Source organism: Plectropomus leopardus, chromosome 18 (assembly GCF_026936395.1).
Source record: "Plectropomus leopardus strain MGB_pleo_1.0 chromosome 18, ASM2693639v1, whole genome shotgun sequence".
NCBI lineage: Eukaryota > Metazoa > Chordata > Actinopteri > Perciformes > Serranidae > Plectropomus > Plectropomus leopardus.
This window is the reverse complement of record NC_142193.1, coordinates 11,039,129-11,169,743: the sequence shown is the minus strand read 5'-3', so window position 1 is coordinate 11,169,743 and position 130,615 is coordinate 11,039,129. Positions and strand designations below refer to the sequence as shown.

General features: G+C 40.0%; 5 protein-coding genes and 4 non-coding genes across 13 annotated transcripts; 5 read left to right on the top strand and 4 right to left on the bottom strand.

Moving 5' to 3' along the window:
- Positions 1 to 3,994: 3,994 nt before the first annotated feature.
- rpl19 (ribosomal protein L19) lies at positions 3,995 to 8,126 on the bottom strand. Its single transcript, XM_042505827.2, has 6 exons — positions 8,076 to 8,126; positions 7,595 to 7,701; positions 6,127 to 6,249; positions 5,743 to 5,863; positions 4,619 to 4,729; positions 3,995 to 4,188 (listed from the first exon to the last, which is right to left on the bottom strand). Exons 1-6 carry the CDS (start codon positions 8,078 to 8,080, stop codon positions 4,065 to 4,067), a joined length of 591 nt encoding a protein of 196 aa, XP_042361761.1. The 5' UTR covers positions 8,081 to 8,126; the 3' UTR covers positions 3,995 to 4,064.
- Positions 8,127 to 15,753: 7,627 nt separating this feature from the next.
- cacnb1 (calcium voltage-gated channel auxiliary subunit beta 1) lies at positions 15,754 to 56,485 on the top strand. Of its 3 annotated transcripts, none has more exons than XM_042504312.2 (14): positions 15,754 to 16,015; positions 22,349 to 22,435; positions 38,598 to 38,717; positions 38,908 to 39,030; positions 40,044 to 40,180; positions 41,550 to 41,617; positions 43,705 to 43,865; positions 47,797 to 47,877; positions 47,962 to 48,020; positions 48,108 to 48,217; positions 50,919 to 51,070; positions 51,460 to 51,555; positions 51,660 to 51,845; positions 54,387 to 56,485. In XM_042504312.2, exons 1-14 carry the CDS (start codon positions 15,926 to 15,928, stop codon positions 54,924 to 54,926), a joined length of 2,010 nt encoding a protein of 669 aa, XP_042360246.2. In that variant the 5' UTR covers positions 15,754 to 15,925; the 3' UTR covers positions 54,927 to 56,485. The 3 variants fall into 3 exon arrangements, with proteins under 3 accessions (XP_042360246.2, XP_042360248.2, XP_087947201.1); XM_042504314.2 differs by lacking the exon at positions 43,705 to 43,865 and adding an exon at positions 44,304 to 44,332 and having other exon boundaries at positions 15,755 to 16,015; XM_088091075.1 differs by lacking the exons at positions 15,754 to 16,015; positions 22,349 to 22,435 and adding an exon at positions 30,928 to 31,255.
- trnac-gca (transfer RNA cysteine (anticodon GCA)) lies at positions 21,615 to 21,686 on the bottom strand. Its single transcript has one exon. It is a non-coding gene; the product is annotated as a tRNA-Cys (tRNA).
- A 3,290-nt stretch (positions 56,486 to 59,775) lies between the features above and the next one.
- Positions 59,776 to 65,072, top strand: arl5c (ARF like GTPase 5C). The gene is made up of 6 exons (XM_042505606.2): positions 59,776 to 60,038; positions 60,488 to 60,548; positions 60,650 to 60,797; positions 61,293 to 61,376; positions 62,785 to 62,936; positions 63,069 to 65,072. Exons 1-6 carry the CDS (start codon positions 59,993 to 59,995, stop codon positions 63,115 to 63,117), a joined length of 540 nt encoding a protein of 179 aa, XP_042361540.1. The 5' UTR covers positions 59,776 to 59,992; the 3' UTR covers positions 63,118 to 65,072.
- A 384-nt stretch (positions 65,073 to 65,456) lies between these two features.
- Positions 65,457 to 65,528, bottom strand: trnac-gca (transfer RNA cysteine (anticodon GCA)). Its single transcript has one exon. It is a non-coding gene; the product is annotated as a tRNA-Cys (tRNA).
- A 170-nt stretch (positions 65,529 to 65,698) lies between these two features.
- Positions 65,699 to 85,717, top strand: LOC121957026 (plexin domain-containing protein 1-like). 2 transcript variants are annotated; one of them, XM_088069148.1, is made up of 18 exons: positions 65,699 to 65,732; positions 65,821 to 65,878; positions 68,033 to 68,139; positions 68,326 to 68,398; positions 69,416 to 69,448; positions 78,708 to 78,874; positions 79,151 to 79,294; positions 82,477 to 82,546; positions 82,667 to 82,789; positions 82,860 to 82,978; positions 83,068 to 83,167; positions 83,555 to 83,650; positions 83,736 to 83,817; positions 84,439 to 84,499; positions 84,581 to 84,701; positions 84,844 to 84,879; positions 84,958 to 85,115; positions 85,229 to 85,717. In XM_088069148.1, the coding sequence occupies exons 3-18, from the start codon at positions 68,104 to 68,106 to the stop codon at positions 85,340 to 85,342; spliced, it is 1,533 nt and encodes a 510-aa protein (XP_087925274.1). In that variant the 5' UTR covers positions 65,699 to 65,732; positions 65,821 to 65,878; positions 68,033 to 68,103; the 3' UTR covers positions 85,343 to 85,717. The 2 variants fall into 2 exon arrangements, with proteins under 2 accessions (XP_087925274.1, XP_087925275.1); XM_088069149.1 differs by lacking the exons at positions 65,699 to 65,732; positions 65,821 to 65,878; positions 68,033 to 68,139; positions 68,326 to 68,398 and having other exon boundaries at positions 68,758 to 69,448.
- On the top strand, positions 81,289 to 81,360 carry trnac-gca (transfer RNA cysteine (anticodon GCA)). Its single transcript has one exon. It is a non-coding gene; the product is annotated as a tRNA-Cys (tRNA).
- On the bottom strand, positions 83,899 to 83,970 carry trnac-gca (transfer RNA cysteine (anticodon GCA)). Its single transcript has one exon. It is a non-coding gene; the product is annotated as a tRNA-Cys (tRNA).
- Positions 85,718 to 87,416: 1,699 nt separating the features above from the next.
- Positions 87,417 to 123,127, top strand: lasp1 (LIM and SH3 protein 1). Of its 2 annotated transcripts, none has more exons than XM_042504203.2 (7): positions 87,417 to 87,719; positions 98,391 to 98,485; positions 105,446 to 105,530; positions 112,546 to 112,653; positions 116,933 to 117,011; positions 117,996 to 118,099; positions 119,485 to 123,127. In XM_042504203.2, the coding sequence occupies exons 1-7, from the start codon at positions 87,651 to 87,653 to the stop codon at positions 119,656 to 119,658; spliced, it is 714 nt and encodes a 237-aa protein (XP_042360137.1). In that variant the 5' UTR covers positions 87,417 to 87,650; the 3' UTR covers positions 119,659 to 123,127. The 2 variants fall into 2 exon arrangements, with proteins under 2 accessions (XP_042360137.1, XP_042360136.1); XM_042504202.2 differs by having other exon boundaries at positions 87,418 to 87,719; positions 117,993 to 118,099.
- Positions 123,128 to 130,615: the final 7,488 nt, after the last annotated feature.

Sequence of the window (130,615 nt, the reverse complement as noted above, 5' to 3'; positions counted from 1 at the left end):
GAAAACTGAAAGGGCAGTATCGCAAGGAACAACATTGCAATGTTAAAAATCACACATGTAAGTCGGTGTAAATTCACCCAATCACTTCCTGGTCAACCAGCAGATCTGCTGAACTTGTCTGTTGGCACTATATCACATCCTGAACACAGCGGCTGCGTTTGAGACTGCATAATGTGGCCTTTTAATGGCAACATAAATCTAAAAAATAAGAAAGTTGTCTTTGGCCCACCAAACACAGAAGACAGTGGAGTAAAAAGCACACAAGCAGAGAGTTAAGATAGCTGAAGAGTCACCAGAAAGTTAAAAGAAAGAAAATTCTCTCACAGAAATTTGTTGTCCTACTTTTCTCTAATTTCTCCCTGTTCTCTTGTAAATACTTTCAACTTTTCAGGTCTGCAACACTTGTCAAAAAAATCTGAAATAATGAATTGACCTGGAGCTGAAATTAAATACCTTTGGGCATTAGACTGCTTTGGGTAATAACAGTGGTGTTTTTTTTAAATATATTTGCTGATGTTCTTTAGACTGCTTACATCTCATGACCACTCTCTGTGGCATAACCTTAAATCTTTACATATTATACATGACAGTTGTGTGCATTTTCAACAGCTTTTTCCTCTCGTTAGCTCATCTGACGAGGCTTGACTCAAAAGTCAGGAGCTCTGGGACCTCTGAGACACATGATAATTTTACAGGCTTTCTCCAGCTGCGGGCCCTTATATTGTCATCACCTTCCACCTCACTTGCGATGGCTGTGACTGGTAAAGGGCTTCACAGGGAGGTGTGATAGAAGGGGCGGCCCTGAGGGGGGTAGTATCGGGGTCACGTGCTTAAGGAACAGCTGATCCTGGTGCATTCCTTGGCTGCTTAGCGTTTAGGCCTGGTGCCCTCGTGCCTGTCTGTACTATTACCAAACTGCACGTCTCATGAGCACTCACACTATCAAAACACCACGCTGACAAATGATGTCAGTGCACAAACCTGTAGACCTCACTTAGAGGGGAACATGCATAATTTAGACATCCTGTCAGAGCTGTAATGGACATGTGAGACCCTCCATTTCAACATATTACAAATAAATCCTCAATATCCTGAAAGAAGTGGATATTTGTTGAAAATGGGTAATATACAGAAAGATATGAATAAAAACATTTCTGTGTTTTTCTTCTGTGTGTCTGTTTGCATCAGGACATGCTGAGGAACCTCACAATATTTTCAGAGAACGCTGTAGTGAGAAGCAATTTCCTGCTGACAATGATACTAAGTTATTGCATGTCAGTAACTTGCAGAAATTCTGCAGTCACACACATAAGTACGGATCTGTGAAGCTTGAAGGTTACGTGTACAAACCAGCACCGAAAACCACAGTGACCATAAAACACGACAATCTCTTTTGATCTTCACATGAAAATGGGTTCAATGCTTAGAAGTCTGGTCCCATCATCCTTGAGACATCAGCACTCTGACTACAATTTGCCAAAATGTCCTCAAAACCTTGAATTAACAGACGTTTGATTCTCTTCATATCACAGATTATCATACTTCTTTGTAATGAAAAATGGATTTGTCATACCAGCTGCAACCACTAGATGGCAACAAACCTTTCAAATTACAAGTTTTATTGACACTGTGTTTTGTATATCTCCAAATAATTTCCAGATTTCAGTTGAGAAAATAGAACAGGGAATCTGTTCTGGGTTTGGAGCTATGGTTTGGAGGCATGACTCCCTGGAGGTCCTCGCAGTGTCCAAACAGGAAGTTAAGAGAAGGCATTTCATTCCTCAGAGAGCAGGAAATAAAATGTATCATAACTGACTTGAAATCAGAGGGCTGAGGATCATTTTGTATGGTCTATTATGAAACATGTTTGGTGACAAAACAAGATTAAACATGTTACAAGAGGCCGAGAGAGTCATGATACAAAGGCAGCATTTCACTTACAGATCCACTAACTTCAACGTCACTTTTTTTTTCTAAAACATATTTGTACCAAGGCATTTTGTACACTGTATTGCCTTTCAATGCCCTGTTTTAAACATTGTGCTCCAGTAGACTCCAACCATTAAAGGCGGCATTATTTGTTTTTCTGTTGTTCTTTTATTTATGTTTTTAGTTTGACAGCAGTCCTCACTTTCAAATGTTACCGAGGATGCCGTGACCACACTGAAGATAGTAGTATGCAGTCCCAACTCAATGTCCACTTACTAGGTTTTTTTTCTTTCTTTTTCATTCTTTGGAAGTGGTTGTTACAAGTTCATCCAGAGCATTGGTGGAAGAAATACTCAGATCTTGCATAACCCTTTGAAACCTAGATCCACATCAGTTTTCATGTGCTGTATTCAGACGCCTTTAAACCTTTAAAACATTGAGCAAAAAATAGATTTAAAAAAGAGAAAGAAGAATTCATAATTTCCAAATAACTAAGGAAAAATATAAAGAAAACAGTTATTTCTAATAATGATAATTATTTTCAAAGAAAATCATTTTATTTTAATTCAGCACTGTGGCCATTTCCTGTTCTTGTTCTTTCAATTTTCTTTGATGATCTTCAGATCATCTTCTTGTAACTTAATTAATTTCTTGCAAATGTTTGGGGTCATCTTTAAATATTGCTCTTCTTTCAATATTTTTGAAAGCCAATTTGCACAGGTTTCAAAGCATTAAGAACAAGCAGCCAAAACTAGGGTAAAATACTGTTACAAGTGAGAGTCTGGTAGTTTCTTTATATATTGCAGCGTACCTTTATCCATAGCAATTCATCCTTTTTTTTGACCATATTTAGTAATTTATTATCTGAATTTGGAAAACAGCTAATGAATAAAGATATCCAAGTAATTGTTTCAGCAAATCCACACACTCATTAACTGCATCCCTTCCTTCAAATGCCAGAACTTTCTGCAGCTAAATACTGATAGGACTGAGGTAATCATTGTCAGCCCCCAACAGCTGGGCTCACTGTCCCGAAAAAAGCCCAAAACTGTGAACATCTTTGATTATAACTTTAGCTTGTACACGCATGTTTACACAGTTGTCAAGCTTTGTTGTCTTTATAAGTTCATAACTTTCCACTGCTGATCTAAAGCACTTTAGTACCTCCTGTCAATGCTGACTTCGAGGATTATCCAGAAACAAGTAATTCTTGACTGTGGGAATTAGTTTGACACAACGATTAAAATTAAAGTTCAAGGTGTACTTGCTGTTTTTCTCTCAGAGTTTTCAAAGTTTTCACAAGTTATCCACAGCAGACACAAAAAATATAACTGGACCTTGGGTTGTTTTGTCAGTGTTAACAAAAATGTTTGTGGTTTAAGTTTAACATGCAAAAAATACCTCTCTCTTCTTTGGACTCAACATACACTTGGCTGATCTCCCTCTGCTAGAAACATTCTTTCATACAACCCAGAGGAGACGGCAGGACGCGCACACGTGTAACTGGGAATTCCAGTAAATACTTTCCTAAGCTGCTTTTTAAAATTAGATACAAACTTGACATTTTTAAGCTGTTTTTTCCACTGGTTGACCCTTTAAAGTTTAAACTATCACTTCCTTTTCAGTCACAATGTAACAGTATTTCTGCAAAGTAGATGGTTCTTATTGGCCTGCATGTACTTATTTCAACACAAGATACAAAATTCAGAGTGGGTGAAAACAGCCGATACTTCACACAGGAGACTGTAGAGAGATAAGAGATCAACTGTTTTACTTGCATTTAATCAGTGGCCATAATATGACTCCAAATGCTAACGCTGCTTGTTTTTGTCTTTAACATCTATAGATATTGTGGTTATAGGTAAAATAGTGGAAATGGTAACAGACATTTGATTTCTACTGTTCAACCAACGGGAGTGAAATGTTCCTAAAATGCATTCACATCAGTCCATTATTTGTCCTGTGATCACACGAGCTGTTTGCCCTGCAGTTTGTTTTTTTTTTTTACATTACCCATTTATCAGGTACGTACTTAATGCAAAAACAAAGTACAGGAGATCATTAGTGTCTTTATGTACACTTTTATTGTCGGCACTTGACAGGTCGTAATGTCAGGCAGGATTGACAGAAGCAGATTACTTCTTGGTCTCCTCCTCCTTGGACAAGGTCTTGATGATCTCCTCCTTCTTGGCTGCGAGACGCTCTTCTCTGCGCTTTCGGGCCTCCTTTGTCTTGGAGCGACGAGCCTCGGCCTGATCACTGTAGGACAGGCAGATCGGTGTTCATAAAAGTGCGATCATAATCCTCTTCAGCTTCTAACAATGACTTAAATCAATCGACTGAAATATTTAAAAGTAAAACCAACACTTGTGAACTGGATTGCTCTGTCAGTTTTGCCTTTAGTGGCCCAGGGAAAACCTAAACCCCTCTGACAATAAAGCCCAACAACTATCTGCTGCACAACGCTGCAGAGAATTTCAATGACTTCTCCTTTTTATTGCTTTGTGAAAGCTTTTGTAATGCGCATCTCCACATGCTTCAGTTCACCAAGACACATTTTAATGTAGAGCATATGGGAATGAATATGTAAGTATTACAATTACCAAATATATTTTTTACCTCTAAAATGTGCCTTCATGTTATGGGGTCTTGTTGCCCCACAATAAAGATAGTTTGGTTTGAGACTTACGCCAGGAGCTTCTTGCGAGCCTTGTCTGCCTTCAGCTTGTGAATGTGCTCCATGAGGATGCGCTTATTCTTGAACACATTACCCTTGGCCCTCAGGTAGAGGCTGTGGTACCTGAGAGACAGCAGAGGAAACAAAATATTGAATTATTACCAGAATACATGAACTATTACACACAGGCACACGACTTAAGTGTGCCTGTGTGTAATACCAGTGTTGTCAACAAGATTTTCTGACCTCTATTTATATTTGCAAATGCTTCCAAAGTCTGGTCGGAGTATAATAAGCCCAAGTTGTGTCACAACTAGAAATGAACCGGTATTAAAAATGATTTACCAATCACAGTGAAGGTTTGCGTGGCCAAATATCCTCACCAGAAAACCAGCTATGTTAAAAATATCAACTTTAAGTTGGTAACTTTGATGAAAATAAGTCATATTTGCTAAAACTGTCACTATATTCTGAAAGAATATAAGCCGGTCTGAAAAAAATCGTGTCCATCCTCCTCTTGCTACTGCACCAAAAACAGCAGATCAGAGCCAAGTCTCTCAGGCAGCTGTCAATCGTGTCAATCACTGCTTACGAACTGTGTTCAAACTGTCAGTGTGGCAGTCCATCAAACATACAGCAAGATTCTGCTCCTGCACAGCCCATTTTCTGCCTCAAATGTTTTCACTGCACTAAAATATGTTTCTGAAAACATCCGAGGTGAGAGCTAGGCAGTAACAGAATCCTGATTCATATTTGGTCACTGCTGCCTCGTTTGAAAGCTTGAGCACAGTTCGTGAGCGGTCACTGACAGCTGCATTAAAGAATGCTACGCTCTGTTTTTTCTATCGTGTGTTAAGGCAATCATAAGTGCTAAAGGCCAGATCTGAATCAGGCAGAGACAGATTCAGATCATCTGTCCCGTTTAATGCTTTGTGAATATAGTGACAGTTGCCGCAAACATGAAGAAAAAACATGTTTTTTTATTTTGTTTTGTCTGTTGTTTTTTTTTTAAGTTTGCAACCAAGAATTAAGGAAATTTTCAGCTAAAACCCTGAGAAAATAATATCTAATATTTTCATAAAATGACAGCAAACTGATATGAGCAGAGGCAACCATTGAAGATGTCCTGAACCTACATGTGCCTGTCAATCTTCTTGGCCTCCCTGTAGCGACGCAGCAGACGACGGAGGATCCTCATGCGGCGCATCCAGGACAACTTCTCTGGCATACGCGCATTGGCTGTACCCTTTCTCTTACCTGGTGAGAGAGAATAAGGAGGCATGTCAACTTTTTGTCTTCGTTTAGGTACGAAGATGTCGAGCAAAATTCAATCATTCCACCAGACTGGTTATTCCATATTTGAAAACATTGAAAATCTTAATTTGGTTTCTTCATTTCACCGGTGGAGTGGATCCATTTTAGGATTACCTTGAAGTTTACTCATTCATACATTTTATCTGAGCTGTAACGTAGCCATCGCTACTCAATAATGCTACTCTGAGAAGACAAATTTCACTCACCGACTCCCATGTGTCTACCCTTGCGACGTGCCAGCGTGTTCTTGCGGCAGCGGGCCCGGGAGTGGACCGTAACGGGTTTGCGAATGATGAGACCATCCTTCACCAGTTTACGGATCTGCTGGCCTGAAGACAGAAGGAAAACGTTAACTACGGGATTCACAGATTCCTCAGCCAAAAAACAATGATGTACCTGCTAGCAAACATGGAAAAAATTGTCATCAGCAATGTGGACATGATTTCTGAACAAGCAGCTCAAAAACTGCATTGCCTATATTTTACAAAGCTGTTAAAATCTCATATTATAGCAAAAAGTATCTAATTTAATAATGCAAGGGGATGACATTGATAAGTCGCCCTGCTCTTTATTTCACCTGTTGTTATTTAGTCTTTAGTTTTTCAGTCTGTAGAACAATCTAAAAACTGTCCCCTGTATTCATAAATTGAAGATGTATTAAACAGAAACCCTGTAATAAAAACTGGAAATATAAATTTTAAAAGACATGAGCACTTGGTTGCATAATACACAGTGCCCACTCGTTTAGATGAACAAAATTTCAAAACCTTTCCATGACTTTCCAAAGGATCCTTAATAAATCTTTTCTTCTTGTCCCTTTTGCCTGGAGTTTTTCAATCATATAAAGATTCAAACTCTATTCATACACAGTTTCAGAGTAGCTGCATCCATTAACAGAGAGACAGCACAGAAAAACGGAGGAACATACGTGATGGTAAGCAAGCAGTCTTAAATCGACACATATTAGAGCCACGCTGCTTTGACAGCTACAGAAAATAAATTTGCGGGGCGCCCAGTAGCTCATTTGTTAGAGCGGCCCCATGAACAGCAGCTACGTCTTTGACGCAGTGGCCGCAGGTTTGATTCTGGCCTCTGCCCTTTGCTGCACGTCATCCCCTCTCTTCCCCTTTAACGCTTCAGCTGTCCGATGAAATAAAGGCAAATAGAAAATGCATTTTGTCATTATGTGGAAGGTTATCTAAGAAAGATTGCTTACACAATTTTATGGCACACTACAAAGTTCCATGACTTTCTGAAACCTTTTGATTATGTTAAGTAAGTTAACAAATTTACAAGACCCAGACTGTGAAATTCCATGACTTTTCCAAGTTTTCCATGACTTTTGGATCCCAGCATAATGTTGCAATAAGATCAATTCTAAGCATGTAATTTCGTATCGTATGAGAAAATTCTGTGTATTTGATACTCTGCTCTTTACTTTTTTCATCTTTGTGTATTATGATCTAACCTTATCCATAAGTTTAAACGGAATACTGCTTTCAAAAGTGTCAGCTGTGAAATGATACAAAAACTTTGGAGTTAGGCCATCAGGTACTCTGATAAAGTAACATGTTTCTCAGCATCACTAAGAGCTGCCACATCATTATCTCGGTGTACGGTGAAAATACAATAGCCGACTACAAAACTGCATTGATAAACTGTTGCAGTACTTACGGGAGTTGGCGTTGGCGATCTCGTTGGTCTCGTTGGGGTCCAGCCAGACCTTCTTCTTGCCGCAGCGCAGGACGCTGGAGGCCAGCCTCTTTTGGAGCCTGAGCATGCTGCAGGAGACACACAACCCGGGTTACACACAAGACACTTAAACCGGAGACTTCCACGGGTGCTCCACATCCGCCGCCACCGCGCTGATACGCTTCATGTACTGCAACAGTATTTCAGAGGCTAAACCTCCGTTAGCCGCTCAGCTAACGCTGTCTACACAGCCAGCCGGGCTGACAACATGGCTCCTCAGTCTGCTACATCGTGTTACACAAAGCCACGTAAAAAAACGTGTTGCGGGATTTGGAATTTGATTTAATTTGTATGTAACGTTAGTGTTGAGACTCATGTGTCTTACTGAGGAGAAATGTACTCAATAAATGTGCGTTTGACATTTAAATGGTGACTTTTATTGTGCCATCGGCGGTGCTCCTACCTCATGGCTGCTACTTCAGTAGGAAAAGGAAGGCTTGAGAGACGGACTGGAAGCTACCATTATAGAGGAGAGTCCATCTATAGACGCTGTGTTGGCCCACACCACAACGGACATCATTGATACCTTAAACGTTTCGTTTTATTCACATTTGCACTTATTTAAAGACCAAACCAATGGAATTAGATACATACGTGGGCAAACTTTGATGTGTTTTAAAAGTTTGAATCGCTGACCTCCCCTTTTTAAAATGATGGTACCAACCAGTATTTTTGCAATGCATTGTGGGTGAGGTGGGTGCATTCTGCTTTTTGAACACGTGAGAGCGGTGTTGAGTTCACAAACGCCGACAGACTCTTCAAATAACTAACAAGGTGTTTTGTTTTTTTTTGCGATCTGTATATTATATTCAATATCTTGCATTTGTACATTATTGGCCAGAATTTCTCATTCTGATCTAAACAGCTTAATTTAACAAATTTTAATATGTAATCATTCAATTCAACCTCCTTTACAATATCGTGACAAACGGGGTTCACATTATGTTCAGTTTTTGGATTAACCCTGTGAAACCTGAGCAAATTGTCTCTTGTTACAAGTTACGATTTACAAGAAAACTACCTGAAATTTAGAAGAAAAACAAGAAAAAAACGTTTTAAAAAATTATTATAATGATAATAAAAAATAAACTATAGTTTTTAAAAAGCAACACAGAAATATAACGACAAAATAGTCAATAATAGTTATAATAATCAAAAAATGGGGGATATGTCCAGAAAAGTATGTTTATAATGATATTAATACAGTTCTCTGAACATTTTCCCTATTTAGTTTGTGCTATTATTAATGTCTAATAATTTCTCTCTTTTTTTTAAAACTAATTTTCAGGTCATTTCATTTCTTGCAATTTGTGAGTGTCTCTTGCCAAGTTGCTAACTGCGTTTTTAGCATAAAAGAAATCGAACCAGTATGCTTAGGTTTCATGTGAAAGGCGTCTGAATGCAGCACAAGAAAACTGAGGTCATTCCAGGTTACAAAAGGTTAAAATGAATAAAGGAAATAACAGCACAATTTTCCAAGTTATAATACTTACTTAATAACAATAGTAGGTCTATCATCAACATTGTGTAACTTATGTGTGTTTGCTCTATTAAATGCTAGTTAAATATAGCTGCCATTTTTGTATTATTCGCTAATAATGATTGTTTGTGGGACCTATATTCTGCGTCATACAGAAACAATGAGTATAAATGCCTTTTAGACTGACAGATAATAACTTCACTGAATAATGCCAAATGTATTTCTGGTTTTACCACTGGCTGTTTGTCATTCATTTCATTTATTTATGTTTTTATCTATTCTCTAGTCAAATAGTGACACCAGCTAGCTCTGTGATAAAATTTAGGTTGCTATCTCTGACAAGACAGAAAGGCAAGACAGAAGAATAGTTTGAGTTCTCAAAATATAGTACAAAAACAAAGTTTCTTCATACAGTCTAAACTGTAAGAGATGCACTGTGAATTTCAGCCTATTTAGTGTGAAGGACACCCACTATGAATAATGAGTAGAATAACTTTAACAGTGTCAGGTTTGAAGACAAGGTGATGTCTAAAATATGCAGCTTCAAGAAATTAAAAAAATAAAAATGAACTTTTTTTTTTTTTTTTTTTTAACTCTGAGGCCTAAGAGATGTTTTAAAAGGGTAATTTTCCTATTAAAAACAAAAAAAACTGACTAGTGAGTGGTTTAGTGAGTGGCTGCTTGTTAAAAATAGCCAGCTGGCACACTACCATCCGACATGGCTACTTATTAGGGTTGCCACTGTTGTATCCTCGGCTCTCCAGCAGCAGCTCATCACCATGGCAACCTTGCACGCTCATTGTGTGGGTGCATGAGAAGCACTTGTGTGACTTTTTCACCTCAGGTAACCCAGAAATAACTGAAATCATCATCTCCGGGAAAAAGTATAACCCAGAGTATCAGATCACCTCCCACCACAGCTTAAGCAAATACTGCTCTTCTCTCTGCACAAGAATGCAGCGTCCAATAAGTAAATCAAAGTGTTTAAACCTGAAAAAAGTTGAACGACTGTCTGCTCAAGGAGAAGATTCATAATGTGTCTGAAGTATAGCATGCCTTCTAAATATTTCATACCTTTCTTTCATACCTCTTCTGAACAACAATACATACAAAAAAAACAATAAAACTTCCTAGCACTGAGTATGTTTTCACGCACATTAATATCTTGTTTTTCATGCCACCATGATGGCAATAGTTGTGGCCAGATGCATTATGTTTTTGGGTTGTCCATATATTCCATTCTTGTGAATGTGATTTCTCAAGAACGCATTGAGGGAATTTCGTAATATTGGCACAAATTTCCATTTGGACTTAACAATGAACTGATAGGATTTTGGTGGTCATAGGTCAAATGTCAAAGGTCAAGGTCATTATGAACTTGCAACCATCTCATTCTCGTAAATGCAATATCTCAAGAACACCTTTGGGGATTTTCTTTCCCCAAATTTGGAACAAATGTCCACTGGGACTCAGTGGTCACAGGTCAAGGTCAGTGTGACCTCATAAAACACACTTTTGGCCATAAATATGGAATTCACACACTAGTTATGACAAAAATTTCACACAGATGTCTAATAGGATATAATAATGAAGTGATGATATTTTACATCCAAAAGGTCATCTTCACTGTGATACCATAATCTTCTGCAATAACACTTTTCTGGCTGTTAATCTACATCATAACTCAGGAACAGAAGGAGAGACATTTGGTCAGATACTGAATTGTGATATTAATCTTTAGTGCCCACATCGAAACTATGCTGACTGTGCAGATCTCCTGTGCTGCTGGGGGGTAGATGTTTGTAAAGCATTCATATTTTCACAGATATTTATGTAAAATGTTCTGCACCAGGTTGGCAGAAGCATACAACCAAGAATTAAAAAGTGGTTTGTATATTATTTGGGATATTATGTTAATATGGTAGAAGAGAAACTTTTTCATATTCCTGTACACATGACCCTAACTGTATCAAGGTTTCCATTGATCTACATACAGGAGTATATTGATTCCTTTACATCTCAGCCAGTCATAAATAGGATGATTACATGTCAGTGTAACTATCAGCACATAAAATGCACACACACAGACACACACTCAATCTGGTGGGGAATCTGTAGTAATTGTGATTTTAATCGCATGTTTAAAATAACATTGTTTTTCATTTAAACAGTTTTGATGTGCATCTTAACAAGGTAAAGCTCTTCTTACTAGAGTGTCTTGATTGCTGCACTGCTACAACAGTGGGATCTTGAAACCATGACTTAGAGGTAGGAGACAACTTCAAAGTGCTATTTCTGTGAAATACAGTGTTTTTAAGGGCATTTCAGTGTTCTACATTGAGAAATGTGCAGGAATGTGCATGTACAAAATGTACAGCACATTTCAATAAAGTGCATAGCAAACAAAAAAAGTCCATAGCTCCATTCTGAGGAATGTGAGGATAACAAAAGAAGGCCTAGGGTCCCAAAGGTGCTACGTCCGGCACTGGGCACAAACAGCACGACAGTTATTGCTGTTCAGGCAGAAAAAAAATGTCCCACCTCAACAGATTTTAAATAGTGCCGGTTTGCAACGCGATTAGCACTGTCAGGGTATAGTGCCCTAAACCAATTATTTCAAATTGGAATGAAATTTAAAATTGATTAGTGAATGAATATACAGAGGTGTGCAAGTTGTGCACGTAGAGTCCAATACCTTTGAAGTATATCTCTTAGTACTGCTGAATCCATTTCATATACAATTATTAATTTCGAGAGACTTGACCGTGAAACACTTTGATTTTTAAGCACATCATATAAACCATTTCACACATTCACTTATATAAATGTACCACTGTAATTAATCCTTAATGAATGAATCCTGAAATGAATCCCCTCAGTATTTAGAGCATGTACATTTCCCCCCCAAAATAAAAACACGAAAGAAGCAGCAGACTTTTACTTTGATGAAATGAAAGATATTTCCACCACAAATTGGTGCATAAAAAATAGAGTTGATGCCGATGTTAGGTTATGAAATACCAAAGACATTTGATGTGGGTTTTTTTTGTAACTTTATAAGGAACAATGTCCAACATGAAGACTGATATCTGGTTAAAATTCTAATAGCAGCAACTAAGAAGGTAATCACCAGGAGATGGCGCCAGGAGGACCTGCCTACTCCGAAAAACTGGCACGACATTGTTGAGGAGATATTTAACATGGAAAGACTCACACATTGAGAATACAACAATCATAATAAAAAAATAAAAGAAGAAATTATTAAACCACCTTTAAGACACAATTAGTACTCCCAAATTAGATGGACATTTTTTTTTAAATGCAGGAATTAAGTGTTTGAAGACAAAAATTTCTAAAAAACCCCATGTCACCCCATGGATCAACTAAGTATTGATAGCAACCCTCGTCACACCATACCCATGTAAGAGACAAAAAGACTGCAGTTACAAATCAGTCAAAATATACAAGAGAGAGATATTACACAGTGTGGACCTGTATGTCTGGCTCTTGTATTCTAAAAGTTTATCCTACTGCTGCTGTCGCTCCAAGTTATGCAAAAACGAGCATCAGCTGAAGACGCCTGTCCATGCACTCAGTTACCTTTAGCGACAGCACAGGAGATGAAAAACAAGTGAGCATCTGAGGACAATCTGAAACTCTGTGTCCTCATGCAGCACATCATGTTTTTTTCTTGGAATAAGACATGGACCAGCTGCTGCAGGAGAGTCACTGTGACTCTAACTATCATCATTTTTGAAAGTACACCATGCTTCAGTTGCTGTTTTTTTTCCTTTTTTTTCAAGAGGATAACCATCAAGGCTTCCTCCCACTGAGGTAACCACCTCACCGGAAGTATGAGCTGTGGCCACAGAGGATGAACTTGTAGGTGTTTATTCCAGTGCCATCAGCTACGATCACCACGTCACAGAGAGGGCTCGCATCGACTGTTACAGGCATGGAGATGGTTGTGCTGGTTGACGTGGAAGAATCTTGTTTGTACAGGTTTACTTCACCAATGACTTCATCAACGCTGTGAAGGAATCAGCAAAAAAAAAACATATTTCTAGCCACCTAAAATGATAGTCCCACCCTAAACAAATTATTTCCAGTTTATGTATTCATTGTATTTAGAATATTTTCACTGATTTACCTTACTGTCAGAGAGTGATTTCCAGCTGGAAAATATTGCGTGACTTTGGCATTTAAAAGGCAAAAACCAAAGTCACCAAAGTCACACAGTAACACTAACTAACTGCCTGGAGCAGTGACAGACCAGCAGCTTCTGGAGTCTGGCTTTGACAAGAACATAAAAAGGGAATTGAAGGCATGAATAGCATTCCTTGTTGGATCAGGCTGTCTGACATAAAGGTAAAGCAGTGAAAATACTCTCAATATAGCATACACTTTAACTGATGTGGATTGTTTTAGGTGGGACTTTTTTTAGGTGACTAAAATAGGTTGGGTTTTGTGGGGGTGGGGGTTGCTACACCAATCCACAGCAGTAGATTGCTTAACTTCCGTGCCACACTCCAGCCTGCTTCTCCAGTCTGTGGGCATGCAGACTGACATCTACTGTAGATAATGCACTGACTATGGAGAAGTACCTCATACAGCCCACCTCAAAAAATCAGAATAATAACTTTAAGAGTTTCAGTTTTTTTGTGCCTCTCAACTGATCATGAATGACTAAGATATGTTTTTACTAAAAAAAGGCATCAAGAAACTCAAAACAATACTTTTCAATATTTTAGATTATTGTACTGAGATATTTTAAGTCAAGATTTTGCATTAAAAGATACATAATCACCTTGTACAATATGATTGATTGGAAAGTAAAAGTGAACCAAAACAATGACCAGAAAATTAGCTATAGGGGTAATTATTTGACATAATCCATGCCCAGAAAATGCCCAGAAAATGCCCAGAAAATGACATTTATATATCTTTTTTTTTTTCTTATTCAAATTTTCTTGTGACATTTAACTCGTGTCTTTTATATGCTGTTTGGCTTTTTTTTTTTTCAAATAATTTTCTTGTAACTTTTTACTAATTTCTTGCAAATTTTGGGCCATCTCTTGATAAGCTGCTTGTCTCTTCTTGCCCTGTTTTTTACACAGAAAGCAAGCCAATTTTCTTGGTTTTCAAAGGGTAATCTATGTCGATCTACCACAGCAATGCTAGAAAATTTGGGGCCCCTAACAACTCACTCAGGGACCAAAGTGTAAATATCTACCATCCCTGGCATGTTTCAGGCTCCCAGTAAAGCTTTATCCCTCCCCCAACCACCCCTAATCCCACCCACCCCTGGGTCAACATTATATCAGTTATAGAAAAGGGTCCCTGGAGTTTTGGTGTTTTTGCTCTTGGCTACATCATCATGAGCCTTCAGATACTGAGCCTCCTGCTGCTGCAACAAACTAACCGTGAAGCTGAACTGTTGTCACCCCCATTACAGCCCTCCAGGACCTCTGGTCTCCAGATCTCAGTGTGCAGACCGGCGGCTCGGCCTCACAGTCTGTCCCCGCTATCAGGCTCCATCAGCGGCCGCTCTCTGTTGTTCCCTCATCAATCGATAAGTGAAGGTGGGGTCTGTTCGGCGGGGCGTGGACCTCGGCTCCCAGCTGGAGTCTGTCGAGCGCACACAGGAGACACAAACGACGTCAAGACAGACAGAGGAAGACAGAGACAGACCGGAAGTAAGACGAATCTGCCTTCAAAATTAAAGCGTCTAAGTTAGACGACTGCCTCAATTATAACATGTACTACCTACAGTATTTTTTTTTTTATAATACTACTATGATGACTAAAATTTCCATTCATGTAAAATAATCAGCATTACTAGGTGTTGTAGCCCAATAGTAGTGATACCTTGTATACTAGCAGAGTCCATAACAAAAATTGGGTACACCAAGTTAACGTTGACAGTTTTTCACTTTTTCACTGGATAAAATCAATATCATGAAAGGAAACATGTGTGGATCATCAGTTACCGTTAGTGGAGTGCTTCCTTCTATATATTATAAAACAAAAAATATTTGCTGATCTGCAGTCTCTCAATTGTCAAAAGCATAAATGTCACAGTCAACCTTTACCTGTATAGTCTTCATTTCTGTTTCTCCATTCTCGCTTTGTCTCCCTCCCCCCAACGCCATCAGCCTGTCTTTTCACCATCTATTAAGTGTATTTGCCCTTTTGTGCAGTTATGATTACAGACTCTGTCTGTCCAAAAAGCACAGGCTACACAAAATAAAATATTAATTTATTTGAAAGCTTTTTGTTTTTCAAATTTTCCAATGATATTGCGATAGTGTTGTTGTCATGAACTCTTTCGGCCACAAAGATCACTTTAACTCTGGAAAAAACATCTAAAAGGTCACAGATGGCATAGTCCGTTTAATTTTTCATGTACATAATAGTTTTGTTTTTCTAAATGGTTATTTTACGAAAAACAATTGATTACAGCTTTATTAAAGTGTAAAATTAACCACACCCTCCCAGTGCCGTCACTATTTAGCTTACCTTCTCGAAGATTTTATTTTGACAGCACTGAGCGGATGTGCCGCTGCGTCATTCCGCAGACTTGACTGTAGTGTAAAAGCCTGGTGCGCCAGTGTGTAACGCTATAGGCTGAAGGGAGGCAGCTGTTGCCATTATTTTACCAGCCAGCTCACATACATCAGCGGCTTCATCCTCCCTGGAAAAAACAGAAGATGAGTCTGTCGACACCATCATAAACACACGAAACTGAAAATAGATTTTAAAAAGTTAAATCAATGGTACAGAAAAGTAGTATGTCCAGGACGCCTTCGACCTCAACCCAGGAGATCCAAATGGACATGTTCGACCATCATCCACACACACAGGTGAGAAGCAAAAAGGAGGAAACGTGGGGATAAGCAGAAATATCATGTCAAAAAAATTAAAAAGACTGCGTAAACTACCGTGCTTTGAAGAAAAGATGCGTTTTCATGACGGTGAGGCTGTTTCACTTCTGAAGATTAACAGGTTGTTCGGCAATTAAGTCGTTTAATTCGCCGTCGGGAGTCTAAAATGCTCGTGTAGCTGCACTGATTCAAGCCTGAATTTAATCTGATTGTAGGAGGAAGCTATAAATTGATTTCAGGGTATGTTGTTGTGATTTTGATTTATAATATCATCTTTGGCATGTAGTTGTGTTGGTTTTTAAGTCTCCATGTATGTCGCCATATGTGAGGATATGATGTAACGCTTGTTGTTATTACTCGCCCTAATTGGTTTTGGGCCTGGGCAATGTAATGATATTATATCGACATCGTGAAATCAGACAAGATATCATCTGAGATTTGGGATATGGTGTTGTTTTTTCCTGGTTTTAAAGGGCTGAATTACAGCAAAGTGATGTGATGTTTTGCCTTTAATTATTTGCCTTTACCCCACATAGTCATTTTATCTACATTAATAATATTATTTATCAAAAATCGTATTGTGTAAATCTTTTGTAAAAGTAATAGTCAGCCCTACAGTATTGTTACAACAGCAATTTCGAGGTATTTGGTCAAAAATGGTAATTTTCTACTTATTGCATAGCCCTAACTGGATGCTTACAAAAACCACTGCTTCATTTAATTTATCATTAATTAACCAAGTACATGATGAACTAATTGTTAAACTTTATTAGAATAAACAACCACAAAAACACATGAAGTTGACATGAACGTAACCAGTAAATGTAAAATGTTTAGTTTTTGTAGTCTTGCATCTGACATCAGCTCTGTTTTTCAGTCCGGAGATAATATTCTCCAACACCTTCCTCCGCCCTCAAAAACTCAACTTGGTGAAGTGTTTGTTTTTTTATTCCATCATTTACAATTTTATCCCTCAACTTTCAGTGGTGTCACTCCTTTTACGGCTACAAATAGGCTGCGGCTGTTAGGAAGTGTCATGATGTTGTGGGCATGTTTAGTCATAACAGTTTAAATGGATTTAAAAAAATGATGAGAATATCTAGAACAACACACCCACACTGAGCTCAGTCATTGTCTCTCTGGAGAAAGAAAAAAAAAAACACCTCACCACAGACAACCAACGCTTCAAACCATGCCAAGTCCTGCTCTCTCCTCTTTACTCCCACTCCTCCGAGCTCCTTCTCATCTCTCTCTCTCTCTCTTCCCCCTCAGCTCCAGATTTCTTCTGCATCTTCGAATGTCCCACTATCTCCATCCTGTTCTCACCATCTCACCTCGTCCTGTCTGTTTTTAGAAATTAGATATTTATCTGCTCCGAGGCTGTGGTGAGAAACAGATGGACCCCCTTCATGTGCTAGGCAGCAGGGAATAGTGTGTGTGTGTGTGTATGTGTGTGTGGCACCTCTGATCAATTAGATATAAAGTTCATGCAGACCTGCAGCGGGTCATGCTGGTATATGTATTTATAACTCTGCTGTGGAGAGACAAGCGGGGAACCGCATTTCTAATATCCTGAAGGAGACGGTTTGAGTCTTCTACCACAGAAGAAGAAATGAAATGTGGGGCGAGAGCTGATCCAAATTCAGCGCCAGAGGGTCGCTTAGATTAAAGATCGTGTCTGTTGACTGCCGTCAGATTACAGATCAGTGTGATCTCTGTGAGCAGAATAACGTATGGAGAGTTCTGGGTGGAAGAGTGCAATCCGGTGCACGTTTTACAGTTGTGATATTGTGCGCCCCGCCACCCTCCACGCTCACACATAACACCCTTTTTAATTATACTCTTAATCTGGGAGGATGTTTACCAACAGGAAGCCTCCCCTCCCTACTTCCTCTGGCATTTCCCTGCCCTTTGCTAACAGGAACTCACCCCATCATGGCTCCGATCGCAGAGACGCCTCTAAACTCACACACCGACCTGCACCCACACACATCACGTTTGATACAATTGTGAGCTTGTAACTGCGAAGTTTGCCTCTGTTGTTATCACCTTAAAGAAACATCGCTTTTTTAACAACGTAGGTCTTATTTTAGCACTTAAGCTATGGTCTCTTATCTAATACGATAACATTTTATTTGCCAGCTTAATTGCAGAAATATCTAATGGCACAGCAACATCTCCAGCAGGGCAAACATCCACTGTGTAATCGTGTTATCTAAATGAAAACTGAAATGAAAACAGAGGTGGACGTCAAAACAATTACTTAAACTGTCCGTTGTCAACATTCAGGTTTTGCAGAGCTACTTCCCAGATCAACTTCGAGCAAACATGCTGCATTTTATAATGCTCTAGAATATATCTTTGCAACTGTGTTTATCTTTGTTTTCACCTCCCATTCTACTATATTACTAAAGTGGGGATTTGTTTACAGCCCAATTGATTGGCTGGCTGCGTTGCACCATCAGAACCTAGCAGTTAAGATGATGAGTAAAGACCTAATTTATACCTGGTATTACCATGAGATTTGTAGCTTAAGATATTAAGCTACAAATGTTATTTTTGGATAAGAAAAAACACATTTTAATAGAACTGTGTCTGCAACAGAATGGACTGCGATCAGAATGTGATCAGATTGGCCTGTAGACATGTTAGGGATGTCTGGTTCGCAAGTGATCAGATCTCAGCCTGCTGTCGTTTTTAAAGTTTGGCTTCATTTTTGAGGAAGTATTTCAACAAATGATCTCAAGTTACAGTTAAACAGTACACTAAAATATATTTCTGAAAACATTTTAGGTGAGAAATAGACAACGCAGTAACAGAATCCTGTTTTACATATGATCAGCGCTGCTTAGTTTTAAAGTTTGATCTCACTTTGGGGTTTTTTCGGCCTCCATTTTCACTCGGCAGGAAACAGTATTGGGCCCACTTCCTGTAGTCAAATCCTCCTCTCAATAGAAGAGAGGCAGAATCCTGGTTTATATTTTATCAGCATTTATAGCGTAGTTTGGATTTGAGTGAGCGATAGAGGCAGTCTTTCTCTTCAGCCACCTCTTTATTATTTTTTTCCATGTATCAGGCATACAAACATTTAGGAAAGCTGGGCACTGAAAAGATGGAGAACCACAGTTCATTTACAAATACGTAACGTTATGATGCAAAGCTTGTTGAAAATCAGCAAAATATCCCAAAGTGTAGGTCCACGAAAGATGAAGGCTTTCTTAAAACAATTGCTGATGGCCCATAAAAAACATTGAAAAAGATTTTGCTCGCTGTAGTCCTCCTGTTCTTGCTGGTCATTAGAGCCCCTTTCATAATGCACTTCAGTATATGAAATGGGGAATAAAATCAGTTTATTGTTTATTTTCAGGATCCACATTTGCTGACTCCTAGGAGACAAGTTAGTCTTTCTGGGGTCCAAGACAACATAACAATAAATAAAAATAATAATGATATTTATTGTAGTAATCAAAGTGCTTCTTAAGTGAATCTGTTTATGCCTCAGCAGTCATGTTATAGTCATTTTAATTTAAAATCTCCTCTTTGTGTTGTAAGATAGTAGAGCCGTCTCCTGAAAGACGGAGATTCGAATCATCAGTCAGAGACCCCTCAGTTGACTGAGGTTGCTTCAAATCGACTAGTTGTTTTGTTTTCTTTTTTGCTAGTCAGTGTGCTATGCAGTGTACATTTGGGAATGGTTTGGTCCCCAAATTTTGGAGCAGAGTGAGTGCTCTTGGCTGTCACGCTACTCTTTGCACAGACCGCTGCATAGACGCAGGCAGCGGTACAGAGGTGAAAACTGCACCTGAATTAACAGCTTACAGCAACTTAATGCAACACCGTCTCCTGCTTTTGTTTGATATTTATTGTTTGCAAAAACTGTTGTTGCACACTGCTGATCTGCAGTTATTGACATTAGCTTATTTAGTACCTTACATAAATGCCTCTGTTACTATGAACTACGTGCTGGGACCGTTTTAACTTCAAAGATTCAAAAAAGCTTCAACAGCCAAATCTGACTCAACTGGCATCATTCTGAGTCAGGTACAGGCCTACTAGTCTGTAACAAAAATAGGGAATTTTATACTAAGCTGTCATATTTTAAAGATACCCTTTGGTTCAGTCTAATGACACCTAATTTTAGTGACAGCAAAATGGTTTAATACATTTTTAGCATAGAGCGAGGACTAACATTGAAAGCACATTGGAAGAAAATGGCCGTAATGAACAGGAGTGATTTCATCCAGCATATATTTTCAGTGTACATTAATAAAATAAATTGTGAACCTACCCTTCAAGAAGAAAAGCCATTCAACAAATTGTCGGTTACTCAGTTCTACCTCTTCCTGCTACCTGAATCAAAAATACATAGACCGACATATGTATAGCTTTCGTAGAACTCCAATTTGCATGTTGAAACCAGACCATAAAATCTGCAGACGATAGTCTAGATAGTTTAATCTGATATATGTGATAAAAAAAATGTTAAAATAAACTCTAGAAATGTTTGCAAAAAGTTTCTCTCTGTAACTGTGTCTGCACATAGTCATCAGTGTGCACACAGAATTTTCTAACTAACTTTTACACTCAGTGTAGGAGGAAACATTTGCCAGGAGGGATGACATCAATTTTTCAGAGTATCAGTTGCATCTAAGCTCTAAACACAGATGCCCATCTCCGTCTTTTCGCACGTATCATCACCTCAAGTTCAGCTTTAACATTAAAAGCCAGTAACCACACTTGCAGAGGGTTAAAACTCAGTAATGGTTGTGTATCACAGTTAGTTTACTGTGGAGCATCCTGCTGTGCAAACTCATGCTTCATTTTTGAAGAGGAGTGTACAACAGATTGTGCTTTTTTTTTGGTCTGTTAACACTGGAAACCTGTCAGCCGCGGTGCATTTTATTTGTGCGCTAGTGTAACAGGTAATGTTTGTTTAAAGGCAGGCAGGATGACGTCGGTGATCTCAGGGCCTCAGCCTGCTCTGCATAATGTGACAAGGATTATAAAACACTGAGTTGAGGAGGGATCGCTGTTGGTGGGTTGTTAACCTGTCCAGAGAAGTGGACAGGTTTGAAGCAGCTGCTCAGTAATATTCAGTATTTACATTGGTGTAGAGTATGTGTGTGGGCAGGTTAGAGGATTGGGAGATGTTTGGTTTACCAGAAGCGCACTTGTGTGTGTGTGTGTATGTGTTCAGTTGTGTATAAAGACAGACACCAAACAGTTGAGACAGATAATGTTTACTGAATCGTCCCTGCAAAGAGAATAACATTTATGCAAGGAAACTTCCTGACCTTTAAGGCAGCCGTTGATTTCTCTTCATGTCAGTACAAGGGCAGTTTGGTTACACGTGAACACAACACAGCTGACTTTCAATAAATGAATTTTGGCTTTTAATAGCATTACCCCATTCTGAGATAGTACCTTTTGTAAAGAACAGTGAAGTGGCATGATGGCACAATATTCCCACTTTGAACAGGCAGTGTGAAAGTGGGTTTTGTGTGTATCCAAGTAAGGCCCTTAAAGTCTGTTCTATTTATGGCTTCTTATGTTGGAACATGAGATAGGACAGAAAAGCAGGGGGCATCCGGATTTGAACCGGAGACCTCTTGATCTGCAGTCAAATGCTCTACCACTGAGCTATACCCCCTATGAGCAACCTGATGTAGAAACACAGATAGACAGGTGTGTACTGGAGCATAGAAGTGTGAAATATGTTCTGTAAATGCAGCAACATGCACATCCTATATGTTTATGTTTATGTTTATGTTCTATGTTTATTTCTAAGCATTATATTGACCAGTTTTCTCCTTTTTTCATGCTGAAAGAACAACCCAGCCAGTCTCCTGATGACCCTCCCAACAAATGTGATTAGTCAGCATTGCGTAACCATGGTGATGTGGGCAGGGTGGGATCATAATGCAATGTGTGGCCTCTGCCCAACCCGGATAGGCCATTTGCCAGGGATCTGCCAATCAGATTACAAGGTCCCAGTTTGCATCAGAACATGAAAAATGACAAGTAATGAAGGCTGTTTGTGGGCACGCTGGACACATTTATTGTGGTCCACTTCCTCTTCAGTCTGGGACTCGTGCTGCGTTATCTCTGGCTCCGTCAGACCGCCTGATCATATTCAGAAGCTTTTAAAAATGCGAAGCCAAAAGTTAACTGCCGCCATGCTCCCCAGAAACAAGGTTTTCTTCTAGATATGTCAAGATAAGTTATAATGGAGCAACACAATTAAACTTTTTGTGGTTTTGTCTTTCTCTGCAAATCCCCCTTTCCCTTGCCCTCCAACCTCTCCATGTGCAGGGAAAGTACGGCAAGAGGAAGAGCCGATTTAAGCGCTCAGATGGAAGCACCTCCTCTGACACCACCTCGAACAGCTTTGTCCGACAGGTAACATTTCACACTTAATCCTTCCTCCAGACTGCTAATCCAGGTGCTAGACTGAGTCTTGGCCTCATTTTATTTAATGAAGAATCATATGAAAGTTTAATGGAGTCAAAGTGAGGTCTTTAAATGATGGGAGTTCAGCTGCTCCATATAATTATTTGCCACCTACAAAATAAGTTTTATCCCTTTCGCAGCTGTAGTTTAATTATTATTTTTGACTCTCTCAAATCCAACTTTTACAATAAACACACACAGAGTATGCGGTAGGACTGAAATGATTAGTAGATTAATCAATTAGTTGATCGAGGAAAAAAGTAACCATTAACAGTTTTATAATTGTTGAATCATTTAACGCCTTTATCGAGAAAAAAAAATGACAAACAAAATATGCAGAGTCTCAAAAAGTAAGGAGGTATTCCTTTTATATTTATAGTACTATAAATAACAGCATAACAGCAGTTTTGGACTATTAATTGGCAAAACAGGCAATATAAAGACTATAGCTTTCACTCTTTAGATTTGTGAATTCTATAGACATAACAAGCAATCAATTAATCATCTGCCAGTTGTTTCAAAACAATAAATTGACTCATTTTTCCCTGCATTATTTATATCATTAGTCGTACCAACAGTAAAGTCTGTTAACATTTCTGTCAGAGACAAACTAGAATATACTTTATGTAATTAATGTGACATCCATGTTCCTCACAAGACTAACTGCTTTGGTCTACCACTGAACGCCACTCCGAATTCTGTTTTTAAGGTCAACTCTTTAAAATTTCATTAAATATTTATAGTTTACTTTTTCAAATATTTATCAACTAGGCTACTGTTCGAAATTCATATGAACCTCTTAACACACTTCACGAGTTAAATCCATACTCGGCACTTATTTAGAAAGAAAATTTGTCACTTTTAAAGCTGGTCTGCCTCTTACTATCATAACTTGCGTCTTTTAAAACAGTGGTGAAGAAAACCATGAGCAAATGCCAGGAGATGAGTTTCATTCAAATAAAATTATGACTGGTGTGTAAACTGCTTGCCAAATTAATCAGAGCAGAACCAAATATTCTCTGGTTTAGCTCAGCTGAAATGAATTTGTCAGCATGTTAGCGTGTTGTTCAATACTTAGGAAACACATTTCCAAATACCTTAAACAATACAAAGGTGCACAGTTGTGGCGAGGATAAAAAAAAAAAAAACAGACCTTCAGCAATTTCAGGTAATTTGTCTATTTCATGTGGGCAAATTAAACAGAAACAGACACATTTTCAGCTTCACATGATGACGCTGATGATGACTTTGTAGCTGAAACGTGTCCATTTCCGTTCATTTTGCCCACATTAAATAAGTACATTTATCTGTGGGTGCCGATGTTCTGTTTTTGCTCTGAGCCTGTTTATGAATGGTAATGCAGTCGACATCGTTATCTTCACTTCTCTTGTTCAGCTGACTTTAGCAGTTTAGATAGCAAACACTCATCTTGACTGTCCTGCTGTTATTATAGACATGTGAACTAACCACAGACACTTGCCTTGTTCATGGACTCATGGCGGCGCACCGCTGCAGTTCCTGGCGGTGCACCACTGTAGAATGAATACAGGGGAAACACTGAACATGACCAAGCTCACCTCCAAGAGCAAATTTGACTATTATCAAACAATTACGAGCTTTATATTTCTAAGTGTAATGCATAAAGTCTGAAGCATGCAGAAGGCACACGTATAATCTTAAAAAAAGTGTTCTAGTCTTACTATAGAGTTTGAGGAGTTTTATATGCCCCACCATTAGCTGTTAACTGTTATTACCACATCAGATTTCAACCTATTATATGTGCTACATCGCAGTTCTCTGTGAGTCTTCCATCATGAAACTCTCTATTTTCTTGTCTCTATCTTCCTCTCCTCACCTGTGTTTTTGTCACAGGCAGCCCACATGCTGTACTGTATCTCACACGTTGAAATGGCTTTGATAACATCTCTGGTAACAGCAGTAAAACCCCTGTGACTACAGCTACACCGCTTTATTGTCACAGAGTTGGAGCCTCCTCTGGGGCTCTGATGATTATTAATCCCCATGTGTTAGACACGCCGTCGCATGACTCCCCTCTGACCCTGACTCAGGGTTCAGATGTAGATGTAGATGCATTGATTGGCTCCCTTAAAAAAATTTTGGTAAGACCTAGTTGTCCAGCATCATTTTCGTTCCAAGAACAGGTCAAGAAGTGCCTCTTTGTCAGACAGGAACACTTCCTGTCCTCGAGGTATTTGGTAGGCAGGGTTAAAGCATCACACACTCGCGACCCATGCCACAGTCCTGTCTGAACATGACATTTCTCAAAGCCACGCTGCGTGACATCTAAATGAGGCCCTCTTTTTCACCTAACCTCTTCATTTGTGAGATGAAATGATTTGCCCCGCACTGAATGACATTTACCTGTTCAGCACTGGTGTTGCTTTAGAAAAAAAAAGAAGAAAAGAAGAATCCGTCACTGTTGGTGAACACAGGGAGCTGAACTCTCCCGTGGTTTCTAAAGGTTAGCTGCATCCTTGCCTACACACATCACCCTTCCCACCGCCTTGTCCTTCATTAACACTGCGACTCTGCTTGCTGGAGGACCACGTGCACTTGGGCCTGCGGGTTAGGCACAATTCATAATCTCTCACACTGTATAAGGAACTCATTACCCGCTGTAAGGATGATTTAACGCTCCCTCAGACAAATGTCCGCCCCTGTCTCATGCTATTGCACAGCATTTCACTCATCAAGACTGCTAGTGGAAGGAGCAGGGATTTTGAACAGCTGAAATGCTGCAAACCAACCAAAAATGTATTTAGTAACTAATGAATCAGGACTAATTTCTGAAGCTTTTAAAAAACTGCTTTAATCAGAGAAAAAGAAGCACACAGGCGTCCTATAGGTTTTTGCACATATAGCCTATTTTAGCCTCTGCTTGAACAACTCAAAGCAGAGCCCTGTATAGGCTTTACAGTCTCACACACACCTACGCAGGAGCACACTCACTCACTCACCACACACACACACACACACAAATACACGAGAGCCACAATCAGCCAACGGTAGAGCTGGCTGGTACACTCGGCCTGGTTTCCATAGCAACCGGGCCACTGAATCTCCCTCTGTGTGCAGGCACAGTGGGATGGAGAGACGAAGGAGAGGATGTTTAGATGGGTTTGTGTTTGTGTGCGTGCGTATGTGGGTGCAGCCTACGTGTTTGTGCAATGCTGGTTTGTGTGTTGAGTTCAACAAAAACACACTCCCGTCAGAGACTGTCTGCCGCTGCTGCTGTGTGCAATAGGTAACATGTATTCTGGTGGTACTCTGGGAGGAAAATGATTTTTAGTTCAAATCTCATACGTGCCCTCTTAGAAATTGAATCAGTTGTCTTTTTTTTCATTAACAACTAGAAAGCTCACACATGATCACGCAACCCTGCAGAATTATAGCATAAAATCAAATCAGAGGGGCTGTCATGATGAACGGGTAACAGCTGTGTCCCAGTTCAGTGGCTTGATCCTCATAAAGGACAAGAGCCACAACTGAGGGTTCTTAAGACAAGGCAGAAACTGTGGTCTCGACTCATAAAGACTAAAAGTAGTTATTTCAAATTGTGAAGAAAGTGTAAATACTTTCTACCCTCTTTGACGCCCACGTTTACATCACAAGATGCAACATTTCTCTTTAACGCCTCAGCAACACATAATGGATAAGTAGAGAATATGTATATTAATCATGCAGCATTAATGTAATTTCTATTTCCCTGTCACACTCTGTAATCAACTTTCTACCCATGCTAATAACATGAGCAGTTTATGCTTGGGAGCCATTAATTAGACTCTGCATCAGAGACACACCTATTTTAATACATTTGTCGGCAACTGATAACCACCATATTCTTGTAAATACGACATTGTCACATATTTCAAGGATCACCTTAACGCTTCACTAACCCTTTCAAATCTGGATCGACAACAGTTTCTTGTACTGCATTCAGAGGCCTTTCACAAGCTGTTTAACCCTTTGAAACCTGAGCAAATGGGTTTGATTTCTTTCAAAAACCATGGGGGAAAAGCATTGACTAACTTGTCAAGAAATGTCCCACAAATTGCAAGAAAATAGTAAAAGGTGACAAGGAAAGAATTACTAAATTATCCAAAAAAGGGAAAAATCTCCAAAAACCCATATCCATAATTAAAATAATCTTATGTTTAAAATTATGTTTTATGTCATAGGTTTTTTTGCTTATTTTTCTTGTAACTTTTCTTGTAACTTTCCATGCTTTTGCAAGAAAGTCCAGCCAATTTGTTTTCAAAGAGGTAAAGAACTGACCAGTGGGCAGTGGATTAGGGGATAAGTGTGCTTAGTTTATCTGTCAGTTTTAGAAGTCTTTGAAGTGAGCTGGCCAAGATGGTCCCATTTTGTAATTTTATCCCCTCTAAAATCTGGGGGATTGAGCTTCTAAATTGGGACACAGCAAACAGCTCAATTCAAACCTGTTAAATAATTTATACCCTTTTATGCAATTGTTTTCATGGTGGGATGCCCTGGTGGCCTAGAGGTTAAGGTGCCAACCATAATCTGCAATATCCCTGGTGCCCTTTTTCTTTTTCTGCAACAGAAGATAATTTGCTCTTGTCTTAATTTCAACACTAATCAAAGCAAATGCCACTTGTGATTCCTTGTAAATGTAACTGCTATTTCCAAGTGGCAGTCATTTGTGAAATGAGCTCTGGTTCAAATCCAGCAGGAGATTTTTTTTTTTTGCCTGTTGTTCCCCATCTTTTCTCTACACCAATTTTTTGTCACCTCCCTACTGTAAGGCTTAAAGGGACAGTACACCCCCAAAATAAATAAGTAAATAAATAAATGGTGAGTGTTTGACTTATCTGTCATAGAAATGTCTGCCTTCTCTCCATTAAAATGGAACAAGATGTATCACCATGTTGATGGAAGTGTGCACACCTCACCGAGCCAGCTAGTTTACAGCTCAGTTGAGGAGGATGCCTGATTAATGTTTACATCCAGCTCCATCACAAGCACAAGCCTCTCATTCACGAGTAGATGCACACTTCCTTCGGCATGTTCATACATCTGGTGGGTGTAGATCAGCAGAAAGAAAATAGTTCTACATGAAACTGCTCACAAGCTCTGTGGATTATCTTGAGTAACTGCTCATGATTTCTCCAAAGAGACATTGAGTTTTTAAAAAAAATAAATATTATTTTGGTGCTTTCAGCTCCACAAGCCGAGTGCCATCTAGTTCCATTATACTCGAAAGATGACAGACATCTCTACAGCCAATATTTCCAACACTTGACAATTCACACCAAAACAATACAGACTGATAAATAGCACTACAGCTACGAGGAAAAATATGAATTTTATATTTTGGGCTCAACTGTCCCTTTAAAATGCCATACTCAGTCAAGTTAAATAGATTTACATTAGATATTAAATGCTGTAATATACAAGGTGTGAAAAGGTTCCAGGCTTACGTTAAGCATAAACGTTTGAATTAATGAAAAAAACGTGGGGAAAGAAGTATTTTAGAAATAGAGCAACTCAAGTGCTTGTTCTAATACTCTTTAAAACTCTAGTGCTCTATTGCTGTGACCAGAGATGCTAGCGATCAAACACTGACTGATTTTTACCATTGCTCCATAGAGAGGATTGTATCTTGGCTGCCTGATGTGAAAGGTCTGGAGGGTTTAGATGCTGGAGCGAGACGAGCAGTCCTCCTGTCAGTCCTGACATATGAATCCCAGCAGAGCCCCAGTCGCTACTGTGTCTGGCTGCTGAGCAGCCAACTGGTGGCTTTGCTCACAGCTTTCCATTTATTCACCTTCCTCAGCTGACAGTGTTGTCATCAGCTACTAATACAAGAGAGAGGAGGAAGCGGTCAGGTGTGTAGCCATGGAGAAGCTCCTGTCATTGTGTTAGAGGTCGCCCTCTAGTGGACTCACTGGGCCCCCATCACCACTACCACCCGTCTAACCACACCTATCAGCCTGTATGTTTTTAGTTGTCCCAGTTCCATACAGTATGCTTATTTACATACAATATGGGGGGTTTTGCAGTCAGTGTGCAAGAAATAAATGGATGACGTAATTAAACATCAGTAGTGGATCATTTTGTGACGTCTAGTTGGAGTGCAACTATTAATTCCTCATAGGGCTGGATTTAAAAAAAAAAAAAAACCTGATTAATTGCACTTTTTATCTTTATTAATTCTGAAAATCCCCCTGAAATATTGATCTCTCATTTACTCCTTTCCTGACAAAAAGTATAATAGTTGTTGTGTGCTGACAGGTGTTGGTTGTTGATAGTGGTTCAATTAGGTCTGAACGGTGTCTACTTTGTGAAAATGGTAGTTGGAGTTTTCACAGCATCTACTAAAAGGTTATTTTAAGTTGAAAAGTAATGTGGATGATAGCTGGCTGTATTAGCCACGTTTAGTCGCTACAGTCTCGTAAACTGTGACGTGAATAGTTACTGTTACAGTCTGTCCCTGTTGGTTAGCTAACGCTATAGCGACCCAGCTTTTTGCAGATATCACAACACAAACAGTGCAGATGACTCAGTAAGCAGACCTTCAGTTTCTGCCCTGTCTTTGCTCAAAGTGATGATTTAAGTGGACATGTAGTTGGAGCATCTGGCACTGGCAGTCTATAGCTGTATGGGAAACCATTTATTATTTTGTATATGCACAGTGATGTCCTTGTAAGTGCTGCAGGTATTTTATTATATTTGTCCAACAGTTTTGCACATGTAGGCCTGACAGAATATTGACGTGTCATGTTTTAGTAGTTTTACATTTGCCAAGAAAATTTGTCCTTGGTCCACAGAAGTACAATTGGAAAATGTGTTTACAGTTAGCCTATACTGTGCACTTTACACAATTTTACCATCAAGGGAACTACAAAGGTGCTCACTCCGTCCTGGGAGATGGATCCCTTTTTTTGCCCTTTCTGAGGTTTCTTGCATTTTTTCATAATGTTTTTTTGAGAGAAAGGGGGGGGGGGTCATTTAAATTGTTCACACGCACAAAACAAGGGGAGTGAAAGCAGGTACAACTAGCTAGACACTGATTACGGGAAGTGAAAACAGGTGAGTGGAGTGCAGAACTACTGAGGGACAGCTGAAATTTATCAGGGCGAGGAAGACAATCAAGATTGGCAAAAACACATTGGCAGGGAGTGAAGTGATCTGAAATGAGAGGAGATGTGAGTAACAAAATAAAACAGTTCATACTAAGCATGACTAAAGGATTGGATTAAACAGGGAAAAACATGACCTTAAGAAGAGATCAGGGCAGACCATGACACGGTTGGCCAAAACTTTACAGATTATAAAGCCCCTTGAGGCTCTGTCATTTGGATACACAAATAAAACTGACTCAAAGAAATTTAAACAGCAGCAATTATGCTCATTTTCAGGATCATACTATTAACTGGGGTTTCTTCTAGATCATGTTTACGTGCTTCAGTGTTTAAAAAACACTTTATTTTCTTCATACTGCTGTAACAACTGGGATGTCATCTGGTAGCCAATGTAGAAAAAATAGGAATAGAGGTTTTTGCTCACAGTGATTATTTTTATGTACCTTTACTTCATTATTTGAAATTTTGGCCATGTTTAATCTGTGAAGCCTGAGCAAATTGGTTTAACTATTCAAAAACATGCGAAGAAGGCAATAAGCAATGACGGAAAAAATGACACAAAAATTAGCACATAAAAAAGCAATAACAGCAGAGAAACAACATAGCAAAATTGCTTTAAAAATGCTTATGTAACATCACTGTAATATGTAATCAGAATAATTATAAATGTTTTTCCCGAGACTCTTTCCCTCACCTTTTTAAAATAATTTTCTAAATCTGCAAATTCCTTGCAGTTTGTAGAATATTTCTTTTTCTGTTTTTGAAAGCAATATCATCAATTTGCTCAGGGTTCAAAGGTTTATCTATAATATCTAAACCTATATATACGCAAACCAATATACAACATTGGGATCTGTTGTAACTGAATCATTAAGATGGATGGACTTTGTAAATCTAAATTATATCGAATCTGGAGATCAGTGCCACCATCCAACCTGAATCCCTCCACTGATTCCCCTTTTTCTGGTAGACAGAGAGAGAGGCAGGGAAGAGCGAGACCAGGTCCGAGGCTGAGAGGAATAAAGCAAAGAGAGAGAGAGAAAGGGGAGGGGGGTTTCCCTGGGCACTGCCCCAGCCCTCTCCCACGTCAGTCAGGGCATTGAATGGCTGACGGCTGCATACCAAGCCTCCTTCTGGGTCTCGCTGCGTTCATGTCCCTGTTTCTGCCTGGCCAGGGCTAAATATATTTCCCCAGTTTGCAAATGTAGCACAAGTCCTGCAACCCGACCCTCAGTCAGCTCCAGCTCCCTTCCTCTACACAAGGTTCACGTTCCTCTGGGTGGTGGAGGTGGGGGGTGGGCGTGTGTGTGTGTGTGTGTGTGTGAAGGGGTTGGAGGTTAAGAGAGTGCTCTCCTAGTTTCACACATACGGCACTCTTTTCTGGCTCTTTCTCCTATCATACACACCACACACACATACACACACACATACACTCACAATCACACACATGTACACTTCTGCACTTGTCAAGCTTACAGACGGATACTCACACTAGTTACCCTCTCTCACACACATACACACACACACACATACACATAACTCTGTCTGTGGACTCCGGCGTTGCCCCCTTGGTTTGCCGTGGTGTGGCGAGCGTGGCAAACGAGGTATGGAGAGGACTGAGAGGATTCAAAGGCCCGTCGTGGTAAGAAGGATCTGGATAAGCTTTTTACTGTGTCGGACTGAGCTTGAATCAGTGTATGTGTGTGTTTTCTCTGTGAGCATGTGGATCTGGATTGAGTTTTGGAAGTTCAGCATTACTGTTTCACTCTGAGATATGACAGGAGAATATAACTTGCCGTCCGTGTCCTGATAGTGCTGTACCGCCTGGTCTGCGGCTTTCTTTGCTCCTCTGAGCGTGATTCCATTTTGGGCCGGGCCACAGCTGCTGGAAAGGCGCTGTGTTTTTAATTAGACTTAGACCGTCCCACCGCTTGCTGTCCCAGCACCGTGGCCATTTCAGGGGGCTTCTTTCACCGCTGCCCCCCTGTCCCAAACAGGCCCGGGCTGGATCTTCATTTAGCTTGTTAGTGCACTTGTCTTTTCTGCTTTACAAGTTTTACATCTTCTCTGTTGTTGGATTTCCATAATCTTTGCAGTTTCTTCATTTAGGGCTCATTAAATATTTATTTATTTTGTGTGGGAGTGGGATCATGATGATAAGTCCTCCGAAAAGCAATTGTTTTAATTATTGATTCGTTTTGTGATTAACTCCTTATCTAAGAAGCGTTTGATAATTCTGTCACTCTGTCACTGGGAAAGAGTCCAAGGTGACGTCTTTATATTGCTTGGTCTGTCTAACCTAACAGTCAAAAATCCAAAGACATATATAAAGAAAGCCACATGAAATCTTTATATTTGAGGAGCTGGAGCCAGTAAATCTTCTGCACGTTTGTTTTATAAATTGCCCTGAACAATCATTTACATTGTTGATTAATCAAGTAATCAGTTTGGCAGAAGTGATGATATGATTATATTTTTAAAAAGACTCTTCTCCAATTTAAGCAAATGTGGTCACTGAAGTTTCTATGAAGTGTCTAATGTCATACAAAACAAAGGGATTTTTTTAAAAGCAGACATTTTAACTTGTAATAGAAGAACAGGTGAAATTGATATCGTTAACAAAGGCTTAGTTCCATTAAGTGTCCCAGTGAGCCAGCATGCACAATACCCGGACCTCATCTAAGTGGAATGCAGCTATCATTAATGTTACTAAATACACCTGCGCTTTCCCTCCGATGACATAATCAAAATATCAAATTATCTGCTATGAAGAAGATCTGCTGAACACAGTTTTCTGCATTGTTCCTCACTATCTTCACTTCATATCAGGGCTGCAACTTATCTGACAGTTCTGTTCTCCAGTAATCTGTGTTATACCACAATCTACCCTCCTGGCTAAACAAAGGATGAATAAAGTAAAATCATTTAGTCAATAAAATGTCATAAAAGGGTTCCTTACACTTTCGCAGAGCCCAAAGTGACATCCTCAAGTTTCTTGTTTTTGTCTAGTTCAAAACCAAAAAAAGTTGTAGTGTCTATAACAGAAGACTAAGAAATCCAGCATATAGTCACATTTAAGAGGCTCGAACCATAAAAATATGAACAAAAATTTGCACTTTCACTTTTAGTTGATTGACTAACAATTTCAGTCTTACTTCATATATGATTTCCATAAATGAGGGATATCATGACTAAGGCTTATACTTTTTGAGCTAAACAAGTACATAAAATCGAGTCTTGGATCATTTTAATTAATCAGAAGCTGATGCTTGAACCTTGGCCAGATTCCTTTTTCTTTTCTTTAATAAGATAACTTTTTTTACTTTCATTTTTTATTTTGGCAGTGTTCTTGTACAGCTGCTGGTGTTACCACAGCTTTTAAATAACTGAAGCACTGAGACAGTGTGAACATTTCACTAAATGGTAGAATTGGCTATGTAGGAAATCATTTATATATCTCAAATATAATATTGAGAATTATTGGGGAATGAGTGTTAATAAGCTTAGGTGGTATCTTGGCAGTAGTTTAAAAAAAAACTCAAGCGATGCCAAGCCCCAATTATGACTTAAATCAAAACCTGAAATAATACTCTTATAAGTAGTATGATATTGAGTGAAACCATGTCTCCTAGCCTTATTTCAATACTGAATTATATTTTAAATTTATTTGATTTTTCTTTTTTAATCCCTGAGGAGCAACTTGTTATCAGAGTCCCTCTTTTGCTTGTTAGTGGAAATGGGGATTTCTGGTGCGTTCAGCCCCATGACTCATGTTTTCAGTCATCTCCACACTGTCCAACTGGTTGCCATGACGCTGATTTGACAAGAAAAGGGGAATATGGCCATTTACAGCCAGTCAGAGTGTCTGACAGGAAATCTGTCCTTTATGATTCCTCAGTTTGTTCATCTGCCTGTTTTGTGAGACATAGTTCCCCTTTTTTTGATTCTAGTTATCGTTTCCTGTACTTGTCTTCACTGAGCTAATCTCACTCTGGATGTGATGTGAATGCACACTGAAGCTCGACTGATAATGCATTCTGGTTGTCTCTCAGCTGTCTGAGATGTTGTGTTCTTCTTCTCTGAAATGTTTGTCGACAGGGGCTTGAGGAGACTCAGAGATAAAGCAAATAGGAAAATTATATTTATTATTTCTCGCTTTTCCTCTGTTTTTTCTCCTTGTGATCTGAGCTGATAAGTATGAATATATGTCTATCTGTTTAATTATCAGGGCAGGGGTTCGCAGTATGTGTTAGCTCTTTGATGGTAATCACTCCTTAGTCATACATTGTGACAACAGCTGCTGCAATGTTCCTTTTGTTTATGGCGGCAGCAGATTAAAATCATTGACCTCTTATCTGACATAAGAAGAAAGAGGAAACAGCAGGGATTAGTTCCTGTGTTTTTATAAAAACTTAAAGAGGGGAAAACCAGTTCAATTCCTATACTGGTTCTGTATTTTCATAATCATTTTATCTGTATGTATATCCCAAAAGCATTTCCTCTTCACTCCATCCAACTCCTTTTTTTCCCCCAATGTCCCTCTTTTCTCAAAACCATTTACAAATGTACCGTTGCATCAAAAGAAACAATGTTAACTCATTTCCCTGCTGCAGGGTGACTCTTTTCAACCCTAATTATTCAAAGCACTCGTCTTTTGCGGGCCCACCCTCCCTCACTCCCTCTCTCCTTATTCCATTACCCCCCTCCACTCGGTCGCTCTCTTTTTTCCCCTCCATTTACTCAATATCAATGCTAAGGAGGTGTAAATTCATCACAGTGGCAGCCACTGTGCAGAAAATGGAGAAGAAACACAGTCAGATAAATTTCGAGATAATTACAGAGCCTCACATCTTCCACCTTTCTTGTGTTTCTCCCTTTTTTAACCTTTTGTGGTCTGTGAAAAAAAAATGGATTCTACCAACTAGACGTAGAAAACTTTCAGTTTTGTTGTCTTGTTAGTAAAAACATTGATATTTCCCTTTAAAAAACTGCCCTGAAGGCCATAATGTTTTGTTTGATGTAGTTATTGCTGTGTTATCCTCCAGGCGGTTGACCATGCTGTGGCCTCACACAGCGTGAGAAAATGCTTCATCGATCACCTGTTGAAAAGCTTTTATGCAATTTCCCCGCTGCTGATTTCCCTTCAGGGTATTTATTATTTACTATTGATCCCTATATCTTCTTTCTATCTCCTTCCTGATGCAGCTCTCTGTAATACACTGCAGAGATGGTTACTATGATACTGCTGGGGTCTCTAGTCTGGCACTGCCAATAGGAAAGCAGCTCCGCCATCAGGTGGCTTGTAGCTATTTTGAACGGGAGCTGTATGTGAAGTGAAGCAAGCAGCTAAATTAGAGACCCAACCCAATGACATGAGAGAAGAAGAAGAAGGAGAAGAAGAAAAAGAAGAAAGGGAAGCGGGGGAAAAGGAGTCTATCAACACATTTTGACAGTGTGTCAGGAGTTAAAGGGTGCAGAGAGGTTATTGATCAGCTCCTATTTTTCTCCCCTCTTGTTCACCTGTTTTTATATCAAATATTGACTTTTGTGTCAGTCCTCATAAATCCGTCAATACCTCTTCTTCTTCTTTCCCTGATTGTCTTTCTTTTTCTCTGGTTGTATGACGTGCATCAGCAGGATGAGTGACTCACAAACACAAGCATTTATCCGCACACTTACACACACATATACACAAAGAGTAATCCCTCCCACTCTTTCTCGCTCTACATTTTGCTGCATCACCGACCTGTTGTAGTGAGCCGGTGGGTCCCAGGTTGTTACAGACGTCATTTGGGCTTTTTTTTCTCTCTAAAAACATTCCCGTGGGTTCCCCATCAAGGTTTGTTAACCTCCACTTAGTCGGTGCTCCATGCTGGGATGCACTTGTATGGTTTAGAAGATGACTCACAGCTGGTAAGTGGGGGCGGCTCTTATTGTCCTCATTAGATGCTGCATGCCACTCACAGGATCATTCCTCCTACCTGAGTGGGATGTGGACAAGCGTTTGTGTTTGAGTAACAGAAATAGGAAGTGCGGATGGGTTTGTGAATGCCCGAGGACGCGAAGAGTAGCCAGCCATCACCTTGGCAACAGGGAGTGTCTACATTTAGTGTGCCATTGCCAAGTCACAGAGCGCCTTGGTACGACAGGTGGCAGAGCTAGAATCAACATTTATGTCTGTTGTTTCATTTGAAATCATACGGCGGTGCATGCAGGGTAATCATTTGTGTAGAGGAACATTAATCACACATAAACGCACGTGCAGACCCGCTGACACACCGCACGGATGCTTCACTCTTCCATATATGACAATTTTTTCTCTCTGGGTATATTTAGACCTTCAGGTTCACTAAGTTTGAAATGTTTCACCAGGGGAATGCCACCAAGGACTCTCCCAATGATTTCTTTTTTAAAGAACATCATTTCATCATTTCTTTTCACTTCTACTGGCTGTCGAAAGATAGACAGAAAAGTTGGAGGTGAGAGTTGCGTATGACCTGCAACAAAGGTCCCCGGCCCAAAGCGAACCCGGGATGTTGCCGTTGTATGGTATGCATCTTAACCACAAGGCCTTCAGGACGTCTCACATTTCTTTTCATCTTTAAAATAAGAAACATTAGAGCACAAAACAATTTAAACGACAGTAAGTTGGCAGCCAAGAGTGAAGAGTAGAGCTGGGTGTCATATCTCAGTTCTTAGAAGAGTTCTTTGATGATTTATTATTGTATCAAATGCTTGGTATGTTTTCTTATCCTTTCATCAGATATTTTTTTATCTTAATCATAAATGTTTTTCTAACTTTAGATTGTATTTAAAGGAGCTGTGCAAGATTCAGAGCATGGTTTAGAGGTTGTCTGCACACGGCTCTCAACATGGAGGTTGCTGAAGTGACTCAGCTAACAGTGCTAAATGCACAAGCAGTGCTAACAGTGCTAACAGTGCTGACAAAGCTAACAATTATAACCTGGAGGAGGAATAAGAGGGTGAGCATTACGCCTCTGCAACAAGTTGTGGGCTGTGACGCTGTTATCAGCAGTAAACGCTGTATGAGAGCTGAGCAGAGACGCAGCATTAGCTATCCAGTAGGATAAACACACACACACACACACACACACACACACACACACACACACACACACACAAGCTCTTTTTACACAGAGATTGCACTATAGGGCCACAAATAAGTCCCTTCTCTACGATGCCTTTGCTTTTTTTACCCAGAATCAAACAACAGCAGCATCATGCTGCTCCAGTGTGTGTTTTTTGATAGCATGCCAGCATCCCAGAAATAAAACAGACATGCCAGGCATGACATGTAACACCACAGCAACTGCCTGTACTGCAACATATAACATACATGTCGACAGTACTTTCTAAACAATAACAACGGAATACACGGCAATAACAAACATTTATTGACTATGTTAATATGGCGACTGATCTCTTCATCGCCCCTTCACTCCCGTTTCTCATTGTTTTCCCAATGTGGAGACATTTCTGGCCATTCTTCTTTTTCTTTGAGTTAGCCCCTAAATGCTACTAGCTGCTTTTTAAATCCTCCATGACAGGTCACATACATAAAACGCTGTCAAAACGTCACACCAGTCGCGGCTCTAATTCCATTCTGCCACCTGTCCCTTTTACATAAATACTGTCTCAGCTCTGTTATTACCTCCCTTGCCGGGTCAAAGACGAGACAACTCTGTCACCCCATTCCATGATTGTACTTTTATACAGAACGGCGAGGTGGTGTAACAGGGACTAACGTGCACACGCTGCTGGACCATCTACTACAATAAAGAACAGAGAAGTTTGGATTACAACATACAGAGAGAGTGTGTGACTATTAAAGTTCTGAATGTCTTATCCAACTTCTTTAATATTTACTGCAGATAAACTGAGCAGTTTGGTGTATTTTGTGACATGAAATAGAAAGAATTAAATTGTGTTTAAATTAATTTATTTCCAAACTTAGGTATTAAGAAATGTATGGTCTTGGTGTCAGCACCTGAGCTCAGGTATGTCAAACAATATGCAGCCCCAGTCTAGAGATATTTGTTGTACTCTCTGAGTGCGCTCTTTGTGTTGTCTGACTACACATGTGCCAGGAATTTTTCTTCATCATTACATATGTTGCATGTCATCTTTGCGCATTCTCACCTCTATTTTAAAAAGCCCACACCTAGTGACTCACTTCTTCTGCCTGGCACATTCAGCTGTCCGCATTCTTGTCAGCACCTCCTACAAAGCGCCAGGCAGCCTGTCAGCTGCAAAAAAAAAAAAAAAAATAGTAAGAAGAGAATAAGTGGGATTGTTATATAAGTTGAACACTCAAACACTTCATAAGTTCAGGCTGCCTCCCTCTCTGCACTGCTCTGCTGAACAGTACAGTGGGCCGGCGCCGCAGGCTTACAGGAGGCTCGGGTTTTTATTGTGGTATGGGTGTCTGGATGAGGGTCAGCAAGAGAGGGTCAAGTTACTGTGCATGAGTGGTGGATGTGTTGGAAACTGTAGCCACTTCATGAGAAATTTATATCCTCCCCTAATATTATAAACAGTCCTCAGGCCATTTTTTCCTCTCTACCTCTTTTCTGTCTCCACTTGACACACCCACACGCTGAATCTGTTGTACCTGTGCAAAAAGGCGTAACACCTCAGCCTCACTGCAGTCAGGAAGTGCTGGTCTGTTGTTCTGCGTCCTCTCCACCTTAAATTACACAGTCAGCTATAATGCAATACGAAGGCCAAGGCCCCTTTTGTGCTTAAGTAGCTTCTCGATGAGAATTTGAAACAAGAGAAATGGAAAAAGAAAACATCAGAAAAATGCATAAAATGAACAAACAGCATTCAGACATATATGCAGACATCGCTTCATCCTGCACAATGATCCTGTTTCATCGCTCCCGTTTGTGCTCCCCCCAAAGGTTGATTAATGAGCATATTGTCGTTTTCTCACCTTCATATAAACTCATCATGCATTTCAGGGCTCTGCAGACTCCTACACCAGCCGGCCGTCGGACTCAGATGTGTCCCTGGAGGAGGACCCTGAGGCTCTGAGGAAGGAGGCAGACAGACAGGCCCTCGCCACGCTCGAGAAAGCAAAGGTCAGAGATCAGCTGTTTTATCCCCATTTGTGATGCACAGCTTTAGTTTCATAGTCATCCTTGCATAATTTTGTTTTGACATGGGTGAACCTCTGCATCAGTGTCAAGGGGACGCTGAACTCGGTGTAAGGTGGTTTAATTGAAATGCCGTCTGTATACTAATATCTATTTATTCTACCACTGCTCCAAGACCAAACCCGTGGCGTTTGCCGTGAGGACAAATGTGGGTTACAACCCTGGCCCCAGTGATGACGTTCCTGTGCAGGGCATGGCCATATCCTTTGAAGCCAAAGACTTCTTGCACATTAAAGAGGTACGAGTCTCCCAGACATCGAGCTTTTGTCCATACACAATTAAAAATACAGGCACAATTTCAATTGCAATTATATCTTTACACAGAGATCTACAGAGTACTTTTTGTAATTTAAATTACACATTTAACAATACTATTCAAGCCAAAATAGAATAAGATAGCAAATTGACTGAGGCTTGTAGATAGTGTAGGAAAACTAGAAACATTAGTTATTTGGAGATTCAAATAATTGGCACTGATAGTGGGATCATGTTTTATTGCAACTCACTGCACTCTCTCCTTCTGCCTGGCCTACTCAGGCCACGAGTGGGAGTTAGCACCAACAAGAGCTGCAGTGCAAGGAGAACTGAGTGATCCAACTTTGGTGGAGTAAGGGGAAAAAAAGTAAATTAATAAAAGTAGTGCTGTAACTTTCTGTTTATATATACTGTATACATTTATTTTTATATATGTCGGTCACTTAGACATGGCCGGATTATGAAAAAGACGGCCCCTGAGTACAGATATCCAAAAGGCCCCACCACTTCTCTTGCATAGAAGCAAGGCAAACAGATATTGTGGTGGTTTTGTCTTTTTGTAGTTTCGCATCTTACTGTCATTTTGTGTCTCTGTGATAATTTTGTGTCTCCTTGTCATAGTTTTTCATCTGTTTGTAGTCATTTTCGTCGCTTTGAGATAATTTTGTGTGTTTTTTGGTTGTCCTGCGTTTTTTCTTTCTCTTTTCTTTTTTTTTAAGTTATTTTGTGTCTCTTTGCACTTCTTTTGCATGTCTTTGCGGTCATTCTGTGTCTCTTTGTAGTCATTCTGAGTCTGAGTGATTTAGTAGGTGAATGTCACCTGTCACTTTGGACCCCTGGGCCTGTGCCCTTACATAGTATTAGGAACTATTGTCTGGATATAAAAAGCGATTTTCTTTGCATTCATGTATGTTGTTTAATGAGGCTATTTCTTTAATCAACACACTAATGTAAATGCTGATTTATTATTGGTTACTGATGCCTGTCTGTGTGCAGAAATATAATAACGACTGGTGGATCGGACGTCTGGTGAAGGAGGGCTGTGAGGTGGGCTTCATCCCCAGCCCAGTCAAACTGGAGAACACCCGTCTGCTGCAGGAGCAGAGGATGAGACAAAACCGGCTCAGCTCCAGGTAATCACGAAAATTCCTTAGCTTCCACAGTATCAGCATCATAAACGACAACCCCGCTTTGTAAAACAGGTCAAACATGAATCACTCAACCAAGCAATGTAAAAACTTCCTTAAATAGACAAAAGCACTCACAAGTGAGTCACTGTATTTCTCTACAGTGCAACAACAGTATGTATATATAGGTCTCTCTAGTCTTTGCTTTATTTATTCTTTTTCTATCCAGGAATGTAACAGTTTATTCCAGCTACTCAAAACTGTATTTAAAAATCAATACTGCACAGGGTTCCCGCAGATCCTTAAAAAGTTTTGAAAGGCATTGAAATCATTATTATAAAAATAAGGCCTTAATGGGTATTAAAATGTCTTAAATCAGTCTTTATAAAAGTTAAAAATGCAAAGACATGGGATGTAGGATTTTTTAAATCCTTTTTTCTCTGACATTGCATTGTAAAATCTCAAAATTGATGGTAACATCATAAAAAATATGAATGAATAATTGCCATTTGCATTACAGCTAAGTCAGGATAACAGAACCGACAACACTCACATTTTGTGGCTAGGATGTGCAGAGCGGGACTGCTGCTAGCCAGCTGACACTGAACCCTGGATGACATGGGGAAGTGCATATTCACCTAAAAATGGCTATTTAACTGAGATTTTGCACATGGCTGATATCTGTACTAGCCGATACGTACAGGACTCAGTGTATGTCATGCAAAATTTAAAAAAAAAAAAAATCACACAGAGTGAGAAACAAAAAAATTGTCAAGAAAATTGACCAACCAACATACGATAACCTAACTGGTGATGGTTCATGCTTTTTTCCTTCAGTTTTGATTTACTTCCAATTTGGTCTTAAATTTTATTCCAAATGGCAAGTTAAAAAAATGAAAAAGTCCTAAATTGAACTTGCCTTTAGCTGTAGGAACACTTCAACAGTAATCAGGATGATTGTATTTTAATATGCAATCATTTAAAATCATCTTTTTTTATTTCTTATTATTTTTTCAAATTATTTTCTTAATTTCTTAGATTAAATTCTGCACATAATTAGAAGGTAATTGACACTATTTCCAAATTTCTCTCTTACTTTTTATTAGCATACGGTCACTACAGCACCTTGTTTACTCTCAACTATGATATTTGTGTCCTCTTGCAAGAGGAAACCTAACGAGTGTTTGCTTGGCATAAGATAGTAAAATTAAAGTACTAAATTAAAGTAATTACTTTAAACAATAACAGGAACTTTTTGGGGGAAGATGGGGTGGGGTTGCAAATCTGTAAAAAAAAAAAAAAAGATGATGAGCACTATGTATTCTGTAATTGTCTTTCACCACACAATCATTTATGCCTGTTTTTCCCATTACAGTAAATCTGGAGGAAGCTCCAGTCTGGACGTTGCCACGGGAACCCGCAGGCCCACCCCACCAGGCACAGGTGAGGTCAAGCGGGTCTCCCTACCAACTGGCGAAACAGGGTCATTATGCGTGTTAGCGTGGGAGTGTGTGTGATCCTGACAGAGAGCGAGCGAGCGAGATGAGACAGGCGCCTGATATTTAGATGAAGATTTTAATTGGCTTGTTAGTCAGGCATGATGATGAATCACGGCACGTCTCAGTGGATTGCTGTGTGAAGTGAGAGAGGTCTTAGGAGGTCTGTCATTAGCACACAGGACGGGCCTGAAATAGAGCTGAGAATGGACCGCACTCATTAAACTCGATGAGTATGTCTGGCTTGTGTGTGTGCATCACCGGGACGACACAGAACTGCTGCTCGATATCCAGAGAGACAGCGGCAGAGATGGAAGTGCAAACATGGGGAAAATACTCTGACTGACTTCAAGGCTTTTTGATAATCAGATAGAACCACTGAGCTGAACTCAAAACCTGTGTAACAGAAACTGTCGAAGACATCCAATGCATCCTCAGTGGCTGATCTGACTTTGACATTTTGGGAAATCCGCTCACTCACCTCCTGGCGAGAGGGTTAAATGAGAAGATTGATACAATTCGTGTCTGTCTTTTAGCTTCAGTAGCTTAGCACAAAGACTGAAACACATGGCTTTGTCCAAAGGTAACAAAATTCATCTACCAGCACCCCTACAGCTCAATAATTAACGAGTTTAACCAGTGTGTGTGTGTGTGTGTGTGTGTGTTTATACTTGTACGATGAAACAGGTGAAATACAATGTGTTAATTAGTGAGCTTTAGAGGTGCTGGTGGGCAGATTTTCTTACAGTCAGAAAACAACTGACAGTCAGTTGTTTTCCACTGTTTTCCAGCCTTTGTGCGGAGCTAACCAATGTGAAGGAAATTCAAGTGATAAAACAAATGTGTGACATAAGGATGATTAATTTGTGCATTGTTGTAGTTGGCCTGAGAACTTTCAGTGCTCATCGCACTTATCATGTTTTATGTTGAGAGGCTCCTGCTTGTCTGCAGGATGAGACATCAACTATGTTGATGCTTCAGAGTAACACACACACTTTGACCGACTCTTGTCTGGTGATATAATGATACAAGGATCTGAATGACGTGGGGCTGTCACTGTATAGGCCAATTTATGGCTGTAGCTTCATAGTTAACACTTTGAAACCTGGGCAAATTGGCTTTATTCCTTTGAAAAACTGAAATAAAGCCACCCTCCAACAAAATCAAACAAGCAAAGACACAAAAATGTAAAAGTAAAAAGAAAAGCAACAAGGACCTGGAAAAAAAATGCTCAGTTTAGTTTAGTTTTAGACATTTTCCATAACTTTTTCAAAAATAAAGAATGACGGGTCATTCCTTTTCAAGTTACTCACTGCCTTTTCCCCATGTTTCCAAAATAAATCGATCCAACTTGCTCAGGGCTCAAAGGTATAATACTTGTAAAAGGCATCTGAAATCAGTAAAAGAAAGAGGTGATGGACAGGTATGACGCTGATATCAATCTTCTCATCTCTCAACTCTGTTCACGAAAAAGAAAAAAAGTCCTTTAAAACAACACACCTTGCCTTGCCGCCAGCCGTGTCCCCTCCCCTCACCCCCTCACCAGCCACACCTGTGTCACCAGCAATAATCCCAACACACTTAATTCCAACCCCCAGCTTCCCTCCCAACTCGAGCCCTTCTTCCCTTTCTGCTTCTTTCCTCCAATTTCCTCTGCAGACCTTCTTCTACACATCTACACTTCAAGTTTTGTTGCCTTCTCGTCACACTGAATCCACTCTCTGCTCATGTTACTATACTCCACATCTGTGCCTTGCTTCATGATAATCTGCTAGTTTCTTTTGTACACTCTTGTCAATGTTATTTCCAGTTTAAATCATACTATGTCACCTTCTCTGATCTCAGTATATTCCATCTCCATGCCTCTTTCTGGATGCATCTCACATTCTTACTTCTATTTCCCCCTTTTCCTTTTCCTTTTATTATTTTCTCTTGTCCTCTTTTACTTTGCCTTATCTTCCCTCTATCTTCCTTGTCTCTTTTCGTCTTGTCCCTCTCTCTGCACCACCCACCTACCCTTCACCCCTACATCAGCCCACGTGGACGTGTCCACTGTGTCCTTTGACGTTGACACCCTCGACCTGGATGCCGAGGAGCCCCCTGAGTCCCAGGGTGACCCTCGTTCCCCCAAGGCCATGTCAGGCAGCGTAACATCCCCTCAGGCCAACGCACACCGACTGCCCTTCTTTAAGAAGGTAACATTAGGGGCCCCAGGACACCTCGCTTACCTCGCCAGCCTTCCTCCTGCATTTGTCCCCAGGTCTAATCTCTCCTCCTCGTCTCACTAACTGCTCATAACTGTCCCTGCCACTCCTGTAGCTCCTGGCTCTAACACTGTTTGGCCCCTCAGGCTCCGGTCACAACGGTTACGCTGCGATATGTTTGGATGTTTGTTTCTGTGCTTGTCAGCTGGGAGAGGCGTTGAACTAACTGAAACACTCTGAAATGGCTGCTGCTGCATATCAGTCTGAATCTATTTTAAAATGAAGCCACAGCGGAGGCAGTCAGCATCTGTTTTAATCAATAAACAGCTCCTCTCCCCACTAATCCTAACCTGTCAATAACTAAGTGTTCTCTTGTGTTTTGTGCTTTTTTTTTGTCTCTTCCTGCTTTTGTGCGGAATGATACTGTAGGCGGCCCAGCTAAACAGAAACAGAAGTCGGTGAGTGTGGTTCGTTCTCACGACTAACCTCTAACACTTCAACTCCTTAACTCTCATCCTCTTGTTTGTCTCGATTTTTCCTTCTTGTGGTGGTAAGAAATCAGTCCGCAGAATATTCTCTAGCCACGGACATATTAAAAAAAAAATTTTCACAGGATCGTTTATAAATCACGGTGACGCCTCTGTCATTTCCCCAGAGCTTGTATCACAGCTGCCAGTGTGCAGATGCAGGTGCAGATCCATCCCAGACCCTGTTAGTCGCAGTGTAACAGTAATACGTCCTGACGTGCTTTCATTTCCATTTATGACGGCTGATTTGAGTGTCAGAAGCCCACAATCAGCTGTTTTTATGCTTTTCAGCACAAATTTGAAGTGAAGGAGTGAGAGGAATGTATAACGTTTAGATTCCAGTCGTTATCACAGCTTTATGTCATTATTGAAATGAAAAGTTATTTAAAATATGTCCCTTATGTTTTCATAATGACAACTTTGTGTTCATCTCATTACTAAGACAAATGTTTTCAGTATTAACATGGAATGAGACAAACATTTACAAAGTATTTTAAATGTATTTAGGATATTTCATTTAACCCTTACAGTAGCTCCGTGTTGAACTCAAACTCTGCTAGTGTCAGCATTGGTATTTTTGCTCATTGTGATGTCATTTCTTGAAGTATCTTTCAATGCTTCTTACACCTAAAATCTGTACAACTTGATCTTAAAGCTTATGTCAGTCAATAAATCACAATAATTGATAAAAGTATGAACGTTTTGCCATTAAAAGATAGATATGACATATAACAGATTTTTCAAGATAAAAGCACAAAACATATTGTTCCAAAATAAAAATCATGAGATGAATTCCGAAGTTTAATTAGTTTCTGAGATATGCTCATTTTTATGAGCAGGCATTCATCATTTATTCCTCTGACGCCGCTGTGCATTATCAAATGTTTTTTTTTACCCTGCGTAACATAGCGCAATGACATCATCAAGAGTATACAACCTGCTGACACGCAGGACTGATGCTTGAATGCTCTGGTTGCGATGGTTCTAATTTTAGATCTATTTACACAGGATCATAAAAACAGTGATCTCCGTCCGCAGGATGTCCATTTTTAAAGGGTTAATGTAAGCAGGACAAATGTGGACTATTATTTTACAACAATATGATTGTAATGTAATGTAATGTTTGAAATGTTCACAGCATTATTTAAATACTGATGTGTCAACAGTATTAATGTCACAATTCAGAGATTCATAACTTTAAAACAATACCTTGAAAAACATCAGTATTCAATACCACTTTCCAAAACACAGGGAAAGATTGACATTTAGTGCATAAAATTTAAAAATTTCCATTAAAAAGATAATCGAAAAAGGTTAAACGTGAAAACAACAACTTTTCTTGGATATAATCAGAGAACAGCAGAATTACTGATGGGAACGTTAACAGTGAGAAAGAGAGAGACGCTTAATATCATTTAATCAATATTTATGGCTACCTGGAGGGAAATTCTATAATGCAAAAAAAATGTTTCAAGTGTCTGAGCTTATTTTTGGGAAATACAACTGCTATTTGTTGTAAACATGGCAACTGTTAGCAACAATATCAAAACATCAGTATTTTGGAAGGATATTGTTGAACTAAAAGACAATAAACCGTATTATCATCCAGATCTATATTATGTATGTATATTATGTTACTCACCGTTCTGGATTTTGCACTGCGCTCATGTTATTCAAAACCCACGAGCACTATTGTTATGTTCAGTGCTCCAGCTCTGCCCCTTTAGAGACAAGAGCCATTAGGAAACTTTTAAAATATGTATTTTTAGCTGCGGTGAATACAAATGAGGTGAAATGAGCTTCCGTTGGTCTGCTTTATGTAATGTAATGTAGTGGAGCGAGGCTCTCCAACACTATCGCCTGCCTGAAGAGCTGCACACGCAGGAGGGGGCGTGCTCTGAATACAGATCTGAAAGGAAAAAACACATCCAATTTCAGGGTTCGGAAAGTATATAGGACATGTGACTGCTTTCACCCCATTCTCATTGAAAAAGCGACTGTTTCTAAATAAGAAAAATGCTTATGGAGTCCTTATAGATGAATCATTCCTTTTGTGATTCATAATGTACAAATAAGCCTCAAGTTCATGCGCTGCAATATGGATCGTGTTTGTGTGTGGGTGTTGTATATAAGTCACTGTGACGGTTTTAGGTTTCTCTTTTTTTGTGTGTAAATGGCATCATGAAAGCCACAGACTACAGTGTGCATAGGGCGCTTTGTATTCTAATGTATGTTTATTTTGATTATTGAAAATAACTCATAATAGGATTAAGAAAATAAGTATTGTTAACAACCAAAAATCAAAATCTGATTTTAGATGTTTAATATTGGAGGGCAAGGTGGTGTCCTTAAAAACTCTTAAAATGTCTTAAATTAAACTTTATAAATATTAGGCCTTAAAGGTCATTAAATAGTCTTACATTTGTGTTGTCACAAACCATTTAGCTTATTTCATTTTTCCATATTTATTTTTGTCAAAATCAGTCAGGTACTTCTGCATGAAAATGCACATGTATGATGTGACAAATCTTTAAAATCCAATCACTGAACCGAACATGACATTTTTTTATTCATTTTATTTAAGATTATAGATTCCAAAAAACTCAATTGTCAATTAATAAAAAGGCAAAATGCAGATCAACCTAACCCTATTAACCATACTCCTGCATAAAACCTACCTCCACGCAGGACTTCATATATACTAGTTACTTTTATATTTATCTGCAACACTTGATTTAGAAAAAATATGATTTCTCCAAAAACTTAGAAAGCATTAAATGTAGGTGTCTGATACTTATAGACATTCTGGGCAAACACTCACCAAAGAAAGAAAAATATATAAACTGTATTTATATTAGTTTTCCGACCTAAATATAATCATTCGGGATTGAGGAATTTATTAGAACAACAAAAAAAAGTTTAAGCTCAAAGAAAGCGAATTCCTACCATAAAAATAACAATTCAGCAATTGCTGGCAGAAATAACTCGACAAGTGCTGATGCATAACAAAAAGAGAGACGTGTGAAGCATGATGCCAGTGTTAGAGCAGCAGCTCAGTCACGAGAGCTCTCCTGACACCACAGCGTCTGGTTTAATTATGGACACTTTAATTATGGGAGACTGCAGACGGAGACATAGAAGTGAGTGCTTTCAGCGAGAAGTTGATCGCTGCCTCTGAACATTCATTGGCAGTCAATAAACCGAATGGACTCTGGCGTCCGAACCTCGCCATCCATCAATGTGACGGCTTGCATAGAGGGAGAAAGGGCTTTTGTGTTGAGTTAATGTTGATTTATGTGCGGCTGTACATCTTTGTGAGCTGTGTGCTTTGAGTGTGCGTGCAGACGTGACATGATAACCTCCCTCACCCCACTGTTGGTCTTCTCCTGGCTCAGATGGAGCATGTCCCCCCCTATGACGTGGTTCCCTCCATGAGACCCATCATCCTAGTCGGGCCATCGCTCAAGGGATATGAGGTGAGAAGGAATATTCATGTGCGTATTTCAAAACTAATTTTAACTCCAACAGTTCTTGTCTTACGCCTGATGTTTCGTCTTTAGGTGACAGACATGATGCAGAAAGCGCTCTTCGATTTTCTGAAACACAAGTTTGAGGGCAGGTGAGAATGATGTCATCACATACTGTAGACTCTGCTTTAACTGCTCTGTAGCCCGGTGACGACTGCTGTACTGCGTATCCATTTCAGGATATCCATCACACGAGTGACAGCGGACATCTCCCTGGCCAAACGTTCAGTCCTCAACAACCCCAGCAAACACACCATCATCGAGCGCTCCAGTACCCGCTCCAGCCTGGGTGAGACGACATACAGCCACAACAGATGTGCACAAACCACAACCAGAAAAAAACTGCCATTTAGACAGATAATTCAGTATGAGAACAATATTGCAGTGGAGATCATTTCTGTTTATCACGTCATGTTGCCCAACATTCATTTAAATACGTTTCACTATCTGTGTTTCATATCTTTTTTGCTTTAAGTGTGTTTATTTCTTGTTGGATTGATAGATTTCTTCTCAGATAGATAGAGAACAGGTTTCATTCTGTTTTTGAGGATGAGGTGTGGACTCGAGTCTAATGACTCGGACATGAGTCAGACTCTAATCGCAGCTTTGATGACTTTAGTCAGCTTGACAAGATTTGCAACCTAACTTGGACTTGTAACACCAATGATTTTGACTTCACTTGGACTTAAGCCTTTTGACTTGTAATACTTGGTACCTTTTCATAAGCCCAAACATTAAAAAGTATGGTGAGGTCAGAGACATCATGTCTGACATCAGAGACACATATCTACTATTTTACAACATTTACATCTACATTATACAACAAAGTATGCTGATTCATAGTGCTATTTGCTATGAAAGTACATGTCAGCAGCATTACTTTTTAAAGATTAAGTTCAGTCACACCTGTTTTAACAAACTGTATTGAACAAATAAACACAAATTTTAAAAAGCAGTCATGATGTTTTTTTAAATTTAATATGTTATAACTCTGTTGTTAAAATTACATTTGGGTAAGAGCGCATAATTAGGACTCAAAACTCAAAGTTTAGGACTTGACTTAGGACTTGTTAGTCTTGACTTGGGACTTAAGTCTGGACTTGAATGCAAAGACTTCAGAGTTACTTGTCACTTGCATAACCATCTCTGTATTGCAGCTTAAAATTAAAAACATTAACATTAAAAACTGTAAAACTGCAGGTGGGCAGTCTTCACGATGCTGCAGGAGTTAGATAATGACAAAAATCTACACAGATATATAAATATTATAAATAATAAATGTAATTTAGACCGGCTCAGCTAAAATCTTTGTGATAACATATGATTTAACTTTACAAATGAACTGTAATGAATCTGAGAGCTGTCTGGATTTCTGCAGGATTGCAGAAAGTGTATTTAGTGAATACATTCTGTAGTTTGATGTTACAGACTGTAAAGGTGGGCAGATTGTTGAGGTACCGTTGTACATCATGTTCTTTCCCTTATTTACCTGCTCTGACTGCCTGAGTCTGATCTGGCCTCCTCTCTCTTTCTTCATCCTGTCTTTTCTGCCCTTCACCTACCCATCTTCCCTCCTCTCCTGCCCCCCATCTTCTACTTCCACTCTATTTTGATTCAGACGTACTGGGTACGTATGCTCTCCTTGCAACGAAACAATGTAGCGTCTTTCAATTCTTCGCCCTCCCCTTTTCTTCTCATCATCTGCTCATACATCGTTTGTCTGCCTGTCTGCTTGCCTGTCAGTTTCTCTGTTCCTCATACTTCTGTGTGACAGCCTGTAGTCTCTAACAAAAAGGGAGAGGATTACAAAACCAAAGCGGGATGAAATCCGTGGGAGGGCAGCAGGGCGACTGGTGTCTGCTCTAAACTGTGAGCAAGAATGAGCAAAGATGGAAGCAGATACTTTCCATATTGCTCTCACGCCTTTTGTGACCTCCATATATAATCCTATCCATATACTGTCTGTGTGCAGTCATACTCAAGGATAGTCTGCATGGAAGCAGGACCTTGCTTCATGGACTCTGTCGAGTCATGGCAGGGGAGCGAGCTTCTCTCTGCAGTCAAATCCAAATTTGCAAAAGTCCAAGTCTTTGTTGAGGTTAATGGAAACCTTTCCTCCCATTTCTTTATATGAGTTAGAGTTCATGTCTCATCACTCTGCGGAGGTCCTGGTTTTTTTGGGGGGTTTTTTGCCTCCAGCTTTAATTCACTATCCCTCAGCCCTCTCGAGGCTGCTGAAATGTGTGCAGGCCCTGTCTCTCTGCAGATTGCCTTGCCCCCGTTATCTCCGTCTGCCGCCAGGTTGGCAGCACGCACACCTCGGAGGCGCTGAGGTTTGACCAGACAGACGAGGAACATTCTGTTTTTTGGTTTTAATCTCTCTCTTTACATGTCAAGAAGCTGATAAAAAATTGGGGGGACTGTGTGCTGGAAATGCTAAATAACAAGCTCTTATAGGCTGTTGTTGAGGAACAATGAAAACAAAACACCCAAGCAGTCCAGACTTGAGTAGTTCACCTGATAGAATAATTACTGCTGTGCCCATTAGTGCTAACAACAACTAATGTTCCACTTAATAATTTGTTTGATTAGGGTGTTTTTTCCGTTTTATTTACATGGCGAGAAATTGTGTCCTTATTATTAGTGATTACAAGTGCCACAGGCATCTCATTCTTCAGTGCCTCCTTCCTTTGAAATAAAAAAGATTAGATTCATGTAAGGAAATTGTGAATGTTGGGAGGTGGCAACAGAATGAGGATGCTGCACTGCTCCATTTAGCTGTGCATAAATGGAACTTTTAACTGTGATCCAATCTAATCCATACGCTTGGAAGTGTTTTCTTCAAAAACTTCAACATGCATGAGAAACTACAAACATGTACTTATGGCTGATCTACAGCGCTGCATCTTCTCAAAGAGAAAAAGTAGTTCACACAGTTGTTTTGTTGCCTTGCTGTTCTGACTTGTCATATCTGTGTTCTGGGTCTTCAGCGGAGGTGCAGAGTGAGATTGAGCGTATCTTTGAGCTGGCCCGCACCCTCCAGCTGGTCGCTCTGGATGCAGACACCATCAACCACCCCTCTCAGCTGGCTAAGACCTCCCTGGCTCCCATTATTGTCTATATCAAAATAGCCTCACCCAAGGTATGGCAGCAGATGATATATATTATATTATAATCCCTAAAGGGAAAATTCTGTATTTTTCTGCCTTGACCCTTTTTTCCCCAATGTGTTTGTGTCTAAGTGATTAATGGAGACAACTATATTTGAAACTGGTCCAGCATTGAGAGAGCTGCAGCGGCAGAACAGGCTGCTATATAATCTTTACAGGCAATTGTGCATCATTTCTGTCCATTAAAAGTGCTTGTTTTTGCCACTGTCAGGCCCAAAATGTTATTATGAGTGCCTGACCATCTCTTGTTCTGATCTGTTTGGTAGTATATTACACAAAAACATGGAAAAAACTCAAATAATCCTTACCTACACTATGCATTTGAATGATTTGTTATTTAAGTGCTGTGATCTCCCTGCAGGTCCTCCAGAGGCTCATCAAGTCCAGGGGGAAGTCCCAGGCTAAACACCTAAATGTGCAGATGGTGGCAGCAGACAAGTTGGCCCAGTGTCCACCTGTGAGTTTTGCTAACAGTAACAGATCTAAAAGTTCCCTAGAACTGTTAAAACAAGACAAAAAGGTTTGGTAAAACCAACAGTTGATTATTTTATTCATGTACAGGAACTGTTTGACATCATCCTGGATGAGAACCAGCTGGAGGACGCCTGTGAGCACCTGGCCGACTATCTGGAGGCGTACTGGAAGGCGACACATCCCCCGAGCAGCAACCCTCCAAACCCTCTGCTGAACCGCACCATGGCTACGGCAGCCCTGGCCGCCTCCCCTGAGCCCGTCTCCAACCTGCAGGTACAGGTGCTCACCTCCCTGCGCAGAAATATGGATCTGTGGCCTGACTTGGACGGTGCTGTAGCCAATGAGGGGAAAGAGGAAGAACATGCTCTCTGAAGTCCAGCAGAGACGGGTGCGGGTGGGGGTGGGGGTGGGGGGGACTACGGCAACTCAACCTCAGCCCAGTGGCCTGCTCTCTTTACCCTGACGGAAAAGTGCATTAAAACCATGTTTATGCTGTATATAGAAACACAACACAGATACACAAACACACAAAAATGAGCCAAATAATTCACACACACGAACTGTTAGAACACCCACACGAAAGATTACGTAGTCTGTATGTTAGCAGGTCAGCGTTTACTTCCCTGCACTTTCTAAACCGTGAGAGCTGCTCAACTCAAACCACTCTGGACTTAAGGAGTAACCCATAAGACACCTCTGCTGTTGGGGCCCCCTCCATTTGCTGTAATCAAGAGTAAAATGATACCTGCTGCCCCCACCCCACCCTGCCCTCTTTAGCTCTGTGGCCTCCTTTCTCCTGCACTTTTTCTTCTCGGGAGGCTGAATCCAGTTTGCTGTCCTCCTCCGTGTTGCCATGGTACCGCCCCTGAAAACAGCAAGTCATGTCCACCTCTTCAAACAGAAACGCTTAGTTTGGTGGAGGCTGTTGCTAACAATCTGTCCATGTTAATCTTTTTATAGCCATTCTAACAGCAAAGTACTAATCAGCTGTGTCTCTATTCCTTAGTCACTACTGGCCGCACATTACTTATGATGAGTCGCATGCTGTCAGAGATGTTTTTGTGTGTCACAGTATGGCACCCGAGCAACAGTTTTGCACCAAATGGCTGGAAACATGTTTTATATCTCCCTCTACCATTTTTATTGAGGCTGTCATTATAGAGACAACACAAATAACCCCAAAAACATAAGAGCCAGCTGCACTTCAAATCTTAATTCACATCAAATGCTTTCAGTGTGAACATCATGTGCTGCAGTTCAAATGATTACGTAATCATTTGATAGTGGTATTGATATATCTGCTTTTCTCTGCCATGAGGTCAAACAGCCAGAAGGTGGCACTGTTGTTACGTTAGCTATTCAGTGTGCTTGTTGAGTAACTGCTTGTGTGTGTTTGCAGGTAGGTATCTTGATCCTAAAACAATCAATTAGTACAACTAATCAGTTTAACTAATTGAGTAATTACTGTATGTGCTTGTGTTTTTGAGTCAGTGTGTGTGCATACAGTGAAAATCTGAAGTGTGTGTGTGTGTGTGTGTGTGTGTGTGTGTGTGTGTGTGTGTGTGTGTGTGTGTTATGTACAAGATCACGTACAGCGACCAGGTCATCATTGAGAAATAAACACCAACGGGGTGATGCTGTACATTATCCCTCTTATTACATGGCTACTTACTAAAGAAAACAGTAATGTGACACAAAGTATTGATTTAAACATACTTAATGTAATTTTCTGCTGCCAGGGGTCTCTCAGTCAAAACCATAATAAAAAAGACAGAGCAATGCCATCATCACAGCAAGGCTCTTCCAGTTAGGATTCCTGCAGTTTTCATAGTTTAGGCCATTTTGACCGGGAGCCAAAATATCTGCAGAGGTCTCTCCCTCCTCTCCAGAACAAACAGACCAGGTGAATAATTACAGTAGAAACACTGAATTAAGTAGTTTTGTGTAAAAAGCAGTGTTTCTCCAACATCACGGAGGGTCTCACCTTTGTTCTCTGATAACTTAAGATCCAGACATTTTGGGTGTTTTTACCTGGAGTCAAATTATCTGCTGAGGTCTCTTCCTCTCCAAAACAAACAGATCTGGTACTTTAAACTGGTAAAAACACAGAATATAAAATCTCTCTTTCTCCAATGCTGTTCGGCACAGCAGGGTCTGGAGCTGAGCTGCTGATAACGTTTGCTCAGCTTGTTACTCTGATAACTTAAGATCCAGATGACCGACAACTAAAATTCTTCTTTCGTTTGAAACATATAGTAAAAAGTGACCAAGATCTACAAAGTGTAAAAAATGTGGCTTTAAATTGGATAATAAGTCATTTTATGAGTACCTCTGGCAGAAAGTCACAACCCTGATGCATGTGCACGTGCAAAAGAAATATGATGCCACTGACTGACCAAATGACAGACTGTGTCCTGGATTTAAACGACAGATTATTTTGGATTTGAAAATTGTTGAAAACACTGGGGATGCCTTAAGTACATAACTCAAAGAAATATATAACAAGTATCTAGTCGTTTTTAGATGTTCATGCTGGAGAAAATACACATTACATTTTCAAAAAGTGATTATATTGCCTCTGCCAGAGTCAAAGAAAGCCGTGTAAAAAAAAATATATTAATGTCAGTCATGAACACTAATGCTCCTTGAGCTGGAACATGTGTGTGTGTGTGTGTGTGTGTGTGTGTGTGTGTGTGTGTGTGCACGCACCCTACCTCGTGCTCACCCTGCTGACTAACCACTGACAGTTTGGTTTCGCTGTGCTGTTTGTGTCTCTGCATGGTTGCTGTGTGGCATGGCTGTGGCTGGCTGCAGGGGCCGTACCTGGTGCACGGTGAGCAGAAGCGGGAAGGGCCTCTGACAGAGTGTGGCGGCAGTGGCACCCTGCATGAGTATCAGACAGACCTGGGAGGAAAATCTCAGCAGCAGCAGCAGCAGCAAACGTACCTGCGCTCCTCTCGCGGCCAGCTACGGGGAGGGAGCGGCCGGGGTCTGTCACGGCAAGACACCTTCGACTCTGAGACGCAGGGCAGCCGGGACTCCGCCTACACCGAGGCCGGCGACTCCTGCATGGACATTGAGACTGACCCCTACGAAGAGCCCGAGCCATACCGAGGCGGCGGGGGCAGCCGCCTCCACCTGGCGCAGCATCACGGCAGACAGGCATCCTGGGAAGACGAGGGCGCAGAGCCGGACCAGGAAAACCTGAACCATCCTCCGATACCGAGCCAGACGCAGCCGCACGGACGTGCCAAACTGAGGGAGCGTTACTGCCAGGACCCTGTGGACACCGGGGCCAACATGAGCCGCAACAAGAACCAGGATGACTGGGGGCGGGACGTCTACATCCGCTGAACACGCATCATACCACAGAGGCGAGGAAGCTACCGGGCAGACTGAAAGATGAGGGGAGGGAGGCGGGGAGGGTTCAGAAGGAACTCAAGTTTGGGTTTGGGGCCACGCCAGTCGGGCTAACAAATTAATCTGTTTACATCCCAGTACAATGTAAAGAAAAACATCAACTGCCAGATGCCATTCTCATCAACTTCTTCTTGCAATTCAGTTTATTTAGAAAAAATAATATTGGTCTGTTTTTTTGTTTCCTTTGTTAATACTGCATGAATATCATGGATTTCTATACTGACAGCACGAGGACAGTAATTGTTAACGATTGTGAATCTCTGATTGTGATCTGTACGACTCAATCTCTCCTTCAGTTGTAGTGTGAAGGCTGGTAGAGCTGTAGTCCGTCATGTCTGTCCTCTGCAGTCTTAAACAGGGTCAAATGTCACCGTCCCCATGTCCAGTGTCAGGGTTTCTCTTTAATCTCACTCAGTGCTTTTGGATTTCAGGGGTAAAACTGAGATCCAGACGTTAAGAGTCTCTCACCTCCACGTCCTTATCACCCAGACCTTAAAAAAAAGCTGGTGGAGAAGTTGCCATATTTGAACACGACAATTTATCGATGTTGCTCCGGTCATGTCAGCTTAATGAGAGTACACTCCAAAGACGTTTACTTCCTCCCTGACCTGGTTCAGCCACTGTACCCAACTGTCTGACCCAGTCGTCCCGTTTCTGTTTTTCCTCTTCTTCGCAGGCGCAGCGGGGCGCCCGCAGTATTCATTTGTTCTCTAATGTGGTGCGGATTCAAAGCAGCACTGCAGTTGTGTGAATAAAGTGTCCTGCCTTAGTCACTCGCACCCTAAAACACCCTTATTTCAAGAATCACAAGTGCCGGAATGTCTCGCCAAGCCATGTCCACCACTGCCATGGTGGGATGTCTTAACTCTTGTTACACTCGTTTTCATACCATATCTGTGTCTCTTTGTGTCTCCTCGTGGCTACTCTGCACCGTAGCCCGTGCTGTCGCTCCTGCACATGTCGTTTTTTTGCACCAGCTTCGTCGTCTGTTTTTCGGGGCTAATGGTTATATAAAAAAAGTACTTGTGTGTGCGGTTAATCACTCTCAACTTCCACCCAAACAGCTAGCTTGTCTGATATTAAATGCCACTCTCTTCTTACTCTTGATTTCTGACTGAATTAGTGTTGTTTTTTCCTGTGGACATTTGCAATGTTTTTTTGTTGTTTTTTATTTTATTTTAAATCTTCAGTTCTTGTGAGGTAGTGAGAGGAGTATCAAGTGGGGTGGGGGTGTAGGATCAGTACTCAGTTATCTTTAATGGAGAATCCATGAATGTCTTTGGTGGGCTGCTATAGCCTGCCCGTCTTCAGTTGAATAAATAAATATTAAATAATGATCAGTAAATAATGTTATTGTTGCGTTATCGCAATTGTTAAAAATATGAAATAACATGTATCATTGGTGCCTGATTGTAGCTACATTTTGCTTTTTCTGCCTTTCATTTTTAATCTGTGGATAAATTCGTATTTTAATTAAAAATTTAATCAGAAAATGCCATTGTGTCACTTCATGAGATGTGAAGACAGATTTAAAAAATGCAGAAACTGCATGTGAAGAGTTTGATATTTATTAGAAGTGTTGCCTTTTATGTTTCTAAGGACATAAAGAGATTTTAGTTCAGGGGAAACTTGAGGAGTCAGCTCCTCTTTAGTGTGCCTCTGTGCCAAGAATAGGAGAGTGGTCATGTTTTTGAGCTGTCCATCCCATTCTTATTATTGGGACATCTCAAGAACGCCTTGAGAGAATTTCTTCAAATTTGGCACAGACGTCCACTGTGACTCAGTGATGAACTGATTAGAAATTTGTAATGAAAGGTCAAGGTCACTGTGACCTTGTCTGTGTCATTTTTGTGAACATGATATCTTAAGACCACCTTAGAGGATTTTTTTTTTTTTTTTCAAATTTGGCAAAAACATCCACCTAGGCTTTAACAATGAAATGGTTACAATTTGGTGGTCAAAGGTCATGGCCACTGTGACCTTGCATCCATCTCATTCTCATGAATGCAATGTCCCAAGGCCTTTGAGGTAGTTTCCACAAATCTGGCACAAACATCCACTTGGACTCAAGAAAGAACTGATTAGAATTTGGTTGTTAAAGGTCGAGGTAATGATGACAACATAGGACAACCACAGAGCAGTAATTCTAGTTTCTTCTTGAGCTCAAACTACATCTTCATTATCACATTCACGTTATAATTACAACAAAAGATGATCACATAATCATATTGTGTCTACTTTTAAAACCCTTATATAACCCTGCCTGTTGAACCTGTCCAGGGCGCTTTGATGGGTGTAAACCTGTCACAAAAAGCCACAATTGTAGTTTCTGCTGTAACGTGCATCAACAAAACTTGGCATAGGAAAATAACATGAAGCATCTTCATCACTTAATTGTTTCTTTATTTGCATCCATGGAAACTGTTAACTCCTCAACCCTCCTCTCTAATTGCAGCACAGTTGATCACACCTGCAGAGTATTCTCGTCATGGAGGAATCACAGTAAGAAAAAGACTGAAGTTAAAGAGCAGCTGTATCCAGGATGTGGTTTTAGTAATCATACTTTTGTCATCTCATCATCTGCAGTGGCGGAAATGTCACAAACAAGAGTGTGGTTTCCATTTGAAAGCTGAACGTGAGCCTTAAATAACAAGGTGTGACGGCAAGCGTCCAGAGTACAGAGAGTGCCACATGAGTTCTGACAGTTAAGAAGTGTACTTGTCATTTACTGTATCTGAAGAAAAAATACCACAGTTTAAATTTATTTTGTGACAAGTAAAAGTCTTACATTCAAATTAACTTAATGTATTTAAAGTAAGTGGCCTCTTTTAGAGTGTTTTAAATTTAAGAATATTATATGATTGGAATAGATTTACATGTGCATACTACTGTTACAGTATGTCAATGTGCAGCTAATGTTATATACTTTATATACTGTTAACCAGTTTAAAGAAATCTTCATATTTAGAATATTTATTTTATATTAATAATGATAAATCCTAAATCAAGATAGTAGATAGTTACTGTATGTGGGTTAAATACTTGTAATATGGTTAAATGTCCAATATTCCTACTGAAATGTAGTGGGGCAGAAATATTAAGCAGCAAAAGAGAAATGATCAAGTAAAACTATGTACAAATACCTCAAAACTATAGACAAGTACGGGACTTGCTTGAGTATGTTTATGTGTTAAATTTTAAATTATGAAGTACTTTCCAGAGCAAAAAGAAATGACAATAATAAGTCAGGACATAATAATAATAAAATATAAAATAAAATAAAAGAGACATACTTAAGGTGATGAAAAAATACTCTAAAGAAGGTCTTTGTGACAGAAAGCTAAAACACATTTCGTTAAAAGTCATTGCTGTTTTTGCAACCAGTACTTTCTATTTAATAATTATAAGTTAGTAGTTAACACAGTAGTTTTGAGGAAATATTTGATATCTAAAGAAAAAAAATAAATGACGCAAAACGAAGTGTTTGTTGTTTTAGCCATAAGTCTGGCTGAGAAAGGGAACAGGAACTAGTACTAGTTGCAAAATACCTGGACAGCCTGATCAATGGAAATTTTGGGGGTTTCCTCTTATACTCTGTTTTGCTTTCTGTTGCTTCCTGATAAAGTCCCTGTAAACCACGGAGGAAGGAACGTGAGCTCTCTCTCCATATATGGACTGGACATGTGTGTCATTAGCTGCGTCATCAGTCCACGCCCTCTGTCGGAGAAACGCCTGTGTTGTATGCTGCCTTCAAGGCTCCTCAATAAACTCCGACTACTGAGATGTGAGAGGCAGGATTTGAAACAGCCTACATTTCATTCAAGTTAAGGAAACCGGAAGCACTGACCTGATACTGGCTGGACTTTTATGGATAATGTCGGAAAAAATAGCCCACTAAAAACAAAAGTTAAGCTGCTAAGCCTACACTTAAAAAAAAAAAAATAATAATGTTTTCATCCTAAACAAAATGTTGATTTAAATAAACCTTCAGCTCCATTAAAAATATTGCTAATTTCTTTTTTTCCTTGTTTGTCTAGTGTTATTATTTTTATAAGCATTGCCTATTCAATGAGGCAAAAATAAAATTTTAAAAAGACAGCTGATAATAACGATGGCTTAATATATATCAGTTTATATATAAATAATAATATATATAACAATTGCCTTAGTAGACTAATGGATGCGTTCCATTAATGTCATATACAACCTCTACATTTAATTCCATTTTTTAAATGTGAAATAGCCTATTGGCATAAGCATAAGTAATAGCCAATTGTCTACCCTTAGTTTTAACCCTTTGAAACCTTTTTTTAGGTAATTTTATTGTCATTTTCATGATTTTTTTAAGGTCTAGGTTTAGGTTTCAAAGGGTATCATTTTCATGAAGCTAGGGACTGTTTGTAATATATGGAGCTTTTCGTGGGGGTAATTTGTTTTCTGATTGGACTTAGGGGTGGGACATTCATTTAAATGCTTCTGTTTTGTAAATGAACCCCAAAACCCCAAAGTAGGTTTTAAAGGTATGTTTCCTCTAAAAATCTCCATAAGCCCTCCATTTATCATGGTGAAGGGTCATGCATATAAAAAAGACATACCTCAGTCGACCCCTACTATGACCCCTACAGTCCCTTAGGATTTATTGTAGGCCTGGTGTGCTAACTAGGCAATATTAGCTTCACCTGTAGGTGTAATAAACTTCAGTGTTTACATCTTTCCAGAGGGGCCCCTTACGTGCGTGATTCAGACGTTTCCCACAATACCTGAACGCATCACTACTATGCCGTTTGTCCGTGACTCATTCGACTGAAAAAGACCACAGACTTTGTTTCTAAAAAGCACCACCCACTAATGCTATGCAGAAGTGAAAAGCGATATTAGATGAAGACATTTGAGGCTGTCCACCAGTCAGCTGTTCACCGACACTGAAGTTTGTCCCCAGCAGGAATCTTACTGGATTTCTATTGTATTTATCGCTCATCTCTCTCACACACTTGTTGGACATGGGGTTCCTTTTGACCAAGATGATGGCTGTGTTTGGTGACAGAGGTAAGATTAAGATCATTTCACTCATTTTACTGTTTAGCAGTTTATGTTGTTTGTCAGCTGTCATTTAAGCATTTTAAATCGGTAAGGGAGTAAATATTCCTAAATTATAAATTGCAGGCCTAAATAGACTAAATAAACATCATAGCCTATCAGAAGTAGTCATAATATGTAGTTCCTCTCAGCAAATATAATATATTATTTTTTCTCTTTACATTTACAGTATTCTGATTTACAGTCAAACTATGTACAGTATGAGAGCTGGTATAATTGCTGTGCGGTGATGTAATAACTCTGCTGTGGATAAGCCACATTATCTTATCTGTGTGTTTATTTGTCTTGTGATGGGCTGAAACAAATTATGCAACTCCACATTTGAGAGTTCAAATGAGAACAAATCATGGTTAAAAGTTTAAATGTCTTTTTGTGTTGTTGTTTAATTTTCCCTTCAGACCACAAAGTTATCATTGTGGGTTTGGACAATGCTGGAAAGACAACCATCCTCTATCAGTTGTAAGTGATTTTTTTATTTTCTGAGGCTATACCAGTGTCATATTAGTTTAAAATCAGCTAGTATGTGTATTTACAATGTGTTTTTTCCCTAACACAAACAGTCTGACAAAGGAAGCCGTCCACACATCCCCAACTATTGGCAGCAACGTTGAGCAGATCACTGTACGTAAAACACACTTCTTGATTTGGGATATTGGAGGACAGGAGAGTCTTCGGGCCAGCTGGTACTCGTACTACTGCAACACAGAGGTACATGGATCACTTTCTGTCTTCAGCTCCACTGTATGTGCAGAACAAGACATACAATACTGAAACATTCTTCATCGGTTAAAAGGAAATCATAAAAGTCAAAAATATAAGTTAAAATATAAGTTTTGAAGTTTCTCTCTTGTGTTCCCAAAAACACCAAAAGAAATTGTTGCTTTGTTATCTTTCAGCAAGAATTGATCATTTGAAATACAAATATAGCTTATGGTTGACACTTGCAGGTGTGACATTTTATATTCAAAGGTAAAGACAGAAACAGAAAGCATTTGTGCTGACTGAGCACTCGCACATTAATTCATATAAGCTCATTTTTATCTTCACCTGCTCCCTGTGTTGATAAAGTCACTTATCACTGTTACATAATTATTGATGATATATATAACGTCTGCAGCAGGTGTCTTGTGTCCTTTTCGTCTATAATAATATGAGATATTGTATGTTGACTGTATTGCTAATGACAAATTGTGGCTCTTTCAGATTGTCATTCTGGTGGTGGACAGCACCGACCGTGAACGCCTCACTGTCACTAAAGAAGAGCTGCACCGGATGCTCGCACATGAGGTACAAATCCAGCTGTGTTGACAGATGTGTGTTAGTTTAATGGTTATAATCATTATGATCCAGGTGTTTTACCACGCATCACTCTTAACATTAAATGAGATTCAAAATTTCACTTCAGTCAAAATATTCTAGAAATACCAAAAGTAAAAGTAGTCATGATGCAAAATGGCCCAGTCTTTTTTTGGAATAATGTAAGTTATGTTTCAAAGAATTTTTTAAACACAAATCTTCGATCAGAGGTCGTGAAAGTTTTGATGACTGAGTGCCAATTTTGGAAGCCAGCATATGATTGAGGGCTGCAAAGGAAAAGTGCACACAATGTGACTTTTAATTACTTTTTTTTGACATACTAACACTTAACAAAAACTGTAACAATTCATAGTGATATAGCCCATATAGCACTCATATTACATTCTAGTTTTCCACTTTTTAAAACATTTTAAAGGAAATGAAACAGAGAAACGGCACAGTGTTTGACAATGATTTCACTAACGCAGCACCTGAGCAACAGTTTCTGCTGCGGTACAAACCACTCACAGAGCTGCAACACACCATAAGAACAGGTTGCCCTAATAATAATGGCTATTGGATCAGTTTATTTATGATTATGATTACATTTTCTAATGATTATTTCAGAAGGTGGGGCATGGTTGCCTTTCATAGCATAGCAAAATGTTTATGTTTCTTATCAACATATTGGGAGGACATTTTGAGCATATTTGGTATATATCAATATCACTGCCCAGGATTCTAATAACTGATAATCAAATGTTTAGATTACTTAAAAGTTGGAGTTGATGGGGTTAATTGTGATACTTAATATACTACTGGGTACCTTGTGAACTTTCCCCCAATGATAAATAATGTATGTTTTATCTTAAATGGTAATAATACATTGTTATGTAATAGTTGATTTTTTTTATATATCAATCTTAATCCACAAAGTAACTTAAGTTATTACATTAATGTAGTGGGGTAAAAAAAAAAAAGTCTAAATTCCTCAAAATTGTACTGCAGTACAGTGCTTAAGTAATTTTTACTTGGTTACTTTCCAGCACTGTGGCAGGATTGGTTTTCGCGAAGTGACGTAAAAGTCTATAGTTATCGGTGAAACTGCTCATGTCAGCTTTTCGTGTGTTGCGATCTGAGACGCACTCTTGCTTTCAGTGACTGATTGCACCACGGGTTCCAAACCCATGACACAACACGATGAGGAAGTTTCAGCTCAGACTGCGTGAGTCAGCGTGTTGACATGTGTCAAAATGTTCCGCTGATGTTGCTCTTCTTTGTTCTCAAAAGTTGACCCGGGGTCATTTTTGGGGTTTTCTGATGGAAATTTTTCATCTCTATAAATATCAATTAATATTTGAAGCAGCATATAACCAAACTCTTTTCTTATATATTTTAGGACCTACAGAATGCCGCTGTTCTCGTTTTGGCCAATAAACAGGATGTGAAGGGCTCGATGACAGCGGCAGAGATCTCCCAGTGCCTCACACTCGACTCCATCTCCACGCACTCGTGGCATGTTCAAGCCTGCTGCGGCCTGACGGGAGAGGGGTGAGTCTTGACACACCTCACGCTTTCTCTCTCTGTCTGATGTTATTATGTGTGAGTCAACAGAAAAAATACTTTAACAGCCACTTCTTGTTACTCAAAATTGCTTCTGTCTTTCCCTCCTCTCTCTCCCAGTCTACCTGCCAGTCTGGACTGGATGAAGTCAAAGGTTGTCGTGAACTAGAGCACACTCTACGTGGATCAAACTTCCTGAAACTGAGCCAACCTCGAAGTGCACTGCAGTGGCCAAAGTGTCAGAATTATTTACAGCGTTTTGGGGCAAAGTCCTGTGAACATGGCGTCTGTGACAGAGCTGGCCTCGCCACACCAACAGTATGAGCTGTTGGATGTGTGAGGCCCCAGTTTGGATGAGTGGTAGAGAAACCTGGGTGATCTTAGAGACGATACACCAAATACCAGTAAATTCGGACTCCAGAACTCAGCTTGGTTATATTTTAATAATCTTAATTAAAAGGCAAGTTTTTTCTCAGTTTTGGTTCCAAAGATGTACACAATTGTAGCATATTTATGTTCATTTACTGTAAGTTTCCAATGTAAAGAGGTGCACCATTTGTGTTAGAGATCCTACCTGACCCGTAATATCACATTCCAGTCTGGTCTTAGTGGGTTTCTGTCATTGTACTGGGGTTAATCGAGGAACAAGAACCTCTTATTTCTAGAACTGAACAAGTTGTACCAAAGATGTAACAAACCAACATTTGAGGCAGATAGATCACAAATTATAATTGATAACGTTAAAGCATATATTTTATGGATAAAGGGTTATTTTTCCAAATATTTGAATGTTTAAGCCTAATACCGCACCCTGTCGTTCCTCCTGTGCCTACACATTAAAGGGATAGTTCAGATTTTTTGAAGTGGGGTTGTGTGAGGTCCTTATCCATAGTCAGTGTTTCAAATACATGAGATGTCAGTCAGCACGCCCCCAATTTGGAGAAGCAGACAGGAGTGCTGACATGAAGCTAAGTAATGTATTGCTGTGGATGGGGGTAGCAGCAAAATGAATTTTAGCCACCTAAAAAAGTCTGAAGTAAAAAAAATCAATATCAGGTAACTGTATGCTATATTTAGATTTTTTTCACGACATTAGTACTTTACTATGGGGGAACCAAAGCCCTTTTATTGCTCTCTTCAAACCAGACTCTGTTAAGAAAAACAGTGATTTAACATCTTTTAACACAGGAGCTGCTGGTCTACCACTACTTTGTGTAGTTTGTTTGTTATATTTTGTGTCTTTGGCATTTAAAAGATAGTTTGAATTCACGAAAGTCACACTATAACACTGACTAACTTACTAAATGAAGCAGCACTGGACCAGCAGCATTAGTGCACAGTGATGTTAATTTACTGTTTTTTCTTGGGTCTGGGGTCTTTGACAAAGCATAGATGAACATACTCTCAATATAGCGTACTCTTTAACTGTTATAGGTATTTTGGGTGGGACTTTTTTTAAGACTGCAAAAATACGTGCTTCTACCCCCTATCCTTAGCAGTGCATTGCTTCCATGTTGGCACTCCTGCCACTTCTCCAATTTGGGGGCATGCAGACAGACATCCACTGTATGTAGCCTAATACACTGACTACAGATAAGTACCCTTCTATACAACCCCCTTTTAGAAAATCTGAACTGTGCCTTTAAACTTTGAGCATGACAATCATGATCTCATTTTGACCTTTTATTGTTGATTCTTGTCACTGATTATGTTATTTCCCAATTAACCTGAACTACTTCCGCTACAACAACTGAATTTAGTACCTCACTGGTCACAAAACAGCTCTCCAATCACAGCCTCAGTTCAGTAGCTGCCTAGTATTAAGCCTCTGTAATGGAAGACTTAAACACAGCTAAGAGGAAACTAAAGCACATACTATATCCCCGGTGGCCTCCAAAACTGCTATTATGGGATTCAAGTCTGCACCTGATGTATAAAATTGTAATTGATGCCATTGAACAACAGGACTGTTTTAACATGTTTAGTAATTTATTGTAAATAAAACAAAGCTCTTGAACTATTTACCTGAATAGAAAAATGAGCTAGCTGCTAAGGACAATGAGTCATATTTAAGTATGTATTGTATTGTATAAAATGTTTAAATAAATATTGATTTTACAAATATGCAGTGGGTGTGTTGTCTACCCTGTAGCTGTGATATTCTTTGTTTCAACTAGCCATTCATAGCATTTTAGTGAGGGGTGGATTATACCTGCAGTAACACTAATGACAAAAATATGTGTGTCTAGTGAACACTCTTATTAACAGCTGCTGGTTTTGGCATCACAGCAGAAAAAAAATTATATAGACATAATAGGCTATTCTATAGATAGTGTAGGATATGCTGTAGTAGTATATATAAGTTTCTCTTTCTGTTTGTGATCTTATCGATGGAGCCTATATACAGTAAAAATGACTGTCACAGCAGCCATTAACGTGATTTCATATAGTTATAAAAATCATGTTTTCTTGTAATCGAAGTAGATTCATGAAAAGAAACAGATTTGAAGGGGGCATCCGGATTTGAACCGGAGACCTCTTGATCTGCAGTCAAATGCTCTACCACTGAGCTATACCCCCTTCTGTTAACGGCTCATTATATCTCTCATCTTATAATGTTTATACGCGATATGGTCATTTCTTTGAGCCATATTTTATGATTACTTTTAGCCGAATGACATTTACGTCGACAATCGTCGTATTTCACTGCTATTTAACAGGCATGGCGTTTTTATGACCGCTAGAGGGAGAAAAGAGTCTACATTTGTGGCCAGCATGTACCAGGTTGGTACCTTACGACAAACAATAAGCAAATAAAGCCAAATTTAACGACAAACATGTCGTCTGTAATTGTTACTTGTAATTGTTACAGTGACCCACAAACAGGGTTGTCTGATCAGACCGGATGACGTCTCCCGGTAGAAATGAAGGTGAGCCTCGACAACCATGTGACGGCTGTGATTCATTTAATTTAATTAGTTTAAAGATGGTTGGAATTGAAATACGTTTGGGTTTTAACATGTTTCGAGCTTTGCTGACACAAAATATTTAGGGTAGGTAAGATTTAAACTAACTACAGTATATCTTTGCAACTGGAAACAAGTTTAAATTAACATTCTCAGGAGGTTTTCTTCCTGTTTTGGGAGAGCCATGTTTATATTTATTGTAGATAATTGTGTAGCCTAAATAAGAGCTGCTTGACTTTTCTTAACTTGCATTTTTCTGTGTCATTTTATAGCTAATAGAGCCAAACACTGACAATATGGGAAATCAGAATTAAGTTATATTAGTCTGTGCTGAAACATAACCAGGATTAGAAAGGTTACTTTTTTAGATGTAATAGGGTACACATTGGCCCACTAGCTGCCCTGGTAGAAATGTAATATGTAGCTTGTTTAACTATTTTAATTACCTCATGAAAGTAATGTAGCTTATTACTTTTGATTACTTTTATAACAGATGTTTTAACTGGGCAATAAGGCTGAAACATGTCTTCCAGTTGAGAGGAAAGATACAAAGCAGTAGAAAAAAATGTTTTATTATGATAATCACCAACATTTTGATTTATAACTGTAGGCTTTTCGAATTATTTTTTTCTCAGTAACTGTTACTGATTACTATTACATGTATTTTTGAAATTTAATTACATGTAATTTGTCTCATGTAGCTAATTATTCCTCAGCACAAAAAAACAAAAACATACATACATATGTATGATAACAAACAGCTACTGACACACAGCTGCACAAAAGTATCAAACTAAAGAAATTACACCTATAGCCTGTAGATACAGGCAAGAGATTGACAACACACTCTCTACATACAGGACAGATGATGTCAATATGAGGGGTTGTGATGATGATTTAGTGTGCTTAATTAAGTTATCTTAGTGACAACTTACTCTGCATTCAAGTTACATACTGCAGCATTTTAAAGTGAAGCAAGAATCTGAATACAGGCGGCACGATTAAGCTGATGGAGTCAGTCTTGCTGCTACAGGCAGATTAATCAAGTTAACGTGATGCAGCTGAGGAGATTTCCCCTTCTTCTCTGGCTTTTTGGCTATTTGAATTATTCTATGTAACCTTTCCAAGAATTCAAGATAAAGTATGTGTGTGTTATTGCAAGGTTCCCTACTTTATATATCAATGTCTGTCTAACTCCCGGTGGAGCTGTTTCTGTTATTTTAGTTTGACAGTGTAGCTGATCTTGACTGCACAAACATGTCTGATGAATTCCTGTTGAAGAGTAAAGACCTACCCTCACACATTTTAGCTCCAAGAGATGTTTTTTTCTAATTTAAAGTAACAGGAATACAAAAATATTATATAAAATACTGCCATTTTATATACTATATATAATCTATCCAATAAAAACTCCCCCAGGTCTCCCAGCATTTGACCTATGAGTCTTGTGAGGATGTCAGTTTATCTTAAGATGAGAATTTATCTTATACTGTTGTCGCTCAATTTGTAAATGAACTGAGATTACAATATAAAACAATTAACTCTAATGTGACGCAAAATCTTAGGGACATCCTCTTCATATTAAAGGTCCAGTGTGTAGGGTGATATTAAATATGTTTTCATTAGTTTTAATAACATGAAAATAAGAATTGTGTTTTTGTAACTTAGAATGGGCTGTTTATATCTTTATATGTTGTGGGTCGATGGACGTATAAAGAATACTGGATACAGCATTGGAGGGCCCCATTCATTCATATGAAGGTTACTCAGTAGTGCATGAAGCCAAAAAGCTTGATATCTGCAGTTTGAATGTACATAGATCTTCAGCATTGTGGATCCCATAGAGCAATCACACTCAGAGCAGCCGAGCAGCTCATTTCAATTTAACTTAACAATGGGAACAAAATTATTTATTCATGCAGCTCTTTAAGACTTTGAAAATGTTATCGGACTGAATGGATCAAATCTTGCTCGTGAAATTTATCATTTTACATCTGCTGATTTACAAACATCTTTTTCTCAAGGTAAATCTTTGGGGAACCGTCTTTTAGGGCCATATGGCATCACGTGATGGACTCAGGAGTTGTAATTCCAAATTTGACTACAAATTGTCTTTAGAGCTGTTCCCGGGGGCTTAAGTGGTTCCTGTTGACAGAGTCCGCCATGTTGTTTTATAGTAGCCCCGAACCATGGATGTATTAAGAGACCTGGATGCAGCCTTGGAGGTGAGCCCCCACATAAAAGTTGTTCAGTGGCACATGAAGCCAAAATGGTTCAACTGCTGCTGATAAAATTACCAGGATGATTGCTGTTGTTTCTTTACCATGGGGCCCACGCTGCTAAATCCTACACACTGGACCTGTAATTTTCAGTCCCCTTTTTTTAAAACTAATCTGCTTCTCTTTATCCAGATCATGCCTTTTATAAGGATTCACCTCATCAGTACACTTCGTGAAATAACAGTTGATCCTTGTGCTATTCTCGGTAAGTATGACAGCGTGACAGAAAAAACAGTAAAATTTGAAAAAAACATGGTTTTTCCAACCTCTTTGTAATAAATTGTTTGTTTGAAATGAGCATGACTTCTCCACAAATTCACACCTGCTGCTATGCACACTGTTTCCTGTGTTTATGGTCTGCATTATGGGATGGGCTACTGATTGCCTTTCCAGCTGTGAATCCAGTAAATGCTCCGTTGTCATTTTCTTTGGCAACGATTGCATGTTTGTTTTCAGAGCAGAAAGACATGATGAAAGCGGTAGCTGTGAGAGGTGTCGGAGTCAGCCACAGTGCTTGTAAATTTCACTTTCAGACAGTTTCACATGCCATTAGAAAAAAAAGGCTTTTACATAAGCACTGGAAATCCAACCGCAACAATCAGACTTTTTTTGTTCAGTGTGGGCTAAAGAAAGATGTTGTTAGAACAGAGACAATGTTTTGAGGAGTCATAAACAGACTCGACATGGAATGTGTAATTGCATCGATTTCAGCCTTGGCTTTGTTAGTGCTGTAATTACAATTGTCAGATGTCTCACTGTCCTCTCAGCTGGTTTGGACAGAGGGAGGCGCCATACACTCTGCTGAGTGTGAAACTCCAGTGGATGGATGGATGAATCCCAAACAAGAGGATGTAAAATTGTATAAAACAGAAAGACTACAAGTCTATATCCAGGCCTTGAAAGTGTGCAGACGATTCTCGTCTCTGCTCCAAAGCTTCATCAGCTGATCCTTGTGTCTTTGTGATCACCATGGCAATGGATGAACAGCACTGAGGAGGAGAGAGAGGGTGTATTTAGAAACAGGGGTGGTGTGCAGGGAGAGAAAGAGAGATTCAGAGGGGGGAAGAGAGTGACGGGTGGAAGTGGGATTCGGAGAAAAGTTGTTTTTCCAAAGAGAAGAAGAAGAAAGGAGCTGAGACACAGCGTTTATTTTTTTTTAGTCTTTTTCTGGCCAACATGTGTTTCAGTTTGGTGATGCTTTGCCTCTGTCTCTCCCAAACAGAGCCAGCAAGAGTTTGGGTTCAACAGCAAACAGGTGAGTTGTGTGTGTTTTCCCTCCATGATCTGGTTTGGTGTTTGAAGATGCTCCAGTTTTAACAGGTGTAGCAAGTCTGTCTTGCAGCTTCTCCCGCTTTTATTGGTGCTCATTTTATGCAAGTGAAATTAAACTCTGCGTGCACGTAGTTTTCCATTTGTCCTGAGTTAAAGAAATATTCTAATGTTAACATTTGTTTTCACTGTTGCTATTTCAACTCGCTTTAAACTGCAGAACTTCTGTAAGAGTCTTTATGGAGCAGCAAATAGGCACGCCATGCCCTTTTTATTTTACGCACAAAAGTGAATGACCCAGTTTGCAATAAAGTGTACAATTAAAATGCCCTCTTCCACAAGCATGCAGCTGAGTCTAAACAGCAACCCACAAACAGCCTGTCTCAGGTTTAAAATTAGACGCTAGACTTTGTTTTTTCTTCTTGCCTCCCTGCTAGACTCCCGCAGAAAATGTTAGCAGGCGTTTGAGTTGTTTGAGGTTGGACATGGATTTATTATTTGTTATACTGTAAGGCAAGTTTGGGGAAGTGAAGGGTGCGGAGTGATGTGCAGGAGGTGTGTTTGTTTTATTGATTTATTTCTGAGGAATTTGACTGGTCATTCTCAAAAACCCCTCTCCTGCATTTACCCTACATTTCACAAAATCATCAGGTACTCCTTTTCTGCAGAGTGAAACAGTTTAACTGTGCAGGAGGTGCTGAGATACGTGCCTGCAAAATAAGGGGTCATCTGTCGGCGCTGACCTAACATATCCTCCTTTCCTCTGCGTAATTTGCTCTTATTTGCCTTGTCACTCAACATATATATCAACATTATATATTGCTCCGTTTTTAAAATATGACTTTTGTTCCAGAGGGAGCCATGTACACCATCTGAACCAGACTGTAAAAACAAAGCGCCCCAAGCCGAAAATGAATTGTGTACCCGTCAATGACCTCAGTGTTTGGCCTCTCTTGGTCTCCTGTCCTGCTGAGAAGTTTTCTTAACAAATAGGCTGAAGCTGATCCAGTCATTTTGGAGCTAAACTGGAAAAATGAGAAACAAACTGAAAGGGATTGTTTTGTAAGACTGGATAAGAGATAGGATGTTATTATCTGTCAGTCTTATTCTATAAAAGTCATGTGCAGTTTGATTTGTGATACGCAAAACATGCTCATGTTTAAGAAAAAATAAAGAGGCAAGAACAAATCGGTTATCTGCCAGCAGCCGATCAACTTGCTCTGAATTATTTTGGAACAGTGTTTGCATGGGAAATGGTTTTAGGCTGTCTCTTTTTCTCTTATCGGACAATGAAAAGCAAAATAAAGAAAAACATTTTCGGCTTTTATATGCAAAGATAGAATTTCACCGTAACAGAAGAAAAGTGAAGCAATCAGTGCACTCATGTTCTCTTAACAAGACTTGACCAAAATTGGATTGTCTTCATAATTTCATTGTGAAATCTAATTTTGTTGTGCCCCCTCAGGGATGTCATAAATTAAATTAGCCATTTTTAAGATTCCTGGATGTTATTTATTTAAGTAGACTCATGGTGATTGTTGCAGTATGTCAGCAGCTCATTTACTGGCCAAAATACATATTAAGATATGTATCGCATTATCAGCTTTCCAACTATTTGATAATGGAGGTGGCAGAGTTCAGTTAACCCTTCAACACCTGGATAAACATCAGTTTTCTTGTGCTGCATTCAGATGCCTTTCACAAGCACTGAAACCTGAGAGATTTGATTTCTTATAAATATGTGGGGGTAAGTGCTACGAGCAACTTGGCCCAAAAAAGGGTAAAAGATAACAAAATATCATAAAAATATCTTTAAAATTACGGTACAGGAAGAAAACACATTTTTAAACATTTTCTTCTCCTTTTAAGCACTTTCTTCAGGTCATTGTCTTGTTTCTGTTTTTTGTTGCTTATTTTAATTTTCTTGTATCTTTTTACTAATTTATTGCTTGTTTTTTTCTTTGGCTATTTTTTTTTTAAATTTATTTATTGCTCATTGCTGTCTTTCCCATGCTTTCCTATCCTTTTTCTCAAGTTTCAAAGGGTTAAATACGTTCTCACTTGTAAAAGATTTGAAATTGTAAGAGCAAATTGGCTTGATTATCTGGACAAAACTTGAAATTAAACAAAAGAATTGCCCGTCTGCAATCTTACCAAAAGCCTTGACATGAACTATGCATGTGTATTGTGGGTGATGTTGAGGCGTGCATGCCACCTCCTCCAGCCTCTGCTCAGGAAGGGTGTGTTCTCTCAGACCGCTCAGAGCTGACCGCTCACAGAAAAAGGCAGCTAAATGTCGTGGTTTGGTTGCTCCTAAAAGAGCGGGCAGAGGTCAGTTTTTTGTCCACAGCTTCTGTCCTTTCATTGCCTACATTTGACAGAAAGCGTTTCCTGTTTTACCTCACTGGGTCTGACCTCATATACTTCTTCAACCTCTCATTGCCTTAATTTTTTTTAAAAACTTTTACACCCTGAAACATATTGAATTGTGCAAACCTCATCTGTTATATTGACCAGCTTTATTCAGTGACGGTTTTGTCACTTTCTGACTCACCAGCCTTTTTCTAACCTGGCACAGTGAGGTATAGGTCAGCTGCTGTGTGCACCACCCTGCTATTTTCCTAAAAGAAGAGCAGACCTACAAAACAAATCCAGGTCCATTTTGATTCACCACTTAGGTATTCTGTTGCAGTCATCTCCCACACACAACAATTTATGGAAAGATAGGAAGGGTCTTGTGAAATCAATGTGGATTTCATGGACCTTATACAGCCTCGTCTTCAACGGGGATATTCAACCCCAAGGGGGTTCTCAGAGTTACAGTAGGGTGGCACCAATATATTATTTGGTAAATTCAAGTTAAGTTTTTAAGTTAATATATGTCTGAAAATATACATCAGTGTGAATCCAACATATTATTAGCAGAAATGAATCGGCCTATGCGTAAGAACAATATACAATACACAGCCTATGGACTTTCTTGGAAGCCACAATGGATTGTTTTGTAACTATGAAAGCAAGAGACTGTGAAATACAATCCAGAAACAAACATGGTATACAAAACATTAATCTGACCATAATTTTTATTTTAGTAACGTAGAATTGTATGCACAACGAAAGGGTGGTCTATGTTTATACAAAGCACTTTAGGCTACTCTGCATGTTATTGTAGAACCATTTTAATATGCAATACCATTCTATACAATAATTGTAGTAAGGGGTCCCTGCTCCGTCTCTCTTTCAGCTAAATGGTCCTTGGCCTGAAAGAAGTTGAGGACCCTTGATATACAGTACAAATTGTGCAACTGTTTAACATTTGTTTTGGATGAAAACCTCAAACTTCTGATTATCAAATCATCATTTAAATCAGAAAAATATTAATTTCAAGTTATCCTACTTCAGTTATTAAGATCATATATGGCATATACTTCTATATTTACATACTTTTTCATGTAATCCCAAGACCAGTTGCAGTGTTATTATTGTTTAAAGTATCTGCATGTATCTTAGAGCCCCTCAAAAGACTCAGAATGACACCAGAATGACAAAAAATGACACCAGAGTTTTTCATTTTTATAGTTATAAAGCAGAGAACGATTCATTTTAATGGAGATTTTTTTTCTTTTTTCGTCAGTTTGTCCTGGACAGCGGAGACAATATGATTTCCATCTCACTGTTTTGGTTATCTGCCAGTGGTTTAATACTACTGGCTGTGAGACCGATGACCTGAGTGGATATTAGAAGTTTCATATCCTGCATCTGCGCCCCTCCCAGCTTTTATAAACCAGGATGTGTTTATCTGCTGCACTGCAGACCTCAACAACCCTCCTCTTAGCTCATAGATGCCATAACAGGGTGGATCCAGTGCTCAACAATCACACATCTACGTTCAACACATGAGCCGCCACAAATGCATTGACGCACCACCTAATTGAATCAAAGGGCGGAGAGAAACACTCATGAACAAATACAATAAGCTTCCTATGAGGTCAAGACATTTGGGTTGTCACTTTAGCGACTTGTTAAATGACGTATTGTAGTTTTGACGGCTGTGGAAGACATCAGTGTTATAATTGTGTGATTGCAGAGGGATGTTTAAAGCAGGCAGCAACAGCCAATGTCCCACACAGTCTGAACTCTGGGGGTTTGGCACAGGACACAGCTGAGGGACCAACAGGCTGTTCCCCTCCCACACTCAGGACAGAAATGCAGCTAACGTTTTAGTGGCATAAGAGGAGCTACACTGGTTGCTGGCACTCTTAAGGAGCAGTTTAGAAGCTAAATATGGCAGATTTAATATTCTTAACTGTGTATTCTTGCTGATTATCCATTTTTTTGTGAGGACTGATGCCCTGTGTTGCACCGAGGCTCCCTGCTTTAACTACTTTCAGTTTAACAGGAAGGTTTACGATCTAGTCTGTTCATTTCCTCATCAAGATGGGCTAGTAAAGTGGGAGAGTGGGTGCGGGCATGTCTGCAAACAAAGGGGGTTTGCTGTTGTCTCTATAGGCTTGAAAACATGAATGAAACGGCTGAACTTAGAACAGCTGCTTCATTCAGAGTGTAGGTCAGTGTTGCCCAACACCTAAAAAAAATATGCATGTTGTCCTTTTTCATGTCCATTTTGAGAACAACACAGTTGACAAGACACCTTGTAGCCTATTACAGTGTGGGTTTGGTTGGAGCTGGAGTTCATTTTATGGTCATACCATGTTTTCACACCCCTGCAAGCTACACCTGTGTCCCTCAGGAAGTTATTTCAAACCTATGAGGTTTGCTAAACCTTAAGATCCGGCTCTATCACAAACATTTTATTAAATGTGCACTCAAGCACTTGAAATGTCTTCCTTACCCCCATCTTTCCTCCAGTGTGTTATTCTTTTGTATTAAGCATCAAACAAACAAAAATCTGTGATGGCAGAATATTGTATCTCAGTCACAAGCAAAGCGTTTTAAAATTAAAATAACCTGGCCCAGGGTTCCCACACATTTTTAAGAATGAATTCCAATTTGAATTCCAAAACTTAATTATAATGTTTTACCCCATCATTATAATTACTGTTTTAAGTAGTTTAAAAGTGGGAGGCCTAAAAACATGCACTTCCCAGAAAAGAAAACTGTTAGTGCATGCTATCTTAACTCGCAAATTAGACATTTCCGTCTCCAACAAGCTGCATGTGCCAAAAGACAAGACCGGCAAAAACAGGTAAAACTTTGCAATACTTCAAAGTCATGCCTGTTTATTGGACAGAAAGCCAAAGATCCAATCAATTTTCATGCAACATAACATACTTTGCGTAATGGTAGAAATGGATTTTGGAAAAAAAAATTTCAACAACACACAAAACAGTTTGTATATTTCAAACTTTTCCAAAATGTTCTGTTAATTGCAAGATACTTCAAGGCCTGGACAACAGTTTTTCTAATTTCATAACTTTTTTAGGAATTATTTCATAACTTTGCCAGGAATATCATGACCATGGGAACCCTGCTGACCTAAAAACATGAATGCTGCGTGGGATTTAGGATGTCATTACAGTTTATTTGAATCTGATGTGTAAGAGAGTTGGACAACCTTAACAGGTGGCTGTGGCTCAGTGGAGGAATATGGCACTGATCATGTAAAAGTAGGTTGTTTTTTTTTTTCATTTAAAATACCTCTCAAACACAGGTGTCAAAAATTAGAAATGGGTTGCATGCAGGGTTGGGAATTTACTATTTTGTCCACCTGCAACTGTGGCTTGTGGATTTCAAATTTAGCAGCCACTTGCTTGTTTTAACAGCATTCGGCTGGTGCTAATTTCCAGCAGTGGTTGCTCAATGTATGGCTGAAGTTTTAGGACTTTCTGCCAGACGGCACTTTGTCAGAAATCTTTTCATTTAGGCTAAACCCAAGTCACCTTTCCCCCTAAAAACCAAGAAATCCCTTTGCAGCAGAAAGCCCTGCTAGCAAACTTCTCCCAACGACACTTTATACTGTGGCAGAAGGTAAGACACCTTCAGTTTTATCTTTATCACGTCAAAATACCAGTGATACAGCAACTAGAGTGTCTTAATTTCCACACTCCCATTGTCTTTATTTGTGCTTCATGTCATTGTGAAGGTAGGACATTTTCCTACAGCTGAGGGGGGCAGGTCAATGCTGCTAATGCTAACTAGCTGGTAGCTTTAAACTAGCGTTAGCATGACTTAAGGAGCCAGCATATATACTTACTTTGGATGTACAGTAATAAAGACTGACATGGTTAAATAGAGCGTTTACATGTGTTTGAGCTTGGGCTTCCTAACCGGACCAGTTTCAGATCTGGCAGAGTCGCCCTGCTCAGTTTTACTCTGCTCAGTTAAACGCAGTCCCGACATGAAAACACCGGAGCAGCAGAGACTAACTCTTCGCGGCAGCCGAGCTGACCACGGCAGAATAACCAGTGTTTCAGACGGGAAACTGAACACCACGGAGTGATCGTCCTGGCTTTTTTGGTTCGTAAATGTTCCCAGCACCGCTTCAAACACCTCCTGTAGTTCGTTGAAAGCCAGAAACGAAAAACAGCGAACGATATGTACAGGAGGAGACACAGATTTAGGGTTAGATGAAACACACCGCGCATGGAGAGAGCGGTCTCGGGGTTTATATAGGCTTCTTCATGACGTCACTGACGGGTACCGTATTGTACGTAAAAACCCGCATATCACCGTAACACACCAAAAAGACGACAGACAGACAGATGTTATGCTAAACGGCTTAAATAAATGATCTGACATGCGTCTGTCAGCAAGTCCTAGTTTCTATATTTTTTTAAACAGACTTGGCTGAATAAAGATAGACAAGAGGTTGTTATATCTTTCAAAATCCACCCTCTATATACAGTGATAGGCTATTACTAAGTAGCCTACATTTACTTCGGTCGGCTACTGTGCATCAGCACAATTTTGAGGTTTCTGTGGGTGATTTCATTTAATCCTACATTATAGCCTACTTCTGCCTTATTACAGTTTGGAAGCTAATGGACTGGACAAGACTGGACTTTGGACAGGCCTGCTCGAGGGCCTCCTACCAGTTGGATTTGTCCAGAAAAACTTCTAGCAGAAGGTACCCAAGAAGCAAAGGAGCAGTAGCTATACTCTGGGCTCCCTCTGGATGTCTGAGCTCCTCAACCTATCTCTAAGGCTGAGCCCAGCCACCCTAAAGAGGAAACTCATTTCAGCTGCTCATATCCGAAATCTCATTCTTTCGGTCACACCCAAAGCTCATGACCAAAGGAGAGGGTCAAAAAGTAGATGGACAAGTAGATCGCCACAACCCTCTGGTGCAGCACCTGTATCTCTGCTTCATGCATCATGAACCGTCTTTCCATGTCACCCTCCATTTTACCCTCACTTGTGAACAAGACCCTGAGATAATTGAACTCCTTGGCTAGGGGCAGCAACTCTCTCCCAGCCCAGAGGTGGCAATCCACTGTTTTCCTGCAGAGAGCCATGGTGTGGCGAACCGCTCCAGTGCATGCTAGAGGTCACAGATTGATGAAGCCAAAATAACCACATGTTTTGCAAAGAGCAGGGATGCTAACCTGAGGTCCCTGTATTAGTCACACAGGACTCCAAAGGGGACGCAGTCGTAAGACTTTTACAAGTCCACAAAACAAATGTGGATGTGATGGGAAAACTCCCACGAACCCTCCAGCAGCTCTGCGGGGGGAAAGAGCTGGTCCACTGCTCCCTGGACAGGGAGGACTCTGCATTGCTGCTCCTGAGTCCAGTGTTTGACAGTCAGTCACAGCCTCCTTTCCAGCATCCTGGAATGAACTCTCATGAGGCATTGCTACTTTTACATAGTAAAAGATCTCAGTACGTCTTCCACCACTGTCAAATATATGCTATGATATGATGCTACCTTGGCAACCTGGAAATAGATATTAAACAAGCTGCCAGAAATTTGGAGTCACGTCTAACTGAGGTCTGACAGTTTTTCAGTATTGACTGTATGATTTGAAATATCTCCAAAATAAGGTCACCTCAGTTTTTTCATGCCTTTCTTGTTAACCTCTAAAACAACAAATAGCCCTTGCCAAGTATATGTAATAGATTTGCCTCTCATTATGAAGTCATGACTGTTTTTTAAGAGTACACACAACTTCTTTTATCATCTGGCTTGTGGAAATACAGTAGAGGAAGTATGAAAAATTTTCAACGCAAACAAAACTTTTTTCAAAACTTGCTCTAAATGCCTTGCCTTTGTAACAGAGTGGAGCAGAGTTGTTTTGTGAAAGCCAAATATATTTTTGAAGTCCTCTTGAATAATTTATTAAGAATTTATTCTTTGATCATTATGTTTTCAACAGACAACGCTGCGAGTTTGTTTTTAGAAGTGCTACACTTATAAAACATTCTTAGTTTTTTATTCCAAAACAAGAAGAAAAAGATTTAATAATTAAACATTTAAAAGATTAATTATCCATTAACCAACTGATTTAAACACACACAGTGACCATTAAGTAAGTTCAACATGTCGACAGACTACAAAACATACTCAAAAGAGTTCCTTGAAAATGGTTTCTTAGCCTACATTGCCTCTGCTTTTTATAACATCTACAGAAATGAGCTCAGTCAAAACATTTTGGCTCCAGCTGTATCAGTGACTGGGGTTATTCAAGGACCAGGATGTCCATGTTCTTGGTGTACCAGCAGACATGCATTATCCACGCTCCATAGAGAATCACAGTGTGATGCTAAAATAAACTCCTAACATCAACTAGGAATATGTGGCTTGCAATATATGTGGGTTTGAAAAAAGACAAGCTGTCAATTAAAACACCCACAACTTTAAAACAAAACCTACCTACCCGAGTCTGCTTACTAAACATGGTTTACATTGTTTGTAGGATTTGACAGTTCTGTGTGAGCATCACAATATGTTATTTGTATTGTTTCTGTCTTCATTCAACAATGGCTTTAACTGACAAGGCCAAGACTGACAATATCAAAAGCAAAGTGTAATTTGTCATTTGGCTGAGTGGTTGGTTTCCAAGCCACAGCTGTAAACATCATTTTTAAGAGTCTAAACAGAACTGGCATCTAAGATGTTTCCCAACAGTGTGTGGTACTCCTGTCAGGGTAAAATGAAAATGCTTTAGTGTACTTTCTTTTCTTTTCAGTGGATTTAGAATTTGTAATACATCAGTTGGCTCATATCATCCCATCCTATAATAAGCAGTGCAACATACTAAAATGTCATTCATTATTTTGGACAGACAATTGGTACAGTGTGACCTCACAGCAGCATGAAGAGTCAACTGGAGGGGACAGTCATCCTCACAGAGCTCAGAGGTCATCTTCAGGCCACACTAGGATCAGCAGGGCGGTCCTGGGCGGAGGCGTCGCTATCAACACCCTGCCAGACAACATGACACGCGTTGTGGTGAGAGAGCTGCACCGCGGTGTTTCCTATGACTGTAATGGCTTGTGGCATTTATTATGCTTTTGGCTTTAGACATGTACTATTTGTTTTAGTTGGAGTTAAACACTGCCCTCTTTTGGAAATAGAGTTTACTTGTTTCCACTTACTTGGAGACTTACATGACAGCACATGATTTAACCATGCACAGAGTGAACTTTTGATGCCTGTGTGACACACTCCCTAAATGCTGTCTCCCCACTACAGCCTCTGATCCTCTGTGTTTTTCTTGTTCTGAAGGAGGATTCTGGGAAGTATTACACATGGCGTAGCTTTGGCCCAAAAGACCCGCGCACAGAGGAACTATGGGTCGACATGAGTGACGTTCGGCATGGCCAAGTTAGAGTCCATGGCATTCTGTCAAATTCATACAAACAGGCAGTGGTAAGTCTCACACACACAACACAAACACTTTCTTACATTTGTAAAAATATGAGTTTATATTATACCAGGCCACTGATAAGAAGTGGGTGACAGTTGTCACAGAGGGTATGGCTCAGTGGTAGAGCTTTTTACTACAAATAAAATCTAGGTGCCCCCTAATTGTGAAATCATGTTCACTGTGCTGAACATAGATGCATTTAAATATTTGAAGTGGCCAAAAATTTAAATGAAGCTTATCCACAAATCCTCTATCTTCAGAGGCAACAGTGCTCAAACACACTGATCTGATGTATATTCATAAAAGTATTAATTTATGATTCCAAAATCCTTGCTAAGATAGCGTGCTTAAAGGCACAGTTAAATCAAAAAATGCATATTTTTCCTCTTACCTGCAGGGTTATTGTGTTTCGGATTAAATTATCTCTTTTAAATCCAGGTGTTTCTTCTTGAAGAAGAATCACGAACTGTCTTTGTACCTAAAATGAATCTAGTTTTATCTCCTTGAAATCCAGGTGTCCAGGTTCATACACACCAAACATGTTTGCTTAATAGCAAACTTCTTCTTTCTCATGTCCTTGGTCAAGTAAAGTGCTAATCTGCAACACAGCAGTGGTTAAACGCTCAAAGTCATAAAGTAGGGATGCATGAATGCCACAGTGGAATTCAGTCTGGAGCACAAGTTTACAAATAAATGTGTCCTCTGTGCTATTTTCTTTGTATGATATTTATATATTTTTACTCATGTGGTTATTTTTCCAAGCCCTCGGTGTCAATAGGAAGCAGGATGTAGCTGTCTAGCCGACCTGTCATTCAGTGGTTGGGCATTTAATTGCATGTCTGTGTTTAATTGCAGGTAAAATGGTTCCCAGTGCAAATATTGGTGCGCCCTTCCCGTGAAAACATCCAGCACTTATTTCAACCAGGTTTAAGATCTGGCATTCTATGTGTCAAATCATTATATGTATTTCCTAAAGCTATCCAAAAGTATGGCAACAAACAGAAGTTTAAATGAAGCTTACAAAGGATTTTTTGTATTCAGACACACCATTAAGGATGCTAAACTCATCCTTGTTGTAACCTAGCGCAAAGTGCAGCACTTCAGCAAATACATGTCCACACACAGCTACTGATTCTACATTTGTCAAAGGAAAAAAAATCTGAAATTTTGCCCTGACATTATGTGAGAGCATGCCAGGACAGAGTTCAGTCTGAAACATAAGGTAACACTGCTCTGGGAGCAAAGGGACTAGGAAACGTTGGTACATGCCAAGAGCTACAGGCTGCGGCCTGCCAGAAGCTGTCAGCGCAGGCCTAGTTTTGACCTCTACTGTTCAACACCTGGCACCTGTGTAATATATACTGCTGACTTTAATATGGAGAGATATAGTGGAGCAGGCACAGGGAAGGAAAACCCCTGTACACCTGAAGAGCTGATGGATAAAACTTAAGATTCTCCAAGTAGAAATAGAGTACTTTGGCTTTATAGAAACATCTAATCCATGTTACATAGTTGGATACATGACATTTCTTACATCAGATGATAAATGGACGGAGTTAAGAAGAAAAATGTGCTTGCAGTCTGGGAAATCAAAAGACAGGTGTTTTTAGTATATTATGATACAGTTAAAGCTGCCGTCGCGGGTTATCACTTTTATTATTTGTTACAGCCAGGTCAGTTTTCCCATAAGCTGCAGTGATCTTGAGACTGATAATGTGGCTTTTGAAAATGAATCGTGATGCTGTGGATTTAAGTTATTTAGAAGAATATCAGTTTTGAGAAGTTAACACCCAGTAACCTCAATGACCCGCTCCTACACAGCCAAGTTGTGTCTGTGTTATGACTAGATCATTGCATTGTAGTTACATCAGACTGCATGCTGGGAATAATGTTAATCACAGAGAGGCTGCTTGTGAAAGGCGAGGCTCGCCAGTGTACACAAATACCTATCACTGTATAAACAATATGTCCTGATAAAAGCTCTAGTCAAGAGCAAGGGGGTATAGCTCAGTGGTAGAGCATTTGACTGCAGATCAAGAGGTCCCCGGTTCAAATCCGGGTGCCCCCTCATTTTCAAGTGAAACTATTTACTACATTAAATTTCATCAAATATAGTAAAACTCTAGTTAGTTGTTCTATCAAACAAAATTTGGCTGAGGTTTCATTCCTCATTGATGTGCGTGATCGATGATGAGTGTTTGCTCTGACGTAACACAGTGTCATTGAATTCAATGGGATAATGCTACAAACAGTACCTGCTGCATAAATTCACACTTCGTGGTAGAACGATGAACTCTACCACTACCAAAGAAAACTACCACATGATGTCAAGGTAATGACAAAGCGTAAATACAATGGATTGAGAAAACTGTAGACCTTAAATTGTATGTAATAGTACAGTATCATTACAATGAAAATCTTAAACAGACAGTTCACTGCAAAATCAAAAATACTATTCTTCCTCCTGCAGTTTCCAGTTGCAGTTTGGCACATTATCTCTTTAGCACTTTAAGCCAACATGTTTGAATGCTGGTGTGTATGAGCTTAGAGCAAGGGTGTCCAAATGTTTTTTTTCCTGTGCAGTTCCTACCTGGTTCATGTCTACAAACTGTATGACAGTCCTATCATCATGAGGTGAATGAAAAAAATGCAAAGTCATCTTGCTTGATTAACAAATAGTGAGATGTTATGCTAGCCCAAATATTAAGGGACAGTTCGACCCAAAGGAAATTTGGGACATGCTACTTTCACATGCAGGGGGCATCCAGAGTTGAACTGGGGGACCGCTTGAGGTGCTCAAAGTGCCAAAAAAATACATTTAAACAACTCAGCAGCAATGTTGCTTTCCAGAAATCATAGCAGACATCTCTATAGCTGATATCTCCAACATTTGCAACTCACATCAAGATAATCATGATTAATAAACAACACTACAGATAAGATGAAAAGCATTTTAATTTGGGGGACTATTGTCCCTTTTAGGATTACAACTTTAAAGTCTGAAAATATTGGTGATGTAGACAGTAGGGAAGAAGATCAACATTTCAGTGCATCACCATTTTGCTATTTCTCCCCATTCTTCCCATTCAAGGGCAGATTATGATGCTAAATACAGTAGAACTACAACTCAAAGCTTATCCTTAATATCTAATTCTCTCTCTGTTTTCTTGTACTCTCTTTGCAGAGGGTTGCTCTATCATTTGACTTTCCTTTCTACGGACATTACCTGAGGCAGATTACCATAGCAACAGGAGGTACTTTTTGATTTTATAACAGATGTTCAAGTGACCTTTTCTGCATATGTTCAGAGCAGGAAAGTGTTTTATGCAAGTCATACTCAAGTGTTACATATTTTCCAATCTGGCCATTTTCAGGGTTTATCTTCACAGGGGACATTACTCACCGTATGCTGACTGCAACACAGTACATCGCCCCTCTAATGGCAAATTTTGACCCCAGCTATTCAAAGGAGTCCACTGTGCAATACCTGGATAATGGTAAGATGGCACTTGATGTTTGAACATGAGTGTCTGGTCACTTGTCTGACTCCTGTATGACTTCATTCAGGTGAAGTGTTTGTGGTCCAGTGGGAGCGGGTCAGACTCCCAGGAAAAGAGTCAGAAGGAGCCTTTACATTTCAGGCTGCGCTTTACAAGACAGGAGCCATCACGTTCAGCTACCGAGATGTGAGACACACCTCTGCCCTGTGCTCCATACTAGCTCTCTTCCTTACTGCTACGTGCCTGAGCGTTTCCTCCTTTTGTCTGTTTGTCAGATACCACTGGCATTAGATGTGATCAGTTCAGCTGAACACCCAGTGAAGGCCGGTTTGTCTGATGCATTCATGGTCACGCCACCTTCTCGTGAATCCCCAGGTCAGCAATAATGTTTATGTCTTTCTACTTTTTTTTCTCCACGATTTAAATGTTAACATTCAGGTATTTAACCCTGTGATATTTCAACACAGATCTGATTTAATGCATTCCATTAATGCATATCCTTTGGATTATTATCATGTTTCTTGACACTTTATACTGTGAACTTTTCACTGTATATATTTTACCTTTATTATATATTTATTCTTCTCATATACTTTTATTCGGAATTTTTCTGTTTTCTATTTATGGTTCTTGATTTTTGTAGTGCTTTCCTCCTTTTCCTCCTTTTGTTGGTCTATTTATTTTTATGCAACTAGTGCCAAGACAGATTCTTTGCGTGTGCAAACCTACCCAGCAACAAACCTGATTCTGATTCTGATTCAGATGCCCAACCGCAGACAATTTATGAGTACCATCGGGTGGAGATAGATACTACAAAGATCACCAGCTACTCTGCTGTTGAGTTAACTCCACTGCCAAGTAAGTGATCCTCACCCATTATCATTAAATAATTAGTTTCAATGAGTCATTATTTTTATGTACTCATCTCTTTGCCTCTGTTCAGACTGCCTGCAGCATGACAGCTGTGAGCTCTGCCTCTCATCCAATCAAACTTCTGGGTGTAGCTGGTGCCATGTACTTCAGAGGTGAGTTAGATGTTAAGCTAGCCCAAATGTTAAGAGACAGTTCAAACCAAATACAAATTGGGTCATGCTGTCTTCACAGGTAGGGGGCACCCAGAATTGAACTGGGGACCTCTTGATCTGCAGTCAAATGCTCTACCACTGAGCTATACCCCCTATGGAGAATGTGTTTCCCTGCATATTCATGACTTTGTATTGACCATATTGATGACTTTTATTCATGTTTCAGATTGAACTATCTCCTTTAGAATGAGGTGTCTCTTGGTTAAGAAATAATTTAAAAAAAACCCACTGAAAATAGTTTTTGTTCACCACAAGGTCTGTGGATTATAGTAACCAGGTCGTGATTTCTGGAGTCAGACATTGCTGTAGAGTTTTTTAGATGTATTTTTAGCGCTTTGAGTGCCACAAGCCAAGTGCCATCTACTTCCATTATATTGAAAAGAAGGCAGATATCTCTGTGTATCTTATCTTAACATTTGGCAACTTGCATCAGAAAAAAATAGGTTCATGAAAAGCACAACAGGTAAGAGGAAAAATAAGTATCTTTTATTTGGGGGATGAACTGTCACTTTAATATAGTACTATTACAACCCTTATAAATAGACATCTTGTGTGTTTTAGGTGTTCAGATGGCATGGATAGACACAGACAAGAATGGCTGGACTACGGATGCTCAGAAGAGGTATAGCTGGACATCAAGAATGAATATCTTCTTATTTTTCATTTTTGAGACTAATGCATGTATTGTGTTGTATATGGACAGAGCAAAAATGGAACCTGTGAGGATTACTCCAGGGGTGACAGCTCCACTGGTTTCTCTATCATACCCGAGATGGAGTATGTGACCTCATTGACTCCTCTACAAAAAACCTGCGAAAGTGACGGTGAGGCCAAGCTAGTTTTTGTGTCAGTATGATATACAGTACAACATAATGTATGCAGTATTTTCTCCAAATTTGTCACTTAGTAAAAATAGATTCTGTTGTGAAATAAGCATGGAAATTTCTGTTTTCTGTTTTCCTTCAGATGAGACAAAACAACATATATTTAAGACTGGCAAAGGTGAGTTAATACTTGTAAGATCCATTGTAGGCAAGCTTGATGAAGGGATGTAATTATGGGGCTTCATCTTCAATACAGATGTGAGGACAGATTCTTCAACCAAGAGTGACAGGGGAGCTAACTCCGGAGTGATAGCTGGTATAGCAGCTGCACTGGTGTTACTTTTGGCTCTGATACTGGTAGCTATTTACATCAACTACCATCCCACTGCTGCTTCACCACTTTACCTCATCCAGGTGAGCACTAAATGTGTCCTACACCTGCCCGGACAAACTTGCTTTAATAACAAATGTCCACATCAAACATATTTGGGTTTATTTTTGTGTTGTCTTTTTGTTGTTGTTTTTAGCGACGCAAGAGCTACTGGCCTTCCTTGAAGTTTCAGAAGCAACAACCTGGTTACACAGAAGTGGAAGGAGAAGGTCATGAAAAAGACAGCATTGTTGAAGCCGGGCCATGTTGAAATGACGGAATGATGGATAAATATTTGCATTGAACAGATTTCTATAAATATATACATTTGTTCAAAGCCAGTTCAACTTTTACACCCAGTTTTTTTTTTATTACAGGTGTTCATGACTTCATTGGAAAAAGATGACATTTTTGCAACACTGTGTATATTATAGATGAATGTTATATAATGTTGAAAAACAAAATTTATATCCCTGCAGCAATGAAAGGTGTTTGCAATCCACCTCTTTTTTTTTAAAACAATACTAAGCATTGAAATTGACTATAATAAACTGCGCAATGCATGCACAAGGTTGACAACCTTTGATAAAATACACATGCTGCTGTACATCAAATAAATAAAGCTTTGGGTGTGCTTCAGTTTCAATTCCTGTTGTTTTTGATGAGGATGTTGATTCTTTTAAGTTCCACCATTTCTTTTGCAAGAACACATTGCACAGTTACTGATAAGCACCCCAGCTTGTAAAACGTATGCCTTTTCATGTCAGATTTTGCATTAGTTGATGCTGTACATCTGGGCCATAATCACCTATTTACCATTTCTTTCAATCAACAACTACTCCAACTCTCAAGGGAGGCTAAGGGGGCATTCCCCGCTAGATATCTTTAGAAATGTAACAGCTAAACTGACTGTTTTAGATCATTTTGAAATAAAAATCAAAGGATTGCACAATAAAAGCACTCATACAATGACTTTTTCATTACATTTTTCATGACAAAGGGTAAAAATACTTCACAAAAACAGTTGACAGTGTTATAGCCTGCATAACACTGATATTACATTCACACTTTTATATATTTGAAAGCAGTGGTGAAACCAAGTCATTGTTTTGCAAGTCACATGTAAGTCTTAAGTCTTTGCACTCAAGTCCCAAGTCAAGTGTCAAGTCAAGACTAACAAGTCCCGGGTCAAAGTTCAAGGCGTAAAGTTCAAGTTTTGAGATGACAAAATATAATGCAAATATAATGCAATTTTAATGCAAAAACCACATAAATAAGCACTTAAAAAATGTCATTCAATTGCTAAACAATTTTGTAGTGTTACCGAGCTTAATTTTTTTTTTTAAAAAAAGTCCTTATATAGCATAGCATGCACTTTAGTCTTTGGGACCCGGGAAAGTTATCAAGAATTTTTAAGTCAAAAGGCTCAAGTCCAAGTTAGGTTCAGAGTCATTGGTGTTAATGTCCAAGTTGAATTGAAAGTCTTCGATTATTTTGTCATCGAATCTAAAGTTTTCAAATTTATGACTGGTGTTAGGCCGTTTGAAAGTAATGAAATAGACGGTAAAGTCTTTATATTTATTGCACCAACAGAAGTCAAGTAATGGCTTCTTTGGTAGTAGCCCACAGCAACACCACATGCACAAACCACATACAGAACTGTGGTACACTGTAATATTAGACCCAGTAATAAAAATACTGATAATAATAGTACCACTAATAATACTACATTTGCTCATGATTATTTTGAAGGGCAGTGCATAGTTGGCTAACATTGCATAGCACTTTTTTCTTTACATATTTTAGCAGTATTTGAGCAAATTTGGGGGGTGGGTGGGCTCAATATACATGACAATTACAGCCTAACTACACATGAAAAAAAAATGTGTCAGTCTATATATGGGGATTTGGAGCAGACAATACAGCTCTTTTGTCAGTAGGTGTCATCCTAAGCAAATATATCACATGGACATCAAGTAGGACATGCAGTGAACGTGGCAGATGTGTAAAAATGTGATTTGAGATCATTGGATTGGTAAAGCTCCAAAAACCTGCAACAATAAAGATGATCGCATGAGTTTGCTATGCGTGCACAGATGGGAGGTGGACAGACATGTTGAACATGCACAAGGCTCGACTTGGAGCTGTCTACAGCTACACAAAAGCGGAACTGTGTTGCAATGCATAGTTGAATATAACGTATAGATGTCGTAGTTCCTCTGAAATAATGATCAAATCTGCCTTCCAAGTAAAAAAAAACCAAACTGAATCTCCCACAATCTCCCCACTCTTCTCTTTCTGCTCGGACACGCGCAGTAGAGGGAGGGAGAGAGGGGGAAGCGGCGGGAGCGCGCTTTCCGTGTCTGGTTAGTGGACTGACAGCCAGCTGTGCTGTGCGGCTACAGCGACAACAACAACCTCCTGGATTTGCTTCATACAACCAGATTAGTGTTGGTCTGCGACTGATCATAATCGTAAACTGTAGCTAGTTCTTGAAGTGAGGAGTCGACAGCACAAAGCTACAAGCTGTTCAATCGCTCGGTTTCCGTGCTAACTAGCTAGAAGAGCATTCCTCCAACATGAATCCGTTGTGTGGCAGATGTAAGCTAGTCGTTTACCCCACGGAAAAAGTGAATTGTCTGGACAAGGTAAGAACACAAGAAAACCCTCTTACTTCCTGTTATTCGTTTAAAAATACTCCCTTTACACCTTACCACCTTTGTACCCCGCATGTACTCGTTTCTGCTCCTCTAAAATGACACCTTTCTAATATTTTTGTGAATGAATTAACACCCCAACAGGACAGGTATTTCGCTAGCATGGAAGCTAACGGTTATCTTAACGTCTGGAAGGCGGTGGCACGAGAGCGCGGACCAGAAACGAAATAAAACATTGTAGTGCGGATACAGATACTTAAAGTAACCAGAATTTGTGTATTTTTTTTTTCATAAAGACAGTGGCTTTAGGGTATGATATTGATTCACCTAAACCAGCGCCTCACAGTGTCTGGTTCGGGCCTGACTGGCACCACAGTTTAGAAGGAAACTGATTGATAACGTTTGCTAACGTCTCAAACCCTGTCTTGTAACACGTATTTTTGTGGTCTATCGATTTACAAATAAAAACTAAATGATACAGGATTTCTGGGCGAATAATACTGTCCCATAATCTAGCCTTTTGTGGACAGCATGGGCTCATTTGAACATGTCCAATTCACCGGCTAATCCCAGTCAGGGATCATTGGTGGAGCCGCCTCGATTAGTTTTCAGTCAAAAGCAGGAGCCTAATCTCAGCCAAGGTGCTAATCTCGTCATTTTCTACCACTGTGCCTCTGACAGACACACTAATTCACATGTGAGCAACAATTTCATCTGGTACAGCACATCTTGCACACGTCGCCCCTTTATCTTAAACGAGAAAAAGGTGATGATGTATTGCATGTGTTCAATACTGCTGCACAGTCAAATCTTCAAAACCTGATTTGACATCAGTTTTCTTGTGCTGCGTTCAGACGCCTCTCACAAGCAACTTGACACTTTGAAATCTCATCAAATTGGTTTGATTTCTTTCAAAAATTTTGGGAGAAAAGGCAATGACCAAGAAATATCTCACAAATTGCAAGAAATTAGTAAAAGGTGACAAAGAAAAATGATATGGAAACTATTTAGAAAAGGGGGAGAATTATTAAAAAATTATAGACTACTAATATACATGTATTTTCTAATGTTCTTGTTCGGTTTTGGCTTTACTCTTTTTATTCCTTATTTTTAGGTATTTTTCTGTAATGCTTTACCTTTTTTGGGGGGGGGGGTCTATGTGTGGTTGCTCATTGCCTTTTTTTCCATGTTTTTCAAAGAACTCAAAGCAATCTGATCAGGGTTTTAAAAGGTTAGACTGTTGCAACAAGACGATACATGCAACACACTTAGTTTACTAGGTGGGTGGAGTCTACAGTGTATTTTTACAAATGCATATCTTGAGGCAAGTAGATAATTTGTCTAATGGATGTCTGATTGGCTATTGATAATCAATCCCTCTTGAGATGTGCTTATCTGTTTGGGTTGACAGATCCAGAAAGGAAGGTGGGGAAAGAGCACAGAAGGCACATTATCTAAAGTAACATCAGCTCTTAATTGGATGCACTATTGCTGTCTGCATAAATGTGTTCTTGAATGCACCATGACTAATGTTTTCCCAAAGTGCTCTGGACTGGAATTGATTTATCTCGTCTTCATGCACACCCCTAAAACACGAGTCATGTTAGCATGCTAGAGGGCTGGTATTGATGAGAACCAAATTGCCACAAGTACAGCCTGAATCTGCTTTGGTATCTGGCCTGAACGGAGTGCATTCCAGCAGACAGACACTCCCATAAAACGTGCTCTGTCAGAGGCCTGCTGTGCCTTCTCCCTCCTCTGAAGCGAGCACAGGAGAGTAGCCTGCCGTCTGTCTTTGCTGCCATTCCGCATCAGCGCTCACCCCCTCAGACACGCCAAAACAACCTCCCCTTTCCCTTCTCCGTGGCACACACACACACTGCCCTTCTCGTTTGTTTAAAGCAGCCAAGGCCACATTGGCTTGAGATTTTTCCGTGTGCTAGGCTAGCTCAGGTGAAGGCAAGCAGGGGAGTCGATTGTTCTGCCACTTCTTCCATTGGTATTCTCAGCCATCGATGAATACCTTTTACCTGACAGTTTTCTTCTAAACCTCTGTGGTGTGGAGAGGCTGAGCCACAGAGGCTTGTTTGTCTGTCAGCTGCATTCCAGTATAGCAGGGCTGGGCCCATCAGAGGGAGGGCTGCCGAGCACATGTAAAGACAGGAAGTGAATTTTGGTTGACTCTCTTGTCTGTAACGGTTTTGCCTTGTTATTTGGCCCTCCTTCGGTACTTAAAGTACTTGTTAAGAGAAAGGATTCTGGAGTGTCTAATTTGGCTCAAGTATCAGGCTCATATCAAGTTAGTTTTTTGTAGCCGTTAATGCCAAAAAAAAAAAATTGCAACAAGGAAGGAAGTGTCACAGTCGTTGTGTTTACCAGGGCCTGATGTGCAAACCTCAACAGTAAAACTGGTCATATTTATGTTACTGTGCATTGTCCCGAGGTGTGAAATGATTTGTGTGTGTGTCACTTTAAGATTGCTCACCATTTTTGGCACTCAGGAAGTGTGTATTTTCAAGATAAATTGAGCGATCCGTGCAGAGCAGTTAAAGCTAATCTCTCACTGAAACACTCGACTCTTCCTGAGTGTCTGCATACTTAATATCTCAACACGCTGTCTGCATATTGTATGTCTAAATCACAGTGCCTGCTCCTACTAGCAGGTGAAGAGACTCAGCCCTCCTACATTTCTGTATGAGATTTATTCATATTTAACTGTGCTATTATGCCATGGATTTCTATGAAGCGGTGTAACAGGTCCCTGGGTAGCAAATCGGCCACTATATGAGCGAACATAGTATTTTTTAAAGCCTATAAATAACCTCAGAAGATGACTTGTTCCGACAGCTCATCCTTTAATAAGTAAGTAGGGAGCACAAACATCGCTACTGGCTCTTGAATATATGTTTTGGCTGTAGAATATATTAGCAATGTCAAAACATCTTGAGAACTGTTTATACATGATATTGGCTAGGTTCCTTCAGAGGCTAGACCTGTTTACTTGTTTCAGACACAGCTTTTATGCAAAAAATGATCTCCCACATGGCACCAAGTATCATAGATCAGACACAGCTTTACTTGAAACAAAACAATCTGTTAGTGGAGGAAGAATCTTTAGAGATATGAATGGACAAAAGCCAACTGGGAGGCTATTTCCTTCATATCAGTATGTTGAAGAAGGCTTTTACAATGCAGACAGACAGAAATATCAGTGTTTCAGGCACTCTGTTCTCTTGCTTTTGCTCCCCTAAAGTTATAATCACATAATAACCAACTGTAGGAAGGAATTTGATTACAATTTTTATGTAAACTTCTTGTCTTTGGTTGTGTAGGTAAGAAAAAAGTGGCAGCACTTCTTGGTTCACATGATCTCAAATGTTGAGACACAGTTGGTATTAAAAAAAAAAAGAGTGTGTCGTAATCAGATTTCACACACCATTTGCTTCATAAGACGCTGATGTATCTGACACATACTGTAGTTCTGTACTCTAGCTCTCACGGTCTCAACTGTCTTGAGCTAGCAAATTGAATGCTGTGTTTTTTGGCTTTAGTGTGGGCTTTCTGGTTAAGATGTTAGCCTCAATTGTACTGCAGCTTCTCAATCCCAGGAAATTGCTGGAAAACGGGGTTAAAGGTCAGAAGAGTACAGTATGCAAGTTATGCAGCTCTCAACAGTCTCTACAGCATGGAGGAGCTTGCATCACGATCCAGCAGCAGCCTCCGAGGCTGAAAAATGAAGCTAACGTGGAAGTGCCAAACACAGCAGCACTTCCTTGAAAAGGCTGCTCTTAGCTGGCTCCAAAAGTGAATCCATCCCCACAAACCCCCATGTTAAAATGCCCAACTTTACAGCAGAAATATACATGATTACAGCCCTGTAAAAAAAATCGGTTTTGGATCATTTCAACATTCGTAAGAACTGTATGAGGGTTGATTTTTTATATATCACTCACCTGTTTAAATGTTATCAAGGCCTAAAGTTACACATAATTAAGGGTGCGGCATCTTTGAGTGACAGGCTGTTTGTGAGGCATCACCACAGTCTTTGAAGGGGCAGACATACCGTCGGCATTGAATGTCTGTGGAAAGCTGCCGTCACATGGATGCGCATGCAGTTCTTATTCAAAGTAAAATTGAGGGCTGAGAGATCAGCCTGTCTTCTTGCTGCCATCATAGAGTGAATATGAAACCAAGAAGACGCTGTTGGGTCTGGAGTGAATGTCTGTTGAATATCCAACTTAAAAGTAACTTGACTTAAGTTTTTCGTACTGGACGGGAGTTTGGAACAAGTGATTGGAGCATGCGCAGATGGTACACTTGCGATGTGTACAAGTCGAAAACAAGAAAATGTAACGTCCGCATAGGGGTCCATGCGCACCCTGGTGGACATGGGTGGATGACGACATTCACATCACATGGACCAAAGCAGACCCTCACGGACGCACGGTTACAGAAATAATGAATTGGCTCTGAGTCAGATCCACCCTTTGCTCCTTGACAGCACCAGTCTCTCAACCAAATATGGTCCCTTCTGGCTCCAAAAATTCAAGATGGCAAAGGACAAAATGCCAAACCCTATTTGACACAAGTCCACTAACCAGTTTGTGATGTCACAGTGGCTACACCCATTATTTTTATACAGTCAGTGATAATGCTTAGTCATGTGGAGTCAAATCTTAACATATGCTGTAATGATTTCTTCTTAGAAATCATTTAAGTTGTCTGTCTCGTAGAGCAGGTTGCTACATATTTTCAGTGCATTCCTTACTGTTTATTTTCAGTATTAAGCATTTAGTGATTTAACAATCAGTCTTGTTGTGCATTGGTTCTGATTTAAACGGGAAGGATGATTTGTTCTCTGATGGTCCAGTGTGAACACATTTCCTGTGACTCCACTTTTAGACAAATTTGTCTCCCGCCTCGCCTTTATTTAGACAGATTATTCTGAGAGTTGATTCATGTTACCCAAAATGCCACATGAGCTGAGATATCTGTCCAGTCATCACCAGTCACCTCCCTTTGCTGATTCACTGCTAAAATCACACATTGCAGTCAAAATCACCTGAGGTGTTGACTCCACAGTGAGCAGGCAGGTACTTCTCCTTTATCAGAAAAAGGAACTAGTTCACATGCTCTGTTTGCTCTCCCAATCTATTACAGCTCTATTTGTTCCAGAAAAAAAAATCTGGACTCTCTTTGTTGCTCTGGCTTAATATAAAAATCATGGAAAGATAGGCACAGAGACAGATTTATCCAATGCATGCCATCCAACAGGATTTTGTAAAGTGAATTTATACAGATCATTTATGACAACGCAGAAGTGTTTTGGCATTTCGCCTTTACTGTGCTCAGTTTTTTGTTTTTTTTTGTTAATGTCTACTTGCTGGGGAGACAGGATGTGTATGTTATTAACTGCACATCATGGTCTGGAGTGGTTTGGAGAGTGTGTTATGTGTGCACTCTACTTTAGCATAGTATGTCTGTTTAAGTAACTGTCTGCCTGCTGGCCAGCAAAAGAGCCTGTGGCCAGGATAAAAATGAATGGCATCAGGTAGGCTAATAATTAACCAGCGTGCCTTGATGAGATGGTGTCCTTTATTAGAACCAGCCAGATGTGGGTACGTTGTCTTTAGGCATGTTCCATCTTACGCAAGAATAAACTTTCACATATACACAGATTATGCTGTTGCAATGCTCCATTGTGTGTGTGTGTGTGTGTGTGTGTGTGTGTGTGTGTGTGTGTGTGTGTGTGTGTGTGTGTGTGTGCTGTGTTTTTTGATTAATTTAGCCACTTACGGTTTAAAATAAACATCTGAGTTAAAGAACCATCACAGCGTCTTTCAAACTGTGGGGCTAATCAGCCTCGAAAATCATAAAATAAAGTAGTTTCAACAGAAGTTAATTGCTACCGATTTGACCAAGAGTTATGAAGCATTTCATCAGGGTTCCTAGGGATGCCTTTCAGTGTTATAAGACACTACATTCCTCTTAAGCTTAATTTGGTAGACTTTCAATAGACTGAAATATGAAAATCCATTTAGCACGGTCTGTCTATATGGTAGATTTTTTTCCCCATCCAAAAAAAACACAGTATTGTCAGAAAATCTAACCTAATCAGTACATAAAATAACACTAGCCAAGTCCTATATCAGTTAGTTAGTTTGTGCTTTTGTGTGAATTTGGTAAATCCGAACTAACCACTTTAAATGCCAAAGTTACACAGTAACCTAAATAGAATAAGTGAGCAAGGCAGCAGTAGATCAGCAGGTCCTGTGTTCAGAATTGTTAAATCACTGTTTTTCTCAATGGAGTCTGGCTTTGAAGAGAACAATATAATGGCTTCATTTTTGCGTTGGCATACACTGTCTGACAGCAAGGTAAAGTAGTGAAAATACTCTAAATTTTGTGTACAGTTAAAGTGATTTTGATTGTTTTAGGTGGACTTTTTGAGGTGGCTAAAATACATTTTGTTGCTGACCCTTCCACAGCAGTAGATTATGTCATACTTCAGGCTGCTTCTCCAAACTGAAGGGGTATGCCGTCTGACATCTTGGTGTTTATGTGGTTAATGTGGTAAACAAAGTAAGAAATCCGCCCTTTAAGATGACACACTAATACTGACATAGGAAGAGGTTGACACTACAGGCCCACAGCACTGTGACCGAGTCACTTAATCGACTCCTGTCAGGCTGTAGTTAGTATGCGAGAGCGTGTTACCGGTCACTGACCCTCCCTCTGTGTGTAATGTGTGTGCGGACATGGTGTCAAAAGTTGGCTTCCCACATAGCTGCAGGGTTTTTGTCCAGGCTAACTTGTATGTGGTTCTCACTGAGAAGGAGCTGCGAGGCTGACTGAGCATTTTTGCTCTTGACTGGAGTCTTGGATCCCATTTGACACACATGCATCATGCACAGAGACATATAACCTACATACAGTACTACACACGCACACACACACACACACACACACATACACACAGAGAGTTCATACATACACACACATATAGATACACACATACACATGTGCCCTTGAGCTGCGCTGATGCAGGGAGACAGTGCTGTTTTTTTATTGGTGTTTTATTTCTAGGGCTCCGTCTCTGCAGTGTCCTCATTTTCCAGCTGACTGCCATATCCTGCCTCGGCACCCAAGAGCCAGGTTTTTTCCTGGAGCTGGACAAGGCTAAGTGCTGGATGGCCTCTCTAACATACATTTGGGATGTCCGTCGCCCCTGCATCTCTGTTTTTTCCTTCCTTTCTGTTTAGCATATATCCATCTTAGCCCTAGCCCTAATATAAGTCCCAGATCTAATATTCCTACCAGATACGGTATATTCAGATTGTGTTTCAGTTCGGATGAGATAGGCAGTGACTCACACGTGGCATTTGAATGCATCTCGTGTTTTCTGACCACTCATGATTATATTTCGCCTCCCTGCACACATTTGATTTTATTTGTAAGAAACTGCACCCACTGCTGAGCAGAAAAAAATTAAAAATTGGCCATACAGCCAGAGAAGATGCCAGCCGCAGCTAAATGCATACTGAATAAAACTTCAAGTTCACTGTTTTTAAAATGTCAGTGATCTCACATCCCAGTATTTACATTGTGCTGCAAATGTGGACACCTGCAGCCCAGCTGACCTCCACATGTGGCCTGAGTGCATTTGAGAACCTGTGTGTAGAGCAGTCAGCTTGTTGTTGCTTCATCAAGGAGGCACTTTAGTTTGAGTCGGACCTCTGCTCACCTGAGAGGGTCATGTTATCCGTATAAAGGTGACGATGGTTGTCTGGCAGAATGTGTGTTAGCAGGTTGGGCTAGGCTTAGTAAAAGTTTGCTAAACAATTTATTTAAGCTGGCTTGTTCTCTTTGCTAAGCCCAAGGTAAATATTTATTCAGGGAAACAACAAGAGGGTCAAAGTCCATGCTCAGTTGACAGGCTCACCTTTCTCCTAAATGCATTTGCATTCACACTTCTCTATTAGCATTACACTGTTAGATTGTCCCAGCTTTATCATTATTACAGATTTGGGGAAATGAGAAGGGGATAACAATAGTCTGTGGAGAATATCATACTGCAAGTAGATGAACCAGATAGTGTGCATGCAAAGATGGCAGCTACCACAGCTGCAAATCAGCTGAAGCTAGAGGAAATGGAATCTGCCTGCACTGTGCTGTTTTTTGTAAAGGGATTTGCCATTGCAGTATAAGCCAGAACAATGGAGGGGGGGGGGCAGTGGAAAGAGTAACATGATGTGTCCATCTGCAACTCCCTCAGGCCCCGGTAGGGTTGTAGTGGGATAAGGAGTTTGCATTCGAAGGCTTGGCCCAGTGTGTTTGGCTGTGGATCACAGCTCCACTGAGCAGAGCCCAGACTCGGTTTCCACCGTGAGCCTCCTCTTTTGTATGCCTTGCTACAATATTGCTGGCCCACAGCTACAAACACCCATGTCAAACACACACATACACTTTGGCTGTTGTCATTGCACACCACCCTGGGTGGTCCGTTACATCCAGACAGAACAGACGAGGCTGTTCTTAAAACCAGCCTGAAGCCATATTCTTGTCCGACAATGGGAGGAAGTGAAATGCCCATTGTGCTATGTGTTTGGTCATGTTTCCATACATAGCACTGCCATAATTGCCTCTACTGTCCATCTGCAGCTTTCACGGTCAGTAACCGTCAACATCCTGGTGATTTATTGCCAGCTGTTTATCAGTGCTGTAACACATGCTTTATTTTCAAACTATCACTGCACGCAGGGGAATGATGGAGTTTTCTGTCAGTAATGCCAGCATCTTATCCTAAGAAGACCTAGTAGTGGAATCACACTTGCATTGTGCATGTTTTGTGAGTGAGACATTGAGAAAGTGATGTTATACTTTGATGTGCAGTTTTATCCTCTGTTTTGAATCATCTTTGCTGTGCTGTTTGTTTGGAAGATTAGGGTTTTATGTGTGGGCAATTGGTGAATAAAGTGATCAAGAGTGGGAGAAAGAATGGAGAGGGATGACAGAGCACCCTGAGGCCATTCTAATAAGGACTCCCTCTTTCTCTCTGTGTCTTTTCACTCCTTTCTCCCTTCCCTTGACGATAGTGGGAGCAGCCAGATCATTGCTTCACTCTCTGGCATTTTCTCTCGCTTGCCCACCCCTCCCTTCCTCTTGCACTCTCCAGCTCCTTCCTTTCATGTTTCCTCCCTCCTTACAGTTTTCTCCAATCCTCCCTCCCTCGATCCCTCTTTGAACCCTCAGGCCGCAGATCAGCTCAGTGCCAGGAGAGAAAAGGAAAGGAGGCGAGAGGGCGGGCGGGTGGAAGGAAGGGAGAAAGGGTGGTGAGGAAGATAGAGGCTCGGCCTCTCGCGAAGATGGGTAGAGGAGCTACAGAAACATGCGGGCCTGCAGAGATGAACAGACGGACGAAAAGAGAATCGAAAGGGCTTTCAGGCCAGGCAGTCTCTGTAGCACCAGTGGTGGAAGAAGTATTTAGATCCTTTACTTAAGTAAAAGTACTCACCCTTTGAAAATACTCTGTTTTAAGTAAAATCTCTGCTTTGAAAATGGCACTTAAGTAAAAACAAGTAAGGATAATCAGGAAAATTTACTTAAGGTATTAAAAGTAAAAGTACCCAATGCAGAAAAATCTTAAATAAACAAATAAACTATGAAAAAAGGAAGAAGAAAAAAACACCCCCAAACTCAAAATTATCAAAAAAGAAGAAAGAAGTACCCCAAATCAAAACCTTTAAAGTGAAAACACACCCCAAACTAATCGTTATTTAAGGAAAAGGACTTAAGTGTTTGTCAAAATAGTTGGCAATTGATACCTTTATGGATTGATTAATCAACTTAACATTGCAGCTATACTTAGATCAACTGTTGGGTAATTGAATTAATAACAAAACATCTTATTTTAGAAACTCTTTTCGTGATTTTATACAAAAATCTAATACTGTAAGGTAACTAAAGTTGTCAGATAAATATAGTATGTAAAAAATACAATATTTCTATCTGAAATGTAATGGAGTAGAAGTGTAAAGCAGCATGATAAGAAAATACTCAAGTGAAGTACAAGTACTTCAAATTAATAGTTAAGTACAGTACTTGAGTAAATGTTCTTGGTTACATACCACCACAGTATAGCACCGACCTCTGATGTTATAGGAAATAAAAATGGATCACTTTATACACACATACAGCAGAGCTCTAAATGATAATAAAGGTGTGAAAACGCTGATATGTACTTGTCAGTCACAACAGTTCCTCCCTTACCGTTCACACCAGTGCAGCTAGCCCTATCTACTTATAAATAGCAACCATAGAATTTGCAAGCAAAAGAGGATGTTGGTTTCTTCGTAACAGTTTAGTGCCAGCATACACAAACTACTGTTTCCAGATTGCTTCACTTTTTTCACACACAGTCTTAACAGTCGCCATTCTTTGTCTGTATCCAGCTCCCGTCTCTGTGAAACCTCAAGGGTAAAGAAAGTAGCTCTGGCCTTACTCATTCAATTAGCTTCCCTGTGCTAGCTGGTGTATGGGTGCTTTTTTTGTTTTTTTGTACATGTGGTTCTTTTGGATTCTGACCAAGTAGCAAAAAACAAATGTCTCAAATCCCTCCTTTCTCAACATTTTGTGTCTTCTCTGTCTCTTTGTTTTTGACAGTACTGGCATAAAGGATGCTTCAGCTGCGAGGTCTGCAAAATGACTCTAAACATGAAGAATTACAAAGGCTTTGAGAAGAAACCATACTGCAATGCGTAAGTTGTCCCTAAGTCATCATATTGTGTATCTCAGTATGCACGTTTCAAGTTTTCATACTCAACTGGTTCAACCCTCATCCCCAGAAAACTGACAGCAGTGTTTAATCTGTCCACAGACGGAAATAGGACTCTCTAAATGTGTGTGTGTAATCATGTTGCAACCCAACTAAGGCCCCTCTCTCCCTCCTCTGCTGTTTATCAGTGACTATTGCAGCTCCCCCCTCAGAGAAAAGGCCTATAGTGCTGTGGGAAAGTGCCTCCCTCCTCCTCCTCCTCAGTGGGGAAGGGGGGGGGTATCAACAAAGGAAATTCCTAAAGTTCCTCTACAGTGACACAGGCGGACACACTGCAAACTAGCATGTCCACTCACGCTTCAGCACATACTCACACACTAAAGACTCATCAGGAATCCACGGAATCCCCCTTATAATGATTTTCGCCTTTTCTCTTTCTGCTTGTGTGTGAGAGAGAGAGAGTTGGTGGGTGAGTGCATGGTTAGAGAGGGAATGCAGAAAGGAGGCGTTGCTTCATGTTCTGACAAGCTCTTTTGCATTTTTCCTGAACTTCCATTTTATTGCCAGTAACAGAAATCAAGATGTTATGCTAGCATTGTCATTCTCAACCCCCATGGAAACTATCGTAGCATGATGGCTTGTGGTCAGCTGTTTTCTATAGGATTTAGCTTCCCTCTTGATTAATACCAGGGACAAGTCATTTGTGCCAAGTCTAGAGTAAAATATCATGCCCCCCCCTCTTATATATCGGGGAAAGCTGTGTTTTTGGAAAGGAACATTTTCAAGAAACATAATTTCCTCTCCATATGTCTGAACCTAGATTTATAACCTAGAAGTTTTGCCCTAAAAATGCATTCATATTGAATGCTAAGCAAATTTTGTGTTGCTGTATTAAGTAAAATTTGGCTGCTAAGAGTCTTTTGGTGCCACAAAAAACAGCCATTAATATGTCCTTCATCAGGAAGTACAGGTGTTTACAGCTAGCTAACAACAAGCACTTGCAGGGTGTGATTGATCTGAAAACTTCCAGGAGCTCTTTCCTAATTTTCCTCATATCACTCTTTATTTCCTGGCTCTGTTTATTCCTGAAATGGACTCACACCACTCAAAATAATTACACATTTTTCTGTCAAGTTGAAATGCTCTCAGCTCTGTGAAAGGCCGAATTTTAACCTGAGCAAATGAAACACTAAAAGATTACTCACTAGATCTAAACCCAACATACATGCAAATGATTAACCAAATGTGATTCTGGAGTACACCCAGCTCAAGGCTGAGTGTGTGCATCTGTCCCAACATGTAAGCTTATAAAAGCATGCAATGGGCTTTTTTTTAAAATACTGTTTCATATTAGGAAAGTCACAGATGTTATTAATGACATTACAAAGGGGTCTGTCCAAGTGCCCCAGCAAACCATGACAGTGTGACAGTGAATCAGCACAAATAATACCAGCACCCTGAATCTGATGCATCAACAAAATTGGATTTGAGTACTTTTTACTTTTATGTGCTTTTTCTGCTTTGACGGGTCAAATTGTCTCCTGTGAAAAAGGCCTGTCGTTGCTTTATTACCAGCTGCAACAGGTTTACACAGCTGGCATTGTTTCAGTTTTTGAATTTTTGAGTGTCATGGCAAAATGTGATCCTGGTGGCTCCTATTGTAGTGGGAAGTTATTTTGTCAAGTCTGCTGTCTGTTTGTCTGCCTGTCACAAATGTGCAAGAAACATGAAACTTTGCAGGTGTGTAATTGAGATCAAAATGAAGGCTGAGTTCTAAGCCAGGTGTAGTCCCACTAAGGGGGCTGAAACAAGGCGGATAGAAGTTATGGAAGAGGCCATTGCCCCTCCACTCTACGCCCCTGGCCCAGGCCCACATTCATTTTAAGTCGATGATTGCAGTATCACGAGTCGCGACTGGAGTGATCCCACCACAAGATGATCTGTAGTTATTGTTTTTGTCACTATACAGTTTGCTTAGTGGCTTAAAACAGTAAAGCCCCACGGCCTTGGCACACCACTCACAGGGGTTTTCAATTGTTTTGGATGTGCAGTAATGAGATCTCCGTGACCCTCTTGTTGGCTTTTGTACACAAACTTCGTAACATCACTGCAGATATTACCACATGATGTCTCAACAACTGACGCTGTGTCAGCCACTGCCAGTTAGCCTACAAGCTAAAAAAACAACATAAACGAATGAAAGATGCTAACCATACTTAACGACTGCTAGTTGCACATTTTGGTGATCAACAAGCTCTGCCACTTCACACATCTTGATGTGCACTGCTCTTTCACTGATCAAACTATTGCTGTAGCATTGAGCGAAACCTAGCTCGACCAGCGGTGATGGGCAGGGTGGAGGCCACATCCAGAATTTCTCAATGAGGAAGAAAGGAGAGATCTGCATCCAGCTGCTTTTTAGAGTTGTTTTTTTTTTTTTATGTGAAAAGCATGTCAAACAAAATATTAATCATAGCAGAATATTTCCACAGACTTCAATTGTTGTTATTATTATTATTATTATTATTATTAGTAGTAGTAGTAGTAGTAGTAGTAGTAGTAGTAGTAGTAGTAGTAGTAGTAGTAGTAACATCTCCTTCCTAAATTTCAGTGTGCCCTCTTCCTTACTTCCAATCTTTCAATTGATTTAAGGTGTTGACCAGCCACAACAGGTGTTGTCCTACTATCATCTTTGTCTCCATAGTGGCTTCTTCTTTTCTCTTTCCTGCCTCCGATGTTCCCTCCACTCCCCACGCCAGCAGGAGCAAGGCCTTTGAGAGCCTGTTTATTATGCCTCTTTCTGTTTGTTTAAAACAAGCCTTGTTCAAGTAAACATCATCAACGGAGAAGAGTCTCCCGCTTCAGAAAAGGAATTCAGGCTATGTTCTCTGTCATTATTCTGTGGGATAACTACTTTATCATTACTCCTCTATATTTGTCCTCAGTAATTGATATAGGCGTTGTTTATTTTCATTCACTGTATTCCCACCCACCTCTTCCCTGAGAGTCCCATCCCTGATTAGATGCTAGAGTCACAGGAGGGGATTGTGGGAGATTTAGGAGGGCAGATAAGTGGACAGAAAAATTCTTCATTTCCCCAGGAGACTGTGGAAGCCATTTGTGAAGCGCTGTGTTAATGACTGATAGTCTGGAAATTAATTTGAACATCAATGAGATGTTATTAAAAGTTGTCAGAAATGTCTTGATTTAGTGTTATCATTTACAATGCCTGCCAGTTTTCCTCCATTTAACACTACCTTGAATCATTTTGTTGATAAATAACCAGTCAAGATTAAAACTGCTTCCACAATGTGGCATGACACTGTTTCCTGGGTTGTGTTGTGTCTGGGAAAGGGCTCTCATTGAAGATGTATGAGCTTTGTGTATAATGGATTCAGCCACTGTATCCCAAACATCTCTTGCTGTTGTTTTCCAGCTCTTCTTCATCAGTGCTGCTTCTACCAATTTACAGCTCATCTGTTGTGATTTGTTTTGGTTTTTTTTTAATGAGATTTCTGTCCAGATTTTACATGTAGACGAAATATTCCTGCTGAATGATGCATTGCAACCTTTCCAGGTCTTACAGGGTCAAGTCGGCCACAACATCTCCTGGTTCCACTATGCAAACAGGCCTCTCCTCCTGCACAGTAGACGGTTTGTGTGTCAGTGTGTATGTGTGTGTGTGTTTGATTACACATGCGTGGCCCCTTCACTCCCCCACCCCTCCATTTTGATCACTCCCTCTTTAGCGTTCACAGGGCTAACTGAGTTTGTGCATGTGTCACCCACTCCCGTCTGCGACTTATTACCTCGTTATACAACCTGACAGATAGATGAGTGTTCTTCTGACTCACTCATAGCCTCTAAACAGGCATGAAGATGCGAGCACACACACAAAGACAAGCATCACAAGATCCCACTGAGTCACTAAGCTTATTTCTTCAACCCCGTTGTGCGTTTGTGTAGCAATTTACTGACCCTTAAGTGCAAGGACAGTTTCTAAAGACGCATTGAAGATGACAGAAACATTGTTAACACAGACGCTGGTTGTGCGGCTAGAAAAAACACTTCTCTGCTTCTGACAAGCAGGGGTTTTCAGACACAGTGATGCTCTGTGAAAGGAAGTGTGTTTTCCACCACAGTCCAGACACGCCCAACTCCAGAGAAAACATGGACGTATATTATTAGTCACGGAGCTCATGGATCGAGGGACAGTCCCCCCTAAAAGAAAGAGCAACACTGCTGGTAAAACTAACTAATGGGGAAACATTTATGGCAGTCAGCTAGTGGATTTTAAAATCTAAATCTGAACCTATTTAGATTTTTCTGGGGGTTGTCTCCGTACAGATATGCTTTTATCAGGTGCAACCAATTCTTAAAAAACTGACAGTCAGCATGGGTTTTCCTTACAGCTAAAACGGCTTGGCTCTGGAGATGGAAATAACATCAGTGATGAATGGCAATTGAGAGCATTAAGACAAAGCTCTGTCCAGTCCTGATAAACATTTGCCCTGTCATGTTATGTAGATTTGAGGTCTGTACCAAATAATTGGAAGCTACTTTCATGATGTTGACAGTCACATTCTAAATCAACATTTGAATGCTGCACAGCTTTTTTGTATTTTTTGCATGTCTATTTATTCAGTTTAAAACTTGTATTTCTCCACAGTTGCAGATATAGATTAGACTACACTAATATAACAACTATTATTCTGTCTGTAGAATTAGATTCCAGTAGTGACTGACTTGTTTCCAATACCTAGTCTAAGTCAAAATGTATTGAAAAAAGTTTGATGTAGTCATTCCCAAAATGTACATGTTTTTTTGTAATGAAATATTCAGCTTAAAATGAAACTAAAATTGTTCAGTGTGTGTAGTGCAAGGTCATCCATGAGCAGTTTATAAGTTCAGTGACTTGCTCAATGGTACCTCGCCAGTGCCCAGGAGGTGAACTGGCATCTCTTCAGCTACCAGTCTACACTCCACACTTGGTTTGGACTTGAGCAGGTAACCCTTTGGTTCCCAAGCCAAGTCCCCACACAAAGGGAGGCATGTACTGTATTAACAGGGCAATCTAGCAGAATTCTAACAGCACCATAAATTACATTTATTCATGAAAGAAAGTTGATTTAATCTACTTTCTTTTCATTTTAGCTGATAATTAACTTCATTCATATTAAGGATTTCACTTGAGCATTTTGGCCATTTTTTAGAGCTCAGCTTCATTCAAAAACATGTTTTGAATGTAAAAAAAAAGGTAAGAAATTTAGTACAGCCTTAGTAGATGTTTAGCTTTGTAGCCTTGTTTCAACCCTATGTTGCTTCCACATTTAAAACGTCACAGATGGTGATGGAGGTTTGCGTTTTGCATATGATGAACATATAACAAAGACAGACTGCTGAGTCTTTGTAGGAAACACCTTTTTTGCTACCGCAATTAGATATCTCACTACAATAAAAGAGTAGCGTCATTTGCATTGTTTGATCAGCTTGTGCAGGGCCTGCCCGTCTTTGGCTGCTGACATAGGAAACCACTACATCTAAATGTTGCTGATAGCTGCCATTTCAGGAAAATGAGTGCTAGCAGTTGTAAAGGCCTGAGCGTGCACAGACCTGCATGCGTTTGCATGGATGAAAGCAGGGTTCAAGAGTGTTTGTTGTATATCACAGAGCTTAAATTGTCAACTTCAATCAACTTCTCCAACTACATTCATGTTCTGCTTTCTACTCTTTAGAGTTATTTTGGGGGATTTCTTTAAAGTGGCTTTATGTCTTTTTTTAAACAATATTTTATGTAAAATGTGCCAACCGCAAACCTTTTGTTAAAGTTTTTAGTATCCCATAATCACATCAGGCCATATGCTAATTCAGTTTATTTACCATGTTGTCAAGGAAACGGTAAACATGTTGCCTGAATGGTTTACCCAGAGGCACGGATAGTGGTTGAAGAGTTTTGAGGTCGCCCGGCACCCTGAGGTAGGCTGGGAACTGCGGTCCATATGAGCATTAGATAAGTTGGAAGGGTTCTTCCCCTTCTACTGGATTTGCGCCATATTTTTCTGCTGCCATAAGGATCACACTGAACTAGCAGGCACTGTTATTTGTGGACATGAAGCCTCCAGTGTATAAAAACACTAACTTATGCCTCGCACGCACAAACCATTGACCGCGGTTTAGGCAATCAATAAATAAGCGTACGATGAATGGCTTTTGGAAGGATGCTTGGTGTGCTGCATGCGTGCATGTCTGCGTGTTTCTGCTTACTTCTGTGTGTTTATGTTTGCTGTATTTGTTTCAAGTCAAGCATTTTCTCCTGAGCAGTAGGAGGCCGGGTGGTTATGGGTCTGCGACTGTCAAGAAAATTCCCAGAATCCATTCAGAAAAGAGACTCGCCTTCATGCTCTGCTGAAAGGGGCTGCCCATGACATCATTCACACTCACCCACTGTCTCTTTGACCCTGTTACTGTGTCTGTGGCGTGCTGTTGCTTCCTGTTATCCCCCATAGGGCTGTGCCTGTGTGTGTGTGTATGTGTGTACACAAGTGTGTGCCTGTGTTTTGTAAGCATGGAAAGCTTTTTCCACACCTGCTATGGCTCGCCTCCAAAACTCTGCAACCTTGAGGCTCTCATCCCCCCACAAACAGCCCCTGCCTGCACTTCCTCTTTTTCAGACTACCTTAGCTCCCACTGACAGAGCATTGTGTGTTGTACTGACATGCTTTTTGTCTACAGGGGCTCCTAACTCAACCTCAGGACCACCTTGAATAACAAATGCCCCCACTGTGGGGCCACAGACTGCACACTGCTTGAGTTATGTTGTGTTTTTCTCTTAGAGTCTAGGCATGAGCGCCACAGTGGGAGTCTGAGTAAAAGCTGGCATCTGCCTCTGTGTGTGTATACTGTGTACTGACATTCTTTGCTGTTTTGTGTGTTTATTTTACAGACACTACCCCAAGACAAAATTCACCGCTGTGGCTGACACTCCAGAGAACATCCGCCTCAAAAATCTTAGCCAAATGCAGAGCCAGGTAACTATTTCTCTCTGCTAGCAGCTACTCATAACATTTAAGGCAAAACCAAACTTTGAAAAAAATATACACAGTTTGCACAGATTTTGGCATTGTTCCATAAAGGAGGCAAAAAACAGGCATGCTTAATTTGAAAAGCCTGACATGAGTGAACCGCAAAAATTGATATAGGCTTGTCTGTGTGCTTACAAAGCCACTTTTCAGATAAAATAATGAGTCTAACTCATGTTTGTACATTCAAGACCATTGCGTGCTCACAGCTTGAAAACAGACCTGAGAATTCAAGTGTGAAATTGATTCACAGTGGACAAGTAAGATACTTAAAGAGAAGGCTGATGATCATGTAAAAGTATAATAAATGAGGTATTATTGTCAAGAAAAGACAACTTGGCTGTCCAAGTAGTCTAGTGGTACATAGATGAGCAATTAAAAAGATTAATTATTATTTGTACAGCTTTTTTTTTTTCATGTCAAATCTGGCAGAAATACACTAGAATACTAGCAGCGGTTAAAGCTGCATTTGTATTTGGTAACTGTCATAAAAAATAAATTTCTTCATATTCACTGAAACTGTCACTATATACACACAGCATTAAATGAGACTGATAATCTTTAAAAAAAAATCACATTTCTCTGCCTATGCTACTGCCTTGTAGTGCTTCTAATGGCCTTACTGCAGGTTAATAAAATCAACCAATCAAGTGTCCATTTTGTCAGTTAAGACTTGTGAACTGCGGTCAAACTACCAAACTAGGTAGCACTGATTAAATATGAATCAAGATTCAGGCACTGCAATGCCTAATTAGTTCAAATTCTTAATCCTCAAAGTATTTTAGCCAGTGGGCAGATCTTGGTTCTTAAGCTGACTGTTTCCAACATGGCGGCCAGTTACAAACTTTTTCTCATTTTACAGTGAAACCCTAAAATATTTTTCTGAAAATTTTTAAGGTGAGAAAAAAGCAATGCATTAACAGAATCTTGATTCATGTTTTACAACAGAATTAAAGAATCCTTGGCTCTGATTGGTTGTTTTGGTTGCATCATGGAAGAATCTAGTGAATGGTATAGGAAGCAGTGGGAAGGGGAGGGGGGACTTTTTTTCACAGACTATCTGTCTCGTGTATTTCTTTCACAATATAGCAACAGTTTCATTAAATACATTTTTTCATTGAAGTTACTAAATGTTCTTTAAATTATATTAAAACATCATGTAGTTTGGAAATTTGAAATAGGATCTTGCTTCAATCTGTTTTGCAACACTTTCCATTTCCTTTTATCCCCACTTGAAAAAAAGAACCCTTGTTACTTAAGAAAGTATTGTATCATGAATAGTTTTAACTCTAGTTATGAGCCCATTTATCCTTTTAATTAAACTGGCAGAAGTCTAGTCTTTCAGTTGAGCTTTGTAATTCTGCCTAAGCTTGCATTTTAGCTTTCCTGATAAGAATCTGTGTAATCTGGAGAAAAAAAATCACTTGTAACAAAGCTTGACCACATTTGAATGTATTTGTGTAAACTGAATTTCCAAAAAATATCACAGATGTTGGTCCTTGTCACTGTGGAATCTGTGTAGGTGAATGTCATCGGAAGTAGGCCCTCCATCACACTGTCTGTGACTGATTAAATTTAAGGTTTACTTTGCTGTTTGACACATGTATACTCAAGTAAGACAAATATTCTGTAATAGTTCTGGCTTAACCGATACTCTTACAGCTCTCTTGTTTCAAGCTGCACCTCTCTGAAGTGTTAATGTGTCTGACTGTCATTTGTATGCCACTTTATGATGGTTGCAAACTGGATAATAGCCTAATAAATGGTGTGCTGTTATACCACACCATGTTTGCTGTGGCCCAGTACAGATGCACTGTTCTTTTCTCTGCATCTTTGTTGTTGTCCACTGTTTTGCAGGGCCACCCATATGTACTGACGATAGATCCTCCCAGATTATATCTGTACCTATTTTGCTTCAAATAGCCCCAAGATTTAGGTCGTCAGTCTAATTTGTAACCATGGAAAACACTACTACGAGTCTTTCTCCAGAAGCTAAAATAACAAAGACCCAAATATATTCTAAGATGTAAAAAAAAAAAAACCCTCATCAGACCAAAATATCCATCTAAACTGGGTCATGTGTTATTGCCTTGATGAAGATGGCTCTGATAAAGTCAGAGAGATTTGTACTCACCAACTGACTTTTAATAATATTTTCCTAAGTCAGCTGTCTGTAGTTAAAGAAAGCATAACAAATCACACATAGAGTGGCCATAAAATGTTATTTTTTCATTGTGGCAAACTAGTGGCAGACAGTTGTCAACCCTGAAGGCTGTCATGTGAGGTTTCACTTCTCTTACTCACACAATACTGTCTGAAGCATGTTCCGTAGTATTCTAGGAACTTGTCCGTCTATGTGATCACAGAACAGACTCATTGGAAGCTGCTTTACACATTGTAATGCAAAATGACAGAAAAATGCACAGCTCAGTAGAAAAGCCCCTTCAAACACTACGGATGAGCCTGGGGTGTGTGCATGAGAGGAGGGTTTTTTGGTTTAGTATTGGGGTGGGGTCAGTGGTCATGTGGGAAGGGGGATAACTGAGGATCGAGAGACAGATGGTGTTTGTTTTTTGTTTTTTTTACATGGATTGCGCATCCAAACAGCCCCCCCACAAACAATCAACCAAACACCAAGAGACTGTCATTACACCAATGGTTTATCATAGTCACATTCCTAAGAATAAGATTATCCATACATAAAAGATGTTTGTGATTGATGGGGAAGGATTTGTGTAATTGTGAACAAAGACTAGCGTTCTTTCTCAGTAATCATAGTGGACAGGCAACTATAATTTCATTAGAAATACCCGAAGCCTTTACCAGAAGTTGGTTGGTCTAAATGGATTTATGGTTAAAAAAGTTTCCTCTCAAAAAGAGGACATGGTTTAAATGTACAGTCCTCTTTCTGAGAGGGTTGGCTCAAACATGCTTTTGGGTACAGAAACTGTAGAAAAAAAACTGCCATTTGTGCTGCATATTAAAAAGTCTCCTCAAAAGAAACAGTCAGAACTACAAAATATTTAAGTTTCATGGGGTTCATGTTTTATGATGTTACCCCCTTTTTTCTTTTTTCTTTTTTTTCACCAATTTCACTTGTTTAATAAAAGATAGAATTTCATTAGATAATCAAAAAAGGATATAATGCACACTACTTACTAGGAATGAGCATTTTGAGAAACTTCCAAATTGGGGTGCTCACCTTAGATTATAACTGAGCAATGTTACCCGAGTACTTGTTAAGGAAAAAGTGTAACATAAAAATTGCAATGTAAATATGACAACAATGGAAATCAAGTGCATTTTGAAATTCAAATTATTTTTTAACAACAAGGCATCAAATAGTCTGTTAAATCATAAATTAAGAGTTAATTAAAGAACAATCAGCAAATGTTCTGATGCTGTTGTTACATAGGTTAGACATAGCACCAAAGGACCATCTCTGGAACCTGAAGGCGCTCGCACAGTCAACTCAGCATCTGCCCCATTAGCACAAGCTAACACAGTAGCAGTCGTTAATCCTTTTAATAACCACTGGGCAACTTTAGCTGTGTGATGCTAATAGTTAATCTTGTCACTGTGTGTCTGTGTGTGCAGGCGGACTCTCACAGACTGTTTTTCGGTGCAGAGCTCAGACTCCTGCAGCAGTAGACTCATGATAATTGGAGACAGCGCAATGAAATGATGCATGATGATACAATGAAATAAGATTTTACCCATTTTAATTACAAAAAATACAATTACTCTATACATTGGATGAATACGGATGTCCAGATCCAATCCCTACTGCTCACGCATGTTTATGTTATAGTTATTGTAGATAGATATTTTTGGATAATATGATATAAGTGCTACGATGTTTGTAGTACTGTTGTTGTGTACTCTTTTGCGAGTGTGTTTGTGTCAGTGAAAGGAAGTTAAAGGTGTTCGTGGAGAACTATGGCCATCTAAACCTTCAGCAACACAGCCGCTGCGTTGCTACGGGAACCCTATTGCTATGGTAGCAGGGTAGAGGTTTGTCACACCTCATTACAAGACTTTGCAGGGGGAAACAGAAAGAAACAAGACAGAGTGAGAGAGAAATAAAGAAACTGGAGAGAACGAATTGGGGAGGAGGAGGAGAGCAATGAGGCGCACATGAGCGAGGGAAAAAAAGGAAGAGACAGGAAGGCACCAATACAAGAGAGAGAGGGAGGAGTGCAGGGTGAAAGAGGAAGAGATAAAAGTAAATCCCCAGAGGAAGGAAAGCTAGAGGAATGCAAATAGAAGCGGAGAGAAGGATGATAATGAGGAATAGCTTCAGCTCGATGGGACGACACTGTGTGTTGCTGTTGAGGCAGTAAAATATGAATGAATGAAAAAGGAGCACAGAGAGAAGGCAGTGTGGGTGTGGAAAGAAAGCAGAGGCATGATTGGAGGAGAAGAAGCTGTTGCACAGACCTCGAAAAGACAAAGGAGATAGACTGAGAAATAAAAATAGGGGGAGGAACATATGTTGACTGATGGGAGCGGAGCAAGAATGAAGGACAAAGATGGGTCGAGGCCACATTAATCTCCTTCGTGACTTATCTTTGTGCGCAGGCTTGAGAGCCGTGTATAATTTCCCATGGAATCAGGATCAGCCGCAGTTTTTGCCCAATTTCTCAGCGGACGTCACGCCAGGGGTGACGGCACATATGAACGTATCACACACACATTATCTGTGAATCACAGCGATGTCATGTCATCACGATGGGTCGGGGGATGAGAGGAGGGCTGGTCAGCACTCTGTGCAGCAGTGTCAGACGTTATGTGGACATCAGGGGAGGGCTTTTGTTTCCTGGTAATGCATGCAGTGCATTATTGCAGTGCAAGAAATTGGTGCAGTCACCGTGTAGGCAGAAGTATGGGTTTGGTTGGTGTGGGGAGGTGAAATTGAAGTAGGGCTACTTGTCACTGCCTAGGGTTACATGCAGACCAGTATTGCCCTATTATTTTAAATATGACAATATTCTGAATTTGATATGGTCATATAATCAGCATATTCCTCTTAAATATGCAGAGTCAGGCCGTTTTCCAAATTTAGCATTTTCCAATTAAGACGTGTCATATGCTTATTGGGGTTTTAAGAAGTGTATTTGTATATGTACACAGCCAATTTGAAATATTTGTTTCAAATGGGTTTTCACCGTAGTGTGCGACACACAGCCTCTATTGTGTTTTCGGTTAGTGCTGTGCGTTGTCAAGGATACGTTGTACACAAACCAACTCGCCAACAGTTGGCAAAGCTGTGGGGCAGAGATGCATGCAAAAGAAAATCCTGCATTTCTGGTCAAAAGGAGAAACGCACCTGCATTTAAAACTTAATGAAAGACTTAGATATCAACAGTTTATTTACATCAACATATATTTATTTATCAAAACACCAGCCTTTTTCAAGAAGGTAAAGGAAGGAAAGAGGGAGTCCAACAAGTCCTCCATCAGTAGGAAAGAAAAAAAAGTCGTATTGTGATGCAAATAAGCAAAATGACGAGTGGCTTCAGCTGTTCTACTTCTATTTTGACGTGATAAACAACATGTCAGGGCACGTCAGAGTATGCACGGCTGCATGTGGACGGGAGAGTTTGTGGAATATTCATTTTCATTAAACATGTAAAAAGCTTAGTGGGAATATTGTCTTTTTCAGGAGCAACGGCAAAGAAGGAACATTTTGTGCATGTAAACATTGTTTGAAATTTCATAGCACATGCCGAGCAGATCAGATGAAGAAGAGCCAGCCATGTGTAGCTGTTTCTTTAAAAATAAAACATGTACCTCACTTCCCGTTTCAGCTTTGTAAACTAGTGTATGTGGTTGCGACTTTGGATACCTCAAATTAGCCACAGGGCAGCAGTGAAGGAGAGCTCCATGCATTGGCTGGACATTTCCTCCTCCACCCTTAGGGCCAGGATAGGGTGGGAAGGTTGGAAAAACACAAGCACACACATACAGACACTGTTTGTCACACACTGCCCTCATTATGACCATATATGGTTGCTACCACGTCCTGTATGTAAGGGCCTCACTCCCCAGCAAACAGGAAGTGAACGTCACCACATAAGGTGGGCCAACCGTACTTTGCTTGCACTCTTAACAGACACACACACTCACACAAACACACACACACACACACACACGCACACGCACACACACAAAACTAAGCTTACTTCAGTCATAGTTTAAGCACGAGAAAATAGTGTTTATTATTTAAGAGTGTATATGTGTTTTGAAGAATAAAGAGATTATAAGGGCACAACTTAGTTTATGTTGTCATTCAACTTATGCTTCATAGAGTGAAATTACACTAACAATATAATGAAAAGGTGATATAACGTTTATTGTAGCACATGCATGATTAAATGTGGGCTAAATTTGATTGGCAATCAGTTAAGGAAGTACCAAAAAAATGAGGGGAAAAAAATCATTTTGACTAGCGGTGACAATACAGCATTTTCATCTAAAAGTGTCAAGCTGTAATAAAGTCAACAGTAAAGCCATTTTCCCTCCCTGCTGTAAAAGTATTTTATTAGGCAAAATAAAACCCTTTATTAGGCCAAATTAAAGCTCAGGACTGATCTTTTTTTCAAGCCAGGCACAAAGTACTTAAAAGTGTACTTTTTTACTGCAGATACTTTTGATAGCATTACATTATTTCAATCAACATAAATTCATTTGAAAGAAGAAGAAAAATACCAAGACACATCGGTTGTCTTTTGTAATGTCTTTTTCTTTAATCTGTTTATGTTGAAAGAATCTAGGTCAGAGCATGTATAAGTAATCATCTGCGCAGCATTTGATGGATTTTCCTTGTTGACTCACACAAATGCATTGAAACTGGTCGCGCAATTTCATTTCAGCCAAAATGTGCGCCACATATTGTTTGCTTTGCATGTTTTTAACGCTGTGTTTTGTTTCTAACATGAATCATGTTTGTTTTTTTCTGCAGGTTTTGTACAAGGAGGATTTTGAGAAGAATAAAGGGAAAGGTTTCACTGTGGTCTCAAACACACCGGAGCTGGAGAGATTAAAGAAAACGCAGAACCAAGTCAGCAATGTAAGTGTCGGCAATACTGTCGCCAAGACAGTCAACCCTCACTCCACCTGTTCATTTGATGCTTTAAAGTCTGTGTGAAGTAAATCAGAGATTTCTCTCTTGAAACGCATAAAACATGTCAGAAAATACTTAAACTATACAGTACAGTACTGCATTGTGGAGTTACACCGTTAAACTGTTTTTCACTTTTTGTGTCCAGAATTTTGGGGGCGGGCTTTAAATCATGGCTCAATGACTCACTGGAGCCAACCCCTATCATAATTGTTCCCATGATGTATAAAGATCAGTCCCTCGAGGACCTGAAATGCCTCATTTCATAGCAGCTTCTCTGAAAAACTGTGATCCATGTTGGGATATTTAAAGGCCATTTTGCAATGATAGTTGTGATGCTATCTCGGATTCTGTGAGAATTCAGTGTTTTCCACAGAATTAGAATCTGTTAGTGATGTTTGGCAGAGTTGGGGACAGCTACGGCTAATTGCAGGCGATTAGCTGTTGATACCGTTCGACGCAGCGCTGAAGGAGAGGCTCTCCTCCTGATCTCTCTTCCTGGATAGCAAAAGCTAATGTGATCTCATCACATTTTTTCTGTGGTGTGACTCATGAACAACTCATAACAGCCAGACTTAAATCGTAGCAGAAAAGCTCTTAATTTTCAGTATTTTGAGTGAACATTTAGAGTTCTGCCAGTGTTGTTTTCCCCCCGAGAACCTGATGTGACGCCAGTGTGATGTCAGACGAATAGTTTCTCTATATCACTATAATCTCTCTGCTAATATTGGACTGACCATTTGTTCTTCGGAGGATGATTGGTCTATATGAAGGACACTAGAAAGGGCCTGGTCTTTCTTTGAGATTTGCTGATATCACAGTTTCAAGCTGACTTCAGGTAGGTCATGCTTATCTGCTACATAGTTCAAGACTTATAATATTTACACGCATAATATTTATGTTAGTTTTGATAGAAAGGCTGTCACCACGAGTTTTCATCGTTTTCTTCATTTCACCTCCTGAGATTGGCTGCACCGTCTTTACCTCAGGCCTTAGGGCCCTGACACAGTAAGCTGACAGACAGCTATATATCAGTGTCGGCCTTCGGTGAGAATCTGTCACCCTAGTATTTGTGGTATGTGCTGCACCACTGGCACAAGTTGGCACTTGTAAAGACAGAGGCAACATGAGGTGACAGACACCGTGCCGATACCTTGCGCCCCAGAGCTTCACTATCAGGTGAGTGAGGGAAAGACCACGTCCTTCACAGCTTCACTGTCAGGTGGAGAGAGACCATGCCCTTCATGGATGAGGAAGTCATGGGATCCTTACCCCTGACAGTTTATGTGTGTCAGGTGAGAGAGAGACACTGTGCGCCACAGAGCTTCACGCATGGAACACACTGCATGCGTGAGCAGCACATGATGGCAACCTCGCAGAACAGCAGCAGGTGTTTCACGCTCGTGATGTTCACACTGTTGCTGTGACGCTTCTGCAGGGCTGGCTGCTGCTTTGACTTCTGTATTTCCACATTTATTAACATATATCTCACTCATTTATGAAGTCTTGCAAATTTTTCACAATAAAATACCTTGTCATGTCAACAACTGATGGGATTTTGTCAACAGAAACATTGTCAGAGGACATTTATTTTGAAATGGAAGCAGGAAAGTTTGAGTAAAACATTTGTTTGTATTTCCTTATGTCTGTGACACTTTAAGACATTGAAACTGTACTAAAAGGTAGTATAGATTCAATATAAATATCAAAATGCCATTTTCACTGTCTATTTTTGCTGACAACCATGATTGGCACGCAGAAAAAAATCGGTGAGCCACTGTTTCCCTAAATGTGCCATGGCTGACAGGCAACTGAGACACGCCTGACATGTGCTGCTCACCTAGGCAGTGTGGCTGCCCTGACTTGCTGACATGGGCGCCAAAAAAACCCAACAGGTTCCACAACTTTCATCAGCGCTAATGCAGGCAGTGTGTTCCAGGCATCAGCGTGATGTGAGAGAGAGCCTGGCGTGCCTTCGACTGTAATTCACCTGCTCTGTGCTGCAGGAAAGGGCTCCACTCGGGATGAACCGCTGGGGGGTCTTACGTGTTTGCCTTACGATGCTGCTCACACCACCAGAATGGCTTGACTCAGTCAATAAACCTGTTAAAAGCCGTTTGGTGAAATGATCATTCCTGTCACTGTGTGTGTGACAGGCGCAGTAGCAATATCACAAACATTCACATGATTCATCCTGGAAAAAAAAAAAAAAAAACAAGAATATCCGTATGCCAAAATTGAAAACTGAATACCTATATTTGGGTCCAGCCCATGTCGCCAGTTCTTTGATGTTGGTTTGGTGTATAAGGGCCTGAGATCTTCACAAGATTAAGATCTCAAGTTTTATAATATTTTGCATGTTGTTTGTTCATCTTTCATCCTCCCACTTAGTCATTGACATCAGTAAATGTCAGGCTTCCTCAGCTCACAGCGCTTCTGGTGTATAGTAATGGAATTCTCCTCAAATCACTCTCCACATGGACGATTCTGCCCCTCTCGGCCGGCCTCTCTCCCTCAGCTCCTGTTATTGATTTGCCATTTCTCTGTAAATACAGAACAGCCATGAAGAAAGCCATGCAGTGTTTACCTTGTTTCCTCAGACTGCTTAAGTCAGCTGGAAAGGCTTTTTTTTTTTCATGTGAAACACTCAGACACAAAGCATACGTCATTACACAAACCTACTCCGCACTGGCCTTGCTAACGACATAATTAGTGTGGAGGGTGGTGGGTAATCACTGCTTTCATGGTGTAAAAGATCTCACATGTCAAAGATCAAGCAAATTTGCAAGACAGAGAAAGATGTGTACATATACAGTATATTGCATAGGCTATTTTTATGGGTGCACGCACACATGCTTCATCAAGATAAGACAAAGTGCAATATGGTTACAGAGATTCGGGCGTATCCTGAAGCTTTTTAGTCAGAACTGATAAACAAAGCATCTGCTTGCAATTAGTGTGTCATTCATAGCCAAACATCAGAGAATGACTCCAGATGACATCTCATCTTTCTCTCGTTTAACTCTCTTCCCTGGATACTAAGAATCATACCAGGTTACTCTCTCCAGAATGTCAGCAATGTGAAGCTTTTCACTTTTACTCGTCCTGACTCGTCTGTCATTCTTGTTATTTGTTATCTCGTCATTTTTTTTTTTTGCTTTGTCATGACTCTTTGCTCTTGTGTCTCTTCCATTTCCCGTCACCATCTTCTTGTCAAGCAGCAAAGATTGAGAAGTAAAAAAGTAATGGGGGGGGGCTTAATTCAGCAGCATACTGGACACTTCCTTTATAAACACCTAAACATACACACCATCTGTTCGACCTGCTCCTTCAAAACAAAATAATCTCCCTCACACACTCTCACTTAGCATATTGCACTTGAGAACAGTCACTGTGTTCTCTCAGTCGCTTGCTTCACTGTCCTTGCACAACCACTCCTGTCATCCCATCCAGTCTGTGAACACACTCTTTGCTAACGCTGCCGGCAACAGTGGGCTCTTTGAGGGAGGCTGTAAGCGAGGACAGAATCAGGGTTGTAAATCTTGACCGAGCCACTGTGAGTCAGTCTGTTATCAGCCTGGTAATAAGGGGGACGGGTTATTTAGTGCAGTCATCGAGCAGTCACTCAGTTTCATTTTCATCAGAGTGGCCCTGTTTCATGCTGTAATACTGAATGCTGCCTTTGTCACCCTGGCTGGAGGTCGATCATAGTATTTTTACCTGAAATTGTAGCTCAGGTGCCCCTTTTGTTAATTATTTGCTTTAGGATTGTTTTAAAGAGTAAAATGTTCAATTATTCTTGTGAGAGTAGTAATATACATGATTTTAGCTGTGCTTAGTCATTTCCTCTCGAATCTAACTGGCTCATTCTCACCCTAAGCGTTCAAGCTTCTAGTCGGTTCCTTTTTTCACTTCACCTGCTCTTCCTCATGTGTCAGCCAGGGTTGCTATGCAACTCTGAGATCGCACTACTTCCGGCGGCTGAGATGTCATTTCCTCTCAGCCTCAAATGTTGCTCCTCTGAGGTTTTGCTCGCACGTAGGGCGCCCCACCTATAACCATAAACACAGGGACGCTAGAGAGCATTTCGGAGACCTCTGGTGGAGAGAAAATTGAACTGCACTCTGTGACCGCTCCCTGGAAAAATAACCACACCTGTAGATTTGAAGCTCTTGCTTAAAGATGCATCCATGTTTATCTGTGACTGTACTCTGTTTGTCTCTTGCAGATTCCGTACCAAGATTGCGCTGATAAGAGAAGGGTGGGAGGAGAGGTCCCACATCCGCAGGCGTGCAGCCCCAACCAAGGTATTTTTTCTAAAACACTCCCAAGCTTTGCAAAGTATAAGTACATTAAGTTTTACTGATCACTCAGTCTGCAGTTCTAAAAGCAGCAGGAGTAGTGATAGTCATTAGAGTAGTCGGACCATAGAAGGTAGGAGAAAAGCTTAGATTACAGAAAGCAGTTCACCCAGATCCCCCTAAAAACTCATTGAATAAAACCTTTATAAAACCCAATCTTTTGTATAGATAGATGTAGCCTTCTTGTGATTTGTGATTGTGGTAAACCCAGATGAATATATATTAGGCATTTTTGTTCTTTCTGAAAAGTTATCTGTGTATCTCCACTTTTCTTACAGTGTCTTGCTAAATGCTGTATGAGTGCGCCAGGGTGGGTGTTGCCTCAGCACACCACTCGGGGATCTTGGTTGTAACTTGTTCACCGTCCTGCTCGGCATTTAATCCTTTCAGCTATTAATAGTTGCATTGCTGCAGAAACTGCTGTACATAAATATCGTGCAAGTCAAGTTATTCTAATGTGTGATGTGACTCTAAATGGTTACATCTATGGATTTTACAAAGGACAAAATATTGCTCACTGAATCTCATATGAGCAACTTTGAGTATCAACTATAATATGTCAGAAAACATTGTTACTGGAAGCATTAGGAGATCAGTGGAAAAGTTACAGCTAAGTATTTGTAAATGTCCCTGCTGTTTGTATTTTACATGTCTAATTTACACTAAGACACAGAAAGCCATTGTGTAAGAGGTTGTGTAACAAGGAAATCAAGAGCCTCTGGATGCACATCTTGGCTTGCCGTGTTTTTGAATTCCCCACTCTTTCGAAGAGTAAATGCAGAAAAAAATACTTGCACATGCTTTATATGGATTGAAATTTAAATTTTCCACAAACAGTCACAGAAAAGAACCATGTAAGTCTGAGACAGAGCAGAAATAAAATCAACTCATTAATCTGCCCTTCACTTTTCTTTCTGTTTTTAACAGCAGCTTATCAGCAGCCTGGAGCCTCTCAGAACTTCGCCTTTGAGCCCACTCCTGAACCAGTGCAGCAAGTGCAACAGGCAGCTGCTGCCCCCCCTCCCAGTGCTGGGGTAGGTCCTCCATTTCCCCCACTTTTTAGTTGATGAATCAGGCAATATTGTTGTAAATTGTTCCATATCAAAAAAACAAGATTACACTCAAAATCTGGATGTATACATAAAGCTAAAATAATTAGCTGATTATTTATTTTCTGCAAGTTTCTCAAATGTCAAAATTTGATGATTTTCTTAGCATTCTATGATTGTAAGCTGGACATGTTTTGGTTTTGGTCTCTTAGTCTGACAAAACACTTGAAGTTGTCAGCTCAGGCTTTAGGAAATCACAAAGGACATTTTTGTACATATAAGAACTGAAGGCCTTTGCACACCAAGTTGATATTTTTCGTATGTGTTTTTTTTTTTTAATCTGTCACAGAGCAATGTTTCACACTGAAAGCATGTACAATGCATTTTATTGTTCTTGTTTTTGAGGAAATTTGCAATACAAGACAAAATGGAAAGACACATAAGCTCTTTGCTTCTCTTTATGTCACTTTTACAAAGCATTTTTACAAAGAACCGAACATTGGCGGCAGCATGACATTTCAGTGTGTGATTTTAGACAGCATGCCAGCATCTTGAAAGCAAAAAAGGTGCAATTGGTGTGATACAACAGTGTCTGCCTTTAGTGTGACATGTAATATAGGCGTTGGCAGCACTTTCTAAACAATAACAATGGCATAACATGTCAACAACGACCATTACCATCCCTGTTTTAATACGGCTGATCTCGTCCTCTGCTCGGAGGGTAAGGAGCTCCCGAATCTTATTGTTTTCCAGTTTGCAGACTATTTCGGCTGCTGTTTTTCTTTTTTTGAGTTAACTGCTGCTAGCTGCTCTATAAATCCCCTGTGGGTTATGTACATAACATGCAGTCAAGACGTCACACCTGCCCTGTCGTTGGTCCTGTCCTGCCGTCTGTCTCATTTAAAACAGACTTTGAATTGATGCTGTTACTACCTCCACTGGAGGCTTAAAAACAAGACAACTCCACCACCCATTCTGTGATCGTAGCTTTATACAGAACGACGAGACGCCAAAGTGATTGAATATTCCCGCCTTGAACAGACAGCTTAAAGGGGGCTTCTGCCTGCATCTTGCATCTGGCACCATGGCAACCTAAAGGAGCTGAGCTGTCCTCCCTGTCTGTGTCCATGCTGTCGCTCTCTGGTTGCAGCTGTATGTGTCAAACAGGTTAAACACACATTTTCTGGGGCGGCCTCTAACTCACCTACTAGAGTGTGCGCCCCATATGCCGAGGCCTTTGCAGCGGCCTGGGTTAAAATAAAAAAACACACTCTTCCACAGATGTTTTCAGCTGTAGCTTCTTTCTAGCAGACTGTACATGGTGGCAGCTGTTATCAAGAACTAACTGATCTCCTTGTTGTTGTCCACAGAAGCGGTACAGGGCAGTGTATGACTACTCTGCTGCCGATGAGGATGAGGTGTCCTTCGTGGACGGAGACGTGATCATAGACGTGCAGCAGATTGATGAGGGCTGGATGTACGGGCGTGTACAGCGCACCGGCCAGCAGGGCATGCTGCCTGCCAACTACGTGGAGTCCATCTGAGCAAGAGGGAGAGAAAAAGAGGGAGAGAAAAAGGAGGAGGTAGAGAAAGGGAGGGAAAGAAGGAAAGGAAAAGCCCAGTGCCATCTCATCTTACGCCGCTTTCTCTTGATTTTACTCTTGTTCCCTGATCTGTCCTGTGAGACCCTGAACCCCCGCTCCCCCCCTTTTCTGCGTACCTGCTCTGCTCGCACTGTTTCACCACAGACACCCTCTACCTATCTGTCTGTCTGTCTGTCTGTCTTTCGCTGTCTGTCTGCCTGCCTCTTTGTCTGTCTGTGCTGATGTCTGTCTTTGTTCGGATGGCTCGTCATCCTCTTTATCTTTCCCAAACCTGGCTCCACTCTCAAGTGCTGTCACAAGTGGAAAAAAATGAAAGTCTTAAAAGATAAGCTCACAGTTCATCGCAGTACGTCAGGGGTCATGCCGTGTCACATAGCTCCATCCTAGCTACAGCACTTAACAGTCCTAGCACATCATCATGCAAAAATTAGCAAGAAAAAAAAAGTAGAAAGCCCTTCTTGCCCCCGCAGGTCAGCCACCACAGCTGCAGACATTGTTCTGTGCAGAAAATAAGTTTGACGTGTGGGCGGGTGTGGCATTTTCATTGGCCTGCTTGTTTTTGTTTCTTTCTTTAATTTTGCTGCGTGAACTTGGCCAGACTGGAAACACAGTGTAGAATCTCAGTCTATCAGAATTAAGCTTGAATATTTTTAACTTGTGTACATTCCTCTAACCTCTGACCCACCAATCAGCCGATTATCAGTCTTAACAGAGAGGTTTTTAATGTATTTATAGATTGACACACATCTCACCATTGTGCGCTCGAGCAGGCGCCCTCGTGTTCAGCGCTGCATCGCGGGTATCGTCGTGAAACTGGAATCGTAGCCTAACTGAAGAGCACCTCCTGTCGTTGCCTTCCCTGGGCGTGTCGGATACAGGAGGGATCAGGGACAAGTTAGGGGACATTATCAGTCCATCTCTTGCAGCCATGCTGAATGCATCACCTCAGTGGGTGTGCAGTGTGTGCACCCTCATTCCTGTTTCTTACAGTCTGAATGCCTTCAGTCCAGAGAGAATCACAAAGTTATGGTGATCAATTTTTTGAGAAAGGAGACAGGTCAAGTCCTTCCCCCTTTTTTTGCTACCAAATCACTGCAAAGAAAACACATTTCATGAAAAGAGAAGGCCAAGCACAACTCTATATTGTGATTTTTTTTTATTTTAAATTCATTCCACTGTTTTTGTGAATGACCATTCCAGTCTTTATTTTCCATTTAATGTGAGAGAAACTTTTGAATCCTTGGCTGTGGTAAATGTTGTTCTCATGCTGTTCTTCCTTTGCCTTTCTTGTTATTGTAAGATGGTTATTTTCCAAAAAAAAAAAAGAAAAAAGAAGTGTATTAAATAAATAAATAAACCAGCAACTCAATTTATGAACCGAGGCAGAAGTGTTTATCTAGACGTGTGCAGTCGCAGTATTAGATCAGTTGTGGGATTAACCAGCCTGCAGTTTCAGGTCAGAACAGTGCCAGCAGCTTGATTGAGAAATGCTAGCACGTTCAAACCTGTTTTCCGATTAGTGGCTCTCTCTTAAGCTGTTTAATATTCTGGAGCTTCTAAGAAAGAGCATTGACACATAAATATACATGAAATGAGAGATTATTTTATGCTCTGGTCCTTAAACATTCATAAAACCTGGCCTGTCGTCAGTGTGCGGGGGCCAAGCACTGATGCAAGACAGGAAGTTGTGTTTTTGTCCATCTGGCTGGTGAATCCCAAAACTGTATTTGACCAGCTAAAATTTTGGTCATTGGTGGTCACTAAGATTTAAAGATGGTTGGTTCATAAACACAAAATCAAGCATTTAAGTTGCTGGCTGTGACACAGAAATGCTGTATCATTCCTTCACTCTGGATACTGGAATTCTGTGAGGACCTTTATATGATTTAAAAAATAATACTGGACCATTTCTCAGTGGTGTAAATAATCTCATTGGCCCCTGACCACGCACATCTCTCCCCAACCTTTTCTCGCCGTTTCATTCTCTTGTGATGCACTGCGACTGTCACAGACATGAGCGATCTGGGCGGTCAGTTTTAAGGTGGGGTCGGGGGGGGGCGATAAATGTTCAGCTTTATGAAAAGAAACAAGGCTCTCACTATGTAGCTAGATGACATTGTACAATTGTATATGTATCATAAAGGTGAGTTAGGGAAAATGTTTTTACAGGTCATGGTGCTCTGGGGAGTGGCTTGCCTGCAGATTAAAGTGATTCATATCTTTTTTCTTGTGAATGTGGCTGAGGGGAAGTAATGTGACTTTAACAGTTCACTCACGGAAAAAAAACATTTTGGTGCAAGTTGATGTTGAACATTAATAAAATTTTGCAACTTTCTAATGTGATGAATTGTGGAAGTGCTGATAGAAATCATTAAAAAAAACTTAAACTGGTTTATAGGTTGCCAAACAAAATGAACTCACTGTATGTACGCCTGTATTTTGCATTAACCTCTACTTGACAACAGGACAAGTTTATTTGCAAAACAGATGCTAGGTGGGAAAGCTGTTTTAGAGCTCACGGTTGTGTTTCTCTTCGAGTTGGGGGTTTGGCTTGACGTGAAATGATTGTTGTTCCTGGCTCAGGATGATGTTTGCTCAAATTTAATTTAAAAACAAAGCTACTCACACTGGTAGCCCGCGTTACTCTGCGGATAAGAGCATATCCAAACTTCCTTTTTCCTTGAGGGCGTTGATTGTGACAGTGGATGAAATGAAACATGTGGCCAAGGACGGGCCAGTGTTGTGTAAGTGTGGCTCAGGATGGATTCGTTAAGTCAAATTTGAGTGTGTGGTGATGTAAGTGTGCGAGGCTGGAGAGGGGGGAGGGGGTCGACAGAGGGCGGTGATCTGATGCTCTCAATCTCCCAGGCTGTGAGGCAGGGCAAGTTTGTTTGTCTGACCTGGATATTAGTCAGGAGTTAACCTCTTTTGCCAAATACCGCTCTTCTGCTCTGGCATCACTCATCTCCTGAATCGTAACTTCATATCATAACCCTGTTTCCATTTAGTTTCTGTCTAGTATCCTGTCCGCCCGTCTGCTGAGATCCCTCTTTCCTTCAGCCTTCATTGTCGGCTCCTGCGCTTCTGATGAATCATTCCCTGCTTCTATGATACTGGTTATATACTGTAGATTTTGCAGAGTGAAATCATGTAATCCACAATCGGGTTTAGTATTCAGACCGGTTTTGTGCATTCCATCTTAATTGTTTTGTTTTTTTGTATAATTTTGTTATTTTTTAAATAAAAAAATAAATATACCATATGCACATTGACATACACCTGTATTCAAAGCTCATTCTGATTACCTACTCAGAATTAAGGACCTGATATCATCTCCTGTTGCCCTGTTACAGCACTTCAAACTGTACTTATGATTCTGCAGATTCAATAAAATGTCATTTTTTTCTCAGACTGTTGTTTGTGCTACATCTTATGTTGTGCATCAGTGTAGTGGGACAAACAAACCCTTGTGTGATCTTAGCAGCTAACTAACCTTATCTCCAGCAGGTTTTATACATCCAAAGAACATCTATGAAAATAAACTGCATGGTAATCAGACCGGGCTTCTAATTGAGACAGACATTTATTTGTCAAAATGTTTAGCCTTACCCGTCTTGCAAAAGGGATGGCGTATTTAATTGGGACAGGCTTATATTTGAAATTTTGTGGTGATCAAATTGTTAAAAAAAGAAAAAAGAATCACAACTGACCAAGGCCATGGCCATTGAATCAATATTCTATAAAACTGTATATTATAATTACTGCCTCAAAACTGACAGTGAACCTGGGCCTTTAAGGCTTTCTGGGGCCCCTGGGGAAGTTTCCACCTTTCCCCTGCTTGCTTCACATGTTATCTACATGTTAGCATCCCAACACAAGATGAAGAGTATAGAGTAAAAATATTCTGTATCCTCCCCCTTGTGTTTATGTACTCATTCAAGACCTCCATTACTCAAAGAATAGTATCTGGGGAATGGTTTCTTTGAGGATAAATTGGCGCAAAACGACTGGTTTGATTGAGATTATGCAAGACTGGTCCTGGCACAGCTTTATTTACACTCAGCAGCCAATTTAGTAGTAATAATTAAGTAGTAGTAATTAAGTAGGCCTAAACTCAGCTAAAACCAAAGCAGCCTATTACAACACGTCCTGCAGAAAATCCTTCTTTCATAAAGGTCATAATGTTCAGTTTTAAAATTGTTGTAGAGAGGTGTTGATGCAACTTTATGATCATTTTAAGGATGTAGTTTGTGCTGCTACAAACAGTTGAATAGTTAATAAAGGTAAGTTTCAACTGGGAGTACCTAATAAACAGGTACCTACCAGTATATTGAACAAGACAGCTGCTGCTTCTGTGCCTGTGTGTGTGTGTGTGTGTGTGTGTGTGTGTGTGTGTGTGTGTGCTCGCGCGTGCAGGTCATAACGTGTTGTGCACTATGTCAGAACAGGTATAAAGTTTTATTGGATAAATTATTGATAATGGAGGAAAACACCCTGCCGTTTATGGGACATTTTAACCCGGAGTTTCACCTGTCAGGTCACACTTCTTATTTGCGTATCGCCCTCAACAGTGACACGCTTTAATGACATGTTTCGGTGTAGTTCTTCGAGATTTTATGGGTTCTTGTTCTCAGCTTCTCGTGTAAATCTGCCTGACAGCCAAACCACGAGCTAAATACAACCTCTTGTTCTCGAGCCTTCTCTTCCTGGTTTGAGAGCGGACCTGAGGGGGGGAGGGGTCGAGCGTCTCCCGAACGTTTCCGATTTCAGCCGATGTCTTGCACCGGCGGTGAAGCTGCTGTTTGCTGCGTGTCCTCCTCGCGTCTACACCGTCCATCTCGGACACTATTTCCATCATGGTGGACATTTTGTTGTTGATGTTTTTCGCCATCGTTGGCCTCGTCTTCCTTTCCTACATCATCTACTTGCTCTGATGATAATGATGATGAAGCGTCCAAACAGGCGGTCGGTGCACAGGCAGGATGTTTCCTCTCTTGCATCCCTGGTGTCCATCATGGACAATGGTAAGGGAGTGTTTTATTGCATGTAATATATGTGATTTTTTGCATGCAATATTTGACGAAAATGTTGCATGATGTTGTGTTTTTTTTATAGAAAACTAGGGACGATATTATTCAGAAATGGCTAAGTGGCTTTCCACGTAGCCTATATTATAGCTAGTACAGTCTCTCGTATATATGTGCATGTAGGATATTATTACACTGTTGCACCTTAATAAGATTATTTATCAGTAATAAAGTGTGAATGTTTGATACTAGCTGTCATCTGTTCCAGGGACAAGAGCCGCTGTCCAGGCACGATGGTTTCCCAATTGGAGCTCTGGTGTAAGAGGTGAAGAGCAATCCAGCTGAGAGGGAAAACAAATGGAGAAGAAGTGGAAGCCAAAGTCTTTCTGCCTCTCTGTCTCCCACTTGCACTCTGTCATCACCCTCCTCTTCCTCCTCCTCCTACTTTATTCTGCTGGTTTCCTCCAACAAGATGTCCCTCCAAGTGCCCCCACTTCCTTTTTGCAACCAGTCTAACCAGTGTATTTTCTACTCAAGGTTGTGTATACTTCTCTTTAAATGGGAAGAAATGTTACCTCTGCACAGGTCTAGGAGATCCATAGATATGGATGCAGGGTCAGTTTTGTAGGGCTGAGCGTAACACGGGTGTAGAATTAACCTTTGTACCAACACTGTGAGCTGATTGTTGGCTCTAACTATGATGTATCATCCTCATGACTGTGTGGCCCAGCCGTGTTTTGTTTTGTCAAACAGTTGGAGAGCATCAGTATTATTATGTTACTTTATTCACGTGTTGCCAATACGTTTTGCTCCTCACTACAATCAAGATTCCCCGTCAGGTTAAAGGGGAATGTGTCAGTGTTCTGTTTTTGTTTCTGTCTTTGGCTGCAGATGACATCAACGAGGAGCAACGGTGTCCTTTCAGAAATACATCCACTGTTCGTGCTTCTCATTTACCACCAAAGCTCATATAAATTATGTGTTACCTATGAATAATGTTTTGTTTGTTGATGTATTGATTATTTACTGATGTTAATGAAAGTATTTAACATGATATGTCAAATAAAGATGATTTCAGTAAACTCCGTTGCCTCCTGTTCATTTCAACACAATATTTTTTGGTTTTGACAACCTTTATTCATTCATTTCTGTCAAAGGGAACATTTTGCTCGCATTGCTCACCTCAAATGCTTACAAATCCTTAAGTCTGTGATTTATTTTAAGTCCAAATAAAATGACTTTAGAGATTTAAATATCCTGGAGAAAGAGGTGTAAACCTTTTTTAGAGATCCATGGTCTCAAGGGTGTAGGTTTAGTCTCAACATTGGGGAAGACACATGAAACTGGTTTGTAGTCCTCAACCACACATTTTTGAGCATCATTTAATTTCTTGCTCTATGGTGAATTTTAATGCACCAATAAGAACATTTTCTGCACTGATTTATGGTGTAATTGTCTTTAATTTTGTTAAAAAGTTCCTCTGCTACTTTCATGAGACAACTGCACATGTTGAGCATATTGAGGGGGAAGTGGCCCCTGTCCCTGGTTGGCCAGAGACAGAGACACAGGACAAATATTGTTTCTGAAATTAGTTTTATGTGTGTGTGGACAATAAATAAGGCGGTCCTGTTTCAAAAATATTGTACATTACAGTCACAGATTAATATATTTCTGAAGCCAATTACTGCTCCAGAGCCTCTGTGCTAAAATCTGTTATGTCAGTTATTATTCTGTACTGTTTGGTACTTTATATCATTAATACCCGAAGTCTTTGACCTTGAGGGAGCTCAGATCTGCTATGAATTAAGGACTTTTTTTTAATCACAATAAGTTTCCCTCTATTGTCCATCAAGTAATTTTTTTATATAGTTGCCTCTATAATTATCATAACCAAAAATATTTCCACATAACACATTAACCCACAAACTCAAGCATGTCACCGAGGAATCTCAATGTCATATTTTGCAGATTGAAGCTGTTCAATATTTTTTGATAGTTGAGGCATAGCTGGGGAGACGGTGTAAGCAGCCATCTTTTGTCGTGCTGCTTGTGGTCCTGCAGATGGTGCTGTTTACCTTCAGTACAGACTGCAGAATCAGCTGATGGCAGTGCCTCCATGAGGTAAATAAACTCGGCTCTTCACGGGTGTGTGTGATCACAGGAGACAGGAGGGCAGCAGGGTGATTTCAGCTAACATGTTACAGCCGAAGGAAAATCAGCAGGTTTGTGGTGTTTGCACCAATATGACTGCACATAATCAGAGCATAGGAGCACTTTGTTTAAGAGATATGAACGTTTTGTTGTTTTTACACATTTCTTCTTGTAAATGGAATCAATTATTACATTTTCAAAATATTTGAAACTGCATCACATAAATCATAAGTGCAAGTGATTATCTAAAGAGATATGCCACATTTTATCAGCCAATTAATGCCTAGATTTATTTGTGTTGTTGTTTTTTGGTACATTTCATGGCAAACTAATTTCCTTCTCACGTCATTTATTTTTGGTTTTGGCTGCTTTTGTCCTCCACACTAAATAGGCCAGATCTAGGTAGCCTAAAATCTCTCTCTTCAGGACTTTACCCCGTTTCTCTTCTGACATGACTCTTGTATCCACTTGGACTCAGATCCTTTTTGGCACGAAAACAAGATTAATTTCTCATTTGTCTAATTTCCTCAACAGATGTATTGCTTTCTTCTCCACCCACCGCTCAGTTAAGTCCACCGCTCTCCAAAGTGACAGGTCAGCTTCTTTATTTACACATCTTGAGAAGTGTATGCATTCAAGTGATGATAATCTTATAAAACTGACTTTAAAAACGCCACTTTTGTGTCTGTGCTGTAAGATGAAGCTACAGCTAGCAGCTCGTAAACTTTCGCTGACTGCAAACAGCTAGCTTGGCCCTCACGGTTACAAAAGAACAATTAAACCGTTATTTTTCACATTATTTTTTGCACAAATTAAGTAAACAAAGTATAAGTTAGCCTGTTCATAATAAGGCATATTTTGTCACACTTGGATAGAGCAAAGCTAGCTGTTTCACCGTTTCCACTCTTTATGCTAAGATAAGCTAAACAACAGCTAGCTGTAGCCTCTATCAATTTAACAGATTCAAGTTATGGACTTTCATCTAACTATGGCCAGTGTTGAAATGTAAGTACAGTTACTTAAGTATTGTACTTAAGTAAAATATTGAGATACTTTTACCTAACTCTAGTACTTGCATTTTATGTTACTTCGTACTTTTACTCCACTTAATTTTGGAGGCAAATGTTGTACTCTTACTTCACTGCATTTATTTGATAAGTTAAGTAATTCATTGCTGTTGTTTTTATGTTTGTTTGTTTCAGAAATAAACAGTTTAAACAATTTGTAAATCAAATAATACTTTATGATGTAGTTTTAACTACATAGCAGGAAATGAAGTAATAAACATTAGTCCCACCATCACCAATGTGATATATTGATATATTAACGCATCACTAATTATATTCCAATAAATATATACGGGCCATTTTGCATAATGAGTACTTTTACTTATGGTACTAAAAAGTATATTTTGATGCTCTTAATTTTGCATTTTTTTTTACTTGAGTATAGTTTTGAATGCATGACAGTTACTTGTAGTACAGTATTTCTGTACTGTGGTATTTCTACTTTTACTGAAGTAAATATTTGAGTACTTAAACCACTGCTATCAGCCAAAAAAAAAAAAAAAAGACCCCAAAACATATATGCATTTTTCCCCCAATATTAAACTGTTCCTTGAGTGTCACTGTGTGTGCTTCACAGTGTCACCCTCCTCCAGTCACTTTACTGTAGTTTCTCCCACATGTGTGCACACAGACCCGCTCTGGGAAATAATCGGAATTCCTCTGCTGATAGTATAATCTACCACTCTCAGCATTACAATACGCCTGCTGTTCTTACAGAGCGTGCACGCACACACACACACACACACACACACACACAAACGCACGCAGTCATCACACTTCAAACAGCATCTTTGGCTTGACCAGATCAAATAACGCTGCAGCAGTCTACAGTAGAGGGGGTTCAAGAAAAGAGAAAGATGCACTGAAGCTGGATGATTGGACGTAGGGCAGGGTTTGTTTGTTTGTAGCTCGGCATGTTGCATGACCTTGTTGTATTACATTCCTGACCCCTCCCTCCACTCACTGGCCTGTCACACTGCTCCTAGCTACCATATCAGATCATGTCACAGCAATGTTATGCACCCATTGAATCAAAAAAAGCCAGAACAGGTGCTCTTTTGTTTTTCAGCTGCAGGGGCCTGGGGTTTTCCTTTGGAGCAGTATTTTTGGGTAGATGCTGTAATAGGCGACAATTTAAAGTGTTTATGATGACTTTAAAAGGAAAAATCCACCCATAGGGCACTCTGGCAGCTGCTGCAGCTGCTGGCAGCATGCCTTACATTTCTGAGCACATTTTTGTTGTCTTCTTGTGTTTTCTTTACTCCTTGGGATAGCATGATTACTGGCGAAACAAACATACCACTGCCAGATGTTTCCAGTGCAGAATTAGATGAAAATAAATCATTTCAGATAAATAATAAACATCAGGTTTGTGTCAGTCTTTAAAAGTTAAAGACAAAGGCATTTTCTAGATTCAGATTGTTTTCCCACAGTCACACAGGGAGAGGGGATTACCTGTTGACAGTGGCATCAATAGACCAAATGCAAAATGCATTACAGTCACTAAACATGTTGTCTTTTAGAGGTCTAGTTGGTAGGATTTATGGTGCGATCCTTTCGCACTGGGAGATCAGATTTTCCGAGTTCCCCATCAGAAATTTTCAATTGTCAATTGGTATTGCCAACAATGGCTAACCTGGCTAGAACTGTTAACAACTTGTAGTCTTTTTTGTGTTAACAACATCTTGGTTTTCAGACTTGTTGTACTGAAACACAGTTAACTCGATTCTGATGCCGAGCTCTCACCTCCAGCTTCCAGAGTAAATGGAATCTAGCAGTGAAGTTGCAGAACTGAAACATCTCCTGTTTGCAAAGCATGTAGGAGAACTATGGTGGTAAATGTGAAAATTGCAAATGGCCCTATCCAGAGCCAGTGTTTGTTTTGTCCATTCTGGGCTACTGTCGAACAACATGGCGGACTCTGTGAAAGAGGACTCGCTTCATATGTAGATAAATGGCTCAATCTAAGCTAACGAAAACACAATGATCCACATTTTCAGGTGATTATAAACTGATGAAAACATAGTTTTGAATATTATGTACCTTTTTTTTGTCAAGGGATGGCTGTAAATCCTACATGTTTGACCATTAAAAACAGCAAAAAGTGCATTCCACTGCTGAATAAAGCCATCAGGCGATCTGCCCTGGAAAATATAAGTAATCTGTCATTGAAACAGACTTTGACAACACAGGCTTAGGAAAAGTGGACACACCAAAATCATAAATCACAACATTTCATCACACATTAAGTCCTGGAATACATCCAACCTCAGAAATCCATGATATATAACAATGTCAGAGTATCCCAGTGTGGATTTTTCCTTTAAATTGATACTGCACAAGGCGAGTCTTGACGCATGCTGCTTGTTTGTAATAACATCTCCCCTCTGTGGCACCTGTAACCTCTTGCAACCTTTTCTGGAATGCCAATGAGACGGGGGATAAAGCGGCGAGGAATTGAGTGTAATAATACAATAGATGGAGAGGGAGGGCAGGGGGGCGGAGAGGATAGAGACAGAGCAAATAAAGAAAAAGGAGGCAATGAAAGAAAAGAGAAAGGGAGGGAGGGAGGGGGGGGGGTTGCCTATATATGTGCTTAGCCATGGCCTTCAGCGGTGGAGTTCCTGTTGTTGAGAGGTGGGAGTTTCCCCC

Excerpts from the sequence above, each read along its gene's own strand:
- rpl19 (XM_042505827.2), bottom strand. Across the intron at positions 6,250-7,594 it reads GATCGCCAACGCCAACTCCC|GCCAGCAGATCCGTAAACTG; the intron begins GTAAGTACTGCA and ends TTCTGTCTTCAG. Across the intron at positions 4,730-5,742 it reads AAGAAGATTGACAGGCACAT|GTACCACAGCCTCTACCTGA; the intron begins GTAGGTTCAGGA and ends GCTGTCTCTCAG.
- lasp1 (XM_042504202.2), top strand. The coding sequence starts at position 87,651 with ATGAATCCGTTGTGTGGCAGATGTAAGCTAGTCGTTTACCCCACGGAA. Across the intron at positions 117,012-117,992 it reads GGCGTGCAGCCCCAACCAAG|CAGCTTATCAGCAGCCTGGA; the intron begins GTATTTTTTCTA and ends TGTTTTTAACAG. Across the intron at positions 118,100-119,484 it reads CCCCCCCTCCCAGTGCTGGG|AAGCGGTACAGGGCAGTGTA; the intron begins GTAGGTCCTCCA and ends TGTTGTCCACAG.
- cacnb1 (XM_042504312.2), top strand. The coding sequence starts at position 15,926 with ATGGTACAGAAAAGTAGTATGTCCAGGACGCCTTCGACCTCAACCCAG. Across the intron at positions 38,718-38,907 it reads CCACGCTCGAGAAAGCAAAG|ACCAAACCCGTGGCGTTTGC; the intron begins GTCAGAGATCAG and ends CACTGCTCCAAG. Across the intron at positions 39,031-40,043 it reads ACTTCTTGCACATTAAAGAG|AAATATAATAACGACTGGTG; the intron begins GTACGAGTCTCC and ends GTCTGTGTGCAG.
- LOC121957026 (XM_088069148.1), top strand. The coding sequence starts at position 68,104 with ATGGATGTATTAAGAGACCTGGATGCAGCCTTGGAG. Across the intron at positions 68,399-69,415 it reads TGATCCTTGTGCTATTCTCG|AGCCAGCAAGAGTTTGGGTT; the intron begins GTAAGTATGACA and ends TCTCCCAAACAG. Across the intron at positions 83,651-83,735 it reads TGAGTTAACTCCACTGCCAA|ACTGCCTGCAGCATGACAGC; the intron begins GTAAGTGATCCT and ends GCCTCTGTTCAG.
- arl5c (XM_042505606.2), top strand. The coding sequence starts at position 59,993 with ATGGGGTTCCTTTTGACCAAGATGATGGCTGTGTTTGGTGACAGAG. Across the intron at positions 60,798-61,292 it reads CGTACTACTGCAACACAGAG|ATTGTCATTCTGGTGGTGGA; the intron begins GTACATGGATCA and ends TGGCTCTTTCAG. Across the intron at positions 61,377-62,784 it reads ACCGGATGCTCGCACATGAG|GACCTACAGAATGCCGCTGT; the intron begins GTACAAATCCAG and ends TATATATTTTAG.